The 142,307-nt window shown below is 44.6% G+C and overlaps 7 protein-coding genes and 1 long non-coding RNA gene across 15 annotated transcripts; 4 read left to right on the forward strand and 4 right to left on the reverse strand.

The window, feature by feature from the left end:
* Nucleotides 1–10,399: 10,399 nt before the first annotated feature.
* Nucleotides 10,400–27,877, forward strand: LOC118358505 (adhesion G-protein coupled receptor G5-like). Its single transcript, XM_035736412.2, has 14 exons — nt 10,400–11,002; nt 16,746–16,840; nt 16,970–17,416; nt 17,567–17,618; nt 21,567–21,681; nt 21,767–21,889; nt 22,111–22,239; nt 22,901–22,943; nt 23,382–23,488; nt 23,613–23,728; nt 23,981–24,240; nt 24,363–24,462; nt 24,573–24,853; nt 26,851–27,877. Exons 2-14 carry the CDS (start codon nt 16,774–16,776, stop codon nt 26,967–26,969), a joined length of 1,959 nt encoding a protein of 652 aa, XP_035592305.1. The 5' UTR covers nt 10,400–11,002; nt 16,746–16,773; the 3' UTR covers nt 26,970–27,877.
* Nucleotides 27,878–31,926: 4,049 nt separating this feature from the next.
* Nucleotides 31,927–40,170, forward strand: LOC118358508 (receptor-interacting serine/threonine-protein kinase 2-like). 2 transcript variants are annotated; one of them, XM_035736424.2, is made up of 12 exons: nt 31,927–32,418; nt 33,579–33,629; nt 34,139–34,292; nt 35,442–35,591; nt 35,902–36,044; nt 36,194–36,243; nt 36,393–36,542; nt 36,975–37,060; nt 37,258–37,326; nt 37,422–37,563; nt 37,717–37,908; nt 38,529–40,170. In XM_035736424.2, exons 1-12 carry the CDS (start codon nt 32,273–32,275, stop codon nt 38,837–38,839), a joined length of 1,644 nt encoding a protein of 547 aa, XP_035592317.1. In that variant the 5' UTR covers nt 31,927–32,272; the 3' UTR covers nt 38,840–40,170. The 2 variants fall into 2 exon arrangements, with proteins under 2 accessions (XP_035592317.1, XP_035592326.1); XM_035736433.2 differs by lacking the exon at nt 33,579–33,629 and having other exon boundaries at nt 31,929–32,418.
* Nucleotides 40,171–40,361: 191 nt separating this feature from the next.
* LOC118358517 (Y+L amino acid transporter 2-like) lies at nt 40,362–51,980 on the forward strand. 4 transcript variants are annotated; one of them, XM_052480478.1, is made up of 12 exons: nt 40,362–40,495; nt 40,742–40,806; nt 44,223–44,811; nt 45,439–45,564; nt 45,685–45,829; nt 46,327–46,450; nt 46,871–46,974; nt 49,125–49,221; nt 49,485–49,634; nt 49,786–49,969; nt 50,138–50,197; nt 51,072–51,980. In XM_052480478.1, the coding sequence occupies exons 3-12, from the start codon at nt 44,310–44,312 to the stop codon at nt 51,191–51,193; spliced, it is 1,614 nt and encodes a 537-aa protein (XP_052336438.1). In that variant the 5' UTR covers nt 40,362–40,495; nt 40,742–40,806; nt 44,223–44,309; the 3' UTR covers nt 51,194–51,980. The 4 variants fall into 4 exon arrangements, 3 of the variants coding, with proteins under 3 accessions (XP_052336438.1, XP_035592339.1, XP_052336432.1); XR_004820475.2 differs by lacking the exon at nt 40,362–40,495 and adding an exon at nt 50,619–50,754 and having other exon boundaries at nt 40,543–40,806; nt 51,072–51,198; XM_035736446.2 differs by lacking the exon at nt 40,362–40,495 and having other exon boundaries at nt 40,543–40,806; nt 50,619–51,980.
* A 39-nt stretch (nt 51,981–52,019) lies between these two features.
* Nucleotides 52,020–55,230, reverse strand: slc7a6os (solute carrier family 7 member 6 opposite strand). Its single transcript, XM_035736483.2, has 5 exons — nt 54,967–55,230; nt 53,957–54,265; nt 53,537–53,743; nt 52,598–52,730; nt 52,020–52,458 (listed from the first exon to the last, which is right to left on the reverse strand). Exons 1-5 carry the CDS (start codon nt 55,156–55,158, stop codon nt 52,349–52,351), a joined length of 951 nt encoding a protein of 316 aa, XP_035592376.1. The 5' UTR covers nt 55,159–55,230; the 3' UTR covers nt 52,020–52,348.
* A 1,307-nt stretch (nt 55,231–56,537) lies between these two features.
* Nucleotides 56,538–61,785, reverse strand: LOC118358526 (adhesion G protein-coupled receptor G3-like). The gene is made up of 12 exons (XM_035736463.2): nt 61,628–61,785; nt 61,068–61,131; nt 60,592–60,682; nt 60,273–60,407; nt 59,873–60,001; nt 59,649–59,703; nt 59,365–59,456; nt 58,685–58,803; nt 58,153–58,433; nt 57,948–58,047; nt 57,563–57,843; nt 56,538–57,454 (listed from the first exon to the last, which is right to left on the reverse strand). Exons 1-12 carry the CDS (start codon nt 61,686–61,688, stop codon nt 57,345–57,347), a joined length of 1,518 nt encoding a protein of 505 aa, XP_035592356.1. The 5' UTR covers nt 61,689–61,785; the 3' UTR covers nt 56,538–57,344.
* A 5,874-nt stretch (nt 61,786–67,659) lies between these two features.
* Nucleotides 67,660–74,832, reverse strand: LOC118358565 (adhesion G-protein coupled receptor G5-like). Of its 3 annotated transcripts, none has more exons than XM_035736526.2 (14): nt 74,712–74,832; nt 74,166–74,234; nt 72,570–72,806; nt 72,231–72,405; nt 71,994–72,144; nt 70,630–70,752; nt 70,350–70,466; nt 69,722–69,761; nt 69,453–69,586; nt 69,233–69,351; nt 68,748–69,016; nt 68,522–68,627; nt 68,040–68,329; nt 67,660–67,810 (listed from the first exon to the last, which is right to left on the reverse strand). In XM_035736526.2, exons 2-14 carry the CDS (start codon nt 74,227–74,229, stop codon nt 67,665–67,667), a joined length of 1,971 nt encoding a protein of 656 aa, XP_035592419.1. In that variant the 5' UTR covers nt 74,230–74,234; nt 74,712–74,832; the 3' UTR covers nt 67,660–67,664. The 3 variants fall into 3 exon arrangements, 2 of the variants coding, with proteins under 2 accessions (XP_035592419.1, XP_035592428.1); XR_004820487.1 differs by having other exon boundaries at nt 67,671–67,810; nt 68,040–68,217; XM_035736535.1 differs by lacking the exon at nt 67,660–67,810 and having other exon boundaries at nt 68,020–68,217.
* A 3,050-nt stretch (nt 74,833–77,882) lies between these two features.
* On the reverse strand, nt 77,883–80,968 carry LOC118358604 (uncharacterized). Its single transcript, XR_004820493.2, has 4 exons — nt 80,862–80,968; nt 80,265–80,358; nt 79,981–80,083; nt 77,883–79,841 (listed from the first exon to the last, which is right to left on the reverse strand). It is a non-coding gene; the product is annotated as an uncharacterized LOC118358604 (long non-coding RNA).
* Nucleotides 80,969–85,225: 4,257 nt separating this feature from the next.
* Nucleotides 85,226–113,828, forward strand: LOC118362284 (matrix metalloproteinase-15-like). Of its 2 annotated transcripts, none has more exons than XM_052480493.1 (10): nt 85,226–86,292; nt 92,344–92,492; nt 92,925–93,047; nt 93,141–93,448; nt 100,514–100,675; nt 101,071–101,432; nt 105,458–105,596; nt 107,327–107,477; nt 107,779–107,897; nt 108,198–113,828. In XM_052480493.1, exons 1-10 carry the CDS (start codon nt 86,167–86,169, stop codon nt 108,680–108,682), a joined length of 2,124 nt encoding a protein of 707 aa, XP_052336453.1. In that variant the 5' UTR covers nt 85,226–86,166; the 3' UTR covers nt 108,683–113,828. The 2 variants fall into 2 exon arrangements, with proteins under 2 accessions (XP_052336453.1, XP_052336463.1); XM_052480503.1 differs by lacking the exon at nt 85,226–86,292 and adding an exon at nt 88,881–89,255.
* The last annotated feature ends 28,479 nt before the right edge of the window (nt 113,829–142,307 follow it).

The following is a 142,307-nucleotide window of genomic DNA, read 5'->3' on the forward strand; positions in this document are numbered from 1 at the left end:
CCCACAAGCTTACTATCATAGGCGTCGTTCAGCTTACTTTGGCCTACTCACTGAAACAGGCATGGAAGACCTGTTACCATTTTAACAAATGTTCTTGTCGAACATGTATCCTACCTTCATTACCTAATTGGGCCCTGCAGCCCACGTTGGCTTTCCTATCTTACAACTCAGAGAGCTTGCAAGCACAGCTTTTGAGGCATCAAAAGCTCGCAACGCTAAGAGCCCTGACCACTCGGTTTAGAAGTTTGACCAGGAGCACTCACTCCAGTCAGAGTGTGCATTATCAGGTATAGTTTCTACCACGAAAACATGATTCCAGTAACCTCCACGGTCGAAATAACTGTAAAGTACGTCGCCATCAAAACGATTACCGCTACAATCGACCTGCTCACTACGTTCCTGCACCCAACCCACACAAAGTGTCAGAGCACAAGGGTAACAAAGGGTTGAAGGATGATCAAAACATAGACCAATGTTCTCCAGAAGTTCCACTACGTGAAGAACGAAAGCGAGAAACATTTGAGAAAAGGGTAAAAGATAAGTCATAAGGACTAGACAGGGAATTACCAGACACCAGGTCCGCAGGAATTAACACACATAGCAAGGATGTTAACTCAAATCGCTCACGCTCTTACGAAGAAAAAGGTCAAACGCTTCGTTAAAGCCAAGCCCACTCAAAATCGGAAAAGTCGATCTGCTTCCACCTTGAACAGAATTGACATTTACATTTACATTTAAGTCATTTAGCAGACGCTCTTATCCAGAGCGACTTACAAATTGGTGCATACACCTTATGACAACCAGTGGAACAGCCACTTGCATCTAAATCTTGTTGGGGGAGAAGGGGGGTGAGAAGGATTACTTACCCTTACTTACCCTATCCTAGGTATTCCTTGAAGAGGTGGGGTTTCAGGTGTCTCCGGAAGGTGGTGATTGACTCCGCTGTCCTGGCGTCGTGAGGGAGTTTGTTCCACCATTGGGGGCCAGAGCAGCGAACAGTTTTGACTGGGCTGAGCGGGAACTGTACTTCCTCAGTGGTAGGGAGGCGAGCAGGCCAGAGGTGGATGAACGCAGTGCCCTTGTTTGGGTGTAGGGCCTGATCAGAGCCTGGAGGTACTGAGGTGCCGTTCCCCTCACAGCTCCGTGGCGAGCACCATGGTCTTGTAGCGGATGCGAGCTTCAACTGGAAGCCAGTGGAGAGAGCGGAGGAGCGGGGTGACGTGAGAGAACTTGGGAAGGTTGAACACCAGACGGGCTGCGGCGTTCTGGATGAGTTGTAGGGGTTTAATGGCACAGGCAGGGAGCCCAGCCAACAGCGAGTTGCAGTAATCAAGACGGGAGATGACAAGTGCCTGGATTAGGACCTGCGCCGCTTCCTGTGTGAGGCAGGGTCGTACTCTGCGGATGTTGTAGAGCATGAACCTACAGGAACGGGACACCGCCTTGATGTTAGTTGAGAACGTCAGGGTGTTGTCCAGGATCACGCCAAGGTTCTTAGCGCTCTGGGAGGAGGACACAATGGAGTTGTCAACCGTGATGGCGAGATCATGGAACGGGCAGTCCTTCCCGGGAGGAAGAGGAGCTCCGTCTTGCTGAGGTTCAGCTTGAGGTGGTGATCCGTCATCCACACTGATATGTCTGCCAGACATGCAGAGATGCGATTCGCCACCTGGTCATCAGAAGGGGGAAAGGAGAAGATTAATTGTGTGTCGTCTGCATAGCAATGATAGGAGAGACCATGTGAGGTTATGACAGAGCCAAGTGACTTGGTGTATAGCGAGAATAAGAGAGGGCCTAGAACAGAGCCCTGGGGACACCAGTGGTGAGAGCGCGTGGTGAGGAGACAGATTCTCGCCACGCCACCTGGTAGGAGCGACCTGTCAGGTAGGACGCAATCCAAGCGTGGGCCGCGCCGGAGATGCCCAACTCGGAGAGGGTGGAGAGGAGGATCTGATGGTTCACAGTATCGAAGGCAGCCGATAGGTCTAGAAGGATGAGAGCAGAGGAGAGAGAGTTAGCTTTAGCAGTGCGGAGCGCCTCCGTGATACAGAGAAGAGCAGTCTCAGTTGAATGACTAGTCTTGAAACCTGACTGATTTGGATCAAGAAGGTCATTCTGAGAGAGATAGCGGTAGAGCTGGCCAAGGACGGCACGCTCAAGAGTTTTGGAGAGAAAAGAGAGAAGGGATACTGGTCTGTAGTTGTTGACTTCGGAGGGATCGAGTGTAGGTTTTTTCAGAAGGGGTGCAACTCTCGCTCTCTTGAAGACGGGAGGGACGTGGCCAGCGGTCAGGGATGAGTTGATGAGCGAGGTGAGGTAAGGGAGAAGGTCTCCGGAAATGGTCTGGAGAAGAGAGGAGGGGATAGGGTCAAGCGGGCAGGTTGTTGGGCGGCCGGCCGTCACAAGACGCGAGATTTCATCTGGAGAGAGAGGGGAGAAGGAGGTCAGAGCATAGGGTAGGGGAGTGTGAGCAGAACCAGCGGTGTCGTTTGACTTAGCAAACGAGGATCGGATGTCATCGACCTTCTTTTCAAAATGGTTGACGAAGTCATCTGCAGAGAGGGAGGAGGGGGGAGGATTCAGGAGGGAGGAGAAGGTGGCAAAGAGCTTCCTAGGGTTAGAGGCGGATGCTTGGAATTTAGAATGGTAGAAAGTGGCTTTAGCAGCAGAGACAGAGGAGGAAAATGTAGAGAGGAGGGAGTGAAAGGATGCCAGGTCCGCAGGGAGGCGAGTTTTCCTCCATTTCCGCTCGGCTGCAACGTCGTTGCGAATGACCACTCCACTTTGTGGGGAATATCTCCACTAAACACAAATTGAAACGCCCATACCTGGAAACAGTCCTGGAGGACTGCTTAACTTGTCATGCGCTAATTGATTCGGGTGCGCCAATATTACTCATCTCTCAAACATTGTTTGATGATCTAAAAAGGGCTTTGAAGCCAAGTAAATGTTGGTTAAAAGTGGAACGATGCGACACTACACTTTGAGGGGTCACTCAGACTACCTCGCTTCTCACATTGAGAGTCATGCTGAAACTACACTTCAAGGAAGTATCGCTCGCCCACCCTGTGTATGTTACCAGCCTCGAAACTGTACCCTTGCTACTTGGAGCAGACTTGATGGATCGGCTACTCCCATTGATGGATTGGAAAACCAACCAGGTATGGTCACAGGCTACACTGCCTTCTCCACTGACCACACTGTCTTCCCCTAACACTAGCTGCAACTCAGTCACTCACCAGGGGTATCTGTCGAAAGCACCCCTTGGGAAAAAGACGTTTAGAAACCTCTTGGTTTAGAATCCGATCCAAAGAGATATTACGATATCTCGACACGTTCCATTAGCCAATCTTGTCATGATTTCGAGCCAGCTGTCTCTGTGAATGGGCAACTTCCCTCCTCCTTGCAGTCGTGCAATACGGTAGTTGAGATGAACGTCTCTTGCCCTTCGGACACTTCCACAAACACTGCGGCTCTCTCAGCAAGAAAAACATCGATGCGCAGAGTATACTCTGCTTTCGATGACACATATTCCGCTTTGTGGGGGACTGTCAACCCTTACAATGACACTAATGGCGTCAGTCCAGCAACTGACCCGATGACTTCCACTGGTGAAACACTTTGCGATATCACAGACCGATATCCTCGTCTCAGTTTGCAGGTACTGAAGAGGTTTCCACACGCAGACGCGGTGGTGACAGACAGACCTCGACAGCCACTGAGGGTGTTGAAGCACAAACACCAGGAAATTTGGTTGAAAGGTTACAGCCACTCTCATAATAACGGGGCCACTGACATCTCGTACATAGGGTCCAAACTTTTTGTTTGCGCCTCAGATACCAACACCACCCGCTGGTGGGTCCCGAGACACAAAGGGGGAGAATAGTAGCCCAGACCCATGATGAGCCTTAGCGAGGCCGGTGGGCAGTGGGGGGACAACACCGTACGAGGCCGCCAGTGCATAAATCAAATCTAGTTGTAAACTCCCCTTTGAGAACAGTGTGGAGCAGACAGGCCCCTAGACGGGAATTATCTTAGAACACATCTAAGATAGTACTGAGGTGTACCACACTGGTCGTAAAGGAAGTCCAGTGGACTTGTCCACCTCCAAAACAAATGGCAACAATAATCATTCCTTGCCATGTGTAGTAGTCACTCCAAGACAACTAGCAAAATGCTCTAATCATGTATTCCTGTAGGATAACATTTCAGAATAAATCGGTAGGACAACTGGACCCCTTGAGTACCAGTACCAATACCACAGTCAGTCCAGCAACACTCAGTAAGAGGATTAGTAACCTCACAAGTTAAATTGCTATTGATAATAGCAACATAGGAGTCACTCAGAGTGCAACACGGGGAAGGGAATCTCCATTGCACTCTTCCAACGGTTAACACACGCCACTAGGAGAAAAGTTTGTCGAAGTCATGAACCACGATCACACCACGTACGACTGGTCTAATACTTAGAGTACTTCCGTCATGAGGTTAGCTCCTCCGTGGATAACATAGCTATGAAGTAGACTTCTTCATACCTACCGCCACTACCATAGTGGAAGACAGTGACTGGTAGTAAAACCACTACAGACTCCCTCGACACCAATTCTGACTGACCTCCAGGCATTGACTTGAAAATTACCTGACTACGTCAGACTCATTCTGAACAAGTTGTAATCTGCCAGGATACTTGGTTTCCTTCCCTTGACATGTGCGCTTGAGTAAGTATAAACGCACATGCACAACGGAACATCCAATTAGGATTTATGCTAGGATGACTTAATCTTGGAACTCCCTCTCCCGGATCCGGGAGAATTGTCATCAACTGACACAAATTAGCATAACGCAACGGACAAAAAATATTACTAGAAAATATTAATATTCATGAAATCACAAGTGAAATGTATTGAAACACAGCTTAGCCTTTTGTTAACCTGTTGTGACGAGCAATCCCGTATTATAGCCGAAATACCTCTGTTTGTACTTCACATTTGGTTGAGAAATCCACCGGAAACAATGGTCACGACAACTCCGAAAAATATTCCAAATTAGATCCATAATATCGACAGAAAAATGGCAAACGTTTTTTTATAATCAATCCTCAAGGTGTTTTTCAAATATCTATTCGATAATATATCAACCGGGACAGGTGGCTTCTTAGTAGGAAAGAGAGAAACAATGGTCACATTTGTCTATTTCGCACAAATCACTCTGAGAGCCTCCAGCTGACCACTGACGCAATGTTGTCGTTCAGGCTCATTTTTCAAAATAAAACCTGAAACTATGTATTATGCTATCTGAGCAGCTAACCGATCGCTGCAGCTGTACATAGTCTATCGGTAAATAGCCCACCCAATTTTACCTACCTCATCCCCATACTGTTTTTATTTATGTACTTTTCTGCTCTTTTGCAAACCAATATCTCTACCTGTACATTACCATCTGATCATGTATCACTACAGTGTTAATCTGCAAAATTGTAATTATTCGCCTACCTCCTCATGCCTTTTGCACACAATGTATATAGACTCTCTTTTTTCTACTGTGTTATAGACTTGTTAATTGTTTACTCCATGTGTAACTCTGTGTTGTCTGTTCACACTGCTATGCTTTATCTTGGCCAGGTCGCAGTTGCAAATGAGAACTTGTCCTCAACTAGCCTACCTGGTTCAATAAGGGTGAAAAAAAATAAAAAAATAAATGACACTAGACACATTAGGGAAGCCATAGAAAAAGGAATCTGGGTGATATCCCATTCACTGCTCAATAGGGACGCATAGGAACGCAGAGCTTTCTAAATAAGAGTCCCTTCCTGATTGGATTTTTCGCAGGCTTTCACCTGCAATGTCAGTTCTGTTATACTCACAGACAATATTTTTACAGTTTTGGAAACTTTCAAGTGTTTTCTATCCTAAGCTGTCAATTATATGCATATTCTAGCATCTTGTCCTGACAAAATAGCCCGTTTACTTTGGGAACGTTATTTTTCCAAAAATGAAAATAGTGCCCCCTAGTTTCAAGAGGTTTTAAGGGTCTGAGCAAAATACCAGCCTTAGTAAAGTTGAACATTTATTTTGAGGCCTTTAACTCTACAGCTACAGCACTCACCAGTTTTCTTCTCAGAGGTCCATAGGTCATCCCTGTAGACTGTCCAAAACTAGTGCCTTACAGCTGTAGACTTGTCATATAGTTATAAACCTAGGATAAGCAACACCCCACAAATTAGGAAAGCCCTAGATACAGTATGACATTAGACAATGCCATGATAGGGTCATTTTGCCAATTAGATGATTAAGGGGGCATAACTATGTTTTGTTTTGTTTATGGGTAGCCTAGTGGTTAGACCGTTGGACTAGTAACCGAAAGGTTGCAAGTTCAAATCCCCGAGCTGACAAGGTACAAATCTGTCGTTCTGCCCCTGAACAGGCAGTTAACCCACTGTTCCTAGGCTGTCATTGAAAATAAAAATTTGTTCTTAACTGTCTTGCCTAGTTAAATAAAGGTAAAATAAAGAATGCTTCCATTCATTTTGTTTCATTTTCGTCGGCACATAGAAAGTGATAGAGCCATAAACAACTTCCACATACAACCATCAGTTAGTGCCACAACGGCGCTCATTTGGGAGGAAATATAATGATATATTTCATGAGTGTGTGTGCGTTGTTAACATCTGCCTAAGTTACTGCCCAGATGTTCCAGTCTGGACGACCAGACGACGGGTCCGGAACGGAGATCCCAATCCAGACATCCGCTGTCCAGCCATGGAGCGGACTTCTTCATTTGCAGACACCCTACCCGGGTCGACCACCAGAGGGGGGACTGCAACGGCGATCCCAATCTGGACATCCGCTGCCGAGCCATGGAGGGGACTTCTTCATTTGCAGACACCTTACCCGGGTCGACCACACCAGAGGGGGGACTGCAACAGCGATCACCAACTGGACATCTGCTGTCCAACCATGGAGCGGACTTCATTCGCAGAAACCCTACCCTGGGTTGACCACCAGATGGGGACCACAACGATGGTCCACAACCAGGACAACCCACGGTCATTTTTATGTTGGTTTGCAACATGCAGGTCAATCGCAAGATTGAACCCATGACGTCATGACGTTGGCCTGGGGGGTAGGTTTATGACAGTCATAAATACCACTTCCCCCCTTTTTCCTCTCTCTACCCTACTGAGGTTACATTTGCAAAACCCTTGGTTAACATAGAGATTCTGGGAACATCAGTAGGTGAGGAGAAAAAAAAATCCAACCAGGAAGTGCCTATTTACTATAGTACAGCAGCTTCACCTTTGTTCCTCAGTCTTCCCGCTCCTTCACTAAAACCCAGCCCTTTTCCTTTGTGTAACAAACAAGCTGTCATATCTGTTCCGCCCGCTAGGGACGTTTTCCTTTATGACGTCATTTGTAATCAAGTTATGATTTAATTATGTGTATGTGTATTCTGTGTGATTAGTTAGGTATTTAGTAAATAAATAATTAAACCCGATTTGTATTGCTGATTCAAATTGTTAGCCAGGGTTCGTGCAGATAACCAAGAATTTACAACTTTCAGATGAGACTGAATTAAGATGACGATTGATATTGACTGCTATTGATGTAAAATATTACGAGGTCTTTAAGAGTTTATTCGGAAAATAACAGCTCTATAAATATTATTTTGTGGTGCCCGACTATCTAGTTAATTACATTTACATGATTAGCTCAATCAGGTGATATTAATTACGGAGAAATAATTTTATAGAATAGCATGTCATATCACTTAATCCGGCACAGCCAAAGACACGACAGTAGTGAAGTAAAAGTAGTCCAAAATAGAAATAGTAAAGTAGAGTACAGATACCCTCCCAAAAATACTTAAGTGGTACTTTAAAGTATTTTTTGCATAAATACTTTACACCACTGATCATCAGTACACCAACTACATTTTGAAAAACATAGACTATAGTCTGGGAAACACTACAATGTGAGCTTTAAGTGTAAGAGTCTCTCACCTAAACAGATATTATCTCTCCTGTGAGGCAACCACCTGGATTTCCCCCACATTCTATCACCGTTGGTAGTAGGAGTTAGACAAAACAGGTGTGGGAGTAGGGATATGGGCGGTGGTTTTAAGAAGTCTGCTGGCACCTCATTGGCAGGCAGCCAGTCTCAATGTTCAGCACCCTGGAATAACAACTACAACACATGCATGTGTAGTCATGATTGGGCCTGTGGTGACAATGAGGGCACATGAACTCAGAGATGCCAAAAAGCTGTGATAGCAAAGTGTAGTAAACTCAGCATTACAGGTCCAAAATACTATTACATCTTTGTGTTTGCTGTTAATGTGGTATTATACTCTTTAGTGTGGCTTAAGGTGCTATAACCTTTGACTGGAGTTAGTGGTGAGGCCCCAACTCACCTAAATTGCTATGAAACCATTGACTTGGACAATAACAAGAGGATGCCTCAGAGAATGTGAGTCCAAGTGTCTTGGTTTGCATCCATCAAATATTTAATAGGGTACATGTGTGTGTGTGTGTGTGTGTGTGTGTGTGTGTGTGTGTGTGTGTGTGTGTGTGTGTGTGTGTGTGTGTGTGTGTGTGTGTGTAGACACCTGAAACCCCACCTCTTTAAGGAATACCTAGGATAGGATAAAGTAATCCTTCTCCCCCCTTAAAAGATTTAGATGCACTATTGTAAAGTGGCTGTTCCACTGGATGTCATAAGGTGAATGCACCAATTTGTAAGTCGCTCTGGATAAGAGTGTCTGCTAAATGACTTAAATGTAATGTAATGTAATGTGTGTGTGTGTGAGACCCTAGGCACAATACATCAGTGTTATTACCTTGGGGCGCCACGGAATTCCAGGGGTGAGGGAGGGAGAAAGGGTGTGAGGAGGTTAACAAAAGTATCTCGGAGCACAAGGCACCTGCTGTATTTGAGCCATAGCTGTGACTGTGCAAGTGTATGAGGGGAATCTACCTGATACTGTCTGAGATATTACGGAATGTTTTAAACTTTGAGCTTCAGAGCATTAACAAGTGAATGAAACCTCCTACAAATGACATGATGTTCAAAGAAAGGTTTGAGGAAGTGCAGCTTCCTTTAACACCAAGTTCACATCTTATTTCTACATTTTTATGATGACTTCTCTGCAAAAAATGACAGACAATTTTTTCACAAGTGGTTAAAAGCAAAGCACATTTGTGTTTGATATTTGTTTATGAAAGGTTGAAGGTGAAAACCATAATTGCAGGATGTTGGAGTCCAGACAGAGGCCACCAAACCTATAAAGGCATGCAGCTGAGCTGACTCATCACTACCTATTGGTCTCCCAGTGAAAACTACACCAACATGCAATTTTAACAAAGACCATCACTGTTTTACAAATCTTTAACAAATGACAGACCTTCTAGAACAGATGATAGGCGTGTGTGTGTGTGTGTGTGTGTGTGTGTGTGTGTGTGTGTGTGTGTGTGTGTGTGTGTGTGTGTGTGTGTGTGTGTGTGTGTGTGTGTGTGTGTGTGTGTGTGTGTGTGTGTGTGTGTGCGCGTGCGTGCGTGCGTGCGTCCATGCGTGCACATGCTGAGGAACCATTGTGAAGATGTTACTGAGCTGACTGCCACAGTTAATAGCCTACTACCTTCACCACAAAAACACTATGTCCTAATCCTAATAGTTAAAAAGCCTAATCATCAACCATGATAACCACTGTCTGGAGATTGGCAAAGAAATAGTGACGTTTGTTAAATCTTCCTCTTTGTCTCTTATATGGAGGCTTGACAAATCTCTGCTTCCCTTTTTAAATCCTGGGGTTTAAAAAACAGTTACTGGGGTGTCAGGGTGCATGCATTGCTGGACGGACGGCCATTTGTGACTCTCAGCTGTAGCCCCCTATGAATTCTGTATTGTCCTATTCCCAATACCAACCAAAAAAACAAGCCACAGAGAATCAGCAGACACCTTTCATCACCAGTGAAGTGGAACATGTCCTTATCTCATTGAGGGCAACAGCCATATAATAAAATACAACTGGAAAATACTTCCACTCCACAGACAAGTATCCCTTTGTTAGCTTTCTTTCTTTCACATGCAGGCATGTGCACACCCTCCTGTACAGACACACAAACACAGACAGCTGAAGACAGAAGAGGAGCCTCTACCTCATTCTCTCTCTCCTTCCTGTGAGAAGGTTTTTCATGGAAAATGTGACTTGACAAAATGTCAATTGTCAAAGTCTACAGGTAATTGTTACCCATGGTTAAACATTAACGTGGCACAATATTACAGTTGGCGAGCCTACTGCTGATAACCTTGGGGAAATAACAGAGCATAACAATAAGACATACAGTAGTATGTAGACTTCACTTATAGATAATGACGTTCTCTAAGAAAACATACAGAAAGTGAGAGCTAGGAACCCGGTATAGCCTAAAAAAGATTGTATAGTGAATAGCCTATTACTTTCGATTCTTCTTGTAGAGAGAAGGCTCACCAAACGGTGGCCCTCCTCTTACCAACCACCCGCAGGCAGTCTGGCGCTCACACGTTGTCCGTGCTGACAGCTATTCCCTAAGGAGTGGCTTTCTATACAGGGTTAGCCAGCTCAAACAATACTGGACCTTTTCTTTGTGGGTGTACTGTGTAGCACGGGTGCCAGTGCAGTGACGGATGGTCTGAAGTGTCTGGAAGTTGCCTAATGACATTTAAAAAATACCCGAGTCTTTGAAAGAGTAACTTTCAGTCATGTATGACTGAGCTCATTTTCACACGCTGCTGTGAGTGTCTGAGTGTGTGGGAGCTTTGGGGAGGAATCCGGATTTTTACGCATTTCATTTAACACCGTCAGTTTATGTTTCTGTCACTGGTGTATAGTCCGCGTGTGGAGTTGTGAAGAGCATCGCTTATAGGAGGACCTCTGACACATTTTTAGACATCGAAGGAAAACAATCGACGGAAAACCATAACCACCACGTTCAGCAGAGGCGCAGACGGGACCCGACTGTGTAAAGGTAACAAAAACAAAACAAATGTAAACCCGTTTTTTACTGCATTAATCTGTGATATTTAATTGTTTTCCTAATTTCACCAGAACACATGTGTAGCCTACCGGTTAATACATGCAGTGTGGAGACAATTCATTTATTGACAAAGCAGAGGCAGGTGTTTCTGTATTTTAGGGTCTAATAGTGAACCTCAGGTTTGGCCTGCTTCACATTGCGTTAAATTAGTCTACAACCCGTTAGAAACCAGTTCTTACATTTGTGTTTTCTTTCATTTCTTCTTTTTTTTCTGTTGTTGATAGAAATATGTTCCGTTAACTTGATAACTTTGATAACTTTGTCAGGTTGACCAAAACATAAATTACTTGCGTGACAGTGACAGTTGATTTTGGCTGAATTTCTTCAAAATTCTATCTGTTCTTACTTTTAGTAGGCATAATTGTAATGGTATTACTATTATGAAATGCAGAATCGAAGAATGAGATGCTGCTAGTATTTATATCAATGCTTGGGTGATGGGTGATGGTTTTGGTGCAGTTTAATGTTTGTCCGCTTGCTTGCCAGGTTGGCAAAATAATACAGTTCCTGTATCAGTATAAGCCTTTTAACCAGCAGATTACAATGGTTGCTATAAACATTGGGACTAAATGCATGCAAAGACTGCAAAGTTCAATAACTACTGGCATTAACTAAATGCACCTTAGGAAATGGGGATATCTAGTCAGCTGCACAACTGAATGTATTCAACTGAAATAAGTCTCCCATATTCAACCCAAACCCAACCCAAACCCTCTGAATCAGAAAGGTGTGGGGGTCTGCCTTAATCAGCATCAGAGGCGCCCTGGTAGCAGTTGTTGTTGGGGGTTAACAGTTGACAGTGCATGTCAGAGCAAAAACCAAGCCATGAGGTTGAAGGAATTGTCCATAAAGCTCCAAGACAGGATTGTGTTGAGGCACAGATCTGGGGAAGGGTACCAAAATATGTCTGCAGCATTGAAGGTCCCCAAGAACACGGTGGCCTCCATCATTCTTAAATGTAAGAAGTTTGGAACCACCAGCACTCTTCCAAGAGCTGGTCGCCCGGCCAAACGGAGCAATGGGGGGAGAAGGACAACCATCCCTACATTGAAGGATGGGATGTTTTTCAGCAGAAGGGTCTGGGAGACTAGTCAGGATTGAGGGAAAGATGAACGGAGCAAAATACTGTACAGAGAGGTCCTTGCTGAAACCTACTCCAGAGCGGTCAGGGCCTCAAATTGGGGCGAAGGTTCACCTTCCAACAGGACAAGGACCCTAAGCACACAGCCAAGAGAATGCATGAGTGGCTTCGGGACAAGTCTCTTAATATCCTTGAGTGGCCCAGCCAGAGCCTGCACATGAATCCGATCGAACATCTCTAGAGACCTGAAAATAGCTGTGCAGCGACGCTCTCCATCCAACCTGACAGCGCTTGAGAGGATCTGCAAAGCAGAATGAGAAAACTGCCCAAATACAGGTGTGCCAAGATTGTAGTCTCATACCCAAGAAGACTCGAGGCTGTAATCACAGCCAAAGGTGCTTCAACAAAGTACTAAGTAAAGGGTCTGAATACTTATGTTACATGTGATATTTCAGTTTTTGTTTTCGTCATTATGGGATATTGTGTATAAATTGATGAGGGGAAAAAACAATTTAATCAATTTTAGAATAAGGCTGTAACGTAACAAAATGTGGAAAAAGTCAAGGGGTCTGAATACTTTCCGTATGCACAGTATCTCTAGGTCTAACTGATAGATTTTTATGGGGATTTTCTTCTTATGCTAATTAGATTCCCGCAGGGGAATGGACATTGATTAGAGCGTTGGACTAGTGACCGGAAGGTTGCGAGGTCGAATCCCCGAGCTAACAAGGTAAAAATCTGCCGTTCTGCCCCTGAACAAGGCAGTTAACCCACTGTTCCTAGGCCATCATTGAAAATAAGAATTTGTTCTTAACTGACTTGCCAAGTTAAATAAAGGTAAAATAAAATCGACTCTAATTTATTTATTTTTACCGCTAAGCTACCTCCCACCCCATTGGCAATGTTGTTACTTACTGGGCCATGGCTTCCTCACAGAAGGAAGCAATATTAAAGTCATGTTAAATTACTGGATGAACTGTATACCCCTATATTAAAATGTAGTAAATGTGAATATTTTTTGCACTTTCATCTTTGTTTTGGCCCTCTTGAAACAGCTGAGTTTCCTAGCCTTGCTTTTATCTCTGATCTGAACCAGCTACTCTGCCCACCTGTTCATCTAAATGGCTGAAATCAGGTCTTTGAGGGGACACTGGTCAACATAGCTAAAGCAGATGCTGGACCATCGTTTGAACCTTGAACTTTATTCACGCTCTTTGTCTGTTTAGATTAGGGCCCCAACAACAGAGCTTTTTTGTTCAGCTCTGATGTCACGGACCAGGTCACATTTCTCTGCCATAGCGAGGCGTTTATGCTCTGTTTGCTCTTCTCAGACAAAAGGTGGTGGAGTAAAGCTTGTTGCATGTCTGTCTGACTCACAATTGCTTTGACTGCTTTGCCACTCAGAGCTATACTACTCTGAAGTGATATACAGATGCTGTCCGTGACAGAGAGGATGAATCACTGTTGTTGAATACATCAAAAATACTGCAGCTTAAAGAAAAAAAGTTTGCAGCTTAAAATACTGCAGCTTATTAAAGAAAAACGTTTGAACAAGAGTTCAAGGGATAGCGGAAGTTTCGATTGAGGCCACAATTTCACACATGCAGCATCTTTGAAAAGAACGGGTGAAACGGGTCAGGGAAGTGTGAAAAGATATTACAGTAAGCAGTTAAAATCTTTTTTTATGACTGTGTGTGTGTGAATTTACCTCTGTCACATCAGAAGTATCAAAATGTAAACTTAAGTTGCTTACCGAATGTTAAGACTCATATTTGACACCAAGCTCTTGCGTTATTTGGCTAGCTACTATACAATATGCTTCGTGGCCTTGAACACACACACACACACACACACACACACACACACACACACACACACACACACACACACACACACACACACACACACACACACACACACACACACACACACACACACACACACACACACACACACACACACAAAGCTGAGAAGTGAAAGGGACATTCTTTCACTGCATTTAGGCCCTTGAACAATGGAGAGGGGGTGGGGGCAGAGACTGGGTGGAGGTCGGGTTCGCCCTTCTCAAACAAAAGAGAACTGAGCACCACCGTGTGTGCGCTTGTTGATTATGTGAAGTCTGATTATGTGGTGGGGGAGACGTTAAGGTGTAGTCCACTGTATAATCCATAAAGACCATGCTGTTGACGATTGTCTGATATTTGACGTTGTCTTCATACTTTCAAAAATGTGCTGCATTGCATTTACTCATAGACACATAATCAAGACCTCTCTTATTGTGCTCACTTTTTGCATGATAATAACACTACTGTTACACTGTTTTTGTACTTCAACTTGTTGGCAAATGATCTGATGCCCACTTTAGCAGTAATGTGACAGATAGGGAAGGTGTGCAACACTGCTTGTTGAGGTGGCTACAAGGGAGTAGGTCATGCAAGGGAGATACAGTAGGCCTATTGTGGGATTGATCGATATCTCACTTGTGTTGGTGCTCACACTCATTACATAATAAATATATTTTTGCATAGATGAGAATAGGCCTTCACCTGTAGGAAACCTTTCTGTCTCAACATTTAGCTCAGTGCTTGTACGTGGATATCATTTGCAGGTGACAGGTTTCTTAGGTATGTTGTACGTAAACTGTCTCCTCCACAAACCCCACTAGATTGTGGTTCAATGGCTGTGTGCTGTTTTTTGTCTGTCTTCTGTTAATGGGGAAGTGCAGTTTTCCCACGGAAACCAAACCATGTAGCCAATAGCTTGCACTGCCGTCCTTCGTTTGGGGAATGCCATTGTAATAAACGTTCTAAAGCCGCTGCCCACTATATTGCTGCCGAAAAGTGGACTGATATCCAGTCATTCTGAAAGGGGACTAATGACTATTTAGTCTAAATTATGGCATTGCTAAAGTAGGCAGATAATTAGTAGGAAATAACTTTGCCATCATTATCATGTCGTCAAATTTACTTTAGAGAGATGGCAATGTTGCCATTAGCTAGCAAAGTTTGTCAAAAATAGCTAGCATTGTTCACGTTAGCTAGCTAAAATCCCGTCCTGTCCCCTCAATCTTAGGGCCTCTTTATACTACACTACTTTGACGACACAAACTAGTCCCAGGAAATTTACTTTTGTGGTGTAAAGAGACAGATCTAGATTCAAATCTTTCTTCAAGAGATGTCTCCAACACTTCCTCCTGAGGTAATGTGGGAGACATCTACACCATATACCCCTCTGAGTCGTACAACGTGAAGATAATTTCCCTGCAAGAATTACCTTAATTATCTTAATACCAGTAGTTGGGATTTTTGCTCTGTTAGCCAAATTATAAATTAAAGGCTCTAAAAATATCCACAAAAATATTTGTGAATAAATCACTGCATTAACCAAGTGTGCAACACTGTGCTCAATATGGTTTAGATGAGAAGCTCCTGTATAGTTTGAATTTGTGTCCTTATTTTGTTTGTCTATAAACTATGGTATTTACAGTATGCTAATAGCTGCACTCACACATGAAGCAGTAATGTGGCTTTGGCCATACCACATCAGAGGCTAGTGTAAACAGAAAAGTTGTAAATCTGATGTTGAAGAGAGATAGATAGAAACATATTTGACTAATGAAGCGAAATTCACCCTTAGCTAGCTTCCATGCAGTGGTGTAGCTAACTACTGGAACAAAACATTACTTTTTTAACAAAAATAAAATATGGATGAAGTAGGCAAGATTTTCCTTTATTTTTTAGCATCAGACCTGCATAATTCTTACTTGAAACACAATTTTTGTGTTTAACCCTTTGAAGAACCCTTTGTGGTTGCAGGTAGAACCGTCCTGGGTTCCATGTAGAACCCTTTATACAAAGGGTTCTACCTGGAACCAAAAAGGGTTCTCATATGGGTACAGCTGAAGAACCTGTTTGGAACCCTTTTTTTTGTAAGAGTGCAGCTTGGTAAACTATATTTTCAGAGTAGCTTCCCCAACATTTTAAATTGTGCACATGTAGGTCACTTGTCTGCTACTACAACTCAGTTGGATATGAAATAAAAGACTGTCGTGTGTCTGTGGGAAGATATGTCGATCACCATGGCAGCAGCCACGATATAGATATTTTAGTTCTCAAAAAGGGAATTTGTGTGAATACAGTGAATTAGCATTGCATTCACTGGTAAGTCTGCATCTGTGAGACCTCAGAACACATACATGTCATTGAAGACTCACTGAATACAAGACACAGTGACTGGTGTCGTCTGTGTGATCGTTGGAAGGAAAGAGTGTTCTCATTGATAAGAACTCAATAAAGGACACTGAATGTATTTTTAGAACAAATGTTTTTATTGATAAGGAAATAGTTAATTATACTTTTTTTTTTAAAGAATAAGTGTATCTAAGAAGAGGAATGGTGTCTAGGAAATGTGTTGTTTAGAGAAGACAGGGTAAATAATTAGAGAATCGCCTCTGGAAGGAATGGTACAGATATGTGTTTTCAGACTGACTGCAATCACCCTGGGACAGATCTATCCTGCTTTTCACAGAACACTAATTCAAGTTGAGCAGTATTCACGTTTTACAACTGTGTTGTTCTTCTTGCCGTTCTATAGAGGTCAAAGGTGAAACCATACAGTAACAATGGAGCCTAACCAGGGGTTTGGAGGGACCCTGTGGATGATCGTTCTCTTTGCCCTCTTTGCATCAGGTAAGTGAACATTTTATTTGTAATGTCCTACAAATAAAGAAAAATACTGTATGAACTGAGAGGGATTCTGTTTCTTAAAAAGTTTAAAAGTAAAACATAAATAATTCTCAAAAACTATTGTCCAAACAGGATCAGGGGAAAACGACAGGGACTTCAAAATGTGTGGAACCTGGCGCCATGGCAACGGCCTCTTAACTCTGACTCACGATTTGAAAAGGGGCTGTGGCACCATCACCATCTCAGCCAATGAGAGCTCCCTGTCCATCCGAGGTGAGATAACGGCCCAATGTGAGAACTCCTCTGTCATCAAGCTGGATCCGAGCCCAGAGGCAAGAGAGAGACCCTTCTGTGTGTATTGGGAGCCCCTTCTGGACCAGCTCTGGGTAGAGGTGAATGGACAGAACCACACTCTGTGCTGGCCGTCTGGTCTACAGGGGAACTGCTGCACTGACCTGTCCCAAGGCGAAAACAAAGGGATTTCAACGTACGGGATACTCAACGCGACACAACGGGATGATATCATAAGTTACAAAACACACCCAGCCTATGAGTTTTTTGGGGAAATTATCAACTGCAGTAAGCAAGCCTTTAGATTGTCAGTTAAGTTCTCTGATGAGGAAATCAACTTTAATAATTTATTGTTCATCTAAGTACATTTTTGGTGTGTTATACAGTCTTGAAAATATAAATACTACACTGTTTCTGAATGGATTCTTTGCCTTTCAGAAAACGAGTTTTGTGATGAGGCGAGTCAGGGATCTGGTGATAAGGTGAACATGTAAGTTTTACCTCTTTATTTTGAATTACACCCCTCCATGTCATCTCTCAAACTCCTTTATCCTCTATGGCTATGCCTATCCTCCTGAGTTGACTAACCACCATGACAAGATGTGGTTGTAAACATGTTCGGGCAGCAGTGAAGTATGATATCATCTATTATGAGTGAGCTGCAGAGCAGAAAATTGAGCTCATTGTGAATAGTGGGTGGTGGCTGGTTTGTACACAAAACGTCCATCTATATATAGTACAGCAGTTTCTATATCACTATCACATGCCCAAAAGCAATCTACAGTTGTGGCCAAAAGTTTTGAGAATGACACAGATATTAATTTCCACAAAGTGTGCTGCTTCAGTGTCTTAGATATTTTTGTCAGATGTTACTATGGAATACTGAAGTATAATTACAAGCATTTCATAAGTGTCAAATGCTTTTATTGACAATTACATGAAGTTGATGCAAAGAGTCAATATTTGCAGTGTTGACCCTTCTTTTTCAAGACCTCTGCAATCCGCCCTGGCATGCTGTCAATTAACTTCTGGGCCACATCCTGACAGATGACAGCCCATTCTTGCTTAATCAATGGTTGGAGTTTGTCAGAATTTGTGGGTTTTTGTTTGTCCACCCGTCTCTTGAGGATTGACCAGAAGTTCTCAATGGGATTAAGGTCTGGGGAGTTTCCTGCACATGGACCCAAAATATCAATGTTTTGTTCCCTGAGCCACTTAGTTATCACTTTTGCCTTATGGCAAGATGCTCCATCATGCTGGAAAAGGCATTGTTCGTCACCAATCTGTTCCTGGATGGTTGGGAGAAGTTGCTCTCGGAGGATGTGTTGGTACCATTCTTTATTCATGACTGTGTTCTTAGGCAAAATTGTGAGTGAGCCCACTCCCTTGGCTGAGAAGCAACCCCACACATGAATGATCTCAGGATGCTTTGCTGTTGGCATGACACAGGACTGATAGTAGCGCTCCCCTTGTCTTCTCCAGACAAGCTTTTTTTCCGGATGTCCCAAAGAATCGGAAAGGGGATTCATCAGAGAAAATGACTTTACCCCAGTCCTCAGCAGTCCAACCCCTGTACCTTTTGCAGAATATCAGTCTGTCCATGATGTTTTTCCTGGAGAGAAGTGGCTTCTTTGCCGCCCTTCTTGACACCAGGCCATCCTCCAAAAGTCTTCGCCTCACTGTGCGTGCAGATGCACTCACACCTGCCTGCTGCCATTCCTGAGCAAGCTCTATACTGGTGGTGCCCCGATCCCGCAGCAGAATCAACTTTAGGAGATGGTCCTGGCGCTTCTTGGACTTTCTTGGGCGCCTTGAAGCTTTCTTCATAACAATTGAACCGCTCTCCTTAAAGTTCTTGATTATCCGATAAATGGTTGATTTAGGTGCAATCTTACTGGCAGCAATATCCTAGCCTGTGAAGCCCTTTTTGTGCAAAGCAATGAAGACGGCACGTGTTTTCTTGCAGGTAACCATGGTTGACAGTGGAAGAACATTGATTCCAAGCACCACCCTCCTTTTGAAGCTTCCAGTCTGTTATTCAAACTCAATCAGCATTACAGAGCCAGCCTTGTCCTTGTCAACACTCACACCTGTGTTAATGAGAGAATCACTGACATGATGTCAGCTGGACCTTTTTTGGCAGGGCTGAAATGCAGTGGAAATGTTTTTGGAGGGATTCAGTTCATTTGCATGGCAAAGAGGGACTTTGCAATTAATTGACTGTGAAAATTCATATTTGAGTCATTCTCAAAACCTTTGGCCACAACTGTACACACAATAGCTGTAATGAAGTGTGCTGAGAGTCAGGAAACAAGTTCAGGGAGTGAGTGTTTTTAATAAATAAATGAGTGTAGTGTTTTTAATAAATAAATGAAACTAACACGTAACACAAACAACGCACAAGACATGACCCAGGAACAGAAACAATAACACCTGAGGAGGGATGAGGCATGAGTGCCTGGCAATCCGGCTGAGGCATGAGAGCCTGTAGTGGCTCCCGGACCCGACTGCATTTACACTGAAACAACAAACAAAAAAAGACTCCCTGATGCTTCCCTTAGGTGAGGTGTTATTCTGTAACGATGTGTGCTGAGAGTCGGGAAGCAAGTTCAGGGAGTGAGTGTTTTAATAAGTAAATGAAACCAACACGTATCACAAACAACGCACAGATATGACCTAGGAACAGACAAAATAACGCCTGGGGAAGGAACCAAAGGGAGAGGAAAGGTAATCATAAAGAGAGAAGGTAATCAGGGAGGTGATGGAGTCCAGGTGAGTCTGATGACGTGCAGGTACATTTAACGATGGTGACAGGTGTGCGCCATAACGAGCAGCCTGGTGACCTAGAGGCCGGAGAGGGAGCACACGTGACAATACCCCATAATGACAAAGCAAAAAACGATTTTTAGAAGTTTTTGTAAATGTATTAAAAATGTAAAAAACAGAGACCCTATTTACATAAATATTCAGACCCTTTGCTATGAGACTACAAATTGAGCTCAGGTGCATCCTGTTTCCATTGATCATCCTTGAGATGTTTCTACAACTTGATTGGAGTCCACCTGTGATAAATTAAATTGATTTGACATGATTTGGAAAGGCACACAACTGTCTGTAAAAGGTCCCATAGTTGACCGTGCATGTCACGGAAAAACCTAAGCCATGAGGTCGAAGGAATTATCCGTAGAGCTCCAAGACAGGATTGTGTTGAGGCACAGATCTGGGGATGGGTAACAAAAAACGTCTGCAGCATTGAAGGTCCCCAAGAACACTGTGGCCTCCATCATTCTTAAATGGAAGGAGTTTGGAACCACCAAGACTCTTCCTAGAGCAAGCCAGCCTGCCAAACTGAAACATTCGGGGGAGAAGGGCCTGGTCATGGAGGTTACCAAGAACCCGATGGTCACTCTGACAGAGCTCGAGAGTTCCTCTGTGGAGATGGGAGAACCTTCCAGAAGGACAACCATCTCTGCAGCACTCCACCAATCAGGCCTTTATGGTAGAGTGGCCAGACAGAAGCCACTCCTCAGTAAAAGGCACATGACAACACACTTGGAGTTTGCCAAAAGGCACCTAAATTCTCTCAGAGAAACAATATTCTCTGGTTTGATGAAACCAAGATTGAACTCTTTGACCTGAATGCTAAGCGTAAAGTCTTGAGGAAACCTGGCAGGATCCCTACAGTGAAGCGTGGTGGTGGCATCATGCTGTGGGAATGTTTTTCAGAGGCAAGGACTGGGAGACTAGTCAGGATCTAGGCAAAGATGAACGGAGCAAAGTACAGAGAGATCCTTGATGAAAACCTGCTCCAGAGCGCTCAGGACCTCAGACTGGGGCTAAGCTTCACCTTCCAACAGGACAAGGACCCTAAGCACACAGCCAAGACAACGCAGGAGTGGCTTCGGGACAAGTCTCTGAATGTCCTTGAGTGGCCCAGCCAGATCCCGAACTTGAACCCGATCAAACATCTCTGTAGAGACCTGAAAAAGCTATGCAGCAACACTCCCCATTCAACCTGACAGAGTTTGAGAGGATCTGCAGAGAAGAATGGGCGAAACTCTGCAAACACACGTGTGCCAAGCTTGTAGCATCATACCCAAGAAGACTCAAGGCTGTAGTCGCTGCCAAAAGGTGCTTCAACAAAGTACTGAGTAAAGGGTCTGAATACTTGTGTAAATGTGATATTTCAGGGCTTTCTTTATTATAAATTAGCTAAAATTTCTAAACCTGTTTTTGCTTAGTCATTGTGGGGTTTTCTGGGTAGATTCATGAGGGTGGGGAAAAACCATTTAATCCATTTTAGAATAAGGCTGTAAAGTAACATAATGTGGAAAGAGTCAAGGGGTCTGAATACTTTCCGAATGCACTGTATGTAATGCATAGAAATGACCTGTATGAGATAGAGTGGGTTGTAAATACTGTCTGTATTGGTCTGTAGGATAGAGGAGACAGTGATGAGGTCCAAGGTGCTGGGGAACGTGGTGCTGCCCTGTGCCCTGAGCTCTGTGGTGGAGATGGAGGAAGGCTTTCAGGGCTACAACATCACTCTGCCTGTAAGACCATAAATGCACACACAGACACACAAACACGTAATGTTAAATGATTATTATAACTAACTTGTGTGTTGGTGTTGTGCAGGCGCCTCAAGGAGTTCCTCCTCAAATGATTCCATCAGTTCACCTGCCTTCTTGTCTGAAACCTCCAGAAAAGAAAAAAGTCAAGGTTGTCTGCACCTACTTCAAAAACAGTATCTTATTCCAGGTAAGAGCCAATGTACATTACAGTTTACACTAAAGCACCAAACCGTTGGTAATGCTTCCTTATAGCAGGACCGGTTTTCCAGACATAATTTAAGCTAAGAATTAGACAATGAAGATTCTCCATTGAACATGCTTCTTAGTCCAAGACTAAGTTTAATCTGGGTCCGGGGAAACCGTCCCGTATAGTATGAAGTGTAGTTGTGATTCTGGTTGTGTTCACAGGGGAGTTCTAAGGCAGACCAGAATGACATCAGGATTCTAGAAGATGTGGTGGGAATCACTGTGGAGAATGAGATCATCACCAACCTTCCAGAGCCAATCAGGATTGGTTTCCATCATTCTGCCATACCAGTAAGTGTGTGCGTGCTTGCCTGAATGCATCTGTGTGTCTTAGTTGACTGGAAGCACGCCATTTCCTTCCCTTGATGTATTTTACTGTCTCAAACCCTCCGAGCACAAACCACTTCAAAAGCCCCGTCAGAAGCAAAAGGAAACAAAGTGAAAGATTTGTAGAAAAAGATGTCTGCTTCATCACAGAATGAGTCACTCTAGCAATTGTACTGTAGCAATTAGCTTTTTATTCACCACTGTACATCACAGGGGTGTTGCCCCTGAGTACAGTAGATGTGTATCCTTAAACAGTTGTACAGTTAGAGTAAAGTTAACTGTCTGTGGTATGGTTGTAGTGTTTAGTGTTTCTGGACTTTATCTCAGCATGGTCTTATTGTTGTCACTTTTAGATGTTTTGATTGATTCTGGTGTATCAGTTAAATTGAAAATGTTGTGGGTCACATCATTGCACACTTGATCCCTCTTTCTGGTCTGACTCAGTGTGTGAGTTGGTCAACAGTAGCACTTGTAAAATATGATTGCAGCTCATCTTGCATGCCAGACAGATATACAGTATTTGGTATGTGTTGTTATTCAGTATCCAGGTCACCATCTAGTGGTGAATTAAATATGTTAGTCCCTACTTGCCTCTTATCTCCCGATTGTAACTTCTCTTTTTCAGACAAGTCACTCAAGAAAATGTGTTTCTTGGGACACAAAGAAAGGTTTGTAAAGAAGCATGTTTAAACTTGGTTGCAATAATAGCGTACTTATTTATATTATTATTTGTATTGAATATAGAGGATGTTTATTCATTGTTATAAACCGGGTCTTTCGAGCCCTGGATGCTGATTGGCTGAAAGCCGTGGTATATCAGATAATATACCACAGGTATGATGCAAAATTACTTGTTTCTTCTTCTAATTACGTTGGTAACCAGTTTATAATAGCAATAAGGTACCTCTGGAGTTTGTGGTATATGACCAATATACCAAGGCTAAGGACCGTATCCAGGCACTTCTCGTTGCGTCGTGTGTAAGAACAGCCCTTACCTGTGGTATATTGGCCATATACCACACCATCTTGGGCCTTAACGCTTAATTATGCAGTGTTGGCATTTCCAGGTCTTGCTACGGCTATTGGTATTGGTTTAATTGTTGCAGATCCAGCAGAGGTCACATGGAAAAAGGAAGGTTGTGAGACCATACAGAAAGGTGTGGAGGACACAGAGTGCCACTGTAATCATCTCACATACTTTGCCATCCTAGTGGTGAGCTATAACCTCTATCTAGAATATTTACATGGGCAATCATTTGAATAAATAAATAAGAACTCATCTCAAGAAGATTGGTAATAGTAGATCTAAAATTGGTTTTGTCTTCTATTCACCTCAGCAATTGGAACCACGACCAGTCCGCCATCTGATGGCTCTAACTGTCATTACATCAATGGGCTGTGCTGCCTCTACGTTGAGCTGTGTTGTCCTCATCTACTTCCTTAACACACAGAGGTACTTCTCCTCACATGCAATAATCTGTCTCCCTGCAGCCTGTCCTACGCATAATATCTCCTACCAGGCCTCAACATGTGACAATACTTCCTAATCATGTTGTGCAAATATCTGAGATCATGGGAAATCCTAAATGCTTAAAAAAATATGAGTGATATTTGTTTCATAGCAGTTACCCTCTCTCTCTCTCCATCCCCCCTCCCCCATCTCTCTCACTCACTAACTTTATATCCTCTTCTTGCACTGTGGCAGGAGAGCGAAGGACCAGTCCACTGCAGTCCATCGGGGTCTGGCCATGGCACTGTTCCTTCTTAGCCTCCTCTTCTTCCTGACAGGGACTGTGGCCAACGTGGGAGGTAACAAGGCATGCTGGGTTTTTGGGGCGGCTCTCCACTATGCTCTGCTCAGTTCCTTCTCCTGGATGTTTATTGAAGTGTTACACACCTTTTGGTTGGTCTACATGGTGTTCAGCCCCTCCCCCAATCCGTATGTTTGGCACCTGGTTGGCTTTGGTGAGTGGAAACGTACACAAAGAATCGGTTTATATTCCACTGCCCATTGGTAGATGAATACAATTTACATGAATACACCTTTAAACCATTGACTGTTACCATAATTTTGATCCTCTGTCCAGGTCTCCCAGCTGTTCCGGTCATTGTACTGCTTGCCATTGGAAAAGTCTATGGTGTGATAGAGGTTGTGTCCAGTGAGGATGTCAACAACCCCTACTTGATGTGAGTGCACTTTGGATCTACTGTACCTGTAAGATGAACAGTAGTTAAAGTTTTGACATTTGACTGAGGTGATGAGTAAGTTAGCCCACTTTTTCACCATGGTCTTCTAGGTGCTGGATGGATGTGTCTCCACACTCTGTAGGCCTACTAGCCCATTACTTCATCAACCTGACCTTCCTGGCTGTAGTGGTCCTCTCTGGTCTGATCATGCTCTTCCTGGTCCTGAGAAATATCCAGAACCGAGACGAGTGGCGGAAGAACAAGGTGGCGTTCCTCAGTATCTGGGGTCTCAGCTGCCTGTTCGGGACCACGTGGGGCCTGGGATTCTTGGACTTTGGACAGCTTTCGGAGTTCATCCCCTTCCTCTTCTGCATCCTCAACTCCCTACAGGGTAGGTCCACCTCTGTTGAGTCTATCAAACGGTTAATATGGTCACATGACCAGAGGAGGCTGTCAGAGCCAACCGTCTATTGTGTTGCTTTGAAACAATACCCTGTAAAAGTGTTCTGTTTCAACAGCGTATTAGGAAAAACCTCCCTGCAACCGATTTCCAGTTGTATTCACTAGCTATTAGCTACATGCTTAGATTAGAAGCTAGTGTATAGCTCTGTCTGCTAGAAGTTCACAAAAAAGCTGCTTTTAGAACACCTACTCATTCAAAAGGTTTTTCTTTAATTTTACTATTTTCTACATTGAAGAATAAGACATCAAAACTATGAAGTAACACATATGGAATATTGTAGTAACCAAAAAAAAAGTGTTAAACAAATCAAAACATATTTTATATTAGATTCTTCAAACAGCCACCCTTTGCCTTGACAGCTTTGCACACTCTTCGCATTCTCTCAACCAACTTCACCTAGAATGCTTTTCCAACCGTCTTGAAGGAGTTCCCACATATACTGAGCACTTGTCGGCTGCTTGTCCTTCACTTTGCGGTCTAACTCATCCCAAACCATCTCAATTTGTTTGAGGTCGGGATTGTGGAGGCCAGGTCATCTGATGCAGCACGCCATCACTCTCCTTGTGTGTTGGGTCATTGTCTTATTGAAAAACAAATCATAGTCCCACTAAGCCCAAACCAGTAGGGATGACATATCGCTGCAGAATGCTGTGATAGCCATGCTGGTTAAGTATGCTTTTACTTCTAAATAAATCACAGACAGACAGTGTCACCAACAAAGCACCCCCACACTATAACACATCCTCCTCCATGCTTTATGGTGGGAAATACACATGCGGAGATCATCCGTTCACCTACACCGCGTCTCACAAAGACACAGTGGTTGGAACCAAAAATCTCCAATTTGGACTCCAACCCAAAGGACAAATTCCCACCGGTCTAATGTCCATTGCTCGTGTTTCTTGGCCCAAGCAAGTCTCATCTTCTTATGGGTGTCCTTTAGTAGTGGTTCCTTTAGCAGCAATTCGACCACAAAGGCCTGATTTACACAGTCTCCACTGAACAGTTGATGTTGAGATGTTTCTGTTACTTAAACTTTGTGAAGCATTTATTTGGGCTGCAATTTTTGAGGCTGGTAACTCTAATGCACTTATCCTCTGCAGCAGAGTTACCTCTGGGTCTCCCATTCCTGTGGCGGTCCTCATGAGTACCAGTTTCATCATATCGCTTGATGGTTTATGCGACTGCACTTGAAGAAACATTCAAGTTCTTGAAATGTCCCTTATTGACTGACCTTCATGTCTTAAAGTAATGATGGACTGTCGTTTCCCTTTGCTTATTTGAGCTGTTCTTGCCATAATATGGACTTGGTCTTTTACCAAATAGGGCTATCATCTGTATACCCCCCTACTGGATCACAACACAATTGATTGGCTCAAACGCATTAACAAGGAAAGACATTCCACAAATTAACTTTTAAGAAGGCACACCTGTTAATTGAAATGCATTCCAGGTGACTACCGTATGAAGCTGGTTGAGAGAATGCCAAGAGTGTGCAAAGCTGTCATCAAGGCAAAGGGTGGCTACATTGAAGAATCTCAAATATATTTTGATTTGTTGAACACATATAGTTTATGGTTACTATAGGATTCCATATGTGTTATTTCATAGTTTTGATGTCTTCACTATAATGCAATGTAAAAACAAAAGTCAAATTTAAAAAAAACTTGAATGAGAAGATGTTATAAAACTTTTGACCGGAAGTGAATGTGGATTTGTTTCCATGTCATTTGTTTCACTACTGTTGAAATAAGTGACATTCATTAAGCATTTAGGTGTTACAGATAGTTTAGAATGATGTTGATTATAGGCTGTTTTGAATTCAGAATCTGTAATCTAATTCTGGAGCATAGATTCTAGCTTCTGTACTGTATTATTGGTCCATCACAGAACTAATCTGAAACATTGTGTGGTCTGTCCCATAGGTTTCTTCCTGATGCTCCGATTCTACATTCTTGAACGGATGCGGAAGAAATCGGGGTCTAGTTTTGATGGTAGCACAGCATCTTCCACCAGGCAACACATGCTGCAGGAGAAAAGCTGAGCTTGGGTACATGGGATAACATTTTTTTGGTAGGCTAAAGGAGGAGCAATGTACCAAATGTAACTCTGTCACTCAGAACATTCCAACTCTGGGGTTGAGATTCAGAATATTGCACTATACAAGCCATTTCCATACACATATCTGAGTGACTGTAAAAAAAAAATACCGTCAAAATGAAAGCTATAATTGACAGGTGAAACAGCGCCACTGGTCACTCCAGGCACATTTGTTATTCTTTTATTATGGGGCAGAGATGCATCCTGGTTAAAAAAAAATATCATAGTACTCTGCTGATCTATCGCATGTGCAATGAAAAAAAAAATGTGTTCGTTGTTTGAAGTAATGTCTTTGTTGTAATATTGCAAAAGGATGTGGCAGTTTCACCCCTACAGATTTCAGCTTTAAGCCCAGGGCGAACCTTGATAAGCTTGTTTTACTCTGTATAAACGTATCATTTCATAGATATCAGTCATCGCTCATTTCAAACTTTTGAGGTAGCACTTTAGCTTCTTAGTCTTGTCGTTTACCCATTCATCATGTTGTAAAATCAGGTATGTAAGAAACTTTCATACATAGTTTTCCAGAGACTGGTAGTTACTTTACTCAGAAAAGGATTCATAGAAGTGTCACTCAGGCCATCATCTGAAAGACAGCAGGCATTGTACAATGACATTTGGCTGAAGTTGGCAACTTGCTCTATTCTGTGACAAACACTGTATTTTCAGATCATAGTTACTGGACTATGTTTAGCACTTTATTGTACAGAGATGTATTTTTTAGAAAACATGACTGGTTGTGCCACTGACATTATTGCGTGTATATCTTTTGCAACTTTTGAAAACATATTGTATTTGTGTGGATGTAAATGTATATTGCTTCAATAAAAGTTGACTGTATAAAGAAAAGAACACCAGGACCCTAGTTTGAATGTACAACTACAAAAATAGGTAATAATTAATCTTAACAATTCATAAGCGAAATACCTGCACTGTATACAACTACAATGTGTGTGCAAAACATTAAACCCATGCTCTTTCCATGACATAGACTGACCAGTTGAAGCCAGGTGAAATCTATGATCCCTTATCCCTTATTAAATCCACTTCAAATCAATGTAGATGAAGGGGAGGAGACAGGTTAAAGATGAAGGGGAGGAGACAGGTTAAAGATGAAGGGGAGGAGACAGGTTAAAGATGAAGGGGAGGAGACAGGTTAAAGATGAAGGGGAGGAGACAGGTTAAAGATGAAGGGGAGGAGACAAGTTAAAGAAGGATTTTGAAGCTTTGAGACATGGCTTGTGAATAGGCAAGACAAAAGACTTAAGTGCCTTTGAACATGATATGGTAGTAGGTGGCAGGCACACCGGTTTGAGTGTGTTAAGTACTGTAGCGCTGCTGGGTTTTTCGCACTCAACAGCTTCCCGTGTGTATCAATGATGGTCCAACACCCAACATCCAGCCAACTTGACACAACTGTGGGAAGCATTGGAGTCAACATGGGCCAACATCCATGTGGAACACTTTCGACGCCTTGTAGCCCGTGCCTTGTAGCACCATGCCTTGTAGCCGCTGCCTTGTAGCCCGTGCCTTGTAGCCCGTGCCCCGACAAATTGAGGCTGTTCTGAGGTCAAAAGGGGGTGCAACTCAATATTAGGAAGGTTTTCTTATATTTGGTACACTCAGGGTATGACGCTGTAGCTCTGGTTTACAGTAAATTGCAGAGGTTCTAAGGAAAACAGAGTGTCATGATTGCTTAGTTGCAGGATGGTTACAGTGACTGTGTAGAAACTTGCACAACAGGGTTTTTACGTGGCCCACACACTGGGTTACTTCAGAGTGACAGGGAGCAGGGTCAATGCACTGTAAAAACACATGATGGAAAAGAGTGGGGGAGAATGAGGAAGTAAACCATCAAACTGATACTTATGTCTCTTTTAGCCTGTCAATGAGATGTCCATTCTTAAGAAGAGGATTGACTATATTTAGCCTACATTAGAATTGACTGTTACCAGACTTAGATACAGCAAACCGATTGTGTCCACACTATCTCCCTGTGCGTTTAATGCCCAAAGGCAGGTGTGAGTAAAACATAGTGTTAAATAAGACACAGTCACAGTTTTCATACCCACAAACATTTCAACCTACTCATTGAACACTCATACATTGTAGCCTATTGTTAAATAGCGTAACGCCCTTAAAGTAAATGGAAACAGGAATAAAGATAAGCCATGCTCTTCTCTATTTCTGTTTTATACCTCCATCACCTGTGTCTATCTCATCCGTCTCAACAAATATCACTTCCTCTGTGTCGGAGTCATCCAGGCCAGTCATAAAATCATCACATGGACAAAATGATGATCCAAGTCAGATACAGTACTAGTCAAAAGTTGACACTCCTACTCATTCAAGGGTTTTTCTGTATTTGTACTATTTTCTACATTGTAGAATAATAGTGAAGACATCAAAACTATGAAATAACATATACGGAATCATGTAGTAACCAAATAAAAGTGTTAAACAAATACAAATATATTTTATGTGTGACATCCTTCAAAGTAGCCACCCTTTGCCTTGATAAACTCTGAACCAGCTTCCCCTGGAATGCTTTTCAACAATCTTGAAGGAGTTCCCACATATGCTGAGCACTTGTTGGTTGCTTTTCCTTCACTCTGCGGTCCAACTCATCCCAAACCATCTCAATTGGGTTGAGGTCAGGTGATTGTGGAGGCCAGGTCATCTGATGCAGCACTCCATCACTCTTGTTGTTGGTCATATAGCCCTTACAAAGCCTGGAGTTGTGTTGGGTTATTAGATCATTTTTTGTGAGTGTTGTGTTAGATGGGATGCTATTTGCTTATTTTTTTAATGCAACATTTATTGGATGCAAACCACCGTTAAACCTCATGGAAGAAGGAGATTGACTAGGCGGCGGCTCGCATGCCACTGAGCACGGGTTTGAGAATGAGCTAATCCAGAGAGCAATAGCAATGGCGTCTTTTTGTAGGCACTAACTCCGCCATGGTTCGTTGGACAAAGTCTATGTAGAAATTAACGCCGTTTTTGTGATATACGCCGAAAGTAAGGTGAGGTTGACAGGTTTATGAGATCTTATACGCATTGTTCTATGAAAATCTTCAGCAGCTAAAGTCACATTTTGTGAATTTTGTAGCATTTGTCATTTCAAAAAGCACATAAAGGCTTCATAATTCATAAAGGTCATGTTAACTTATTAATATTATCTCGTAGAACAAAACGTAATACGATCTCCTAAGCATGTGTTAACCTCGTACCTTATTTTCGCCGTTTATCCCAAGCCCTTTTCATTCCCCATTTATTTTCGCCACACTGTAGGAATGGCTGAAAGAACAAGAGGTTAGGACTACAAGGTTAGGACTATCTCTATTAAGGTGCTGACAAACAGCGGTGGCCACTACATTTTCTATTAAGCCCAAGTGGGGGTGGTATTCTATCCAGGTGGAGAGGAGAACATGACCGTGTTCGAGAGCATCAAAGTGACTGCTTACTGACTGGTCAACAAATCACCTTGCATCATAAATTACAACTCATTATTATTTGTAGATCAGTCAGTCACAATTTATCCATGATAAACTGCTGTTTTGATCCTCTCCAACACAGCCCTTTGGCTTCTGCTCTATTTTTTCAAGAAGTGCCTTTCATTGTTGACCAATCACAGTAGAAAATGTGGCATGCGTGGTGAAACGTCAGCTATGTGCAGCTGAAGAAGCTCATTCATATTATCCCATCATTCGTTGGCTAATTATTAGGCCTAATAGGCTACTGCAGTACATTGATCATCACCAGTCAATGTTATCACACCATCACAGCTAACTTCCCCACTCTAGCTAGCTAGCTAAATTAGCTGGTTAGCACAATCTGCTTACTGTCATGTTTAACAATAAAGATCATTGTTTTGTAATAGATTTTAAAAAAATAATTTCTGTTGCCTGTAAGTACGTTTAAATGCATGCTTATGTTGTTATAGCGATTATTCTTTTCGCATGTTGACAATGTTTGTTTATTTCATTGCTATGGTCACCGGTGGCTGTCGCATAGACTGTGGTGGGCTGTCGCCCTGTGTGCGAAGGCACTAGTCGCTTTGACAGGTGGTGTATTCCGCAGACCACTCTGCGACATTCCGCTGGTTGGCTGAAAACCACTTTGTGGGCACAGCGACTGGGGAGTTAACTTCTTTGGTAAAGGGTGGCTCTTTTAAGAAACTCAAATATAACATAGATTTGGATTTGTTTAACACTTTAGGGTTATTACATGATTACATATGTGTAATTTCATAGTTTTGATTTCGTCACTATTATTCTACAATGTAGAAAATAGTAAAAATAAAGAAAAACCTTTGAATGAGTCGGTGTTCTAAAACTTTTTGACGGTAGTGTAAATTATTTTATTCTGTTATATTCCATAATTTTCTTACTGTAAAATATGTGTGTTTAGTGTTTAATGAACAATATAATGAACTATTGATTTCATTTGCATGGCGCAGCTGTTTGAAAAGTGCTCATATAAACATTGGGCAATTTTTTTAACGGGTAACATTGTCAATTCTGTCGGAACAGTGTAGAAAATAGAAAAGTGGGTAGGCTATTGGACTACATACCCTAAGCCCCCTGTTTATATAGGGATATATAGTATATTTCACTAGTGCAGGCTTCCTGACACAGATGGCATTTAGAGTCAGTTGGTTGCAGCCCTTCTGCTTGGAAGGAGGGGAAAGGTACATTATGTAAACTTAAAAAAAAAAAAATGTATTTCTCAACTCTGTCCCCTAACAGGCCTTTCACTTTTGGTTGAGTTGTCAACTAACAAAAATATTCACTATGTCATTGTCATTTAGGTTAAACGTTGGGTGGGAAAAAGACGAAATGCCCTCAGTTTTCCAATTAGTTTTCCACGTTGATTAAACATTGCCATGTAGATTTTGCGGGTTGAAATCACGTGGGAACTACGTTGGTTCAACCCGTTTTTGACCCGTGGGTAGTTGAATCAGGAGTTGTTCAAGCCAAGTTATGTCGCTGCCTTTATCTGTTGTTACGCCATTGCCAAAAAAATGACTTCATCCCTCATTTTATAGCCTACTGTGGCTAGCCAGGAGATTTCCGTGAACAAAGCAGCCAATCGTGTCGATGTACATACACTGTCTTCAGAGCACACGCGGCAACTCGATGCTTCCTGTTCAATTTGTCAGTGTAGTGAAAGACAAATACGTTAATCCATGGCAGAGCAACAAGCACTATTATAGAGTCGACTGGTTTCTGTTCCTACTATCAGATGGCGGTGGAAACTGTTCATCAAGAGGATGTGCTAAATGTGATATTGTGCCGAACCAGCGCAGGCGGGTGTCTTCAGGGTACTTACAAGAGAACAGAGCTACAGGTGTCTATCAAGGTCCTCTCGTCTCGCACTGCAGGTGGAAGGTAAATTTGGCAAATCTCAAATGCAATGACAAAATCTCTCTCTCAAGTCAAGTCAAGTGGCTTTATAGGCATGGAAAACATGTTTTCATTGCCAAAGCAAGTGGAATAGATCATAAACAAAAGTGAAATAAACAATCAGAAATTAACAGTAACTTTACACTCAAAAGTTTCTAAATAATAGAGACATTTTAAAAGTTGTGTTACGAGCCATGTACAGTGTTGCAACAATATGCAACTAGTTGAATTAGGCTACGAAAGGGAAAATAAGTAGACAGATAAATATAGTATGTATTTACAATGGTGTTTGTGATTTTCTGACTTTATACACTGTACTCTTTGAGAGAGGTAGTTAGCAAACCAGCCCAAAGACCCCTCAGAGACACCAATACTCCTTAGCCGGCCCACAAGAATGGAATGGTCTAATGTATCAAAATCTTTGGCCAAGTCAATAAACATAGCAGCACAATATTGCTTAGAATCAAGGGCAATGGTGACATCATTGAGGACCTTTAAGGTTGCAGTGAGACATCCATAACCTGAGCGGAAACCTGATTGCATACCAGAGAGAATGCTATAGACATCAAGAAAGCCAGTCAGTTGATTATTGACAAGTTTTTCCAACACTTTTGATAAACAGGGCAAAATAGAAATGGGCCTATAACAGTTGGGATCAATTTGATCTCCCCCTTTAAGTAAAGGACGAAACGTGGCTCGCTTCCAAGCAATAGAAACCTCACCATAAAGGAGAGACATGTTACAAAGGTTCGATATAGGCTTGGAGATGATAGGGTCAGCAAGGAGAAGGCCAAATATCATTAGGCCAAATATCATTCCAGTTTGCTTCGTTTTTATGTTAGTTCTTTCCAATGTGTCAAGTAATTATCTATTTTTCTTTTCTCATGATTTGGTTGGGTTTAATTGTGCTGCTTTCCTGGGGCTCTGTCGTGTATTTGTGAATCATAGCCCCATGACCAGCTTGCTGAGGGGACACTTCTCTAGGTTAATCTCTCTGTAGGTGATGGCTTTGTTATGGAACGTTTGGGAATCACTTCCCTTTAGGTGGTTGTAGAATATAAAGGCTCTTTTAGCCAGATCCTAATTGGGATGTTGAATTTTATGTTCATTTTGATGGCTTAGAATGCCCTTACTTTGTCTCTCAGATCATTCACCGCTTTGTGGAAGTTACCTGTGGTGCTGATGTTTAGGCCGAGGTAGGTGTGTTTTTCTGTGTACTCTAGGGCAACGGTGTCTAGATGGAATTTGTATTTGTGGTCCTGGCAATTGAACCTTTTTTGGATCCCCATTATTTGTAGTATAGGTGCTGCTGTAGGCCCTTGTTGGGAACAGAAGCACCAGATCATTAGCAAACAGTTAACATTGTACTTCAGATTCTAGGAGGGTGAGGTCGGGTCTCTCTCTCTCTCTCTCTCTCTCTCTCTCTCTCTCTCTCTCTCTCTCTCTCTCTCTGTCTCTGTCTCTGTCTCTGTCTCTGTCTCTGTCTCTCTCTGTCTCTCTCTCTCTGTCTCTCACACACAACTTTCCAAAATATTTTTTACAAATCTGACACATTATTGTGGTTACTTGATTAGTGTAAACAAAAGCCTTGTGAACCAAGACCACTGCAGCGGGTGCGTGTCTGTTTGAGGGTTTGTGTGTTTTTATGCGTTTACTGTATATGTTTGTATGTGGTGTGTTTACTGTGTGTTCCGTTCTTCCCCAGTAAGTGGACTGAGTGGATGAGAGATGTGGCTGTGGTCAGACAAGTCCATTCAGAGCGGGTTTTGGTTCCTCTGGGTGTGTACGAGGCCTGGTGTCTGATGGGCCTGCTCTATGACTGGATGCCTGAGGGCTCTCTACACTCTCTACTATACCAGGTCAGTGTTATATATGCGCGCTCAGTCTAACTCAAATATGAATATGCATGTATAGTGTGTGGCAGTAGGCTAATTGATTCATCTAAGTTGGTTCTACAGCTTCCCTGTGTTGCAGCATACAGTAGACACAGAGTACACCAAACATTTTTTTTAAAACTTCCTAATATTGAGTCGCTCTTTGCCCTCAGAACAGCCTCAATTTGTCAGGGCATGGACTCTACAATGTGTCGAAAACATTCCACAGGGATGCTGGCTCATGTTGACTTCACTGCTTCCCACAGTAGTGTCAAGTTGGCTGGATGTCCTTTGGGTGGTGGACCATTCTTGATGATCACGGGAAACTGTTGAGCGTGAAAAACCAGCAGCGTTACAGTTCTTGACACAAACCGGTGCGCCTGGCACCTGCTACCATACCCCGTTCAAAGGCACTGAAATATTTTCTCTTGCCAATTCACCCTCTGAATGGCACACACAATCCACGTATCAATTGCCTCAAAAAGAGAATCCTAAAAATCCTTCTTTAACCTGTTTCCTCATCTACACTGGTTGAAGTGGATTTAACAAGTGACATCAATAAGGGATCATACCTTTCACCTGGATTCACCTGGTCTGTCTGTCATGGAAAGAGCAGCTGTTCTTAAAGTTTTATACACTCAGTGTATCAACAAACTGGTGGACAAACTGGTGGACAAACTGGTGGTCGATAGATGCACATAAAGTTAGTCAAGTAATGTCCTTCTTTTGATTGCTTTATTTACAATTCCTGTGTCTTCATGGAGACCAGTGCTGTGCTTGTCGCCCACATGCTGTGCCTGGAAAGCCCCTGGCAGAAGCAATAAGAGATCTATCTTTCATCAGCACTGTCACTGCCTTATTTACACTAAGAGCTCTTCCTGTTTCAGGAGAAAGTTCGGACAGTAGACGTGACACTGCACATGATTTAGTCTATCTGTGGTTAAACTGTATTTACACACAGTAAGTTGTGTTGTGGTCATGTTGAATTCTATAGTATTTTCAGTTCACAATTTCAACTTCGTGTTGTCATGTGCTTTTTTTTCAGTTCCCTTTTATTTATTATCCATTATAATGAAGTGAATAGATTTGATACTGCATCTTTTGAATGATTGTAACCTTTGTTATCTCTGTCAGACCCAGCTGTATCCAGGTCTACCCATGAGTTTCAGGCTAGGCATCCTATTAGATGTGGCAGAGGGGTTGTGCCACCTCCACTGCATACCAGTCCCCCACCAGGCCCTGAAACCCACCAATGTTCTCCTGGACCAGCAGTACCGGGCCAAGGTAGAGAACAGTGACTGATAACTGATCCAGTCCTGTACTACAGAGACTCAAGTCTTCTCTCTGAGTGGTGAAACTAATGTGAGAAAGAACTCCCTTTGATTGATGGTATATTTTCCATGGGATATGGTGTATTGTGAACAGTTGCAGGTGTAAGCTTTACAGTGTACGTACGTGGGTTTGAGTCTGTGTTAGAGCAGGTGTTTTTTGTCGGTTTGTGTGTGGGTGTTTATGTTCATCTGTGGGGGTGTTTATGCTTGCGTGTGTTGTCGTTTATGTTCATCTGTGTGGGTGTTCATGTTCCTACCCCCAGGTGAGTGACTGGGGCCTGCCCAGGGAGTGGAGGGTTGGCTACTCTCTCTCTGCTGGAGGGGGGCCCTGCTTCAGGGACTTGGTGTACCTGTCTCCTGAGGCCCTGACTGGCACCACACCCACTGTGGAGGCAGACATGTACAGGTGAGGTCACCTTTCATGAACCTGCCACTTCAAACAGTCATATTCACCAATTACATTTACCAGGTGGGGGAAGGATATGTTTACCACTTTTCTACAGATTCCTTTACTAATGACCATGCAGTTACCCAATGAGCATCTTCTCTCTTTAGCTTTGGTGTGCTGCTGTGGGAGACTTTGAACAGAAGACAACCATGTGAAGGTGTTTCCATTTCTTTCCGTCTATTCAAAGCACAACTCTGTTTCTATCAGCAGAGACTAGGTTATACCTGGCCGTATATCATACAGTCTCAATATTTTATTACATTTGTCGTTTGTAACACATCATTGTCATTGTCTATGCCCAAGCAGATTTGCTCCAGCTGCTTTCAGGTGATGATGGGATTGGTTCAGGCCTGAAGGATGTGCTGCTACCCAAGCATGTACCCCACTGCCATACCCTCTCTCAGCTGATGACCAACTGCTGGAGCACTAACCCACACAGCCGTCCAACAGCAGAGGGTAAGTCTGTCTGTGAGGGTGAATCAGAGTGTAGATAGACAATGTTGAAGAGAGCAGCTGTGCCTGGTCTTTGTGATCTCTCCCTACAAGTCCCCCTTCCTTGACTGCTTACCTTACCTGCCTGTTGAGGACGAGTAACAAGCAGAATCACTTGCAGCACCCACTTCCTCTCTGTTCCACACGCCGAGACTGAGAGATACATTCCCATACCCTACTTCTGCCACTTAATCAATAAGACTCTTTGAGTCTTCTCATCTAAATTGTGTTCAATTGTTTATTTTCTGGTGTTAGTTCATATCCGTGTATTTCCTTGCCTATGACTGCCATGTGGGTATTTAAAAAAACGGAAACTTTTGGTGCGTTATTTTCAATGTGATGTTTAGCAGGACATCTTTCTCATGTCCTCTTCTTTCTCTGGCTCTCTGTCCACAGACTGTGCACTGGAACTGAGGAGCGTCATAGCAACCTTTGATCCCGATGCCATGACAAGGGCTACCCTCAGGGTGAGGGAAAGCAAGGTACAGTTCTATTACACTCCGAAGTCCGATATTCTCTATTTTCACAAGCCTGATCTGCTATCAGTTTGTTTTGACTGAGGAAATCAGGATCTGTTTCATGTGTTTTTAATCTCTCAACAGTTATTACTGAAAACAGTAAATAGACCAGTCACTAATCATGAGCAAACATGCGTATGTGTTTTCTGTCCCTTTACCAGGAGAGGGCGCTACATGACTCTAAAATACATCCTGTGGAGGACATTCCCATTGAGATAAACAACCTAGAAGTGAGCTTGGTTCACATTTGTTTGTGATATTCTGATTGTACTTAATGCTTGTGATGTCTTACATTGAAATCAATATTTACTTATCTCATTACTAGGCCTGCGCTGGTTCCGGAGACACTAAATGTGTGGGCAACAAGACACTGCCCTTTCCACAGACTTCCTGTCCTAGTGAAACGCTCCCTAATCCCACTACAGCCATATATACAGGGGAAGCACCCCAGAGGAAGCACTGTCAGGGTAAGAACTTCAAACTGATTGATAATGAGAGCAGTTTGTGAATATGCTCAGTTTGTTGTCAGTGAAACCACCCTGTTGTTTATCTTCTTTATTAAATAGTAATTAATTGATATCGTATCTTGAACAGTCTAACAGCAACGTGTCTCTCCCCAGACTGTGTGTCTGGCTCTGTGGTGTCTTCCACCAGTCCCAGATGTCCCAGCAGTGGACCGGGTCCTGAGCATTTCAGAGGGACAGGAGGCGTCTCCCAGGGACAGAGACTCAGCCCACCACCCCCACTCTCCTCCAGTCCCTCCAAAGCCCTCAGACAGAGCCCTCTCAACCAGCCCACTGCCAGCTCCCATGGTAGAAAATGTGTTTAAGCTTAGACCTCCCACCTATTACCCAGTTTTGTCTGCAAACGTATGTACAGTGCCAGACTGTAGCTATCTAGAATTGACTCATCTTTCTCTAGCGTGTCTAAAATGTTGCTGAAAAAGGTGAAGACAAAGTAAAGCAATATGAAAATGAGTAGACGTTACAAACAGTGCCTCCATGTGTGTGTTTGTATGTGCACAGTAAGCAGTTTGGGGGATTGCTGGTTTCCTGCATGGCCATCCTTTCACAGTCTTTTCAGTGTCCAATGCGTTTCCTCCCTTGAGGATCTTTGTTTCTCTCTACAAGTTGTCTGTTGTCCCAGTAAATGCTCTGAGTCAAAAACATTTTGGCTACTAGACATTTATGATTGTGACCAGTGTGTTGAATAAGAGGGTAACTTGTCTAGTAGGGCTATGAATCTACGGTACGTATTACTGTCTTTCATATGATATAGCTACAGCTTGTCTCTTGTCCTCTTTCTCTGTTGTCCAGGTATTTTTCTTAAAGTCCTCTCTACACGATTTGTGTCTTATGAGTGTTTGAGAGAGATGTGATATTATAGTTCTTGTGTCATCCCTGAAACTTCACCCTCCCTTCTTTGTCCGCAGCTGCACGGTGTGTGTCTGCGACTCCAGTGGCGGTGAGCTATTGTCGTATGCTGCGCGAGAGACGTGAAGGCATCATTCGAGGCATGACGGAGGGACGACTCAACAACCTGCTGGATGTGCTCATCTCACGGCGAGCCCTTCCCCCGGAGGCCTTTGAGGTCATCTCTGCCTCTCTGACACTGACCTCTCGCACACGCTCCCTACTGGACACCTGTGCCTGTCAGGGGGAACATGCAGCTTCCCTGGTAGCTACCACCCTCGGTCTGATGTCCATTGCCACCAATTGTGGCCCTCCACAGATGCCTCACTGAAGGTGGATGGATGGTTATTAGAATGGGGGGTTGTGTAGTGAAGGGCCCCTAACCAAATGTATCTGTTCACGGTTTATCATGTCATACTGTATCTCAGAGTGTGTCAATTGAGACTGGAGCCTTGGAATGAAGAGCTGAGGAACCCTAACCAAATCTATTCTATACTCACTCAGGTCTAATACAGACCACGGTCAGTCAGAGTGAATATCAATTGGAGAACCTGAGATTCGTAATTTCATCAGAACAGCTGCAATGACTCATCTATATCCATAGAGATCCATGTTGGGGACACACCTGTCCATGCCTTTGATAAGTCTGAGTATTCAATCAGAGTGGTGCTACCTCTGAAGTTGATGTCAATCAAACGTTTGATTAGAGGAAGCTTCTGTGACAGTCAAATGATAGAAACAATCATGTTGGAGAGAAACCAATGAAAGTGAATAGCTGTGTGGATGATTAATCTGCTTTGATCATGTTTATGACCCATCACTAGTGATAATGAGTGTTAACTATGTGTTGAGGGACTACTGAGCTAGCACACAAAACACAGTTTGTTCTATATTATATGCTACATTTTCTGTGTTGTGTTGTGACTTTTGACCCTCTCTCTGCTTTGTGGGTAATTGTGTGGTGCCACAATGTTGCTCGTCTTTTGACCGCCTGTTTGTAAAGTACATATTGTACGAAACTATATGTTCAAAATAGTTTGGATTGTCCTGTTCAGCACTTTCTGACTTGATATCTTGAAACAATTTGTTGGTTTATCAGATAAAATAACGGAATTTGAGTCTCATTTTATGCCACTTTTGTTGGTTATTTGTGTTTGTAAACCTGTTAAATCCTTGAACCTATAGGTCATTATCACATTCCCCTCAGGGTACCCTTTGATTTTGTTGCCCATCTCGCGCAACACGCCATTTAACAGTACATGTCTAATTGCATGTCTGGTGTTCACACTGCACCACCGGCTTCACACAGTACCAATTGTCACACAAGTAGAGTCTAAAGACGTTTATGTACTAAAAGGGTAAAAAAGGGGTCTTGTCAAATGAGAGGCCCAGTGAAGTATTGGCCATAGTGTACAGATTTATTTGTTGTTGGTCTGTTTAACATCATGCTGAGAACAGAAGACAGTACTTTCCCCAAGCACTGTCTGTGTGAATAGCCTAATGATTGGAATATTTGGAGTTGTATAATAAAGTAAATTAATATATAACGACATGATTAGATCAAGACTCCTCCTTGACACTCAGGCAGCTCTTTTCTTGTTGGTTTTTTAGTTCATGCAATCAGAAACAAAGGCAGATGTTTAATAAAGGCTGTAATTTTCATCCAGTGGCTTAAAGTAGGTCTACTTCTAGAATTGTTGCCTATTACTGTTGCGCTCAAATATATGGCCCACTGAGCACACACTTGTTGTATCAATGTTTCCTCGTCATTTCAATGAAATTACGTTGAACCAATGTGGAATAGACGACTAATTGTCATCTGTGCCCAGTGGGTTTTTTCTCGCTTCAAAAGTGGTTGAATGGCTTTTTTTTCACCCCGAAAGCACCTGCAAATTTCCACAGATGAGAAATTACACAGTAAACGAGAATCACTTCCCTTACCTCCAACCAAATTAATTTAATTTGAATTCTGAATAATCGATTCCAGGTAATTATTTTACGTTGAAGTGAAAAATCGGTTTCATTTTGTTTATTGGTCCAGTGCAGTTGTAAATCAAACGAATACACTGTGAACACAAAGTATATATATATATATATATATTTTTTTTTTTAAGTAAATAGTGAATCATACAAGTGTTCCAATATACTGTATTTGAGAGACCGTGTCCATTCGTGTGATCGTTTATTGCCGTTGTAACGTGACTATGATAATTGATCTCTGCTGTGTGCTCAGTGGGGATGCCGCAGCCACACATCTTGGCAGGTCGTCAAGAGCGATAAACGGAAAACAAGAACAAGGTAAGACAAATAGCCGATACAAAATGGAGCGGTTACTACTTATTTCACTAGTTGGTGTAAATGCCTGATTCACAGCCTACCTGCCATGTAGGATAAAGGACGTTGTTATTTCCTGGAAAAAAAGATGGGAAAAATGACTGGTCCCTTGCGTTTGCAAAGGGTTTTACTGTATGTTTTACTGAACATTACAGTAAACATAATGTCAATATTGTTTTGGAAACAGACCAAAATCAATCTAATTTAGGTTAAAAATTCAAATCCTCGATTTCCCTGTAGGGGAGAACGGGGTTGGTTGTCACAGTGCTTACTCAAAATCCATTGGGGGTTGTGTAATAATTTGCTGCTACTGTAGGCTGAATGATAGAACAGCTATTTCCATGTTAAAATGTTATGGGATGCATTTTTCTCTATTGTTTTTGGTGGTTTCATGGTTGGTAGGCCTACGTTATGAACAAATAGCCACAGCAGTCTACTGTTAAAACTCACTTAAAGTGGATCCATCCTCAGTGTTAACAGTAAATGCGTGGCAGAAGTTGCACTAAATTTTCACAATGTTCAAGTTTGTGGTCAGCAGACCAGAAATTTGCTCAGGGCCTAATTTCTTTTGAGGGAACATTGGTCAGATACATGATTTATGTCTACCTGGTTTGAGAGATTTTGATAAGCCATACCCCAGAATGATCCTTTTACTGAAAACGAAAGGCTGGTAATTGAAAAGACTCATAGTCATAAGTCATTACTTTCCTTTGTGTAGAGACCTTGTGAGTATGGTGGTAAGGCTGGGCAATATATAGTATTTTAATGTATACTGGTATGGATCCACGTACCGTTGTTTAAAAAAAATACAGTCTATGATACAGTGCTAAATAAATGAAAAGTTGGACAAATTGGACTAGTTTACTGTCAGTTTTGTCCTAGTTTGGGGTTGAGTATAAAACAATCAGAATGGAGAAAGCCCATTTAAACCACTTAGAATTCATTGGTTGTCATCTAGGGATGCACAATATATCGGTGAACATTTCGGAATCAGCCGATATTAGCTAAAAATGCCAACATCGGTATCGGTGTCGATGTCTAGTTTAACGCTGATGTTAAAAACCGATGTCAAAGGTACCGTGCATACCTATGTGTAAAGTTTTGCGCTACACATAACCTCCATCGATAAGAGACATTACTGTGCAGCCGTATTCATCGACCTGGCTAAGGCTTTCTACTCTGTCAATTACAACATTCTTATTGGCAGACTCAACAGCCTTGGTTTCTCAAATGATTGCCTCGCTTGGTTCACCAACTACTTCTCCGATAGAGTTCAGTATGTCAAATCGGAGGGCCTGTTGTCCGGACCTCTGGCAGTCTCTATAGGAGTGCCACAGGGTTCAATTCTCTGGCCGACTCTCTTCTCTGTATACATCAGTGATGTCGCTCTTGCTGCTGGTGATTCTTTGATCCACCTCTACTCAGACGACACCGTTCTGTATACCTCTGGCCCTTCTTTGGACACTGTGTTAACTAACCTCCAGATGAGCTTCAATGCCATACAACTCTCCTTCCGTGGCCTCCAACTGCTCTTAAATGCAAGTTAAACTAAATGCCTGCTCATCAAATGATCTGCCCGCCCGTCCGTCCAGCATCACTACTTTGAATGGTTCTGACTTAGAATATGTGAACAACTACAAATACCTAGGTGTCTGGTTAGACTGTAAACTCTCCTTCCAGACTCACATTAAACATCTCCAATCTAGAATTGGCTTCCTATTTCGCAACAAAGCATCCTTCCCTCATGCTGCCAAACATACCATCGTAAAACTGACCATCCTACCGATCCTTGACTTCGGCGACGTCATTTACAAAATAGCCTCCAACACTCTACTCAACAAATTGGATGCAGTCTATCACAGTGCCAATCCGTTTTCTCACCAAAGCCCCATATTCTACCCACCACTGTGACCTGTATGCTCTCGCTTCATACTCGTCGCCAACCCCCAGGCTCCAGGTCATCTACAAGTCTCTGCTCACTGGTCACCATAGCAGCACCCACCATAGCACCCACCATAGCATGCGCTCCAGCAGGTATATCTCACTGGTTACCCCCAAAGCCAATTCTTCCTTTGGTCGCCTCTCCTTCCAGTTCTCTGCTGCCAATGACTGGAACGAACTGCATACATCTCTGAAGCTGGAGACTCTTACCTCCCTCACTAGCTTTAAGCGCCAGCTGTCAGAGCAGCTCACACATCACTGCACCTGTACATAGCTCATCTGTAAATAGCCCATCCAATCTACCTCATCCCCATACTGTATTTATTTATTTATCTTGCTCCTTTGCACCCCAGTATCTCTACTTGCACATGCATCTTCTGCACATCCTACCTTACCTTACCTCTCTTATCCTACCTCATCCTACCTCTGCTATCTGAGCAGCTAACCGATCGCTGCAGCTGTACATAGTCTATCGGTAAATAGCCCACCCAATTTTACCTACCTCATCCCTATACTGTTTATATTTATTTACTTTTCTGCTCTTTTGCACACCAGTATCTCTACCTGTACATGACCATCTGATCATTTATCATTCCAGTGTTAATCTGCAAAATTGTAATTATTCGCCTACCTCCTCATGCCTTTTGCACACAATGTATATAGACTCTCTTTTTTTTCTACTGTGTTATTGACTTGTTAATTGTTTACTCCATGTGTAACTCTGTGTTGTGTGTTCACACTGCTATGCTTTATCTTGGCCAGGTCGCAGTTGTAAATGAGAACTTGTTCTCAACTAGCCTACCTGGTTAAATAAAGGTGAAATAAAAAAAGAAATAAAAAACACATTTGTTTAAAAGTTTAACTTGTGAAAGTAACATTTACTGCCATTTGTATTCACAGTAGCCTATGTGTAGGGCCCTTTTTCCCAAGCAACCAATGATATAGGCCTATCTGACATTTCGGGCTGTGTTGGTGCTCTCTGCTCTTTCTACAATCTACGTTGTTCTCTTGCATTATGTTATAGTCTAACTACCACATATGCATTGAAATGTACTAGGCATATGGCAATTAGGGAATAGGCCATTTGGCATGTCGCCCTGCAGTCAAATTCAAATATACTACACCATTGTTTCTGACATCACAATGTCGTCGCTGTCAAACATTGTCATAGACGATGCAACTGTAAAATTGCTTGCTACATGTGGAAATTAAAAAGGAGGGTTATTGTCAATTATTTCTTTAAAACGTTCATACAGTTTAGACATGGGTGTGAGATGATGGGCAATGATGGGGCCTCCCAGAGCTGCAGAGGTTTCCGCTGCACCGGTGAGTGGGCTTGAAGGAGAGTAGAGGGATTTGCTTCAGAGGCATTAGCCATGCTAGTTTTCTTTCTCTCTTACAAATCTCTAATTCTCTGTCTTCTCCTTTCTTGTCTCTAGTCTCTTAGGGCAGATAGCACCTAGTCAGAGGGGACCCTTTTCCCAGACGTAGCCAGCCAGCTAGGACCCCAGACAGACAATCCCAGCATGGGGAACCAGGACGAGACCAGGAAGCTGAACGGCAGCTCCTCGCACCCCGACGGCACCTCAGCCGTGGCCCCCGAGCAGGCTAAAGAGAGCATGCAGATGAAGAAGGACATCTCCCTGCTCAACGGAGTCAGCCTCATCGTGGGCAACATGATTGGCTCGGGCATCTTCGTGTCTCCCAAGGGCGTGCTCATCTACAGCGCCTCCTACGGCCTGTCGCTGGTCATCTGGGCCATCGGTGGAATATTCTCAGTGGTCGGCGCTCTGTGTTACGCAGAGCTGGGCACCACCATCACCAAGTCCGGGGCCAGCTATGCCTATATCCTGGAGTCCTTTGGTCCATTCATTGCCTTTATTCGCTTGTGGACATCACTGCTCATCATTGAGCCCACCAGTCAGGCGGTCATCGCCATAACGTTCGCTAACTACCTGGTGCAGCCGCTGTTCCCCACGTGTGAGCCACCCTACTCAGCCTCGCGCCTCATCGCAGCCGCCTGCATATGTGAGTAAACACTTATGACGCGCTTACGCCCTCTCTGCCTCACTTTTTCCTTTATCCTTCTCTCACATGTGGCAAACAAAGTGTCAAAGGACACTCTCTGAAATGCAGACACTGTAAAAATAGAATATTAGCAGACTGTTTAATTTAAGTTGAGTCACTAAAAATGCTCTCAAATTGCTCTCAGTCGGACTTGCTCTCTAGGTTTTCCAGTACCTTCCTACCTCATACCCATTTTCAGTAACCCTTCGCTACTTCAGCAGACCGGTATGCTAACATTTGGGCCAAGAAATAATACATACTGTTCCTGCATTACAGGGTGTACATTTTAACTGATTCCAAATCTGTTTTCATGCATGTGTGTGCGTGCACTCACTGGACTGTGCATCTGTACAGACAGAAGCCCAATAGAGCAGGCAGAACTACTCTCAAAGTTAAGAAGCTTCGTGTCCTCTCATCGTGTGACCTGTGAATTGTAACACATAACATGTAACTAATTGAAAGAGTACTGTGTGATTGAAAGTCTCACAGTACAGTAAAACAATTTGGCTCTGATCTTTGATCTTTACCAGTCTTCTGCTAAGTACTCGTCTGCTGATGTTGTGTGAACATTGTCTTCGGTTGGCCTAGGTTTGCTGACGTTCATCAACTCGGCCTACGTGAAGTGGGGCACCAGGGTGCAGGATGTCTTCACTTATGCCAAAGTTCTCGCCCTCGTCGTCATCATCATCACAGGCATAGTGAAACTATGCCACGGTCAGTGACACTAACACTGCTGCCAACACACGACTGTTGATTCATTTTCATATCAGATTTTTATCCCATTTGCATGAGAGGTTGTATAGTAATTATTGTAATTAGTGATTATCCTCTCAGGATACACCGTGAACTTTGAAGCGTCGTTCCAGGGCTCTTCTACAGACCCAGGAGACATTGCCTTGGCCCTGTACTCTGCCCTGTTCTCCTACTCGGGCTGGGACACACTCAACTTTGTTACCGAGGAGATCAAGGACCCAGAGAGGTACTCATGACACCCTGACAAACACATACCAAACATACCGTTATTGACCTGTTTGATTTCCGCCTCTATAGTCAGTCATTAACTAGCCTGGCCACAGATCTACTTGTGCTTCAGCCAACTCCTTTGTCGTACATGACAGTTTGGCATGACAACGAATCCAACAGAGCGGTCGGCTGAAGCACAAACTGCTCCGCTCCCGTGCTAGAACGGTAACTGGGTTCTGTTACTAATTGGAGGAAGCTTTGGTAACAAGGATGTGTGAGTGCAGTGGTAGATAATTGAGTTCCATAGTGATCGCTGGCAGCTGGCTGTTATTCCAAAGTAGAACCTACTGTATGTACATTCACACATTAGCGCCATTGACATGTAACCTTACCACCATGTTGCATTGTAGGTTAAAGCAAGTAAACTCCGGTAAGAGTATATGCCAAGCAGAGAGAGAGAGAGACGTATACTGTATGAATGATAATGTTTGACCTCTTACCCTGTTTCCATAGGAACCTGCCCCTGTCTATTGCCATCTCCATGCCCATTGTCACGATCATATATATCATGACTAACGTGGCTTACTACGCCGTGCTGGACATGAGTGCCATCCTCGCCAGTGATGCCGTGGCTGTGGTGAGTTCAGAATTAAGAGCTCTCACTTTTATATCATGGAATAGAGCTGTTGAAGAGCAGATTATTGCTCTGATTTCCGGGAATGTAGTTTGAGAGGTCAATTGCATGCAGCGCCGACCGACCCACATGCCACATGTTGAAGTTTTTACTAGCCGATTAATGCCTTTGCTTTTTATTTATGTATACATTGAGTTGATGTTCTGTTCCTAGGTCTGTTTGGCTTTTGATTCTATAAGCGTCTGCTCACCCTCAGGCAACACTGTCGGCTGGCCCGGCCCAGTGAGAGTCTGGATGTTTAATTGCAGTCCAACAGACTCCCATTTAGATATGGATCTTTCTTTATAAATGTGTAAAAGTGCCCCCTGGAAAAGTGTGTTTTTGAGATTCTGTGTTAAAATTTAAATTAAATCTTCTCTGTAGACGTTTGCCGACCACACTCTGGGAGTGATGAGCTGGACCATTCCCATCGCTGTGGCTCTGTCCTGTTACGGAGGGCTAAACGCATCTATTATCGCCGCATCCAGGTAAACCCTGTGACACACACATACACTCCATACAATGCCCTAAACTTCATAGTCTTTATAGTCTAAGGCCTCGATTTCCATGTTCCATCTGGTTATATCTCTGGTTATGTTGAGCTCCGCTGGTTTTTATAGTGAAGTTCCTTAATAAAAACCCATCTGGAGTTACTTTCTGGTAATGGCTACAGAGGTGCACTAAATTGCCAAAAGTATGTGGACACCTGCTCATCGAACGTCTCATTCCAAAATCATGGGCATTAATATGGAGTTGGTCCCCCCATTTGCTGCGATAACAGCTTCCACTCTTCTGGGAAGGCTTTCCACTAGATGTTGGAACATTGCTGCGGGGACTCATACCCATTCAGCCACGAGCATTAGTGAGGTTGGGCACTGATGTTGGTCGATTAGCCCTGGCTCGCAGTCAGTGTTTTAATTTGTCCCAAAGGTGTTGGGTGAGGTTGAGGTCAGGGCTGTGTGCAGGCCAGTCAAGTTCTTCAACACCGATCTCGACAAACCATTTCTGTATGGACCTCGCTTTGTGCACGGGGGCATTGTCATGCTGGAACGGGCCTTCCCCAAACTGTTGCAACAAAATTGGAAGCACAGAATCGTCTAGAATGTCATTGTATGCTGTAGCGTTAAGATTTTCCTTCACTGAACTAAGGGACCTAGCCCAAACCATGAAAGACCCAGACCATTAATTCCTCCTCCACCAAACTTTACAGTTGCCACTATGCATTCGGGTAGGTAGTGTTCTCCTGGCATCTGCCAAACCCAGATTTGTCCGTTGGACTGTCAGAGAACGCGTTTCCGCTGCTCCAGAGTCCAATGGCGGCGAGCTTTACACCACTACAGCCAACACTTGGCATTGTGCATGGTGATCTTAGGCTTGTGTGCGTCTGCTCGGCCATGGAAACCCATTTCATGAAGCTCCCGACGAATAGTTATTTTTGCTGATGTTGCTTCGAGGCAGTGTGGAACTCTTCAGCACTCGTGGTCCCGTTCTGTGAGCTTGTGTGGCTTACCACTTCACGGCTGAGACTTTTCCACTTCACAATAACACCACTTACAGTTGACCGGGGCAGCTCTAGCATGGCAGAGATTTTACTAATTTACTTGTTGGAAAGATGGCATCCTATGACTGTGCCAATTTGAAAGTTACTGAGCTCTCCAGTAAGGCCATTCTACTGCCAATGTTTGTCTATGGAGATTGCATGACTGTGTGCCTGATTTTAAACACCTATGAGCAAAGGATGTGGCTGAAATGGACAATTCCACTAATTTGAAGGCGTGTCCACATACTTTTGTATATATAGTATATGCTGTATGCCACATATTTACCAATAGGCCAATTTTCTACGTAGTTTAGTGCAGAAAACGTGATTATTAACTACATTGACCATAATCCATTGCACGGCTATTTGTCTGGTTTGTGTGGGTCAGCCACGGAGAGGGAGAGAAGAGACAGAAGAGATTGAGAGGGATAGAGAGCAGTTGCTTCGTGAGGTATCTCTATCTGAAAATACATGATCTACGTGATGGACAGTTGGTATTCAGCAGTCATAAAAGTATGCCTTATTTACTTTGAAGAACTATTGAAATAGTTTGGGCTCCCGAGTGGCGCAGTGGCCTAAGGCACTCCGTCTCAGTGCAAGAGGCATCACTACAGGCCATGGTTCGAATCCAGGCTGTATCGCATCTGGCTGTGATTGGGAGTCCCATAGGGCAGCCCAGCGTCGTCTAGGTTTGGCTGGGGTAGGTCGTCATTGTAAATAAGAATTTCTTCTTAACTGTCTTACCTAGTTAAATAAAGGTTAAATATAAGAAAATGTGATTTTGTCAGACAACATAGGCAGGAGCTCTATAGAGATGAGGTGATGAATTGGAATTAAATAATAAAGTCATCAAATGTAATTTATACAACAACTGAAATACTTCATTTAAGTAAAATCATGTGAATAACTGATGATTAATAAGTGATAAACAGTAATGGGCAGACACTACCATCATGGGACTTTTATGATTTTTAAAATTCTGTGTTGTTCAACCCACATAATGCATAGTGCATTAAATAATGTAACCGAAACTGAACTGACCAAACAAAGCACTAATCGCTCAGCACGATCTCTAAGTGATACCTCTGCCGTTGGCAGGCTGTTCTTCGTGGGTGCTCGTGAAGGTCACCTCCCGGACGCCTTATCAATGATTCATGCAGAGAGGTATACACCTGTCCCTGCTCTGCTCTTCAACGTAAGCACCCCCTTTCCTTACATCACTTTAATCACAAACCTTAGAACAATGTCATCAACTTCTATGCCAAACAAACTAAGTAGATTCATCTCCACTGTCCACATCAATGCAATCCTGCTGTCAGTGCTGACACCTGGTGGATGGACATGCCCAGTGCAGCTTCCTGACTCTGGTGTGGATGATGCTGATGAGCCATGTCTCCCCCTGTTGGCGAGTCATACATTCTGCCTCTGTTGACCAGTGGCTTTTTTTTGTGCCCACAGTGTGCCATGGCCTTGGTATACCTGACTGTAGAGGATGTCTTCCAGCTGATCAACTACTATAGCTTCAGCTACTGGTTCTTTATGGGTCTGTCTATCGCCGGGCAGATCTACCTGCGCTGGAAGGAACCAGACAGACCCAGACCACTCAAGGTGAGATGAGATAACTTGACTGTCTCACCCGTGAACCAGTATGTTCATACTTTACCAATGAATAGACTAAAGATAAGTAGTTACATGTAAGGCAACAATAAATGTTATTTTCTTCTTCCTTCCATGTCTGTCCTTGTGTTCCTGTGTGCAGTTGACCCTGTTGTACCCCATCATCTTCTGTTGTTGCACTGTGTTCCTCGTGACAGTGCCACTCTACAGTGACACCATCAACTCTCTCATTGGCATCGCCATTGCCATCTCAGGAGTGCCAATCTACTTCCTGGGCATCCACCTGCCCGAGTCCAAACGCCCACCCTACATTACGAAGTTACTATGTGAGTTTCCCTCTCTAAATAAGACCCTTTCCTCAGCCTGTTTTCAAATAAGAACTGCTTTATATTCCTGTCTTGTATAATAGTTTAAAATAATTCCATTGAGAGATGTTGGAATTAGTATTTTCTTTTAGTAATTTACGATTGCTCTTAACTCTTCTCTTGTGCCAGGTTCTTTCACACGCTTCACCCAGCTCACCTGTTTCTGTGTGCTCACTGAGATGGACATCAGTAAGTAAACCTCACTCCCAACCATGCCACAAAGTTCTCACCATTGTTACCCACCACCCTTTGCAATTCACAAACAGACATATGGGACCAACTCATGGAAATTCATCTCTTTTGCAAAAACAAGGAAATATTTATACATTTTACCTGAATGTCTCACTACTACATTAGTCTGTAGTTTACAAGTTGGGACACTATACACACGTTTACACACACAGACAGGTATAGAGAGGTGACAGTGTGGGACTCCAGTTGCTTTTCACTGTCGCCAACCTGGTGCCTGATGGTTCATGTGAAGTTAAGCATTGGGCCAGGACAGATCCCAAGGAAAGCCATGGTCATCTGACCAGTACTCTAGGACATCCCCTCCTCCTTATGTCATTATACTACTCATAGTTTCACTTCTCCCCATCTCCTGACATAGCATTGTCCCCTGCCTGGTGTATGAGCTGAGGGGGTGAGATCCACATCAGAGCCTGTGGAGGTCTCTCCCTTCTCAGGGGCTGGAGATCCATGTATGGCTATACATCTCGTATCTTGTGATGGAATTACCTAGAGAGGTTAGACACTTTCATTTTTAGAATTTGAATGTGCAGTGCCTGTCAAAAACATTAGGAACACCTGCTGTTTCCATGACAGACTGACTAGGTGAAATCCACTTCAATCAGTGTGTGTGTGTGTGTGTGTGTGGGGGGTGGGGGCTAAAGAAGGATTTTTAAGCCTTGAGACATGGATTGTGGATGTGTGCCATTTAGAGGGTGAATGGGCAAGACAAAATATTTAAATGCCCTTGAATGGGGTAGGGTAGTAGCTGTCCTGCGCACCGGTTTGAGTGTGTCAAGAACTGCAACTCTACTGGATTTTTCACGCTCAACAGTTTCCCGTGTATATCAAGAATGGTCCACCACCCAAACGACATCCATCCAACTTGACACAGCTGTGAGAAGCATTGGAGTCAACACGGGCCAGCATCCCTGTGGAATGCTTTCAACATCTTGAGGCTGTTCTGAGGGCCAAAGGGGGGTGCAACTCAATCAGGAAGTCATTCCTAATGTTTTGTACACTGCATATGCCAAAGGGACATGCAAACAGACTGATTTTTATAAATATTAAAATGTATTTCTTAAGTGATGCTAAGGTCTGTTTTCGTGGAGCTTTTGAGTTATGGATGATTTTTGGAAAAGGGGAACAAATGACTCCATCTGCTGCCATGTGGTTCACCACAGCTCTACTACTGTCCTTAAGTTCAGTGTTTTTTCCAGCCCTCTGGAAAACTTCAGTTATCACGTGCTGATTGACCTCAAGGTTAATGTAGTATTCAATGTAAACTATCCACAGTATTTGTCCATACGCACACATTTTCTGTAATGGGGCTGGGCCTCTGTGAAATTATACAATATTCATTAATCTGAAAAACCAATCCCACTCAGACATCCTTCTGTTATTGCTTTGGAAAATGTGCAACAGCCCCAACTAAATGCCATGCAATCTCAGCAATGGCAAATGTCAACATGGTCTTTGGAGGGTTACTCATGAGGTCATGTCAGCTTTACCAACAGTTTGGGATCACTTGATGGGCTTATTGGGGCAGCAACAGTGAATTAAACACATGAAAAGGATCTCCTGGGCCAATACTCAATGAAGCCACTGAACTTCAGTATATTTTTTTTCTGGTGATTGACTGCTGGTAAACATGACTGAGCCAACTAACTTCACAAAATGCCCCATGGGAGATTTGATGGTTATCTAATTTGTGTAGTTTTAGCAATAAAACTTCTTAACCAGTCTGCAGTATATTTTAATTCATCACAGCAATAAATGCACATTTATTTTGAAAGCTTTATTTTATACACATCTACATATTTACAAAAGGGATTCAGAGTTAATCTTTCAAACGTCACTCACACATCAACAGTACAATCTCCATGTGACAGGGAATGTAGACCCAAACATTAACACACAATGATTCACTACCATACGCTAACATGTACATACTAACATGCACAAAAGGCAAACACGCAGTCCAAACCATCTCAACATACAAGTTTAACAAGAAGCACACAAAGTATACCACGGTTGTGCGACACATCTCACACCAACACTTGCACAGTAAAAAAGGACACTCAAACATCCACCAATACTCAAAGTTGGAGATCAGTCGGAGTCATCCTTGTCTCCATCGTCATCATCCAATTCTTGAATCACCTCGCTCTGGTACTGGTCCCAGGATCTACGACTGTACGAGTGCTCCTCTTCCCAGTATCCTTCAGCATGAGAATGGCAAAATGAGGTTCCGGAGAGAAACTAGTAACACAACTATCCTGAATACGGGAGCTATGATAATCATTGCATTAAGCTTTTGTGAAGTTTGTACAATGAAAAAAATAAAAAGTACTAGCCTACCTCCATAGCGCTCCTCTCTGTCGCTGCCATCCTCACCGTCTTCCTCTGGGTAGTCATTCCTCCAGTTCCCCTCTTCATTCTCATCATCCTCGTCCTCATACACTTCTTCCTCATTCACAACCAAGTCAGGCACCTGGAAAACCAAGACATCGAGGTTATCCCTCCTGCACCATTTTATGTCATTCAGATACTAACCTCATCCCAGGCTCAATTGCTACCGCATATAGAGCCTGGAAACAGTGCAACAAAGTGGGCCTTGCATTTGAAAGTGGCATGGGTTAAAATCGAGGCGAGAGAGAGCCTGCTACAGCTCTATTAGAATTTGTAAAAAGTTATAACCACAACCATAGTTTTGGGAAAACCCAATTGAGTCTGAGTTTGGGCACAGTTTGAAAACTTTCCCATTTCCCTTCCTTGTTTAGGCTAAAAATCACTTTTACTGCTTGCGCTTTGAAATCCCTCAGAACCTCCCCTCTACATTGGGGTTCTGCTAGATGGTGACAGATCAGCTAAAAGCTCTGATGAAGGCCGCGAGGCCGATACGCTTATTAAATATCAGTGATACTACCAAGAGCGGTGTGCGGTTTCCTTCATCTTGTTCAACTGTTGCCATGCACCTGCAAAGACATTGCTCAGATGTGCGAGTGACTTTTGAATTTTGACAGATCAGCTAATGAAATCCAGCTGGACTTATTCCCAATCCTGCCATAGGCTCCATTCAAGTCCCTTTCTGAGGCACTGTGAAACCAGACAGTTTGAAAGAGAAAGAGTCGGCTGGAAGACGAGATTAGTCAGATACCACAGCGGTTCACCAAACCAATTAGGAGGGTACAATTGAGATTGGTCTATGTGTTAGGCTAAGTTATCTGCATGGCTGTGAATGGTCATACTTGTATCATGAATATGCATTGCATTTGAGTATTGTGTTCTGATCCTTACCAACTCTCCCTCGTCTGAGTAGGGCCTGACGGACAGGATGTCCTGGATCCAGCCTGCTGTGACTGTTTCCTGGTAGTAAAGGTCATACACGTAGTCATCCTCCCGTTCACGATGTTCAACACCCACACCCTCTCCAGACACACTCAGCTTCTCACGGATCATCTTCATCGAGTTACACAGGATAGTCTCTGGGTCAGGGGTCAGCAACTGGGAAACACAGAGTGCAGTCACACAATAAGCATCATATTCAAGCCATCCACATATTAGGCCTGTATGTCAGTGGCAGGTAGGCTACAATCTGGATCAACTGAATTCATCATATGGTAACTGTTGGCACTGATACGTTTACATAGGATATCCTGGTTTTAAGAACGTTTCCCCAGCTCTAGCTAAACATTAGGGAGCCCGGCTCACACTTACCTTGCTAGAAGCTTTGCCCTGGTCCCCATCTTCCTGGATAATGTCAAACACCTGAACTTCACCCAGGCTCCAGACATTTTTGCCTGGCTCCTCCTCTGTGGGCTCTGGCTGCATTGAGGGGGACTGTTCTGCAGGCAGCCCTGCTCGATGGCTGGAGAGGATCCTGTATCGCTCATCCCGCCTGGTGCTCCACTTAGCGCTCCTTAGATCTCCCGCAATCCTCTGGGAGCTGCCTGCAGAGGGGCGCAGGGCGTGGGCCATGCGGGGGCGGGTCAGTGCTTCACGAACATGTGTCTGGACCGGGGCATCCTGAGAATAGTGACAAAGTTGGGAAACAGTTATCCTAACAAAGAGGGTTGAGAGACTAATAAGACTGGCAGTGCATTACATTAAAGATTCACTAAATTAACTTAGCTAACAGAACTGTTTGAGTGCTAAGAACACATTAAGATTGAAAATAAAACAATGTAGAAGAAGTAGGTCATAGAAACTCGCTACCTAGCTATGACCGTCTGACTTTCAGGACCATGACCACACAAGTAATCTGCGAACAAAAGTTATTTTCCACCCAAACAACAGGTGTTGCGAAGGATTATTTCCTCATAGCTGGATAGCTATACAAATTAATATTGTCCCATGCTCTTGAAATGGCATGAATACAAAAAGGCAGGTACACCAGATAATGGTGCTGTGAAGTTAACGTTATCTAGAACGTAGGCTGGCTGGCTAGCTAGCTTGTTAACGATAGCTATCTGTGTTGTTAGCCAGCTAACGTTGGCTAGCTTGCTAATCAACACAAAGCGAGCTAGCCAGTTTGCTGAGTAAGGATGACTTGAGCTAGAGAGAAAATCTCATTTAGATAGCGAACTAGTAATAAACATAACGTTCGTTAACCAGCTGATAAGATAACCATAGTTAGTTAGCTAAACAGCAGACTCTAGTGTCTTGCGCAGCACCAGCCGACTGTGTCCAGCGCCCACGAGACACCGTGGTTTGACAGCGGCCCATACCTGTGATGCTACGGTCGCCACGAGTTTGAAGACCGAATTCTCAACCTCTGTATCATCGGGCTCAGGCACAGATTCCCCAGCGGTCTGGGATGTGGTCTCTGGTCGAATACGTTTACAGGCAAGCAGCAAAGCATCGGCAGGGTCAGTTCCTCGCTTTCTTTTCACCCGGAGAATAGTGGTGCTTGGATCCATGGCTACTGCTCCAACTGTCGCTACCGTAACTAGCTAGCTATAGTCGCACTTGTGAAAGAGGAGGCAGGGTTCTTCTTATTTTTCCACTATTGTATCTTCTTCTATGAGGTTGAACGGCGGTTGGCATCCAATACATGTTGCATTACCGCCACCTACTAGACTGGAGTATAATTTTTCTATCTTTACTTTTACTCAAGTATGACATTTGGGTGACTTACTTTTTTCACCACTGATTCAATCTGTTTGTCAGCTCCAGGTAGGCTACACAAGTGGCACAAATTAATTTGCAATGACTCCAGCAACATATTTATTATATAACATGGTATGCTACAGTAGGCTATAAGTCTTTGCTAGGTAAAGCCCCGCCCTATCTCAGCTCACTGGTCACCATAGCAGCACCCACCTGTAGCAAGCACTCCAGCAGGTATATTTCACTAGTCACCCCCAACGCCAATTCCTCCTTCGGCTGCCTTTCCTTCCAGTTCTCTGCTGTCAATGACTGGAACGAACTGCAAAAATCACTGAAGCTGGAGACTCATATTTCCCTCACTAGCATTAAGCACCAGCTGTCAGAGCAGCGCACAGATCACTGCACCTGTACATAGCCCATCTGTAAATAGCCCATCCACCTACCTCATCCCCATACTGTTATTTATTTGATTTATTTTGCTCCTTTGCACCCCAGTATCTCTACTTGCACACTCATCTTCTGCACATATATCACTCCAGTGTTTAATTTCTATATTGTAATTATTTTGCCACTAGGGCCTATTTATTGCCTTACCTCCCTCATCCTACCTCATTTGCACACACTGTATATATACTTTTTCTTGTATTATTCACTGTATGTTTGTTTATACCATGTGTAACTCTGTGTTGTTGTTTGTGTCGCACTGCTTTGCTTTATCTTGGCCAGGTCGCAGTTGTAAATGAGAACTTGTTCTCAACAAGCATGCCTAGTTAAATAAAGGTGAAATAAAAAATAATAATAAAAGAAGCACCCACTCTCTCTGGACAGAATAAATACAGAAATGTCACTCCCACTGGACTAGAATCATCCTTTGCATGACCATCGGGGCGAGGCCCGGGCTCAGAGGTCTTCAACACACCTGCCACTACAGGTAATTCATTCTCACTCGTGTCAGGTTCAATTTCTGAGCCATCAGAGACAGCAGAATATGGTTTATACTTGGCGCCATTCTTCCTCAACACACATCTTTCCACTATACTCACCTCTTCTCCTTCTTCCTTGCTGTCCATAACCACATCTCTCCGTTCACCATGCTCTTGCTACAATAAATTACATTACATTAAAATTCAAAGTGACATTCTATGTATCATTAAACCGTTGGGGAAAAGGCTGAATCATAGGTTAGATATTGTTGGTAAATTATTTTAATGAAACAATAAGAAAACATTCAATTATATATTCAATTATCTGATTAACACCACAACACCATTTTATCCAGTAGATAGGCTGTGTGCTATTGGCTATTTGCTCCATGTGTCACACTTTATGTGTCATATCATAAATGTCATGTTTACACCAGGGGTGAAAGTAAAGTGGTACGGTCTGGCGTCCACAAAATAAATGGTGGGGGTACGCTGTACCGGTAAAATATGAGCCTATCACAATCATTTAAATCAAAATGTCCAAAAAAACTGTGGCCTATTATAACTATGTTTTATCATTACCGCATGTCAGAGTCAGGAGCATTTTGCAAATGGACATGAAAACAGGTGGCAGGCATATGTTCCAAAATGTCATGTGTTTCGACGAAAAGAAACACTGAAATTATGCCAAGGCAGAGATGAGTGGCCGACACCGAGATACACGCAGACAGCAGTGGATGCATACATTCTGGCCTAATGCCAAATGCCAAATGTCATGACACTTTTTGGTGTTTTGTGTAACAGCTGTCTCTTTCCATTCCATTGCGAGTGAGTGAACGTGCGCGAGTAGCCTAGTAAAGGAGCCCTTGTTTAACAATCAGATGAAAACATCATGACTGGTTGTGTTTATGCCATAATAAAAGGTCATACATTTTATTTCTCGGTATAAGAGGTCTGTACCGGGAAGAAATTAATTAGATTTTCACATCTGGTTTAAACTCATTGTATGCATGGGTAAAATGGGACTTGGTCTGCAAACACTACTAAAGGTATGCTGGAATGTGTTGCAGATATCAGTTGAGGTTTGTCTCCATCATCTTTTGACTGGAAGAGTCTTTCACAGAGGAGCGCTCTGGGTGGCCCTTATGTAAAAGGGCAAGAAACCACAGGAACAAGAAGACACCTGTAGGAGGGATTGAAAAGTCACAAATCACTCAGCGATCACTCAGATTTAAAGCAGTCAATCATACGTATATCTTTCCTTAGAGAGGGTGTGTGATAGGATACTGACCCTGGAAGCAGTTGAATATACTGAAGAGGTACAGTCCAGGGAGAGAAAGGGGGCCGTAGGTGCAGAACGCCAGCCCCCATGGTACTCCTAGCACACAGCTGAGCCCCAGGAGCGTGGCCCAGTCCTTCCACATTCTACCCTTCCCTCTCTGCCCCCAAAGTTTCACCACCACCACACCTAGCATGGCTGTGTTGAAGAGGAAGACAAGGCCCAAGTATCCACTCACTGTGACGTAGCTGACTACCACTCCAGGGCTGTCTGTAGCACTGCTTATCCAACATCTGCAGTTAGACAAGAGTCCATTTGAACCTTTGTTTGTTTTCATGGCTATATATTTATTTAAATATTCACTTTCTGTCACAAAATACTGTGAATTGAACCTCACATGTCTGTTGATGAGCCATTATTGGCCCCCTTCATGTAGAAGCTATGTCTTCCGTAGACTCCTGAGAAACCACAGGCCACTACAGTCACAGTGGGTATGCCTGGAATCAAAGACTGCTTTTAGACTATACATTGTATGGTGCAGAATATCACTCAACTGTCAAAGAAAATAAAAAAAGACTCATGAGTGGAACTTGTGATCTCACCCCATCCAAACAGGCTCAGTTTGAGCAGGTATTTCCTGACATAGACGTTGAAGACGCGGACTAACAGCATGTAGAGATGGAATCCTTCAATGGCCAACCAGGTGAAGGTAGACAGGAGAGCCCAGTGCAGCATCAACCCAAAGGCCAGACAGACACGTCCCTCAGCCCCATCAGCCTCATGCCACACCCACCACTCGCTCAAGAGGTAGGAGAGGTGCAGAAACAGGAGCGCTCCTGTCAGATGCACATGAATACCTATTGACTGTTCAGAACTCCTCTTCCTATGGGGACAGAAAACAAGAGGCTCAGGCCCACAGAGATGTTTATATAATGTATACCATTTATGCTCTATTTCTTTGATCAGTCTGTGGACATATTAAAAGGGCTAAAGTGAGTTCTCTTGCTTACCTCTACTTTGAATTGTATTGCTTGATATTTTTGACACATACGTTTATGAATATCTACTATTGTGTAGCTGCATGGTGGATGGTTTAACTACTCTGTTTATTTTTAAGGAAGAGAGAATGCTTACCTAAGACATGTGTACATGACAAGGCTTACTGTTGTGAAAACCACAGAGAATGATGAACCAATGTAGGAGATGTAGCCTAGGTTGGCGGCATTCACAGGGTCTACCGACAACTTTGAGTTCTGTCAGTGGGAAAATAGCACAAGGAATCAAGAGTATGTTACCGGCTAGGACTGACCATACAAAAATGATGTCATTATTAAAGTGATAGTACACCCAAATTAACGTTTTGGCGTTGGTGGTCCAAATCCAATTCAAGTCAATGGTACCTATTATCATTTTTCGCACTTCATGTCCAAATTATCCGAAAGTATCTACTATTGATTGCACAGCACAATTAACTTACTTATAGATGATTTGGACATGAAGTGCAAAATATGATAATATCTGTATCATTGTCTTGCATTGGATTTATGCCAAAAATGCTAAAACATTAGCATTTGGGAAACATGGCCAGGTTAACCAATCAAAGCATGGACTGCAGTCATACCTTGTCGAAGGACTGCTTTTAGAGTAAGGAAATCATTCTGACATTTTGTCATTTGGGTGAAGTATCCCTTTAAAGTGAGTGTTTTGAAGACTTCTATATCAGTCTTTGCATGTCTTACACAGCTATGCTTTGTATAGAGTCATTCAAATAATTAAAGTAATCATCTATTTAAACAACTGTAGCACGTATTTACCACAAGCACAGCAAAGAAGCTGAGATGGTTGCAGCTGCACACAAACTCTCCGTGAATGAGGGTGGTGTTACAACCCTCTGAGCTCCAATCCCCTGCAGACAGAAAAGCCACAAATGTCACACACACACACACACACACACACACACACACACACACACACACACACACACACACACACACACACACACACACACACACACACACACACACACACACAGGAAAATAACATGGTAGTCCACAGCAGTGTTTCAACTACTAAAAGATGAGTCAAGCCATAACCCGACCTTCGCCATTATTATTTTCTGAGTCCTTCCAGAAAACACAAGTCCCTCTCTCAGTCTGAAACAAAGGCAATGTAAAACACACAGTGTGTAAAATGTATGGTTACTTCATTGAAGTATAGACTAGATTAATATTTGTTTTAGAGATGCACAGTTACAGTCTTATTCATCCAATTAGTGTCTAAAGTTCAAGTGGCCTCCATTCCACAGTTTGTCCAGTCACCCACCACATTTGTGTTTCTGAAGGCGATTCTGACAGGCTGGTCAAGGTCACTCACACTGTGGTCCCCCACCCTCACAGCCAGCACAGACTGCCTTAGGACCTCCCCTGATCTATAGCCTCGAACTAGACCGAGCTGTTGGCAACATTGGAGGAAAGTGCAACAGAAAGCAGTTACAGAGGAGCAAATGTCATTCAGAGAGGTCAAATGTGCCTTTTACTTTCATAAAATCCTTCCTCAAGGGAAACATCTGTATTTAACGAATTCACGATACTAAATCATATATTCATTGTTTTACTGTAGTGATAAATTGCATACCTGATATGGTAGCAGTGATACGATTTTGTCCGTTACCATTGGTTGGTTTCAGCTAAAACTAAGAATGGCCTATAAGTCAGTTACCAACCTTGAATAGAGAGCTGTTGAGTACAGCCATAGTAATGTGCACATAGTCAGTGGTATGAGAGTCGCTCCTCTTGCTTCTCTGGAGGGCATGTGCAGGGAAGTGCACTCTGTGTCCAGAATCCGTGCCCGCTTCTGCCTATGGTGGAATTATTAACGTACATTTACATTTTGAGCGCAACACATCCATCGGAAATAGCAAAAATTGCAATATGCAACAGTAAAGAGATAAGGCTGTATCTGAAGTGTTTGTTGCTGCACCCCTGTATATATGACTGAACCAGAAGGTTGTGAGATCAACAGCAATTGATTCATGATCTCACCTGATTGGATGCGTTGACAGACCATCTGTAGAAGTTTGGAATGTGCAGTCTGCCCTTTTGAATGCATCTTGTAATTCTATCCTCATAACACCTACCAAAAACACAAATCATCTTACACGATTTGACCCCTTTCTTATATTCAACTTAATCAATCTAATACATGGCTATCAAATCCTGTGTGGCTCAGTTGGTAGAGCATGGTGCTTGTAACGCCAGGGTTGTGGGTTTGTTTCCCACAGGGGACCACCAGTATGTAAAAGTACAAATCTGTATGCCCTCACTAGTGTAAGTTGCTCTGGATCAGAGCTCTAAATAACAAAAATGTTACCCTAATGGACATTCCCATATGGACTAGCTAGATGTTTAACTGTGTAGCTAAAATGATAAACAGGTACTGACTTTCCTTGTAATATCCATGGCACGTTAAAATCCCCTTACAATGGGGGATGATAGGTGCAGGGCTTTTATTGGAGTACCTGGTCCATGGCACTTCTTGGTGAAGGCAATCTTCAAGAGCATCTTTACAGTCTGGAAGATGGTCTGGAAACGTTATCGATAAGGTTAGCCATTATGGTGCATGTATCACTCTGAAAACGACTAAAATCCATACAAGGTACCAATGCTTCATTTCAAGACAACCACATCAAAACAACCAGATGAAAAACTACTGTAGGCACTCTAGCACTAAAGCCATTGCGGGTGACAAAAACTTAGTGGGGACCATTTCAATCAGGGGTGGCAAACCCTGGACCTCAAGAGCCGCAAGGAGTGCAAGCTTTTTTTCAGCTCAGTTGAGACACACCTGGTTGAATGAATCATGTATATTTAACAGACCTTGATTAGGTATCTTATTTGATTATGACAGCTCTCCAGGCCAGGGTTGTCCACCCCAGACTTGAATATTTAACTGGTCAACTCATTTTCACTGATGTCCATGAATGTCCAAACATGTTTACATAACCTTGACCTATACTCATCCACACATGCCATCCATTTCAACACTTGATCAACACATAGAAACAAAACAGGAGCTTACCATTGGTACTCAGGGTTGCAGGGATGCATATAAATATGAGAATTAAATCACGGATCTTCATCACGCTCTCCCTTTTTCAGTCTGTGACCGCCGATGGGTTAATGGTCTGTCTTCTTTGTCGATCTTTGCCTGTGTGTTGATGTTTCCTGATTTCATATCATCCCCACAAATAGAGAGGGGGTTGGACATATTTATACATGCAGGAAGTTGATTTCTTATTCAAATTTCGACATAGAGTATACTGTAGGCTGTGTCATTTCAAAACAGGATGAATACAAGTAGGCTATTGTAAACACAGCATGTAATGAATACAGCACTTTTATTAGTGGTTGATTCAATTTGTTAACATACAACATACAATTTAAGAAAAATCATCAAGAATAACACAATAAAGCTTAAAAGCATATTTCCTTTATAGTCATTTTTTTTTTGGGGGGGGGGGGGTGTTTGAGGGGTTAATGTTAGGTAAATTAATATATTAAAATAATTTAAGTTAGAATCAGAAACAAATCCTAGATGGTGACATTTCTCTGATACGGATTTCATTGTTACAACATCTCTAAGACTCATTCTGCCATTCCCCAGAAAGTTACTAGAAAAGAGGATGTCTGTTTCCCAATCATAAGGAAATGGTCAAATGTGAGTGTATTTGAGAACCTACTGCTCACAGTGAGACACTTTCTGCAGAAGTGATATTATTTCAAATGTAAAAAACATGACCAGATTGCAACACACTAATCATAGTTGGTTAGACTGTGGAAAAGCAAGGGATAGATTGTCAAACTAATAAAGACGAGGCTGTGTGAAAAGGTCTATCACATAAGAATGCTTTGTCTCAACATGTATTATGTGGGATTTATCCTAACATTCAGAAAAACCTAAGTCACAGTTTACGTTTTCTTGCACTATGTCAACAAGATCGCAAAAACTCACTTTGATGGTACATGGGCTTTCTTCTTGTTAAACAATACAGTAACTAATTTGAAACAGAATATTGACAGTATCATTTCTTTTAAATGTGTGTGCCTTATTATCAGTACAGTTGAGATTTCATTCTGCTTTACCAGAGCAATCATAGAGAAACCTCATGGTATGCAGGAAACTAAATCCTTTGGTTTGTCACTGGCTAATTATGCAACAGTCAGTTCAGCAACTTGAGATCACATATTAATGAAGGTTGATAATCATAAACAGCATACACTTCAATGAAATCATTCTCTCAAAGCACTTTCCCAATAAATACATTGGAATGATAGAGAAGAAAATACATCAACACAACTTTATTTATTTTTTAAAATGGATTTAACTTGTCAAGTCAGTTAAGAATACATTCTTATTTACAATGACGGCCTACCAAAAGGCAAAAGGCCTCCTGCGCAGACGAGGGCCTGGGATTTTAAAAAGTGAATAAATATAAATATAGGACAAAACACACATCACGACAAGAGAGACAACACAACACTACACGAAGAGAGACCTATAAGACAACAACATAGCAAGGCGGCAACACATGACAACACAGCATGGTAGCAACACAACATGGTAGCAGCACAAAACATGGTACAAATATTATTGGGCACAGACAACAGTACAAAGGGGAAGAAGGTAGAGACAACAATACATCACGCAAAGCAGCCACAACTGTCAGTAAGAGTGTCCATGATTGAGTCTTTGAATGAAGAGATTGAGATAAAACTGTCCAGTTTGAGTGTTTGTTGCAGCTAGATCCAGTCGCCAGCTGCAGTGAACTGAAAAGACCCAGGGATGTTTGTCCTTTGGGGACATTTAAGACCTTTAACAGAATGTGACTGGCAGAACGGCTGTTGTATGTGGAGGATGAGGGCTGCAGTAGATATCTCAAATAGGGGGGAGTGAGGCCTAAGAGGGTTTTATAAATAAGCATCAACCAGTGGGTCTTGAGACAAGTTTACAGAGATGACCAGTTTACAGAGGAGTATAGAGTACAGTGATGTGTCCTATAAGGAGCATTGGTGGCAAATCTGATGGCCGAATGGTAAATAACATCTAGCCGCTTGAGAGAGCACCCTCACCTGCTGATCTATAAATTATGTCTCTGTAATCTAGCATGGGTGTCACGAGTCCGACCGAGGGTGGTTTCCCTTCCCGGGCGGGTGGCGCTCGGCGGTCGTCGTCACCGGCCTATTTGCTGCCACTGATTGTCTTTCCTCCCCCTCCTTGTATGTTTATTGGTAGCACCTGTTTATGAATGATTAGTTTGTCTTTATTAGACAGCCGGCCCGCCTGGTTGTTGTGCGGGATTATTCAGTGTAACCTTCGGCTCTGTTGTAGAGGTACGTGTTAGTGCCTGGTCGTGCATTTTTCCGTTGTACATTTTCATTCCCTGTGTTTGGGGCCGTTACTATTGTGAGCACCCTGTGGTGCGTTGGTGCTATTAAAGAAGCACAGCATTGCACTCTCTGTCTCCTGCGTTTGACTCCACACCCACGACACCCGGGGCATTACAGAATCCCGCACCACAAATTGAATGGAGTCAGCAGGAGCAGCAGCCAACCCTCTCCCATCGATGGAGGAACGGGTTCTCCACCACACCACCGTCCTCCATCGGATCGGATCCGCGATGGATCAAGTGATGGAGAGAATGGACCGATGGGAGAGGAGTGGTCTCCTCTCTCCACCTTCGGCAGCCCCGGCTCCGGACTCCCCATCTTCCGACTCCAGCACCCTCCGTCTGACGCTACCGAGGTCTTATGATGGAGCGGTGGCGGGTTGCCAGGGGTTTTTGCTTCAGCTGGAGCTATACCTGGCCACCATCAGACCCACTCCTTCAGGAGCGGAGAGGGTGAGTGTCCTCATCTCCTGCCTCACGAGTCGTGCTCTGGAGTAGGCGAACGCAGTCTGGAATGGCCCAGACTCAGCGTGGGAGCACTACCCAGAGTTTTCCCGCCGCTTCCGTGCAGTGTTTGATCACCCTCTAGACGGCCGAGCGGTGGGAGACCGAATATTTCATCTCAGGCAGGAGAGGAGGAGTGCCCAGCATTACGCGCTGGAGTTCCGGACCTTGGCAGCAGGATCTGGGTGGAACGACAGGGCCCTTATGGACCACTACAGGTGTAGTCTCCGAGAGGACGTCCGCCGGGAGTTAGCGTGTCGGGACACCGCTCTGTCACTGGATCAGCTGATTGACATGTCCATTCGACTGGACAATCTGCTGGCTGCCCGCGGGCGTTCAGAGAGGGTCCTGTGCGTTTCACCACCCAGCCCCTCCGGTCCCATTCCGATGGAGTTGGGAGGGGCTGCGCCGAGGGGTACCGGAGGAGGAGGCCTTTCCTGCACCAAATGTGGTCGGAGAGGACACACGTCTGATCGGTGCTGGGGGGGTCCGTCTGGGAGTAGAGATGGCAGGCGGAACGCTTCTCGTTCACCCCAGGTGAGTCAGCATCAAACTCACCCAGAACCCCCTGTTGGTCACATGTTTGTCTTAACTTTTTTCCTTCACTTTTCTCCCTCTTCCCAGCATAGGGCGCTAGTCGATTCAGGCGCAGCTGGGAACTTTATGGATCGCGGACTCGCCCTTAAGTTAGGAGTTCCGCTGGTGCCGATAGATTCTCCTTTCCCTGTGCACGCCCTAGATAGCCGGCCATTAGGGTCAGGGATGGTCAGGGAGACCACGGTCCCACTGGACATGGTGACGCAGGGGAATCATAGGGAGCGCATCAGTCTTTTTATTATTGATTCGCCTGCGTTTCAAATGCCATCACAGTGGGGTATAGTTACCCTCTACCTCTCATCGCTATGGTGGTGGAATCATTCCACGGAGCGCAGTTCTTCACAACTGGATCTCAGGAGCTCGTATAGTCTGGTGCGTATTCGGAAGGGAGACAAGTGGAAAACCGCATTTAGTACCACATCAGGCCATGAGTACCTCGTCATGCCGTATGGGTTAAAGAATGCTCCAGCCGTTTTTCAATCCTTTGTAGACGAGATTCTCAGGGACCTGTGCGGGCAGGGAGTGGTTGTTTATATTGATGACATTCTGATCTACTCGGCCACTCACACCGCGCATGTGTCTCTGGTGCGCAAGGTGCTTGGTAGACTGCTGGAGCATGACCTATACGTCAAGACTGAGAAATGCGTGTTCTCTAAACGCATTTCCACCTCGGGGTAGTGATGGAGGGCGACCGCATTAGGGCCGTGCGTAATTGGCCGACTCCGACCACGGTAAAGGAGGTGCAGCGGTTTTTGGGTTTTGCCAACTACTACCGGAGGTTTATCCGTGATTTTGGCCAGATAGCGGCTCCCATTACCTCACTGCTGAAGGGGGGCCCTGTGCGGTTGCAGTGGTCAGCAGAGGCAGACGGAGCAGTCAACAAGTTGAAGGCGCTGTTCACTGATGCACCCGTGTTGGCGCATCCGGACATTGAGCGGGCGTTACGGGCGGAACCCGCGCCTCCTCAGTGTCCAGCGGGGCGAAGGTACGTGCCGCTTGGTGTTCGGGACAAACTGATTCGGTGGGCTCATGTCCTACCCTCCTCGGGTCACCCTGGGGTGACGAGGACAGTGGGGAGCCTTCAGGGGAGGTATTGGTGGCCTACTTTGGCTAAGGACGTTAAGGGTTATGTCTCCTCCTGTTCAGTGTGCGCCCAGAGTCAGGCTCCTAGGCACCTTCCTAGAGGGAAGTTACAACCCCTCCCCGTTCCACAGCGGCCATGGTCACATCTGTCCATAGATTTCCTGACCGAAATCTATGGGGAACACCACGGTTCTAGTGATTGTGGATCGGTTCTCTAAGTCCTGCCGTCTCCTCCCATTGCCCGGTATCCCTACAGCCCTACAGACTGCGGAGGCGTTATTCACCCATGTCTTTCGGCACTACGGGGTGCCGGAGGACATCGTTTCTGATCGGGGCCCCCAATTCACGTCTCGGGTATGGAGGGCGTTCATGGAACGTTTGGGGGTCTCTGTCAGCCTGACCTCCGGTTATCACCCCGAGAGTAATGGGCAGGTGGAGAGAGTGAACCAGGAGGTGTGTAGGTTCCTGCGGTCGTATTGCCAGGATCGGCAAGGGGAGTGGGCACGATACATTCCCTGGACTGAAATGGCCCAGAACTCACTACGCCACTCCTCTACTAACGTGTCCCCTTTTCAGTGTGTGTTGGGGTACCAGCTGGTCCTGGCACCATGGAATCCGAGCCAGACCGAGGCTCCTGCGGTGGAGGAATGGGTACAGCGCTCCAAGGAGACCTGGAGGGCCGTCCAGGAATCTCTACAACAAGCGAGTGGACGGCAGAAGAGGAGTGCTGACCGCCACCGCAGTGAGGCCCCCGTGTTTGTACCGGAGGAAAGGGTCTGGCTCTCGACCCGAAACCTACCCCTCCGCTTGCCCTGCCGGAAGCTGGGTCCGCAGTGTGGAGGGCCCTTTAAAGTCCTGAGGAGAATAAACGAGGTATGTTATCGATTACAACTCCCTTCCTATTATCGTATTAACCCCTCGTTTCATGTGTCTCTGCTCAGGCCGGTGGTAGCTGGTCCCCTGTAGGACAGTGAGGTGCCTGAAGTCCCTCCTCCCCCTCTGGACATCGAGGGGTCCCCGGCGTATACGATCCGGGCCATTCTGGACTCAAGACGCCGGGTGAGGGGCCTGCAGTACCTCGTGGACTGGGAGGGGTACGGCCCGGAGGAGAGGTGCTGGGTACCGGTGGGGGACATCTTGGATCCATCCACACCCACGACACCCGGGGCATTACAATGGGTAGGATGGTCATCTGAATCAGGGTTAGTTTGGCAGCTGGGGTGAAAGAGGAGCGATTACGATACAGGAAACCAAGTCTAGATTTAACTTTAGCCTGCAGCTTTGATATGTGCTGAGAGAAGGACAGTGTACCGTCTAGCCATACTCCCAAGTACTTGTATGAGGTGACTACCTCTTAGATGGCAAGGGGAATGATATTTGTGAAAGAGAAAGAAAGAGACAATGCACATGCCATTAGACACAAAGCAAAAACTCCCCTTGCCATCTAAGTAGATATGAGTGATCTCCATTGTGGACAGACATTGTTTACTGGTCGGGGTTGTTGCCAGGATACATCTCCTCCTTGGGTTTGGCTGTAGAGGTGTGTAGAGCTGCTGATGTGATCTTGTTTTTCGCCACCTGCTCCCTGTCTTTCCTGGCAGTGCCACAGATCCATAGGAATATAAAGAATCCTTAGAGAGAGAAACACAGACAGATCATCACCCAGACTCCACCCACATAGGTGCTAAATAATAGGTGCTTTCAAACTATTCAAGATCATGGGGCCAAGTTTCTCTACCTGTCACTCCTCTCCCTTTGTACATAACCTTATTTGATCTCCACTCTCTTCCCTTCCACACCCTAAACATCAGCTTTCCTATCTCTTTCTGTCCCTGTCTTTCGTGATGTTCCCTGGGTCACCTTGAAGGGAGTTGAAAATGCTGAACAGGTAGAGGATGGGAAGGTTGACATAGCCGTAGCTGAGGAAGGCCAGGCCCCAGGTGATGCCCAGCAGGCAGGTCAGACCCAGGACGGTGCAGATGTCCTTCCAGGCCAGGCTTGCCTTCCCAGGCTTGCCCTTACTGCTATAGCACTGCAGCTGGCAGATCCGGGTGGTCACCGTTAACAGAATTCCAGAGTTAAAGACAAAGATGAGGGTGAAGTAGGCAACGTTCATACAGTAGAAGAAGGGGGTGTCCATGATCCAGCAGCTGCAGTGACACAGTGATTACAGAGATTCTATTGGACAAACTGCACCTGGTCTTTACCAAACACATAATCACCTTAACGTTCACCTATTGATCTCCACATTAGGAGCGTAACTACACGGTACATTGGGCCACCCCTGAAACTGTATTGATATAAAGTGAACAATCATAAAGAGAAAGATAACATTTACTCACATTGTATTCGTCTGGTTAGTTTCTGCCATAGTCATTTTTGTAGGTCCATATAACGGTTTGATATCCTTGACTGCCAATGAAACTCCCACAATGATACCAGGGACCCCTGAACAGTGCACACACAGGATAAGTGTATTCACATATCTGACCCCGGTTCCATGTACGCAATGTCTTGTTCCACTGTATCTCTCACCGGAATGAGCCTGTTTATAACTGATTCACTTACCCCAGCCAATGACAGACAGCTTGGCCATATAGTGTCGGTAGTAAGTGTTGAACACCTTGACCAGGAGGAGATACAGGTGGACAGCTTCAATGGCCATCCAGGTGAAACAGCTGAGGAGGCTGTAGTGAATGGCCACCGCAATGAAGATACACACGCCCCTGATGTCCAGGCTGGCCCCCCACTCGTTGAGCAGGAAAGAGGTGTTGAGCAGAAAGAAAGCCCCGCTCAGTGACACGTGGATGCTGTTGGCATTGTCCCCCCTGGAGTTTCTAAAGTAAGGGCACAACTGTATCAGACAGCTGATAAAACAGGGTGGATAGATGACTAGTACAGGTGCAGACATCTATACAGACGCGGGGATAACTACACGGGCCATGCTGAAATAGGCACGGGATACAATATACAGCGGAAGTGATCCAATTCCAAAATGGAGAACGAAGGGAAAAGTGGGCACGCGACATTTTGGTGAGGTGGGGGTCACATACGTGGTGGTGACGTAGGTGAGGAAGGATACGGCGGTGAAGAAGGCAGACAAGCCACAGCCAATGTAGCTGATGTAAGACAAGACCTGCCAGTGCACACCGCCAACAGATAGGTCAGAGATCTGGAGGGGATAAGAACGGATAAGGCATGACGACGAACACCAGATGACATTTATGATAGAATGATGTAGATTGGTCAATGGATTGAATATAAATGGATCACCAGCAGCACGGCAAACGGCGTAGCGTGGTTACAGATGCACTCCACCACGCTGTCGTTGATCTTAGTAACGCATCCATCCGTCTTCCAAAAGACAGTGTCTGGGAGGCTTATGTTCCCAGTGTGGAAGAGAGTACCTGTTTTTAGTCATTCACAAATGCGGTCAGTAGGTGTACAGCTTCTATTGCCATATGAGACAATAACAAAATGTTATGCAAAGGACTGTAGTTGTATGCAAACACTGTTACGTACTGGAACAGAAATATACCCACCATATTCATTGAAATATTGACATGACAGGCTGTAATTCACCTGTAGAGAAAAACCACTGATACGGTAATGCAATAATAGAATCAGCTGTGAACTACAGTGAGAAACAAAAGTATTGGGATCAGTGACACATTTTTGTTGATGCTTTGGCTCTGTACTCCATATTTGATGACAATGAGGTTAAAGTGCAGACTGTCCGCTTTCCTTTGAGGGTATTTTCATCCATATCGGTTGATAAATAATAATAATGACGAGTGAGAAAGTTACAGACGTACAAATATCAAAACAAACAAGAAATGCATCCAACAAGGTTGTCGATTCACAAGTTTGATGTAATCATTGCGTGCTAGGAATATGGGACCAAATACTAAACTTTTGACTACTTTAATACACGTATAAATGACTTAGTCCCAATACCTTTGGTCCCCTAAAATGGAGAGACTATGTACAAAAAGGGCTGTAATTTCTAAACAGTTCACCCGATATGGATACCCTAAAATTAAAGCTGGCAGTCTGCACTTTAACCTCATAGTAATTGGCTCTGTACTCATAGTCCTGCAGTACAGAGCCAAAACAACCAAAAATGTTGATTTGTACAGAAACATCCTAAATTGTATGATGACAATTTACTGGTATTATAGGGTCAAGCAATTTGAACTTCATCTTCAGTGGAGTGGTCAAGTTCTTAAGTCGTCTGCCCTCCATCTCTATCCGCATGACCCTGGTTCTCACGAGTTCCTCTTTAAACTGGATAGAAGAGGGTGATAATGACATGGAGGATTATGAGGGTTCTGATTTCATGAAAGCCTCGTCCATCAAATCACAAAATGTTTAATTTATTTAAATTGATTGAATTGGAAGAATGATTGAATTGAATTATAAAATAGATGCACAATATGAGAAGTCCTACCAAGAACTCATTGGGTGATTTATAGGTGACCATGCCCACTTTCCTTTTTCCCTCTGGGATGTTCTGGAGTGCATCAATAGGGATCCATATTTCCGAAATGTAAGAGTTGTTCTCAGGGAAGAGCTAAATGATTTCAGCGAGAAAATAAGTACCAAGCTGAATACTATACTCATTCTCATTAGAAGGACCCTTCTGCAGTCAAAGTATTACAATATGTACATAAAATATACAAAGACAACATATTTACTCAGGACATAAACTACCGTTCAAAAGTTTGGGATCACTTAGAAATGTCCTTGTTTTTGGGAAAAAAAGCACAGTTTTTGTCCATTAAATTAACATCAAATTGATCATAAATACAGTACAGACATTGCTAATGTTGTAAATCACTACCAGCGACTATTGTAGCTGGAAATTGATTATTTTTAATGGAATATCTACATAGGCGTACAGAGGCCCATTATCAGCAACCATCACTCCTGTGTTCCAATGGCACGTTGTGCTAGCTAATCCAAGTTTATAATTTTAAAAGGATAATTGATCATTAGAAAACCCTTTTCGCAATTATGTTAGCACAGCAGAAAACTGTTGTTCTGATTAAAGAATCAATAAAACCGGCCTTCTTTAGACTAGTTAAGTATCTGGAGCATCAGCATTTGTGGGTTTGATTACAGGCTCAAAATGGACAGAAACAAATAACTTTCTTCTGAAACACGTCAGTCTATTCTTGTTCTGAGAAATGAAGGCTATTTCATGCGAGAAACTGCCAAGAAACTGAAGATCTCGTATAACGCTGTGTACTACTCCCTTCACAGAACAGCGCAAACTGGCTCTAACCAGAATAGAAAGAGGAGTGGAAGGCCCCGGTGCACAACTGAGCAAGAGGACAAGTACATTAGAGTGTCTAGTTTGAGAAACAGACTCCTCACAAGTCCTCAACTGGCAGCTTCATTTGAGCTGTTCTAACATAATTGCAAAAGGGTTTTCTAATGGTCAATTTGCCTTTTAAAATGATAAACTTAGCTAACACAATGTGCCATTGGAACACAGGAGGGATGGTTGCTGATAATGGGCCTCTGTACGCCTATGTAGATATTCCATTAAAAATCATCCGTTTCCAGCTACAATAGTCATTTACAACATTAACAATGTCTACATTGTATTTCTGATCAACTTAATGTTATTTTAATGGACACCATATTTGCTTTTCTTTAAAAAATAAGGACATTTCTAAGTGACCCCAAACTTTTGAACAGTAGTGTATACATTTGGCGTTTACACATGCTCTACAGGTTGGGTACCTCTCTGACCTCAATCTGAAACAAGATGCCCAAACACAAAATCCCAGATAAAAGCAGCCCTACCTCTGGAGCTGTTATGTGCACCATCTTGTCATCGGCACTGGTTAGGTTGGCCAGGTTGAACACAGTCAGAGCCAGATCCCTGAGGTTGTAGTGCACAGACTCTCCAGTGAATGAGATGTTCATGATGCTGTGTATGAGGCCCCGTTCAATGCTGCAAGTACAGCACAGATACAGGGCAGGTTCTCAAAGTTACGTCTCTGTCTGAAGTAAATGGAAATAGGTGGGCTGGTTACTTACTCAATAAACATCATGCCCATGGTCCGATTGTTATTAAACAGGTCTGCACACATACTTCGTATGTTCAAGATCTTTCTAAGTTTCTTTGGACCTCCACCGGGATGGTCTTGTATCTCTCTCAAAAGGGCATTGATTGCTGTCTCTGTACAATTGGTGACTTCACACGTGGACGAAGCTGAGGGACAACAAAAAAAGAGCCTTTTGTACTAACATTACAGTTTAGGAGGGGTTATATCAAACCTATGACATTACAGAGGAATCACCGCCACAGTTTCACATTTCATCCAGAATTTCTATATTGTGAATATATATACAAAGAAAATAAGTTGATTTGCTCACATATGTTGAAGATTAACTTGCTGATTGAGTGACTGACAAAAGAAATCTGCACCGTCCGACAGTCAGTTAGGTTCATTGAGGTCACATTCATCGAGGTGCAATCAACATAGCTTTCCCTGGACGCCCAATAGCATTTCAGAGAATCCTCAGCTTTATCGTCGATGGTGATATTCTCTTGTAGAATCTTCATTGTCATTGAAATCACCCCAGTTGTGGTGTTGAAATAAAAGGTATTGTCTATGGAAATGAAATAGCATGCATTAGGTTCTTATTATTTGGTTGATATCCCATAATTCAAATGAGGAGTTACAACAACCATGAGTTGCCTAATTATTACAACAGTTGCCAATTGTTCCAATATCAAATCAAATCAAACTTTATTTGACACATGCGCCGAATACAACAAGTGTGGACTTTCCTTGAAATTCTTACTCAACCAACAGTGCAGTTCAAAAAGAGTTAAGAAAATATTTACCAAATAAACTAAAGTAAAAAAGAATAAAATAACAATAACGAGGCTATATACAGGGGGTACCGGTACCGAGTCAGTGTACGGGGGTACAGGTTATAGGTCATTTGTACATGTAGGTAGGGGTGAAGTGACTATGCATAGATAATTAACAGGGAGTAGCAGCAGTGTACAAAACAAATGGAGAGGGGGGTCCATTAGATTAATTGTTCAGCAGTCTTATGACTTGGGGGTAGAAGCTGTTAAGGAGCCTCTTGGTCCTAGACTTGGCGCTCCGGTACTGCTTGCCGTGCGGTAGCAGAGAAAACACTCTGTGACCTGGGTGACTGGAGTCTCTGACAATTTTATGGGCTTTCCTCTGACACATATTATATAGGTCCTGGATGACTGGAAGCTTGGCCCCAGTGATGTACTGGGCCGTACGCAGTGCTCTCTGTAGTGACTTACGGTCAGATGCCGAGCAGTTGCCATATCAGGCGGTGATGCAACGGGTCAGGATGCTCTCAATGGTGCAGCTGTATAACATTTTGAGGATCTGGGGACCCATGCCAAATCTTTTCAGTCTCCTGAGGGGGAATAGGTTTTGTCGTGCCCTCTTCACGACTGTCTTGGTGTGTTTGGACCATGATAGTTCGTTGGTGATGTGGACACCAAGGAGCTTGAAACTCTAGACCCGCTCCACTACAACCCTTTGATGTTAAATGGGAGCCTGTTCGGCCCACCTTTTCCTGTAGTCCACGACCTTTATCTTCCTCACATTGAGGGAGAGGTTGTTGTCCTGGCACCACACTGCCAGTTCTCTGACCTCCTTCCTATAGGCTGTCTCATCGTTGTCAGTGATCAATATTAACACAAATCAAGTGTACTTAAGTCCTCCCTATCAATACTTTATACAATATTTGGTCCACATGAGGTTGGTGGCACCTTAATTGGGGATGACGGGATCGTGGTAATGGCTGGAGCGGAATAGGTGGAATGGTAGCAAATACATCAAACACATGGGTTCCATTCCATTAGCTCTGTTCCACCCATTATTATGAGCCGTCCTCCCCTCAGCAGCCTCCACTGATTTGGTCCCACAGTGCATTAAAATGAAACACAGTTTGAGATCATTAGTGTGTTAGTACCTGAATTTGAGCAATTCATAGCCAGTGTTCCAGATATCAGCAGGAGTAGATGCAGAGGAAACATTGTGGCTGTTTTAAGGGTAGAACAGTACAAAATATGAATGACAAAAACATACATTACAAAGTAATCCTTGTTTTCAACATACTGCCATAGCCCTTGCCACTCATTCAACATCACACTCAGTAAAGTACACAATACAGCCCGAGAATTACATTTCAGCTGGACACCTAGGCAAACAACACTTAATACCACAACATATCCCTAACACATTCTGTTTGTTTTAAAAAATATGTCAGCATTATCAAAACCTGGCCATGCTTTCTGATTATCAACACAGTGATGTCTGCTTATTACCAGGCATATCATTTTGCCGTCACTCAGGTAAGATAATGACACAACATTATCAAGTTAAATGAAAGTACTTTTCTGGAACAAAAAAAATCAACTCAACAGCTGAACTTTATAATGACAAAATAGGATTGAATCATATTCCTCACACACGAACACATACACCTACTTACATGCTAGGAGTTGATTTTACTCACATTTGATGTTCTTTTGGGGTGAGAAAATGGTCCGTCAAACCACTGTGTGCTTTGTAGAGAGAACACAGTAAAATCCCTTCTCTTCTAATGTTAGCTTATGTCATGATTGTTCATAGTCATATATAATTTTGTGACTACAAAATGTGTTTATGTTACCTTTAGAGGAACCTGGTGGCATTGCATTTGTTTTATGCAAATCTAGTCCGAACTTCAACTTGCTCGAGCCGAGCATCAATGAATGGGCTATAGTTCAGCTTTCGTCAACATATTTATTTTCTGTTGTAGGTTTATCAACTAGTGAGGGATAGGATCTCACAGCATTACATCAGATCCTGTTTATAATTGAACAAACCACACACGAAAACAGTTCTGATAACACCTTCCTTTATTCCATAACTAAACAATGACATGCTATTGTATTGGTACAAAACAAGTGGGTGGTTTGTAGACACTTTCAAAGGTCCACAGTTTAGAGATTTTGTTACTTGTTTTCCACCATAATTTGCAAATAAATTAATTAAAAATCCTACAATGTGATTTCTCATTTTTTTCTCAGTTTGTCTGTCATAGTTGAAGTGTACCTATGATAAAAATTACAGGCCTCTCTCATCTTTTTAAGTGGGAGAACTTGCACAGTTGGTGGCTGACTAAATCCTTTTTTGGCCCCACTGTACGTGATCGTAGTTCGTCTATTTTATTATGGATTGATTGTACATTGGCTACTAGAACCGAAAGGAATAGGTAGATTACCCTTTCGGCGACAGATCCTAACAAGGCACCCGGATCTTCATCCACGATACCTCCGTCTCGTTCTCCTGTGAATTACGAGTATAAGGGCATTGTCGGGCATCTGTAGTAAATCCTTCCCGCCTGACTCGTTGAAGAAAAACTATTCCTCCAGTACGGGGTGAGTAATCGTTTTCCTGATATCTAGAAGTTATTTTTGGTCATAAGACATGGTGGCAGAAACATTATGTACAAAATAACATTCACAATAGCACAATTGGTTACGGGATCGTAAAACGACAGCCATCTTGTTCGCCACCGTTATTATTGCTTACTGTTTACAGTCATACAGCCAGTTTCAGGTTGTAAAGTGCAATCTTACACCATTCTACCAGGCTCAGTTTGAGCAGGTATCTCCTGACATTGATGTTGAAGACACGGACCAGCAACAGGTAAAGGTGGAAGCCTTCGCTTGCTGTCCATGTGAAGGTGGCCAGTAGAGAGTAATGCAAGAAGGACAGCAACATAGATACATGGCCCAGAGGAGGATAATGCTGCTACCTGCTGGCTGGGCAGGAAGTGTAGGTTGAGGAGGATCAGGGCCACAGACAGGTTGATATGCACCTTCAGGGAGATGTCTGTGCATATACCTCTGAACAAAGGAATAGAGAGAAAGTATGGTGAAAATTTTAATTTAATCTGCTCCCTCCAGTTCCCTCCAGTTCATGTACATCTTGGTGTCACTTTCTGATGACGTCAAACTTATGACAAACCAGGGGTTCCTGTGAGGAGCTGACCATGACGCCCAGAGTGTGACATACCTTTGAGTGGCGCACAGAAAGATTGTGACCACCAGGAAGAACAGAGACAGACTGTAGCCAATCAGAGTGATGTAGCTTAGGATCTGCTGATCGCTTTCAGAGATGGAGACACCTAAACGCAGGAAAATACAACTAATGCTACAGTGTATCTTAGCAGATGGGTATACTTCACTGACTTTTGTTTTTATTCTCTTCCATTTAAGAAGTGCTTATGCTGCGATAAGGAAACGAAGGAAGGACTGTGGTAGTTGTAAAGTTGTCTGCCATCAGCACAGCAAAATATGAGGTGGTCACATGAGCACACCACACGGCCCTCTTCTCTCTTCCACTCTGTGGTGCAGTCATCCTGGTAGAACTCTAAACATTCATTTGTACAGAGGAAACACAGCCATGTGACATCACATGAATTGATACCTTAAAGGTATAAAACGTTTCATAACAGTATTATAATGAGTATTATAACATTTCATATTGGCACTTACCGTTGGTTGAAAAATGAAAGCATTGACAAGATGGTTGTTTGTCAGCCTATGAACAACAACAGAAATGAGTCATCTAAGTTTATATTCTTGCCACTATCACAGTCATAGAACTGGTGTCGGTAGCTGAGAGTTGATATTGCACTCACCTGACTTTCCAATGTGGGGCGCTGTAGAGGCATGGAGAAGTTGATCTTGTCCTGCAGACCTAATACTGTCTTCATGCTCACAGCCAGACCTCCTACTTGGCCATCAAGAAGTCCCGATGGCTAGAGGAACATTTCAAAATACGGCTAAACTGAAATAATTAAGCATGGTACTAAAAACCCACACAGGCACACACATGCATGCACGCACCATGCACACACATACACACACACACCTACCCCATATTTTTCAGGTGAGGTAATCATGCAGAAGATGATGGTATCGTTCTCTTTGGTTATCAGGAGCTCTTTGGGTAGGTGGACCTTGACGGTAGTGTTGGCCACATGGTCACTGTCTGATGTTACCTAGGTAAAAGGGATGATAAAAAATATATGATTTAACCTTTATTTAACTAGGCAGTTAAGAACAAATTATTATTTACAATGACAGCCTACTGGGGAACAGTGGGTTAACTGCCTTGTTCAGGGGCAGAATGACAGATTTTTACCCTGTCAGCTCGGGAATTTGATCTAACCACTCTCTAACCACTAGGCTACCTGCCGCCCCGATCAGGCACAGAGTTCACTATTTCTGTAAAACTGAACTCTATCATGATGTCATCCCCATCTCAAATCATCCCCCAGCCCCAAATGTCATACCTCAAATATTATATTAATATTTTCATTCAAATTATAAACAGTTGAAGTCAAAGTTTACATACACCTTAGACAAATACATTTAAACTATTCCTGACATTTAATCATAGTAAAAATTCCCTGTCTTAGGTCAGTCAGGATCACCACTTTATTTTAAGAATGTGACATGTCTGAATAATAGTAGAGAGAATGATTTATTTCAGATATTATTTCACATTGCCAGTGGATCAGAAGTTTACATACACTCAATTAGTATTTGGTAGCATTGCCTTTAAATTGTTTAACTTGGGTCAAACGTTTCGGGTAGCCTTCCACGGGCTTCCCACAATAAGTTGGGTGAATTTTGGGCCAAGCTGTAACGGTTGTCGGTGGAAGAAGGTGAGGACCAAAGCGCAGCGTGGTACTTGTTCATGTTATTTATTTAAAACTGAACAACATCTAACAAAGAAACAAAAAGCACAACCGAAACAGCTCCGTCAGGTGCAACACACACTAAACAGAAAGTATAATCACCCACCACTCAAGGGTGAAAACAGGATGCCTAAGTATGGTTCTCAATCAGGGACAACGATTGACAGCTGCCTCTGATTGAGAACCATACCAAGCCAAACACAGAAATACCAAATCATAGAAAAAAGAACATAGACTGCCCACCCAACTCATGCCCTGACCATACTAAAACAAAGACATCACAAAGAACTAAGGTCAGAGCGTGACATAAGCTTTAACTTCCTGTTTTGAGATGGTGCCTCAATATAGCCACATCATTTTCCCCCTCATGATGCCATCTATTTTGTGAAGTGCACCAGTCCCTCCTGCAACAAAGCACCCCCACAACATGATGCTGCCACCTCCGTGCTTCACGGTTGGGATGGTGTTCTTCGGCTTGCAAACCTCCCCGTTTTTCCTCCAAACATAACGATGGTCGTTATGCCCAAACAGTTATATTTTGGTTTCATCAGACCAGAGGACATTTCTCCAAAAAGTACGATCTTTGTCCCCATGTGCAGTTACAACCCGTAGTCTGGCTTTTTTATGGCGGTTTTGGAGCAGTGGCTTCTTCCTTGCTGAGCGGCCTTTCAGGTTATATCGATATAGGACTTTTAGTGTGGATATACTTTTGTATCTGTTTCCTTCAGCATCTTCACAAGGTCTTTTGCTGTTGTTCTGGGATTGATTTGCACTTTTCGCACCAAAGTACATTCATCTCTAGGAGACAGAACGCGTCTCCTTCCTGAGTGGTATGACGCCTGTGTGGTCCCAAAGTGTTAATACTTGCGCACTATTTCTTGTACAGATGAACGTTGTGCCTTCAGGCGCTTGGAAATTGCTCCCAAGGATGAACCAGACTTGTGAAGGTCTACAATTATTTTTCCTGAGGTCTTGGCAGATTTCTTTTAATTTTCCCATGATGTCAAGCAAAGAGACACTGAGTTTGAAAGGTAGGCCTTGAAATACATCCACAGGTACACCTCCATTTGACTTAAATGATGTCAATTAGCCTAACAGAAGCTTCTAAAGCCATGACATAATTTTCTGGAATTTTCCAAGCTGTTTTTAAAGGCACAGTCAACTCTGACCCACTGGAATTGTGATACAGTGAATTATAAGTGAAATAATCTGTCTGTAAACAATTGTTGGAAAAATGACTTGTGTCATGCACAAAGTAGATATCCTAACCAACTTGCCAAAACTATAGTTTGATAACAAGACATTTGTGGAGTGGTTGAAAAACTAGTTTTAATGACTCCAACCTAAGTGTATGTAAACCTCCGACTTCAACTGTATTTGCATGTGACGCAGTTTGCAGGTTTGAAGTTTATTTGAGATGAATCTTGTCACGGAGGCCGAGCTGGGCGCTTTCCGCTAGATGGGCCAGCCGCAAAGTCAAATTGGCTATATCGTAAAATGTTTTATAAAAACAAATTTAAGGTTAGGGCATACGGTTAGCAGTGTGGTTAAGGTTTGGGTTAATATTAGGGAGGCTTAAAGTCAGATTTTATAACTTTGTGTGGCTAAGGCAGCTAGTGACCACTCTGCGGAACTGCCTCCAGGACAACATTCATCCCATTCCCAATAAATGCCAAACTGCACATGGTTTTCAAAAAACTGTGTCTAAACTTCCTCAATTATTGCATTGTGGATCACTGTCATCTTGCCCCTTCTCGAGTGGCAGATATATTTAGCCCAGTAAACCTGCCCTCGGCCCTGAATATCTGGGCCACAAGCCTCTCAACAATGATTGAAGTCGTCTCATTCAATGCTGTGTTTCCAAGAACCCTTTCTCGTTTCTCCACAGATCTGTAAGCAAAGCACAGACAAACATAATACATATTCCTTGAGGTTCAGCAAACATACAGACGTCAATACCACATTTGGAGTGTATAAAATGCATGAGCTATATAATCTATATTATTGTGCAAAATCATTTGATGCATACTTGAAAATAGTGCTGAGGTTCTCCGTCTTAAACTGCTCATTGATAACTTCCATCCAGCATCTTGCACCATCCACATCGACGACAGACGGAACATAAGACAGAACTGTACAGACAATACGATTCATGAAAAATCTGAGTTCATTACATTTGTTTAAAATAAAATGTACATTTGATGCAAAATCAGGAAATCAAAGTGATAAAACTAGGCAACAGAATATCCGTAACATGATAATCAAGTTCATACAATTGAACTTAAGCCGGTTAACTCATATTTGTAAGCTAACCTGAGTGTAGTTGGAGCACAAATCGTTTTTTCCTTCGTTCATAGCGAGACCTCCTGTGAGCAGAACCATGATGTAGAAAAACCTGGACTTCATCCTGTGTGGGTAAAAGTCAAACATGAGGTGCAAAGACATCCCCTACACCATTATTCTGACTATTTATCTGATGTCACATATTGGTTGATTCAATCTTCCAGGTGTTGCAATGCCCAAATATTCTAACTCAACTTCACACTGTCTCTGTATTGCACCAATAGAGTAGCTAATGTGTTAAGGACCTATACTTGAATCCAGTGAAAATGGTCAGTCACAAAATATTTGTTTGCCTTTAATTCAGAAACAATCCATTTTAATAAAACCAAATTCAATCTCATCACCTATGCATCTTTCATGTGACCTTACAGTAAAGGGCCCTAAAGCACAGTAAGAGGAAATGCTGCTCCAATTTTGTAAATAACCAATCTTCTCACTTACCAGTCACCACTGAATACTGGTTGTAAATACGAAAATTGAATCAAGTTTATGCAATTATGATTATTGTAGCAATACATCTTTGGGTGTAGTAATAACCACGTGTCTCAAAGTCAAAGTATAACTTACCTATCAACCTGGGAAGTCAAGGTTCAGGGTAAAAGTCTTGACGACAGCTCTCAAAGAAGTGCAGAGGAAGAAGAGAGATTTACAGTGCCTTGCGAAAGTATTCTGCCCCCTTGAACTTTGCGACCTTTTGCCACATTTAGGCTTCAAACATAAAGATATAAAACTGTATTTTTTTGTGAAGAATCAACTACAAATGGGACACAATCATGAAGTGGAACAACATTTATTGGATATTTCAAATTTTTTAACAAATCAAAAACTGAAAAATTGGGCGAGCAAAATTATTCAGCCCCTTTACTTTCAGTGCAGCAAACTCTCTCCAGAGGTTCAGTGAGGATCTCTGAATGATCCAATGTTGACCTAAATGACTAATGATGATAAATACAATCCACCTGTGTGTAATCAAGTCTCCGTATAAATGCACCTGCACTGTGATAGTCTCAGAGGTCCGTTAAAAGCGCAGAGAGCATCATGAAGAACAAGGAACACACCAGGCAGGTCCGAGATACTGTTGTGAAGAAGTTTAAAGCCGGATTTGGATACAAAAAGATTTCCCAAGCTTTAAACATCCCAAGGAGCACTGTGCAAGCGATAATATTGAAATGGAAGGAGTAACAGACCACTGCAAATCTATCAAGACCTGGCCGTCCCTCTAAACTTTCAGCTCATACAAGGAGAAGACTGATCAGAGATGCAGCCAAGAGGCCCATGATCACTCTGGATGAACTGCAGAGATCTACAGATGAGGTGGGAGACTCTGTCCATAGGACAACAATCAGTCGTATATTGCACAAATCTGGCCTTTATGGAAGAGTGGCAAGAAGAAAGCAATTTCTTAAAGATATCCATAAAAAGTGTTGTTTAAAGTTTGCCACAAGCCACCTGGGAGACACACCAAACATGTGGAAGAAGGTGCTCTGGTCAGATGAAACCAAAATTGAACTTTTTGGCAACAATGCAAAACGTTATGTTTGGCGTAAAAGCAAGACAGCTCATCACCCTGAACACCCCATCCCCACTGTCAAACATGGTGGTGGCAGCATCATGGTCTGGGCCTGCTTTTCTTCAGCAGAGACAGGAAAGATGGTTAAAATTGATGGGAAGATGGATGGAGCCAAATACAGGACCATTCTGGAGGAAAACCTGATGGAGTCTGCAAAAGACCTGAGACTGGGACGGAGATTTGTCTTCCAACAAGACAATGATCCAAAACATAAAGCAAAATCTACAATGGAATGGTTCAAAAATAAACATATCCAGGTGTTAGAATGGCCAAGTCAAAGTCCAGACCTGAATCCAATCGAGAATCTGTGGAAAGAACTGAAAACTGCTGTTCACAAATGCTCTCCATCCAACCTCACTGAGCTCGAGCTGTTTTGCAAGGAGGAATGGGAAAAAAATTCAGTCTCTCGATGTGCAAAACTGATAGAGACATACATTTACATTACATTTAAGTCATTTAGCAGACGCTCTTATCCAGAGCGACTTACAAATTGGTGCATTCACCTTATGACATCCAGTGGAACAGCCACTTTACAATAGTGCATCTAAATCTTTTAAGGGGGGGGTGAGAAGGATTACTTTATCCTATCCTAGGTATTCCTTAAAGAGGTGGGGTTTCAGGTGTCTCCGGAAGGTGGTGATTGACTCTGCTGTCCTGGCGTCGTGAGGGAGTGTGTTCCACCATTGGGGAGCCAGAGCAGCGAACAGGTTTGACTGGGCTGAGCGGGAACTGTACTTCCTCAGTGGTAGGGAGGCGAGCAGGCCAGAGGTGGATGAACGCAGTGCCCTTGTTTGGGTGTAGGGCCTGATCAGAGCCTGGAGGTACTGAGGTGCCGTTCCCCTCACAGCTCCGTAGGCAAGCACCATGGACATACCCCAAGCGACTTACAGCTGTAATCGCAGCAAAAGGTGGCGCTACAAAGTATTAACTTAAGGGGGCTGAATAATTTTGCACGCCCAATTTTTCTGTTTTTGATTTGTTAAAAAAGTTCCACTTCATGATTGTGTCCCACTTGTTGTTGATTCTTCACAAAAAAATACAGTTTTATATCTTTATGTTTGAAGCCTGAAATATGGCAAAAGGTCGCAAAGTTCAAGGGGGCCGAATACTTTCGCAAGGCACTGTATATGCATTCTAAGGAAGTGATGTTTGAGCAAATAGAATCACAAAGGAAGTAGATATAGTATATGACAGATACTGTGTTACACAGTTTGACTGTGTTGTTTCAACGTATACCCCTGCTGTACACTTACCTGAGCATTGACATTCTTTCATCACTGTCATGTGGTCTATGACAAACAAACTTAAATGCCAAACAAACTTAAACAGAGGTTGTTTGTTCTAGCTGCTGGGTTATAGCACTATTATAGGAGGTCTGTCATAATAGTAGACACTGCCCTAGAGAAGGTGTTTTCTTTGGACTGAGATTCCACAGCCAGTAATGATTAGAGGACTCTGGCTGGCTAAACCACTGGGGAGATATTATATTTTTCCTAGAAAAATCCTCTTTCCCCTTCCCCTTTCACTTTATTGAGGCTCAATACAAAATCCTGTAATGCGTTTTGGTTCACATTGGTCATTGCATAAGGCTTTGGCTGACTTGCAAGTGTGAATGCTCACTTAGGAGCGTCAGGAAGAAAAACAAACATTTTCTGATGATTCATTTGATCATCGCTATCATCACCATCACAACCACAGAGTCTTCATTGTGCACTGGTAACCGACCTCTCCAATGAATCACAGTCTACCTGTGACACAAGACAGCCATGTCGATGATGCCGTGCCATCGTTCATGGCTACTACAGGTCACTTCTGACTGAGAGTCAATGCCAGTAGAGGGCGCCCAGAGATAACCAAATATCTCTCAACTCTACTGAATCCGTTTCAAGGTAAAGTTACATGGCCCGTATTTACCAAGTGTCTCAGAGTAGGAGTGCTGATCTAGCATCAGGTGGTCTCTGTCTATAATAATCTAATTCATTATGATATAAAAGGCTAAACTGAACCTCTATCAGCACTTCTACTCTGAGAGGCTTAATAAATATGGGCCCTATTAGTGACAGAAACACAGGTCCTAATCCTACCCAGTAGTCATACATACCCAGTGTACAGCTGTGGCCATTCATTCTACATACATTCCAGCCACATCTTTGTTTTGTCACTTAGTCCACTCTGGACACTGCTTTATCAATCAGCATGTTTAGCGGCTGGCTGGACACATGGGACAGGAGGCCACATTCTCAGGTGGTGGTGCACATGCACACCGCAGACACAGAGGTGCTTGCTCTGCTCGTGTTTAAAATGACTAACCTACTATGTTATTGCAAGCAATAACATATGTAGCTACATCAGTAGGGTACAGGGGCCCCTGCAAGGTATACGTTTTTTTTTTTTTTGGGGGTCGGCTGTCTTCCTACAATTCTACACATTTTGCCATGGGGTAAAGAGAAAAATGTACAGTTTTATAGCTAATCTCATGCTATTTTACACATTTTGCAATGAGGTTGAGAGAATGTATCTTTTTTAAAGCTCATTTCCTGTAATTATACACATATTTCCATGGGGCAGAGAGAATGCAGGATGTGTGGTATGCAATGGGGGGACATCCCGTGCATCAAATGTGATGACACTGCCTGTGTACTCTGTGGTGAGACTGAGGCAATATCCAATAAAGGTGAACTTCCTGTTATTAGGTGAGGATATAACCAGAATGTGCCTCCTTTGTTGGAAAGCACCCTTACTCATGGAGATGAGGTATTGGGCTGCTAACTGAGGTATGAATCCACTTTCTTTGGAGAGGACTGCTCCATTGACCCTACAGACATGTCTGTCCCCAGCTGCCATTAGGCAGGAGTCAGGACAGGACATAGGTTAGTCAAAGGAGTTGGCTGAATGTTCCAGAACTAATAAGAGGCCTGCTATACATATACCTGTCTCTGTCCAGAGACTGCTAGTCCCTTCCTGAGAAATTCAATTTTGGTATAGACTACGAATAATATATTTAATAATAGAGGGACTCCAAAAAATCATAATGTAGGCCTACTAAGGCGTCCGTCATCTCGTTCACCATGACACTTCTGTCAATGGTCAATTAGCCTAGAGAGGTGAATTGAAGTTGTAGAACTACCAGGCAGTAGGCCTACAGTATAATCATGTTTAGGGCTAGGCTATTTGTTATTTCCAACCATGAAGATGAATGAATTCTGCCAGTGACAATATATATTTAAAAAAAACGTTTTGTGAAACCTCTAAAAACGTAAATGCCATCAAAATACTAATCCGTAACATATACGAGCTCGATAGTGTCCAAGGGGGTGGGGGGCTACATCCGCTAACGGGGTGGGGGGCTACATCCGATAGCTGGAGAAACGACTTTGACCGCGACGCACAAGGTACAAAGTCACTGGTGAAGCAGCCAGTCCAGCTTTGAGCTGCCCCGCTCTATAAATCGCACTTAAACCCACCCTGGCGGTGGACTGAGTCCAGGAAAACTGGAAGAAAATTTGGGATTTTAACGGGCAGAGAACCATCATATTAAATCGTCACACAGCGCTAGATTTGCACGAGTGTTGGACAGCTGCAGCCGACTTCAACTTCTTTGTCAGGTTCCGTAAATAATGGTCAATAAACTTGGACCCGATATTTAACCTTCAACCGTCTTCCGTTGCTCTGGGCTCATCTGCACATTTGCAAGATGAATTCGTTTATTCTGTCAACATTAAGCGTGTTATACACATAAGTTCAGTAAATTACTTTCTGAGCTGGCTTCTGTGCAGTGACACCAACATGTCACTTACCATAAAGCTAGTTGTTAGGAAATTAGTTTCTATCTGCACGTCCTGATATGGAATTGTGAGTAAAATTGGGACACGCCCGCAAGCAATAATAGGCTACCCAAGCTTTTTAGAAATCCTGGCAACAGTGCAATACTTCTCTGATCCCCCTCCTGGGATTGTGGTCTGTTCAAACAGAACTGTTGAGAAGACTTGTAGTGTGGCAATCAAAAAGGACAACCTTTCGAACAGCTGCAACAACTCTGGCAACTAGAGTGAACCTTGTTTTCTGGAAGCGATACTGTCTGGAGTTGATGAATGTCACTGTCCGTATTGGTGTCCTCGCCATAGCGGATGTAATATTTGTTCCTCTTAAAATTGACAGTATTTCAGAGGGACTCCTTGAAAGGTGACCAACATAAACTATTCTTAACAACTTGAAGCGCGTTTTTGTACCCAGTGGCACAGTGGACACTTGGACTAGGTATCATTTTCCTTGTCCGGGGTTTATGCAAGCCAAGAGTAGGCTATGGCATCTTCATGGGAAAACTGGATTTGGCTACTATGGAGACGGACTTTAGTTCCCTCTCTCCTCGTGCTTTGGGTCACCTGTCTCGGGACACACGGAGGAGAGGATGGAGCTTTTAATGCAGAGGTAATTGGATCATCTTCCCTGAAACTGTTAATGTTCAGAAAGTTCCCTGTGTTACAACAATGCTGTAGTGTTTATACAAAAACTAGTTTTAATGTATCATAATGTGCTGCAAAACACATACATTTATTTTTTATTTTTAAAGCTCTCACCAAATCCCAGTTAACTTTTGCTGACATTGCTATTTGACTGCCCATCTTTCAATAGAGGTGGCCGCGAATAACCTTGACAACCTTGCGCTCAAAATAACAATTGGTCCAAAATAACAATGATGTGTTATTTTCTGCAAGAAAACCTAAATATATGTTTGGTCAAGTTTATTCCAGTCTTGAAACAAAAAAGTCAGATCACTATTATAAATGTTGCTTATTCATGAGACATTCATGATTGCAAATTGGGCACTTTTGCACACACATTTTGAACTTAATGACCCAGCTCATTCTGTCTGAGGAACTCAATCCAGCACACCAAGCTACATATCCAGCTGTTCCAATATTAACAGGACGATCCCTTGTGCGCCGCCAACAGGGTCCTCCCTGGGTTGGAACCTCTCCCCAAAAAGGCCATGCTGCTAGCCAAACTACACAAATCTTACTCATTCACTGACACACTGACACACTCTTGCAGTCAGCACCATATGTGGAAAGCTGCTGTTCCTAGAGGATCTCTGGGTCAGGTTAAGTCATCCCACTGTTATAACCACATTCTGTAAGCACATATCCATAGTATTGGTCCAGCACTTTACCTTCCTACAGGTAGGGTTGTTTTGCTTTCTTGAAATACTACAACAGTACCTGTAAAGATATCTGCATCACTGACTGAGCCATGCTCATCTCACTAGTTGCCCCCTGCTTTGGACATAAAGTATGAATCAACTGAATGATTAAATGTTGGGGGGGAATAGGCAAATGCTTTCACGGTTCATTTCCAGACCGTCACTCTTTCTGTCTTCAGCAACAGGTAGTGCTGATTCCCAACCTGCTCCAGATAGGTGAGAGTGAGCTGAGATGTAGGCTATTGTTTGGGGTGGAGAGCTTAGCAATTAACATGTGTGCCAGGGGGAATCAAATGCACCAACAAATGTGTAGAGAAGAATAAACCCCTGTAGTTTTCCTTTACAACACACCAACTGAATGTGGAGGGCCAGTTTCAATCCAGTGGAACAGTGTTGAAAGTTTGTAATACCCTTTCTCCTTTGTTATTGTATAGGTCTGTGTTTTTGTGGACTTTGTCCCAGCTGCACCCACTTAACCATGCTGTGTTGACTTTAGTGCTTAGCCTCTCCCGTCAGGTCAAGGCTTAATGAAGGGGTCAGTTATGCACACTTTGTTTCTTCCTCTCTCACGGGCCACTGCAGTTGAGGTCGGTTGTTGACTAACAAAAAATGTTTCGCCACTTTGAAGTCATAGTAGTAAAACGTAGCCACGTGAGGCAGTCTGAACTACCACAATCTGCCTGGATCCTTTGCCAACACATGTGCATACACGTTTCTCACACCTGTGGGGCCTGTGGCAGATTTGACAGTTATACCGTAGCACCTTTGTGCTAGCTGGAAGGTTCCGGTGCGGTGAGGGATCCGGAGTTGTTCTCCTGCATCATCATGGATGGGAAATGCAGTTTTTCTTTTTTTCAGACAGGCCAGATGAGGTCTACTTTTTATTGCCCCAACTTTCACAATGGACGTATCACTGCCAAATATTTTTTTTTTTTAAATGAATGTGATTTTATGTGTCACTAGACTCTCAGAGCCCTAGTAACCGTGCCGATGGTGTTCTCACATGAAATGATGTGGCTGCCACCAGACCAGTGTGGCCGTGTTGTGGTGGTGCAGTGTGGGACTGGGTAAGTCTCTGGGGTGTTAGGGTGTGTGTGGTGAGGCCACAGTGGTCCACAGCCTCTCATTGTTGGCCTGGTTCTCAGTAGAACATACAGCTGGTGTGAGAAACGGCGATGCGCTGTTATAACAAGGTATATTACCAATATTATAATGTAATAATAGCATTATAATACTATAATAGGGAATATTTAGGAGAGACAATGTAAATGTAAGACAAACCCATAAAGGTTTATAGAACATTCTTGTCACATAATAAATCATTCACTAATGAATGAGTACAGACTCTTAGATTGAAACACTGTGCTGAAGAAAATCCAATATTGTCATTAGTCAATATGGGTCGGGCCAATGCGTGCCACTGCATTCTTACCTGAGTTTCGGTTGAGTGCACTCTGAGTGAGGCAGATTGGTGACTAACTCGACTGAAGGATTACAATGAGGAATGAGGCTCATACACAAGTTGTTACTGCTGACCTGGCAGCCATTGTTTACCAGACATAAAGACCTGGGGGCCTTTCTTGTCCCAACGAGCCACCTCCTGGCTGAGTGTTAGCATTGTAGTGTTTAGGTGGTAATGGGCTCTTTAATCGTAGTCAGGGAGACCTGTTGTCTGAGGGATTGTTTGAAGAAGAAAAAAATCTGGGGCGGGGTGGAGACTGACGAGAACAGACAGCCTGTTAGTTAGTCAACGCCTATCTGCCAACCTCTGTCCTCAAGGTGTGGGTTGGTGTTCACCTGAGAATTTCAAGCTTTGTGTGTGTCTTCGCTAAACTGTTACACTTAGCCTATAGCTGATATTCTCTCTCCATTTTATTCTACCTTTATTTAACCATTCAATTCAATATAAAGGGATTCATCGGCATGCAGGAATAATATGCATATGAGCTCAGCTGAGATCTGTCTTGAATGGATTCCCTCCTTTTGCATTTTTACTGAACTTTCTCACTGACGCTATGGTCATCAGCTCCCTGACCGAGCCTACAGCTTGACCTATCAGAAGAGGCTGGACTCCTACACTGTCTGATGAACAGACATGGAGTGGGAGTGTTTGAGAGCAATAAATGATAGAGAGAGGGAGAGAAAGAAAGCGTGAACTAGGCGGCTTGCTCAGCTGTACTGCATGTGATGGGTAAGTGTGACAGCTGTTTTCCAAATGGGACACAAACAGGAGAGACATTTAGGCCTGCAGGACTCCCAGGCAGCTGAGGAGCAACAATGAGAGCTCTTGTCTGGAGAGGACTGTTTCAGAGTGAAAAGAGGGAGCGAGAGGGAGAAAGAGAGACTGGCATAGAGAAGGGGGGGGGCTAGGGTTTATTAAATCTGCAGAACACAGGAGGCCGACTATATTGCTTCCTGAAACCCTATCTTTATCCCCAGTTTAACCCTTAACGTTGGCAGAGCCAGCCTCACTCTATTTCTGCTTATCCATGGAATCTGAAGCATGCCTACTCTCTGTATTCCAACCAGTTCCTTTGTGTTCCCTTGAGGTTGCCCGTCGCCATGGGTAAAAGCAAGCTTTCATCGCCATGGCGAGTGGTAATGAGTAGCCATGAGAACGGGAAATGCCATTAACCTCTAATGGTGACTGTCTTCCCTCCGGATCTCTCTCTCTCAGTTTTTTCTCTCTCTGGATCTCTGTCTCTCTTTCTCTTTCTTTCTCTCTCTCTGTTTCCATCTCTCTCTCTACTTTCTCTGTCTCGCTCTCTGTCTGTTTCCATCTCTGTTTCGCTCTCTCTCACAAGACACTCCCCTACAGAGGAGGACAGTGCCGGTGTGTGTTTTTTATTTCCTCCCCTTGTCTCTCTCTCCTTCGTTTTTACTCTCTCTCTCTCTCTGCTGGAGGTTAGAACCAGAAGATGGCAGGCTACCAAGTCCAGGGAATAAAAGCATTCTCCATTTGTTAGTGTCTTGGCTGACATTGTGTGGGACACAGACACACACACACACACACACACACACAACCACACACACTGAGTGAGGCTCATTTTACAATTCCTTGTGAATTGCTGGATTCAGGGCTCCTTTTGGAGCTGAAGGAGCTGCTGACAGGGTGGCTGATTGGACTGAAGGAAGTCCAGCACTTCACTCCCCCCTGGAACCATAGCCGTGCTTTGTATTCATTACAGATGATTCTTAAAGGGTAGGGTACAAAGCATTTTACTTTTTAAAAGGGTTCTTTCATATATCTATAATGTGGTGTAGCCTATTTCTCTGGTTCCAACGCCCTTCAATAAATACTCTCCCGAACTATGCCAGAGAGAATAGAAACCTGGTTGTTGTGTATTTTACAAGCTGGGATAATATATTTTCCGTCTTGTATGAACACACCCCTTCACCTCCTACAACCTCCAGAACCCCGGACTCCCAGATTGTGGGAATGTCTGTGTCCCACAGATAAGGGCTTATCTGGTAGATAAGGTGGATCCCACCTTAACCAACTATAAACCAGCCATTCTCCGCTTCCACCCATATCCAATGAAAATATAGGGAAAGTATCTGCCTGAATTTGTATGAAAGAGAGAGAGAAAAATATAGAATGAGGGAAGCAAAAAAGAGCCAGCCAGTAGGGGGTTGAGAATGTGACAGGAAAGAGAGAGGAAGTTGATATGAGAGAATGAAGGGGAAGAAAGTAGGAGAGGCGGGAGAGAGTGTCTCTCTTCAAGGCTCTTCGTCAGCCGTGTTTCCAGAAGCAGCAACAGCAGCATGGGATCTGCGGGCTACAGTTGGTGCCCTGTAGAAAGAGGGGTTTACATTCAGCCTGTGCCCAGAAACAGGGCCGGCTATTCAGTCCTGGTCCACAGCAGAGGGAGGGGACCACAAAGGCCAGTGTCTTCTATAAGCAGGGGGGTTGGAAGGGGGAGGTCATGCCAGCCAGAAACCAGAGGGAGCCCCAGCTACTCAGGCCTGGTTCTTAGCTAGAAGTGAAGTGGGCATTATAGCACTCCTCCCCCTCCTCTCTGCTCAGTCCAGTGCCTGCATGGTTGGGATAGGTCCACTTCTAATCTTCTAATCACCCCCCTCCCGGTAATTCACAAATGTACTGCTCTGGGAGGAGGTGTGTCTTTCAGAGTTTCTCAAGATGTCCATGGTTGCTTGTGTGACAGGGTCAGAGATTGTTACTATTCTTGTGTAAATCACGTGGCCACTTCGCGCACGCAGTCTCACAAGGCAGGCGTACAAATATCAGAGGAGTGACATCAACAAAAGTGTGGCCATTCACACATCTCCCTCCATGTGGCTTCTGATTTTTTACCAACAGATGGAAGTGGTGCAGAATGAGTCACGGCAGAGAGATAAAACATCTCACTGGATGTTCAATGGCTCTTTTGAAGATCAGGAAATGTATGCCATGTGCTGCCCGTGTCTCTTTTTCCTCACTGGTTCATGCACTGGGATTTATCATCTCTCGGACACAAACTGCTGTCAACGAAATGGTGTCCTAGCACAGCTGTTTTTAATCAAACTCAGAGATGCATAAAGTTAACCCGCTGTGTTAACCCTGCTCTCAATCACGAGCCCTGTTATTGCCTCCACATTGGTTACAGCAGGCAGGGCAGGGCGATGATTCAGCAACCACAGTATAGGGTTAATTGTGCTTATTACAGTATATGTGTGGGGGGCCTTCTTATGTAATTAGCACTAATTACATAATTAAAGATCAGTAGCCTCCTATACAGTAGCGTGGGCTTCAGAGAAAAGCCAACCCTGCCTCTCCTTATCCTTTAGCCTCTCAGGCATATCCCATCCGCTGAGGGTTGTGAGGGGGGGTCGTTTTGGTGCGCCTGGTTAGTTCCTGATCGCTCTCTTTCACGATGGTTTAGCTGATAGAGTTCCTCGCCCACCCTGTTGAGTGTCTCCATCTGTGGATATATCTGCCGTGACGCTCTGGCACAGCATGTGGTGGTATTATATACCCCTTTAACAGGTGGAACGGTCAATCTGAAGTCTGTGATTGTATCAGGTTTCTCCCTTCATGTCTTCCTCCCCCACACGGCAGTTACGCTGTTCTGTATGCCTATTAAGCTGCGTTTAGACAGGCAGCCCAATTCAGATCTTTTCTCCCCACTAATTGTCCTTTTGACGAATCAGATCAGCTCTGAAAAACATCTGATGTGATTGGTCATAAGACCAATTAGAATTGGGCTGCATGTGTAAACGAGTCCTTAGCAGTGTAAACTCTGTATAGTGTTAAGTTTCTCTCTCCCCCTCTCTCTCAGTCATGGCTGCGGATGTATGGCTACCTACCTCAGGCCAGCAGACAGATGTCCACCATGCGGTCAGCTCACACCCTTTCCAATGCCGTCAGCGACATGCAGCGTTTCTACGGCCTGCAGGTCACCGGCGCGATGGACCACGGCACGGTGACGTATGTCACACTTCCTTCCCTGTTGTGCTCTGTCGTTACTCCCATTGCTGCCATCCTAATGCTCCCGAACCAGACCCCTCTCTCTCTGATGCCTATGGGGTCCAATTATGTCAATGGATTCATTTCCTAGTTTGTAATGGATCTGTGCAGTATGAGGGAGACGGAAGGATTTGAGCTTTGGAGTGATAAGTTAATAGGAGTGTGAGGTGGTCTGGTCTGGGGTGTAGATAGCAAAACCCCAACAGGGAGCAATGTCTTCCTATCTTTAGGGGCGGCCTATCTTGAACCCACAGATCAGTTACTGCACATAAAACGCATGAACTTTTCAATGGTACAGCACCTGGGCTGGTATCACGGGCAGTGTATCTCATAAAACCTCAGTGTGACACTGTATAGAGGAGTGGGGAGTGTAACCCTGACGTCCTCCCCTAGAGCCATGCAGAGGCCGCGCTGTGGAGTCCCAGACAAGTTTGGGGGTCAGATCAAGACCAACGTTCGGCGGAAACGTTATGCACTCACTGGCCACAAATGGAACAAGAGCCACCTCACCTACAGGTAAATAACAGGATTTACTTCATCTTGGTCAATCTTAATCTATAACCAAATTCCAAATGAGTTTTAATTTGGATTCCTCGTCTTCCCTTGCAGTATACAGAACTACACACCAAAGATCGGGGAGTACAACTCGTATGAGGCCATCCGTAGGGCCTTCAAGGTGTGGCAGAAGGTGACCCCGCTGACCTTCGATGAGATCCCCTACCAGGAGATCAAATATGGCCGCAGGAAGGAGCCTGACATCATGATCTTCTTTGCCTCGGGTTTCCACGGAGACAGCTCACCCTTCGATGGCGAGGGCGGGTTCCTGGCCCACGCCTACTTCCCTGGTCCTGGTATGGGCGGTGATACTCACTTTGACTCTGATGAGCCGTGGACCATCGGCAATGGGAACTTGCAAGGTAGGTGATGCATGTGGATGGACACCAGTCTCTTGAGCTCTACACCAGAACCATTACATCTTGAACATTCTTCTGAATTAAACGCAGCGTCCCTGCTTTCCTCACTCCTCACCTACTTCAGCTGGTCTTTTCCTACCTTCCACTTGTTCAACCATAGTTGCCATGACAAACCACATTTGTTGACATTTTTTGCAGTTTTACTCCGCCGTTACCTCCATTAAACTTCAAAGTTAGATGGATGACGTCATACTGCTCTTACAGCTCCCACCGGCTTCCAAAGCCGTGTTTTAAGGAATGGTAGTATTCTTTTTTTCTAAATCCGACCTTTTTTATACTTTCAATCATTAACCAAACGGGTGTTTTGCACAGAGGGATCTTGGTGAGTGACGGAGGGTTTTTCCTGCCTTGTGGAGGTGAACGTTGTCATTTCCTGAGCCAGTCAGAGCAGATGGCAGATGATTGGTAATGCTTGGTGAGGTCAGGAGAGTAGGAGGTGATACTCAACAGATCACAGAGAAGTCTAAATGCCACACCGAGGTTGTTGAGGTAATTCCACAGTGGGAGACCGGTTTTTAAGTTGACCCTGTCTTTAACACCGTTGCATCCTCATGTAGCCTGTTTCTTTTAAACTCTCTGGCACATTACTTTTAACGGCCTTTTAAACCACGACAATTCTAAAAGTAAAGGTCAACTGTTCGTGGCACATTAAGGACATTGTTGGCAAAGATTAAACACACTTGACGAGTGTTGTGGTTATTACACACTGATAGCTCACAAAGCTGCAAGTCTATTCATTAGGCTCATAGACAGGGTTATGTGCTGCTGTGTTCATTTTAGTGAGGAGGGAGAGAGATAAGTTTGCTCTTCTGTGAGCCACGTGGTTGTCAGGGTTACCTTACAGAGCCTTCTTTCTTCCTATCTCTCTCTCTCTCTCTCTCTCTCTCTCTCCCTTTCTTTCTCTGTATCCTGTTGTATATTTTTAGAGTCACATGAATGTGCTGATTCCCCACTAAGTCACAGATTGTGGTTGGAGGAAAAGTTGGAAGGTGAGAGCATGAAGCTGACAAAAGGAGGAATGCTGAACATCTCAACTTCCTCAGATGACAGAAGCTATGACATAATGTAGTACCACACGATGCTGTCTGTCAGTATAATAGAGTGATCCCTACAGTCACCTCACCAACCACCCTCAGCCTTAATTTCAGGCAAGATGGTCCACAGATCAGGTCAAAGGTCAATAAAAACTGGAAAGGAATAATGTGTCATTCGCTGGGAAAGTACCATGCTAAAACTTAGAACCAACTTCAAAGGGGAACCTATAGGTTACAGTAGGTCAATTCAATTCAAGGCAATTTTTGTGTGAGTGTCCACAGGATGTTCTTTGTGGAGGGCGGTTGAAGTGGCGGTCACTATGTCTCTGTTGCAGTGACAATGCGTCACTGTCAGTCTGTCTGGTACAACGGCAGGCTTTGATTGGGGTAGGAGGAGTGCGTGTCTTGATGCTTATCAGAAGACATTAGACGTTAGATCAGCCACTTTATCTACAGAGAGCACCATTAAAAACCCTCAACAAGCACATTTTTGTCCATTGACTTCATAACCCCAATGGGAGGATCTTACTGTCTGAACATGTGGACTACTGCCCCACCACCATGTAGTCTCAGTTAGAATGAGGTAACTGCGTTCCTCACTTGGCCAGCACTTGGGACCAATAACCAGGATCAAAATGGGAAAACCCCTTGACTTCCCCCCCAAAACCCCAGCCCCATCTACAACCCAAGGCCCAGCTTCAGTCCAAGTCCCAGCTCCAACCCCAGCCCCACCTCCAATCCCAGCCCTACCTCCAACCCCAGCCCCACCTCCAACCCAATCCCCAGCTCTAACCCCAGCTCCAGCCCCACCTCCAACCCAATCCCCAGGTCCAACCCCAGGTCTAGCTCCAACCCACCCCCAGCTCCAACTCCAGGTCCAGCTCCAACCCACCCCCAGCTCCAACCCCAGGTCCAGCTCCAACACAATCCCCAGCTCCAACCCCAGGTCCAGCTCCAACCCCAGGTCCAGCTCCAACCCACCCCAAGCTCCAACCCCAGGTCCAGCTCCAACCCTCCGCCAGCTCCAACCCCAGGTCCAGCTCCAACCCTTCCCCAGCTCCAACCTAAGCTCAAGTCCCAACCCCAGGCCCAGCTCCAACCCACCCCCAGCTCCAACCCACCAGGTCCAGCTCCAACCCTCCCCAGCTCCAACCCTAGCACCAGCTCCAACCTAAGCTCTGGCCTCAACCCCAGGCCCAGCTCCAACCCACCCCCAGCTCCAACCCACCCCAGCTCCACCCCTCCCCAGCTCCAACACTAGCGCCAGCTCCAACCTAAGCTCAAGCCCCAACCCCAGGTCCAGCTCCAACTTAAGCTCAAGCCCCAACCCCAGGTCCAGCTCCAACCTAAGCTCAAGCCCCAACCCCAGGTCCAGCTCCAACCTAAGCTCAAGCCCCAACCCCAGGTCCAGCTCCAACCTAAGCTCAAGCCCCAACCCCAGGTCCAGCTCCAACCTAAGCTCAAGCCCCAACCCCAGGTCCAGCTCCAACCTAAGCTCAAGCCCCAACCCCAAGTCCAGCTCCAACCTAAGCTCAAGCCCCAACCCCAGGTCCAGCTCCAACCTAAACTCAAGCCCCAACCCCAGGTTCAGCTCCAACCTAAGCTCAAGCCCCAACCCCAGGTCCAGATCCAACCTAAGCTCAAGCCCCAACCCCAGGTCCAGCTCTAACCTAAGCTCAAGCCCCAACCCCAGGTCCAGCTCCAACCTAAGCTCAAGCCCCAACCCCAGGTCCAGCTCCAACCTAAGCTCAAGCCCCAACCCCAGGTCCAGCTCCAACCTAAGCTCAAGCCCCAACCCAACCCCAGGTCCAGCTCCAACCCACCCCCAGCTCCAACCCTAGCGCCAGCTCCAACCTAAGCTCAAGCACCAACCCACCCCCAGCTCCAACCCTAGCGCCAGCTCCAACCTAAGCTCAAGCCCCAACCCAACCCCAGGTCCAACCCCAGGTCCAGCTCCAACCCAACCCCAGGTCCAACTCCAGGTCCAGCTCCAACCCATCCCCAGCTCCAACCCCAGGTCCAGCTCCAACACAATCCCCAGCTCCAACCCCAGGTCCAGCTCCAACACAAGCCCCAGCTCCAACCCCAGGTCCAGCTCCAACCCCAGGTCCAGCTCCAACCCACCCCCAGCTCCAACCCCAGGTCCAGCTCCAACCCTCCACCAGCTCCAACCCCAGGTCCAGCTCCAACCCTTCCCCAGCTCCAACCCTAGCACCAGCTCCAACCTAAGCTCAAGCCCCAACCCCAGGCCCAGCTCCAACCCATCCCCAGCTCCAACCCACCCCAGCTCCAACCCTCCCCCAGCTCCAACCCTAGCACCAGCTCCAACCTAAGCTCTGGCCTCAACCCCAGGCCCAGCTCCAACCCACCCCCAGCTCCAACCCACCCCAGCTCCACCCCTCCCCAGCTCCAACCCTAGCACCAGCTCCAACCTAAGCTCAAGCCCCAACCCCAGGCCCAGCTCCAACCCATCCCCAGCTCCAACCCACCCCAGCTCCAACCCTCCCCCAGCTCCAACCCTAGCGCCAGCTCCAACCTAAGCTCTGGCCTCAACCCCAGGCCCAGCTCAAACCCACCCCAAGCCCCAACCCACCCCCAGCTCCAACCCACCCCAGCTCCACCCCTCCCCAGCTCCAACCCTAGCGCCAGCTCCAACCTAAGCTCAAGCCCCAACCCCAGGTCCAGCTCCAACCTAAGCTCAAGCCCCAACCCCAGGTCCAGCTCCAACCTAAGCTCAAGCCCCAACCCCAGGTCCAGCTCCAACCTAAGCTCAAGCCCCAACCCCAGGTCCAGCTCCAACCTAAGCTCAAGCCCCAACCCCAGGTCCAGCTCCAACCTAAGCTCAAGCCCCAACCCCAGGTCCAGCTCCAACCTAAACTCAAGCCCCAACCCCAGGTCCAGCTCTAACCTAAGCTCAAGCCCCAACCCCAGGTCCAGCTCCAACCTAAGCTCAAGCCCCAACCCCAGGTCCAGCTCCAACCTAAGCTCAAGCCCCAACCCCAGGTCCAGCTCCAACCTAAGCTCAAGCCCCAACCCCAGGTCCAGCTCCAACCCACCCCCAGCTCCAACCCACCCCCAGCTCCAACCCTAGCGCCAGCTCCAACCTAAGCTCAAGCACCAACCCACTCCCAGCTCCAACCCTAGCGCCAGCTCCAACCTAAGCTCAAGCCCCAACCCAACCCCAGGTCCAACCCCAGGTCCAGCTCCAACCCAACCCCAGGTCCAACTCCAGGTCCAGCTCCAACCCACCCCAGCTCCAACCCTAGGTCCAGCTCCAACACAAGCCCCAGCTCCAACCCCAGGTCCAGCTCCAATCCCAGGTCCAGCTCCAACCCACCCCCAGCTCCAACCCTAGCACCAGCTCCAACCTAAGCTCAAGCCCCAACCCCAGGCCCAGCTCCAACCCTTCCCCAGCTCCAACCCACCCCAGCTCCAACCCTAGCACCAGCTCCAACCTAAGCTCTGGCCTCAACCCCAGGCCCAGCTCCAACCCACCCCCAGCTCCAACACTAGCGCCAGCTCCAACCTAAGCTCAAGCCCCAACCCCAGGTCCAGCTCCAACCTAAGCTCAAGCCCCAACCCCAGGTCCAGCTCCAACCTAAGCTCAAGCCCCAACCCCAGGTCCAGCTCCAACCTAAGCTCAAGCCCCAACCCCAGGTCCAGCTCCAACCTAAGCTCAAGCCCCAACCCCAGGTCCAGCTCCAACCTAAGCTCAAGCCCCAACCCCAGGTCCAGCTCTAACCTAAGCTCAAGCCCCAACCCCAGGTCCAGCTCCAACCTAAGCTCAAGCCCCAACCCCAGGTCCAGCTCCAACCTAAGCTCAAGCCCCAACCCCAGGTCCAGCACCAACCCAACCCCAGCTCCAACCCTAGCGCCAGCTCCAACCTAAGCTCAAGCCCCAACCCAACCCCAGGTCCAACCCCAGGTCCAGCTCCAACCTAACCCCAGGTCCAACCCCAGGTCCAGCTCCAACCCAACCCCAGGTCCAACCCCAGGTCCAGCTCCAACCCAACCCCAGGTCCAACCCCAGGTCCAGCTCCAACCCAACCCGAGGTTCAACCCCAGGTCCAGCTCCAACCCAACCCCAGGTCCAGCTCCAACCCCAGGTCCAGGTCCAGCTCCAACTTAACCACAGGTCCAACCCCAGGTCCAGCTCCAACCTAAGCTCAAGCCCCAACCCCAGGTCCAGCTCCAACCCAACCCCAGGTCCAGCTCCAACCCAACCCCGGGTCCAACCCCAGGTCCAGCTCCAACCCAACCCCAGGTCCAACCCCAGGTCCAGCCCCAACCTAAGCTCAAGCCCCAAACCCAGGTCCAGCTCCAACCCAACCCCAGGTCCAACCCCAGGTCCAGCTCCAACCCAACCCCAGGTCCAACCCCAGGTCCAGCTCCAACCCAACCCCAGGTCCAACCCCAGGTCCAGCTCCAACCCAACCCGAGGTTCAACCCCAGGTCCAGCTCCAACCCAACCCCAGGTCCAGCTCCAACCCAACCCCAGGTCCAGCTCCAACTTAACCACAGGTCCAACCCCAGGTCCAGCTCCAACCTAAGCTCAAGCCCCAACCCCAGGTCCAGCCCCAACCCAACCCCAGGTCCAGCTGCAACCCAACCCCGGGTCCAACCCCAGGTCCAGCTCCAACCCAACCCCAGGTCCAACCCCAGGTCCAGCTCCAACCTAAGCTCAAGCCCCAAACCCAGGTCCAGCTCCAACCCAACCCCAGGTCCAACCCCAGGTCCAGCTCCAACCCAACCCCAGGTCCAACCCCAGGTCCAGCTCCAACCCAACCCCAGGTCCAACCCAGGTCCAGCTCCAACCTAAGCTCAAGCTCCAACCCCAGGTCCAGCTCCAACCCAACCCCAGGTCCAACCCCAGGTCCAGCTCCAACCCAGGTCCAGCTCCAACCTAAGCTCAAGCCCCAACCCTAGGTCCAGCTCCAACCCAACCCCAGGTCCAACCCCAGGTCCAGCTCCAACCCAACCCCAACCCAACCCAATCCCAGGTCCAGCTCCAACCTAAGCTCAAGCCCCAACCCACCCCCAGCTCCAACCCCAGGTCCAGCTCCAACCCAACCCCAGGTCCAACCCCAGGTCCAGCTCCAACCCAACCCCAACCCAACCCCAGGTCCAGCTCCAACCTAAGCTCAAGCCCCAACCCACCCCCAGCTCCAACCCCAGGTCCAGCTCCAACCTAAGCTCAAGCCCCAACCCAACCCCAGCACTGAGCTTTCTATTTTAGACACATTATTTTGGAAGCCATGTACAGTACATGTCTGTCTTTCATTCAGTTACATAAGTATACACTACTAGCTTGTAATGTTTCCAGCGCCGTTTGTAGCATTAATTAATGAAGTGTTCTGGCTCCTGAACCAACACACGGTTAGTTAGAGGATGAATAAAGACACATTGTGTGAGATGCCGCCTGAATGGCTTGTTCCACTCGTTGTCTGCCATTCCCCCCTTGAGGAAACCGTCTAACTCCGTTAACACTTCCTGCTTGTGGTCACAGCTCAAGTGTCAGTGGTGTTACACAAGGGGACTTCTCACCTTATTCACTCACTGTCTATTTTAGGTTTAGTCGTGACGAGGTGTATACTTCTTAAGTGCCTTGAGTATGATAATGACTATCCTTCTCTCTCTCTCTCTCTCTCTCTCTCTCTCTCTCTCTCTCTCTCTCTCTCTCTCTCTCTCTCTCTCTCTCTCTCGCTCTGTCTCTTTCTATATTCTATATCACTCTCTCTCTCTCTCTCTCTCTCTCTCTCTCTCTCTCTCTCTCTCTCTCTCTCTCTCTCTCTCTCTCTCGCTCACTCTCTCTCGCTCTGTCTCTTTCTATATTCTATATCACTCTCTCTCTCTCTCTCTCTCTCTCTCTCTCTCTCTCTCTCTCTCTCTCTCTCTCTCTCTCTCTCTCTCTCGCTCACTCTCTCTCTCGCTCTGTCTCTTTCTATATTCTATATCACTCTCTCTTCTCTCTCAGGTAATGATCTGTTCCTTGTTGCTGTACATGAGCTGGGCCATGCCCTGGGCCTGGAACACTCCAACAACCCAATGGCCATCATGGCTCCTTTCTACCAGTGGATGGAAACGGACGACTTTCAGCTGCCCGAGGATGACCTCAGAGGAATACAACAGATATATGGTGAGTTGGCCCTCCATAACAAAACTACTGGTGTATGGACCTGAAAATGTTGACTGTAAGAGCTTTGGTTTTCAGTGTTTTAGTCTGTTTGGGCACTGCAGTATAACTGTATAAGAGTGGGGGGGGGTTCCAGCCCAGGGCACCCCTGTGATTAGAACCCTGATTTGAGTTGGAGTAGTCGGAGGTCTGTGTTTCGACTACATTCCTCCTGGAAAATCAGCCTACTGACTCACATATCCACTTATCAAGCTTGGGCAAAACCAGGACACAGCTACCAATTATGAGATCAGTTGGAGGACAAATCTCTGAGCCCTTGATTTCCTTGTAGTATTTTTGAGTGGAGAGTAACCTCTAACTGCTTTTCTTTAATGCGTTTATCACTTTATTTTCTGCAGGTCAGCCAGACGGTACACCCACCCAGGCTCTTCCCACTGTCACTCCTCGCCGGCCAGCCCAGCCAGACCCCAAACCCCCCAACTCTCCACCCAACTCTCCCCCCAAGTCACCCCCCAACTCTCCACCCAACTCTCCCCCCAAGTCACCCCCCAACTCTCCCCCCAACTCTCCACCCAAGTCACCACCCAACTCTCCTCCCAACACTCCGCCCAGATCTCCCCCTAACTCTCCCCCCAACGCCCCACCCCGGAAGCCAGACAATCCCCACACGACTGACCGCCCGGACCACTACGGCCCAAACATCTGTGAAGGAAACTTCGACGCGGTCACCATGCTCAGGGGAGAGATGTTTGTGTTCAAGGTGAGGACCTCAGACTGCCCCCACACACACATGAGATGAGTTGATTCAGTCTCAGTGCTGCTGCTAGGGACTGATGCTCTTGGATGGCTGCATGACCTACCTACTGTCACTAGCTGGCTACCACCCGGTTACTCTGCCATGCACCTTAGAGGCTGCTGCCCTATGTACATACTGAAGTCTTGGAATACGGGTCACTTTAATAATGATTGCATACTGTTTAATCCACTTTATATGTATATACTGTATTCTAGTCAAGGCCTATCCTATTTAACTATAGCTGTACATATACTATTCTTCAGATAAACTACATATTCTATCCATATATTGTCTATATGATCTATACACCCCGTCACATATATATACAGTATATATATATTTATACTCCAGACTCCGACATCGCTCGTCCTAATATTTCTATTTCTATATTTCTTAATTCCATTCTTTAACTTTTTAGATTTGTGTGTATTATTGTGTATTGTTGGATATTACTGCACTGTTGGAGCTAGGCACACAAGAATTTCGCTACAGCCGCAATAGCATCTGCTAAATATGTGACCAATAAAATGTGATTGGATTTGATCTAGTAGGTAATTTGATCAAAGGCTGCTCGTATTGCAGCCAGTGAGCGTGATAACCATGATGCTGTCTGTCTGTGTCTCTCACTAGTGCAGTAAAAGCTGCTATCCCCAGGTTAGGAGCATCTGGAGAGCCTTATGGGAAGGTGGATCAGGGCCTGGGTTCAATTCGGCCCTAAGCATGTTGTAAAACCCCAGAGCCGTTCTATTTTATGACATGGAGCCCCGTAAAGAGGAGAGGAGCAGCCCTCTCTAGGTCTCAGATGTGCCTGAACAACTGCAGGACCAACCAGTCCAGCTGTGGAGATGGCTCTCGTTTGAACCATTTGTTAGGCCATTTGCCAACAGCTGGAGAGAATTTCACTGTTTATGCTTCAGTTGAGGTGGTCAACACTTCTCTTTCAATGAAAAGAGCCGGTGCTTGACTTGGGCAGGAGCTCGCCGGAGCTGAGTACCGGCACCTAAAATGTTCTACTGCTTGAGCTCCTGCACTACTTATAGAATATTAGCTCAAAAGTACTGTGGAGCTCCTGCACTACTTATAGAATATTAGCTCAAAAGTACTGTGGAGCTGCTGCACTACTTATAGAATATTCGCTCAAAAGTACTGTGGAGCTCATGCACTACTTATAGAATATTAGCTCAAAAGTACTGTGGAGCTGCTGCACTACTTATAGAATATTCGCTCAAAAGTACTGTGGAGCTCCTGCACTACTTATAGAATATTAGCTCAAAAGTACTGTGGAGCTCCTGCACTACTTATAGAATATTAGCTCAAAAGTACTGTGGAGCTCCTGCACTACTTATAGAATATTAGCTCAAAAGTACTGTGGAGCTGCTGCACTACTTATAGAATATTAGCTCAGAAGTATGGTGGAGCTCCTGCACTACTTATAGAATATTAGCTCAAAAGTACTGTGGAGCTCCTGCACTACTTATAGAATATTAGCTCAAAAGTACTGTGGAGCTGCTGCACTACTTATAGAATATTCGCTCAAAAGTACTGTGGAGCTCCTGCACTACTTATAGAATATTAGCTCAAAAGTACTGTGGAGCTCCTGCACTACTTATAGAATATTAGCTCAAAAGTACTGTGGAGCTGCTGCACTACTTATAGAATATTCGCTCAAAAGTACTGTGGAGCTCATGTTCCTCTTATAGAATATTAGCTCAAAAGTACTGTGGAGCTGCTGCACTACTTATAGAATATTCGCTCAAAAGTACTGTGGAGCTCATGTTCCTCTTATAGAATATTAGCTCAAAAGTACTGTGGAGCTGCTGCACTACTTATAGAATATTCGCTCAAAAGTACTGTGGAGCTGCTGCACTACTTATAGAATATTAGCTCAAAAGTACTGTGGAGCTCCTGCACTACTTATAGAATATTAGCTCAAAAGTACTGTGGAGCTCCTGCACTACTTATAGAATATTAGCTCAAAAGTACTGTGGAGCTCCTGTCACTCTTATAGAATATTATCTCAAAAGTACTGTGGAGCTCCTGCACCTACATGTAAATATAAACAATACTCAAAATGAGTGCCGGCACCTATTTCAGTCCAAGTCAAGCACTCTCACTCTACTGAACTTGGAGTTGGATGTCACTTTTTCCCACAAACTGCCATTTGCCCTGACTTCAGTTATCGGTCTCTCACCAACTGTCTCTGTGGGAGAGGGCGGAGGGGGTGTAACGTACAGGCAGCATAGAGTTGAAGGGGTGTGACGAAAAGAGTCATCTTTGACTGTGCTGTGCTCTTTTGTCATCGGGCTTTATTTGAAGTACACATGCATTAGATTACGATCGACTGTAACGTCACAAAGCCATCTCCTGCTAATGCCCTCAGCCTATTTTAGGAAAGGTACCATCAAGCCCAGACTGTCTCTGACATTGAGCAGTGTTCATAGTAAATAATATCTGGTCAGTTCTCTTTTCTCTTGTCCGCCAGTGAGGCTCCACAGTCAGTACATTTGACTAGTGGGGGTGGGTTTTTTTCAGAATCGTAATTACACTTCTGTTATCCTCTTCTCTTCCTGCCTCTCCATGTTCACAGAAGATTGGAGTAGATTGGATGCAGGGCAGGTCTGCTTTAAATTATGTTCTGTTCACTAACAGGCTGCGCTCCCCGCTTCAAGGACAAAGACAAGAGCTGCTGCCAGGAGGATGCAACTCTTAGCTTTTACCATTAATGCTGACAGCCAATGCTATTAACTTACCACTAATGAATGAGCGTGCAGATCTGTGAGGTCATTTTTGGAAAGCACTCCTAGGCCTACACTGAGAGGGCGATTTCCCTCTTGTACCGTTTCAGACATGTTTTGTGCTGACTTAAAACAAACAGAGCAGTTCGACCAGTTTAACTACTTTATATAAGTCCTACTCGTAAAACGCTCCTCATGCAACATGCAGCAAGCCCAAACCAGTTCCCACAGTAATTGGACATGCGATCTGCTCAGTGCTGTGGTCGTGGGTATTAATAGCCTTCAAGCATTAGTTATTTCATTGTCCGTTCTGGCAGGCTTGTCATGTAGTGCAGGCATTCGGATGCGCTTGGGATCCCGACCACCCAGCAGCAGGCTTCTCCTGAACCCCAAACGCTGCTGGAACAGAGCCTGTGTTGAAGTCAGGTGACAGAGAGAGTACGGGCTAGAAGCTGTTTCCCTCACCTTTTAAATGGAACTTGAATGTGCCCTCTCTTTCTATAGACGGGACCCTACCCTCTCTTTTAGACACCGCAGAGTGTGCCGTGGTGGTGAAATGAAAAGGGGGGAGTGTGTGGTGTGGAGAAGGGTAGGGGGGTTAGTGGATGTAGAGGAGGGGGGCTGGGTGTTAGAACAGACGGTTTCATTTTAGAGGCCCTTGGCTGCGTTCCTCGGTCTGGTTTAGATATTAGACAGATATCTGAAGTCATCTCAAGGTCTGGGCCTGAGCCAAAGAGATGGAGGGAATGTGATGGTCAAGCTCGGACGCCCACCGCACCATGTGACTAGGGACTTACTGAGGACACACTGAGTGAGAGAGAGAGAGAGAGAGAGAGTGAGTGCGTGTGTGCGGGGATGTTTAAGTAGTGTATGCGTACGTTATTGAAGTATTTCTCCTATTGATTGATCCAAACTGTTGAACGTAACTGTGAAGACTTCCTCCTCCAGGCAATGTGCTGAACAGGCTCTGATAGAGAGGGGATGTTCAGGAACTACCAGGCACGTGGCCCATCATGTTTGGCACTCTCTGTTCCTCTCTCCCATACGGCTCTACAATTTATGGATAACATGATGGTACTAAACTGCTGATACTCAGTGCTGTGTCCATATCTGGCATGCAGGCAGCAGCTCCCAGCTAGGTCTGGAGCTCCAGAGAGCATGTCACAGGCAGGGTCACAGGTTAGAGGTCATGCTGAGCATTAGAGCTCCAGTGGATGTGCCATCTAACGGCTCTCCCCGCTCTTTTTCTGACAGGGTCGCTGGTTCTGGAGGGTGCGGAGGAACAGGGTGCTGGACAACTACCCAATGCCCATTGGTCACTTCTGGAGGGGACTGCCTGGGGACATCGATGCAGCCTACGAGAGACACGATGGGAAATTTGTCTTCTTTAAAGGTTTTTGTTCTCTCCTAATCGTTGTACCTCACGTGCACGCACACGTAAGACTATAGGCTAGCGCACGCACACATGCACACGCAGTTAGTCATTGTTGTTTTTGAAATGAGGGTTAAACAGAAGAGAAATAGTTCAACTCAGAGGACCGAAACTGTGTTTGTTTATGTGTTGAAGTAGCAGAAAAACAACTGAACGCTTTGGTTACACTGTAATGAAGCAATGTTGCTGATACTAAAATAGATTCACAAACATTGTTTCAGTCCTCTGTGTGTATTTGCATGTATTTTCTTTTCACGCCAGTGTGCCTTGGAGCCGAAACCTAAAGCTGTTAGTATTTTCCACATTACTATTTAATTACAGTTTAGTAGTGAGTAAACATTGCTAGTTCCACATTAACACTTATTTTTGCAGACAATAAGTGTTCCTTGATCTCCACGTTCACTTCAGCTTGGAGCCCCAAATGTATTGTAACCCCGGATAATATATTATGGACAAACGGTCTTTGATAGAAGAGATGATGTTTCTGTCGAAATGGAAAAGATAATGACATCGTTAAGTTAAAATGGGAGGACTGCAGATCCCTAGAGTTTTGTGCTAAAATGCAATCGGATTGGGCTAGACAGGAGATCTCCATGGTGGCAGTGAATGCTCATTGGCTCGAGCTGTAATCCTCCCCAGACCTCCTCATTCGGTCACAACTACCTCTTACCTCCCTGCACCGTTGCCATAGAAACCGTCCCATGTCCACTAACATGTAGGTTTTTCACTTAAATTCTGGATCATTTTCCCTCATTATATTGACATAAAAAGAGCTTTCGCTGCTATAAGGCTTCCTCCCAGAACTCATTGCAGCTTTCTATTGATCCCCCCACCTCCTCCCCAATTGATAAACCACACACAATAATATCCTTAGGAGAACCAACACAATATGATTTGTCAGTAGAGGTTATTATAGATCCCGCTGGCATCTCTTTGTTCCATGGGTTTTGTAACCAGAAACAGTGAAAGACAGATGGAGGTAGTGAAACCGCTTTTTGGGGATACGTTTGAGGCTGTAGTTCTTTAAGACAGCTGGCTCGCCCTAAAGAAAGTCTCCAGGGCAAGTGATGTCATTGGCAAGGCCTTCTGAAATTTGGAAGACAGCCATAGGAAAGAAACTAAGGGACAAAAAAGTTGGCCTGCCACATCTGGCAGATGTGAGTGAGAGAGTTGCATCAGCCGTTTGTTTCCAGATGCTGACTGCAAAGGTTTTTGTTTTCAATGAAAAGCTGGGCCAGGAGAACAGAAAGCAGGGCATACGGATGGTGCCTCTGTGTCTAACATACTGTAAAACAATAAAAAACGACTCGCCATGTCCTCAACATTTCCACTCGAACCACTTCAAATGCATTATATCTAACCAAAGCTGCGCATAAACGCAATTTCACTCTCTATAATGCCTGTAATTGGCGCATGCTAGCCAGCGAATAAACAAGACTGTAATGTAACGGCAGGTTAACAGTTTCCATAGCAATCTCCAGGATGATGAGTGGTAGTTGTTGGAAAGGGAAAGTCCCTATGCATTGCTCCACAAAGGACCGTTAACCACGAATGCCTTTCTCCTTCCCTGCTGAATTATTATGTCCCGCCCAATATCTGTCCTCCCTTTTCTGTCATCTCCTTGACGTCTGTTCCCCCACATCACTGTACTTCTCCTCTCCTCTCCTCCCCCTCCTCTCCTCCACCTGTAGGGAATAAGTACTGGCTGTTCAGGGAGGCAAACCTGGAGCCTGGTTACCCCCAGGAGCTGACAGACTACGGCAGGGACATCCCCTATGACAGGATAGAGACAGCCATCTGGTGGGAACCATCAGGTTTCACATACTTCTTCAAAGGAGACTGGTAAGGAAGGGACTCTCCCAGTTATCTGTGAATTGTTGCCCTTTTCCACGTTGACAGATGGGAGTTTCCATCATGTGTTTACTACTGTAAATGGTCTTCTATTGTTTTGGCTTTGGAATCTGTTTTTGCACGATTACGATGGTATGATCTCTTGGCATGTAACGATGTGGCGTCATCTCTTTTGTGCTGACTGCTTTGGCTTAGAAGACACATACACTCTGAGTTCTATATGAATGCCTGATTTAACATAAGCGCTGAATAGGGGTTTGACATACTGTCATTCTCTCCCTCTCGTCTCTAGGTACTGGCGCTTTAATGAACAGTCCCGTGCAGTCGACAAGGACTACCCCAAGCCAATCAGTGTGTGGGGCTCTGCGGTCCCGTCCTCTCCCAAGGGGGCTTTCCTCAGCGATGATGGAGGTGAGAGAGGCGAGAGGGTGGCCAGGAAAATGCCAGTAATGAACTCTTTGAACAAAGGAGAAGGGTGGGTCTGGTCAATAAGAGAGAGAGAGAGGGGGCTTAGTGTAGGCAATATGAGCTGAGTAGTGACAAAAGTGACATCTTGAAAGGATGAAGAAAAAGACAACGTTTTTTTGGCTGTCTTTCTTTCCCCCAGAACTGTACTCTATTTACTGTCTCACTCAATGCCGTGGATAAGTATTTGATTATCATAACAGCGTATTTAGTACTTAACATCTTGCCCCTGTCTTTCCCTCACAGCTTATACATATTTCTACAAGGGATCCAAATACTGGAAGTTTGACAACCACAGGATGAAGAGTGAGCCGGGCTACCCTAAATCCATCCTGAGGGACTTCATGGGCTGCAGTGTGGACCTGGACCCAGACAGAGACGGGGACACCGACGCAGGCCGCAAGGTCCCCGACGTGGATCGCCCGCCCTTCAACCCTGATGCAGGCCGGGACAAAGACAAGGAGAAGGACAAGGAGCGGGACAAGGATCGAGACCGCACCAACGATGTAGACTATAAGGACGAGAGAGAAGAGGAGACCAACGAGGTGGACGTGGTGCTGAAGATCGATGAGAGCGAGACGCGCACTATGAACATCATCATGGTGACAGTACCCCTGGTCCTGGTGCTGTGCATCCTGGGACTGATCTACGCCATCATCAACACACTGAAGAGGAAAGGAGCTCCCAAACTGCTGGTCCACTGCAAACGCTCCATGCAGGACTGGGTGTGACCTCTGACCCACTTAATAACCCCCCACCTGAATCCTATCCTCGTTCCTCCATCTTCTCATCCAAAACATGGTAGTAGAGACATAAGTGCAAATACGTACACACATATGCATACACACACTCACACACACAGCACACATAAACACATACTCCTAACTCGTCCCCTCCCATGGTGCTCTCCCCAATGAGTTGACTGTAGTCTATTTATATCAGAACGTTTGCACATTGTTTTTTGTTTTTGTTGTTTTGTTCATATTGTGTGTGAGTCTCTTTTTTTTCTAAACCAGGAAGTGTCTGCATTATTCTCTCTCTCTCCGCCCCATTACAGGGGGTTTCTCTGAGAAAACTTCCATCTGGTTCTTGGATTAACCTTTGAAAGGGAAACAGAGACAAAACAGAGCGATAGAGAGAGACGGCAGCGCAGAATGAAGGGAGTGAAGGAGGTTTGATTCTGTGAAAAGCAGAGAGCCCCCCCCTTCCACTCCTCCTCCCTCCCTCCCATCTCCTCCCTCACTCAGGACTCCTTCAGCTGAAGCAGGCCTACTGCAGGTCAGGTATCAACAGGAGAGAGAACAGTGTAAACAGTGTCACTTTTTGAACTGCAACTCACCCAATGCTTTTTATCACTACACCTTCCATGTTGAACAGCCACTAACTGAACTTTTGGTTTTCTCATCTGTTTTTAATTCAAGGGCACCATGGATGATATTGGAAATGTTGTCCATACTTTATAGACAACTTTCACAAACGTTTGAGTTATTCAACCAAACATGGTCCCGTGGTGCCTCTTTCATTTCAAACCTTGTTTCGGTCCTATTAAACCGTGGCAATGAGAGTTTGAGTTGTTATGATAGGGAAGGGTTGGAAAAGAAAGGCGCTTCTTTCCCAAAAAATGTAAGACAAAGGCAATTCACTGTGAAATGACTGTGTGGGACTTGAGGGAGCAGTTGCGGTACTGAGGAAGGAGAGAGACAGGGTATTGAATGAATATCCACTGGGCAAAATCTGGTTGAATCAATGTTGTTTCCACGTCATTTCAATGTGATGATGTTGAATCAATGTGGGAAACTGATTGGATTTGCAAAAAGTTATCAACGTAAGGGAATCTAATTTTCTAATTTTCCCACCAAACGTTTAACCTAAATCCAATCCAGCTAGCACATTGGGAACGAAGCCAAACATTTTTTAAACGTTCTGAGAATGTAAGTGAACATTTAGCCTGTTCTGGAAACGTTCATTTTTAGGTTGCTGGGAGGTTGCGAGAACATTTTACTATGGTTCCCTGAAAGTTTTCCTGTGAGGTTTTTTGTTCATGTTCTGAGAATGGAAATTATAGGTTATTTGAAGGTAATTAAATAAACTTCTGGGAATAATACTTTTAATACCACTGCTAGCTTAGGTTAACTGTTTTGAACTCCAAGCACAGATAGGACACATGTTAATTCATCTTCTTATGATTAGGAACTTATGATCTTCTGCTCTCTATCCATGGAATTAGTCCATTGATGCTGAGAACGGAGTGTATATGTTTTTAAATAACATTCTTAGAACGTTCTTTGAACGTTACTAATATTTTCTTGTGGTTTTTATGGAACATTTTCTTAATGTTTCTGAGAACATGACTTTAAATAGAACCACGAGAAAACCTGTAGAAAAAGTCCTTCAGAAGTACCGAAATTCTCACAGAAGAACTTTGTTTCGTTTCGTTCTCTGATCGTTCTGAGAACATGGCTTTAAATAGAACCATGAGGAAACCTATAGCTAATGTTATGATGCAGTACTGAAATTCCAACCTAAGAAACATGGTTATCAGAACGTTGTGTGCTAGCTGGGTACCCCGCACCATTCCCAGAACATTGTGAGAAGGTTTTATGCAAAAATAACCATAGGACAACCACGCTCTCACCAAGCTCTAAGAAACATATGGTTCTCAGAACATTATGTGCTAGCTGGGAATGACATGCTGAAATGTTTTGTTGATTTCATGTTGAATTGAAGTTAGTTGACAACTCAACCAAAATTACATCAAAACTAGAGTTTGAAATCATGTCTGTGCATAAGAGATTGACTAATGCTTTTAATCTGAGAAATATTTGGAACAAATGATACTTCAGCCTCCCCTGAAATGTATTAATAAATATAATTCAAGTAATGTACCACACAATGAGCCCTCTCTCTGTAATACCCTCTCCCCTAGATTTAAATAGATTGGAGGGCCTCTCTCGCTCTCTCTCTCGCTGAGCTTGTTCTAGAGAGTTAGTCCTCTGAACATACAGCTAATCCTCTCATTTAAAAACAGCAGGTGTTTTTAAATATTGTTCAACCCCAGCCTCGAGTCTTAAGCCTTCTCTGTACCAAAGCAGGCTTCTTTTCATTTTCTGAGAGGTCCAAACAGAGAGACAGACTTTACCAGAGAGGGAGAAGGGGGACAAGAGAGGTTGTGAGAGGCTAGAGATCTACTAAAAGAGTTCAAACACAGAAACCTTATCTGTTAAGTATTAGGGAAGGCTTACGGTCTGTTCCTGGATTGTGTTACCCAGATGTTGGTGATTGTCGGAAGGGGTTGGGAAGGCTGCAGGGCAGGTTGAGTGAGAGACCAGAGGTCCCTTCCTACAGCTGAGTAGGGCAGTGGGAGGAGTGAGGGAGAGGAGCTCACTGGGGACCCTTATTGGCACTGTGTCATACTGTATGACTCACATTCACTAGCTCCAGAGAAGGAACTGTGGAGTCTATTCTGATACCAAAAGGAAATAGTAGCATGCAGTGTATGTGACCTCTTTATTTCTCACATTGTTATGTATTCCCTATGCTCTTCTCTTCGACCATTAAGGCCCATGTACAGTACACATACGTCAAGTAGATTTGCTAGCAGCCCTCTAAAGATACTGAGAAAGGTGTTGCTGTAAAGTAGAGATAGGTCATTTTATACTCATATACCTGACAGGTTTCGCTGTTTACCATCTGTCAAACAGTAGTTGTAATGAGCATGTCTGTCTGAGGCATTGACGGGGGTAGGGGGGGGGTGTAGAGAGGATGCCGTGAGATGCTCCCATAATACCACTGAGATGGCGGATGGCCAGTTAAAAGGGCTATTATAAATATTCTTGACAGCGGAGAGGAATCACAGTCATGAGACGTCCTGCGTGTGTCAGTGATGGATCCCGCTCGATGGGGTTGCTAGGAGACCAACTCCGTCCCATTGCCCTCTCATTGTGCTGCGAGGTTGAGAGAGGAGTTAATCAGAGGTAAAAGCCTTCCCTCTCTCTTCAACCCCCTGCCTCCCCCACCCGTCCCCATCCACCCACCCATCCTGTCCAAATCAATGGGAACTCACCATCAGCAGGCCTAGAAGGTATCTGGACACACTCAAAAAATGCTCACTCATTGTCTGAGACACAGTCCATGCCTTACTCGCTCTCTCTTTATCTGGGATAGCTCGTATCTTTGTGCCTGTATGGCGTAGACTATCTCTGCGAGTTCCAGGCCGTAGTGGCCTATGTGGCTGTTTGTGTTCCCAGTATGTCTATCTCTTAGTGTGGATTTATTTTACAACTGTTTCTCGGTGTGTCTGAGACGTCTCCCCAATAAGACACTGTAGTCCCCAACCGATGCCTGCCTAAGAACTAGCTCGAGCAGATGCAACAGAAATGTGGGAAATTTCACAAAGGATATGCCTGCTTGAAGTAAACTAGAGCCTTTAAAAGAGCACTCTGGGATTGAGTCCAAGACTGCTTAGTTTTGTTGAACTTTTTTTTTTCTCATGCAATGCAAAATACAGCAATGAAAAATACAGTTATGAAATATTATGTCAGGGAATGATTGAGGTATCAACACTCTGTGTGTATGTGTTTTGTGTGGGTATGTATATTTTTGAGTGCTATTACTCTGTAGTCTCCTTATAGCCTTATAGTAATAACTTCTTCCTCTCGCTCTCTGTTGAACACCACTCTACTCTTCTGTGCTGGTCTGGTCTGAAGCCTCTCTGAAGCCCGTCTAGGCCCAGTCTTGGCCCCAGGGGGACTGTAACAATGGGCTCTCTCACAAAGTGCAGCATTGTCCTCCATGCTGTCATTGCTCCAGCTCAGAAGGAAGGCAGGCTGAGCCCTAGGCCAGGATCGGGAAGCTTCCTTTCTTTCTTCCTTCCTTCCTCCCACAATCCCACTCTGTCCCAACCCCACAGCTCTGTCCTGGTCAGGGAGGGAGCAGAGCAGCCAAGGCAGTCTGATGTTTTATATCCAAGATAGAGAGGAACACAGCAGACTATGTTCATTCTATATATTCCATTAGTTGTTGTTTGTGGCCAGTGCATTTCACAGGCATCCTGTACAGTTGCTTCATATCATGTCTCACAGTTAACCACTAGCTTGACAAAATTGTTTTGTTATTCATTGCAAACAACAACCACACAGGATGCCAAACTGATCTTTATAGGGAGAAAGAGAGATATGTTAGAAAGAGGACATGGAAGACATGTCAACAGAAAGGGGTTCAGTTTGATCCTTGCTTTCAATTTCTCAGTCCTCTGTTAGATGTTTGTCAGATCCAGAGGTTGGTGGGAAGATGATCGATGCGCTTTGACTTGAGTCTCGATGCCTCAGCTCCAGACACACTCAGTGGGTGTGCATCCCTATCCCAGAGCGCATCTCACCTTACTCACTCAGCTGAGCCTGAACAACTGAAACCACATGCTATTAACTCTCAACTGACATACGGTAGACTGCTCCTCCCAGATCCTTGGAAAACCAGGCAACTAAACACCTACCAGGTTATGGCAGCGCAGCGTTACATCGCGCAAATGTTTTAAAAACGTTACAGAAATGTTGTGTGAAAGTTACTACCCGGGCAATGCTTCAGTGAGTTCGTTTTTTTTTCAAACCTCACCACGCCTATTAACATTGATGGGATGAAAATAAAAAGTTAATTTGTCTGTATGATTATCATGATTATTTGTAATATTAATTTAGAATTTTTCTTTGAACTCCGTATGATTCTTTTTGTACTTTGAATAACATTCCGTATGTGTTTTTATTTTATTTTGCTGTAGAAAGTGAAGATTTTATACATTTGTGTTGTGTGTTCACCTCTTGTTGAGTGTGTTGACTATCCATGCTGGACATGTACACAATAAAATGCTCTAAAAACAAAGAAGTCTACTAGTCGAAAGCGATCCTGCATTTTCTGCACTATCCCAATGACCTACTCATGATGCGACTTTGTGTTTGATGCTTGGCACTGCACCAATACAGAAGCTGTGGGACCATGATTTATTGTCTCTGCCATAATGTAAGATTCCCAATTGAGGACTTCAGTAAACAAACAAACTGTTTCCTGACAATGGTCCCACCCCTTCTTCAAACTCTCCCTGATCTAAGATCACAGTCCGTGGCCAGGGCCACACTTCCGCTTTCTCAAGAACCATGGACCATGGGAAACTAGGAGGGAGATTTGGCAGCAACAGACCAAATACTACAGAGATGAGAGGAAGCAAGTACAGTAGTTTGGTCAGAGCAGGTGCCCTTCTATACAGTCGTAACCTATAGTTGAAGTCGGAAGTTTACATACACTTAGGTCATTTAAACTTGTTTTTTAACCACTCAACAAATTTCTTGTTAACAAACTATAGTTTTGGCAAGGTGGTTAGGACATCTACTTTGTGCATGACACAAGTAATTCTTCCAACTATCTGTTTACAGACAGATTATTTCACTTATAATTCACTGTATCACAATTCCAGTGGGTCAGATGTTGACATACACTAAGTTGACCTTTCCTTTAAACAGCTTGGAAAATTCCAGAAAATGATGTCATAGCTTTAGAAGCTTCTGATAGGCTAATTTACATAATTTGAGTCAGTTGGAGGTGTACCTGTGGATATATTTCAAGGCCTACCTTCAAACTCAGTGCCTCTTTGCTTGACATCATGGGAAAATCAAAAGAAATCAGCCAAGACCTCAGAAAAGCAATTGTAGACCTCCACAAGTCTGGTTCATCCTTGGGAGCAATTTCCAAACTCTTGAAGGTACCACGTTCATCTCTACAAACAATAGTACGCAAGTATAAACACCATGGAACCAAGCAGCCGTCATACCGCTCAGGAAGGAGACGCGTTCTGCCTCCGAGAGATGAACGTACTTTGGTGCGAAAAGTGCAAATCAGTCCCAGAACAACAGCAAAGGTCCTTGTGAAGATGCTGGAGGAAACCGGTACAAAAAAATTCTATATACACATCAAAATGAGTCCTATATCGACATAACCTGAAAGGCCCGCTCAGCAAGGAAGAAGCCACTGCTCCAAAACCACAATAAAAAAGCCAGACTATGGTTTGCAACTGCACATGGGGACAAAGATGGTACTTTTTGCAGAAATCTCCTCTGGTCTGATGAAACAAAAATGGAACTGTTTGGCCATAATGGCCATCATTATGTTTGGAGGAAAAAGGAGGCTTGCAAGCCGAAGAATACTATCCCAACCGTGAAGCATGGGGGTGGCAGCATCATGTTGTGGGGGTGGCAGCGTTATGTTGTGGGGGTGCTTTGCTGCAGGAGGGACTGGTGCACTTCAAAATAGATGGCATCATGAGGTAGGGAAATTATGTGGATATATTGAGCCAAAAACTCAAGACAGTCAGGAAGTTAAAACTTGGTCGCAAATGGGTCTTCCAAATGGACAATGACCCCAAGCAAACTTCCAAAGTTGTGGCAAAATGGCTTAAGGGCAACAAAGTCAAGGCATTGGAGTGGCCATCACAAAGTCCTGACCTCAACCCTATAGAAAATGTGTGAGCAGAACTGTAAAAGCATGTGCGAGGAAGGAGGCCTACAAACCTGACTCAGTTACACCAGCCCTGTCAGGAGGAATGGGCCAAAATTCACCCAACTTATTGTGGGAAGATTGTGGAAGGCTACTCGAAACATTTGACCCAAGTTAAAGTTTAAAGGCAATGCTACCAAATACAAATTGAGATTATGTAAACGTCTGACCCACTGGTAATGTGATAAAATAAATAAAAGCTGAAATAAATAATTCTCTCTTCTATTATTCTGACATTTCACATTCTTAAAATAAAGTGGTGATCCTAACTGACCTAAAACAGGGAATTTTTACTAGGATTAAATGTCAGGGATTGTGAAAAACTGAGTTTAAATGTATTTGGCTGAGGTGTATGTAAACTTCCGACTTCAACTGTATATCCAAATCATGACAGAGAATATATGGTAGATTGAATGAGATTTATTTATAAAGCCCTTTTTACATCAGCCGATGTCAAAGTGCTATACAGAAACCCAGCCTAAAACCCCAAACAGCAAGTAATGCAGATGTGGAAGCAGATGCACATTCACAATCATATTCAAATATTTACAATGCCTCCCGAAAGTATTTGCACCCCTTGTGTTTTTCCACATTTTCTTGTGTTATATCCTGAATTTAGAAGGGATAACATTTAGTTTGTCACTGGCCTACACACAATACCCCATAACGTCAAAGTGGAATGAAGTTTAGAAATGTTTAGAAATTAATAAAACCTGAAAAGTCAGTAAGTATTCAACCCCTTTGTTATGGCAATCCTAAATAGGCTCAGGAGTAGAAATGTGCTTAGCAAGTCACAAGTTGCATGGACACATTGTGTGTATTAATAGTGTTTAAAATATTTATTTAATAGCTACCTTATCTCTGTACCCCACACATACTATTATCTTAAGGTCCCTCATTCGAGTAGTGAATTTAAAACAGATTCAACCACAAAGACCAGAGAGGTTTTCCTATGCTTTGCAAAGGGCACATACAGTATTGGTACTGTAGATTGTTAAACAAAGCAGACATTGAATATCAGGTGTCCTTCCTAACTCAGTTGCCAGAATCTGCTCAGAGATATCACCATGTGGCCAATGGTGACTTTTAATCAGTGACAAAGTTGAATGGCTGTGATAGGAGAAAACTGAGGATGAGGATGAATCAACATTGTAGTTACTCCACAATACTAACCTAATTTACAGAGTGAAATGAAGGAAACCTGTACATAATAAAATAAATATTCCATGCATCCTGTTTGCAACAAGACACTAAAGAAATTTTCACTTTTTGTCCTGAATACAAAGTGTTGTGTTTGGGGCAAATCCAATACAACACATTACTGAGTATCCCTCTCCATATTTTCAAGCAAAGTGGTGGCTGCATCATGTTATGGGTATGCTAGTAATTGTTAAGGGCTTGGGAGTTTTTTAGGATAACAAATAAACATAATGGAGCTAAGCACAGGCAAAATCCTTGAGGAAAACCTGATTCAGTCTGCTTTCCACGAAACACTGGGAGCTGAATTCACCTTTCGGCAGGACAATGGCCTAAAACACAATGTAATGAATACTCAGGTAGAAAAAGGTGTAGATTCACAAGCAGAGCACGGCAGGTGTTTATTTCACCTTAGCAGAAGGCAGGAATCGTGGTCACAGGCAGGCAATGGTCATACACAGATAGGCAAAACAGGCAAAACAGGCAGGTGAATCAAAACTAGGACTGAAGGATATAACTGGTTGTCACAAACAAGCTAGTAAAAGGCTTAGTAGAGTCAAAAGGAACAATACCTCACAAAGGCACAAACAGAATGAACTGAACTAAATAAGGAGCTGATGAGACCAGGTGGGTAACTAACACGTGAAATCAATGAACAAAAATGAAAGACAGGGCTTCTTTTTTCACCTTTATTTAACCAGGTCGGAAAGTTGAGAACAAATTCTCATCTACAATTTCGACCTGGCCAAGAAAGCAAAGCAGTTCGACACATACACAGAGTTACACATGGAGTAAAAAACATATTCAATAATACAGTAGAAAAATAGGTATATATACAATGTGAGCAAATGAGATGAAATAAGGGACATTCAAAAACACTAAGAAACAGAATACAAGGTTGACTAAGAAAATAAATACTGAACCTTACACACAAGGCTAAATCTACAGTACACTGAAATTGCTTACCAAGAAGACAGTAAATGTTCCTGAATGGCCCAGTTGCAGTTTTACTTTTATCAGCATGAACGTCGATGGTGTAATGAATTTCCTCCTCTTCTTCCGAAGAGGAGAAACGGATCAGAGGACCAATACGCGGCGTGGTAAGTGTCCATGGTTCTTTTTAATACGTTAAGGTACACATGAACAACTGACTACAAAAAACCAAGACATGTGAAAACTCAAAACAGTCCTATCTGGTACAGAGACAGGAACACTCACCCACAAACACACAGTGAAACCCAGGCTACCTAAGTATGATTCTCAATCAGAGACAACTAATGACACCTGCCTCTGATTGAGAACCATACTAGGCCGAAACATAGAAATACCCAAATCATAGAAAAACAAACATAGACTGCCCACCCAACTCACGCCCTGACCATACTAACTAAATACAAAACACAGGAAATAAAGGTCAGAACGTGACAGATGGCAAGACTTGAAAATGGTTGTCTAGCAATGATCAACAACTAATTTGACAGAGCTCGAAGAATTTGAAAAGAATAATGGTACAAATATTGAACAATCCAGGTGTGCAAAGCTCTTAGAGACTTACCCGGAACAACGCACAGCTGTAGTCGCTGCAAAAGGTGTTTCTAACATGTATTGACACGGGGTGTGAATACTTACACAACCATTCAAAAGTTTGAGGTCACTTAGCAATGTCCTTATTTTTTAAAGAAAGGCAATTTTTCTGTCCATTAAAGTAACATAATTGCCTAAGGGTTTTTTAATGATCAATTAGCCTTTTAAAATGGTAAACTTGGATGAGCTAATACAACGTGCCATTGGAACACAGGAGTGATGGTTGCTGATAACGGGCCTCTGTACGCCTATGTAGATATTCCACAAAAAATAACAGCCGTTTCCAACTACAATAGTCATTTACAACATTAATAATGTCTACCGTCGCAAAATGGCTACATATTTTGCCCTGATGCGATTAGACCTCTTTGTAGCCATTTTGCAACGGCTCCGCTAATGCATTTCTCGTAGGCCTTGTCAGGGCTTTGAACCTGCTGAGCTCTAATCATTTCCCGAACCTCTACCTAGAATTGAGCACCTGGCCTAGGCCTTGTTGTGGCAGCTCAGTTGGTAGAGCATGGCGCTTGTAACGCCAGGGTAGTGGGTTCGATCCCCGGGCCTAGAATGTATAATGACTGTTGGATAAAAGCTCTAAATGGCATATGTTTTTTTTTTTTTTTTTTTTTTTTGTTAAATTAGCTCACTTATACTGGCTGCTCCCCTGAGCAGTGGACTAATTATTACCAGAAATACCTAACCACAGCTAAACAAACCTTGTTATTAACCTCACATACACACCTGTTAGGCCTACATATTGCACAAACCCACCTGTTACTGTACTACTGTACCTACCATATATAAAAATAGTAAGTTAATACGTAATATTCTGAAAAAAGTAGCTAATGGTATGTCCTTATCCTGTCCCCTTAACCACCCTTTCTATTTCTTCATGTCTGTCTTTGTCCAACCGTATGGAAGCCCTTTCCTGCACAAAGAACATCAAATTTGACTACTAATTTGACTTATGAGACAGTAAGTCATAATTATGAGATAGAAAGTCATTACTATGAGACAGAAAGTCATATCTTTTAGAAATCTAGTCATAATAATGAGATCCCAAGCCATAATTATTAGATGGCAAGTCAGATACATTTAGGCAATCTGTATCACATAAATCATACATTGTGTGTGTGTGTGTGTGTGTGTGTGTGTGTGTGTGTGTGTGTGTGTGTGTGTGTGTGTGTGTGTGTGTGTGTGTGTGTGTGTGTGTGTGTGTGTGTGTGTGTGTGTGTGTGTGTGAGTGAGAGAGAGAGTTTGTGGTGATATTGTTCCATATGAATGGATTGGAGAGTTTTGTTGATGTGAGTTGGTGCCTGTTTTATAACATCTGGTTGACATCCGATTTAATATCTGGTTGACATCCGATTTAATATCTGGTTGACATCCGATTTAGTGAATTGATCCATTCAATTCAATTCGTTAAAGGGGCAATCTGGGATTGGTACACCCTGTCACGACTCCGACCGAAGGTGGCTCCCCTTCCCGTTCAAGTGGAGCTCGGCGGTCAGTCGTTGTCACCGGCCTACTAGCTGCCACTGATTCTTTTCTCCCCCTTCTTATGTATTTATTGAGTACACCTGTTTTGAGTTGGTTATAATTAGTTGGGCTTTATTAGTCAGCCGGCCTGCCCGTTTCTTTGTGCGGGATTGATTATTGTTACCCTGGTGTTTGCTACAGACGTTCGTGTATCTAGTGCTAGACTGTTTTCATTCCCTGTGTCTGGGGCATTTTGTTTGAGCACCCAAAAGTGGGGTGGCCGTGGTTCACCGTGTGTGCATTAAAGGAGCACTTTAATGAACTCTCTGCTTTCCTGCGCCTGATTTCACCCTCACGACACCCAGGACCTTACACATCCATTTATTTTTTTTTACATTGAAATGATTCATATATAGACATTGATTATTTAAGAATACAACTTAGAAATTCCCCATGAGCATCGGTCTAACCCCATCAGAACCCAAAATATATGCTTTTTATTCCATTGTTTGGAAACAATGTAATTCTGGACAAACACTGTACAGCTTCAAAAAAACATGGTAAAACTATCATTTTGATGCCATGGATGGTCCGCCATTGCATCCATATGTGAGAGTCCTTGCGTCTATGAATTTGAGAGGGGTTACCCTATCCCTCAGCTGTTTACCAAACAAAGTGGCGATGAGAACGATTTTTGACTGTTTGAATACCAGATTACCCCTTTAAAAAGCGTCGACCTGCAGGGCTATTCAATGTCCATGATCCAGACTTACTATCCCATAATAATGACTTACTAATTAATTATGATTATTACATAAATATGACTTACTGTCTCATAACTCCTAGTCAGAATTTGGGGTGTGGCGGGAATGGGCCGACCCTCTTAGTGTTAAAAAGTGAGGTAATGGTGTAATGTGCAGAACATCTGCTGTAGCATGATATGTTTGGGCACTTGGCAAAAACAAAGTAAAGGGAGAAATGCCTCAATTTGTAGCAGGACCAACCCATTACTCATAAACTACACATGCATATGGAGTGTGTGTTAGACTTTGAGCAAACAGAGTGCACATATGGAATGGGAACATTAGATGTGTTTCGATCAGTTTGTGGCCTAAATGACAGCTAAATACACTTTCTCTGGAGTCCTATTTGCTTATGTCTAGATTGCTTAATGAAATGGGTACATCGAGGGAAATTCACTTTGTTTAATGTACTGAAATTTGTGTCCCTCTTGGATTTTAGGCATCGTGGCATTGCAAGCTGTGACATCTGGCCCATGCTTGCTCATGATTAGACTCCACCTGCTTTAGGGCAGAGAGGTAACCTTGTAAACAGTCTGAGTCTCAGTGGAGCACCAGCTCTGTTTCTGGCCCACAGCAAAAACAGCCACCTCACCGCCACGCTTACTCAAGTCCCGCTGGCTCAAACCACGCATGCAGGCCGGCACGCACAGGAGAGAAGGACACTAGAAGGGTTCAAGGGAGGATGATGGATGTTGATTATAGTCATGATGGTCAACAGTGATCCTCAGTACATCTGTAGTGTATTCCTCATCAGACAATTATTGTTCCCCACGCTTGCGTGTTCGTATACAGTCCAGGGTCAGAGGAAGTGGCTCCGTTAGGGTCACATGATCTATCCGGGTCACTCTTTTTCCCGAGAGAAAGTTCTGTCCTTGTTGCCATGGCAACAGGGTCCTGTGGACCCTGAGTTCTAACTCTAGTTCCCGCAACCCCCCCCCCCCAGCTGTTGTGACATTTGAGTGTGGAGGACTCAAGAGAGACACGGACCTCACAACTGTATTGGAAGTACACAGATAGCGACTGTAGGATGTTTCCTATTACCCAAATTGTCTGTCCCTAACATTACCAGAATATACCACATTTTTATGAAGTCCCAGATTAACTGGAAGGCCGCACGAACGTTGTCATCTGTCAGAGTAATTTACTGTTTACGCCGTTTAAAGTACAAAGGGCTCCAGATGAGGAAATAAATGGTAGACCTGATATGCGTGTTTTATGATGCAGGCCCCCTCTCCTCTGTATAGTAAAACCCTGTGGAACCCTGTTTAACCAGAGGTTTATGTTTAGGAGAGAGGTGGTAAGTCTTCCCTCTCGGAACTCCATGTCACATTAAACACAAGCTTCACAACCCCAGGGATCAGCCTGGAACACAGAGGGCATCGACCAAGCGTCTATTAAACACACCCTCTGATAGTGGAACCTGTAACACTGTGTGTGTGTGTATGCGCGCGCGCGTGCGTGCGTGTGTGGTTATGTGCATGCTTGTGTAGTTATGTGCATGGGGGTGTATGTTTAGTTATTGTGCACCTATGTGTGTGATGCACCCACACAGCCTGTATATAGAACAGGTGTATGTTGGACCCCTGAGTGAATGAGTGAGCAGAACCAGACCGTGGTCTGACTGATGCTAAACCCATTACGGTAATGAGGAGGAAAGGCTATGAAATGACATGGTGTAATTGGGTTAAAGAGGAGAGCATCATGAGGGAATCTTACTGCTGACGTCATATGGTGGCAAGCACACGGCCTCTCCATAAAGAAGCTATCACAATATGCGTGTGACTGGGTCAGGGAAGTAATGTAGCATTTAGTGTTGTGAAGATTGCTTGGTGACCCGTCAAAACAACGGCCGAGCCACAAAATACCATTGGGTTTAGTAAAATGGGCATTTGTGGTGAAAATAATCAATTTGTTTTGTAGTTCATCTCGGCAACTGATGTTTTTCAATGCCTCAGTATAGGGGGCCATGGCAACAGATTCCACACCTGCTCACATGCCATTCACCATGTCCATGACAAAAGCCTTTATCAAATCAAATCAAATCATTTTTGGGGGGTCAGATGTTATTGTGAGTGTAGCGAAATGCTTGTGCTTCTAGATCTGACAGTGCAGCAATATCTAACAAGTAATATCTAACAATTTCACCACAAATACCTAATAGACACAAATCTAAGTAAAGGAATGGAATTAAGAATATATAAATATATGGATGAGCAATGTCAGAGCGGCATAGACTATGATAGAGTAGATAGTATAGAATACAGTATATACATATGAGATGAGTAATGCAGGGTATGTAAACATTATTAAAGTGACATTATTAAAGTGACTAGTGTCCCATTTATTAAAGTGGCCAATGATTTCAAGTCTGTGTATGTAGGCAGCAACCTCTCTGTGCTAGCGATGGCTATGGCCATGATATGAAAGCTGTTTTTCAGCCTCGGTCCCAGCTTTGATGCACCTGTACTGACCTCACTTTCTGGATGATAGCGGGGTGAACAGGCAGTGGCTGTTGGTTGTTGTCCTTGGTGATCTTTATGGCCTTCCTGTGACATCAGGTGCTGTATGTGTCCTGGAGGGTAGATAGTTTGCCCCCAGTGATGTGTTGTGCAGACCGCACCACCCTCTGGAGAGCCCTGTGGTTGTGGGCGGGGCAGTTGCCGTACCAGGCGGTGATATAGCTCGACAGGATGCTCTTAATTGTGCATTTGTAAAGGTCTGTGAGGGTTTTAGGTGACAAGCCAAATTTCTTCAGCCTCCTGAGGTTGAAGAGGCGCTGTTGCGCCTTCTTCACCACACTGTCTGTGTGGGTGGACCATTTAAAAATCAAATCAAACTTTATTTGTCACATGCGCCGAATACAACATGTGTAGACCTTACCGTGAAATGCATATTTACAAACCCTTAACCAACCGTACAGTTCAAGAAGAGTTGTCGTGCCCTGACCTTAGTTATCTATGTTTTTTGTATGATTTTGGTCAGGTCAGGGTGTGACGAGGGTGGGTATGTGTGTTTTTGTCTTGTCTAGGGGTTTATCTATCTATGGGGTTTTATGTATGTCTAGGTATTTGTAGGTCTATGGTGGCCTGAATTGGTTCCCAATCAGATACAGCTGTTTATCGGTGTCTCTGATTGGGGATCCTATTTAGGTTGCCATTGTCCATTTTGGTTTTGTGGGTTATTGTCTATGTGTCGTTGCCTGTCAGCACTCGTGTGATACACTGTAGCGTCACGTTCATTTTGTTAGTTTGTTTTGTGTTATTTCTTCATTTAAAGAGGAATGTATTCATATCACGCTGTACCTTGGTTTCATCGTTATGACGAGGAACTTGAAACTCTCGACCCGCTCCACTCCAGCCCATTGATGTTAATAAGGGCCTGTTTGGCCCGCCTTTTCCTGTAGTCCACAATCAGCTCCTTTGTCTTTCTCACATTGAGGGAGAGGCTGTTGTCCTGGCACCACACTGCTAGGTCTCTGACCTCCTCCCTATAGGCTGTCCCATTGTTGTCGGTGATCAGGCCGACCGCTGTTGTGTCGTCAGCAAACTTAATGATGGTGTTGGAGTCGTGTTTGGCCACGCAGTCGTGGGTGAACAGGGAGAACATTTCAGTTTGCCAGTGATATGTACGCTGAGGAACTGGCAAACGTTACTGCTGTAACCTCTCCCTTTATCTGTCTTTGTTTCTCTCTGTCTCTTCGTCTATCTGTTTTGTCTCTCACTTTCTTTCTCTCTCTCTCTCTCTCTCTCCCTCTCTCTCTCTCTCCATCTCCCTCCCCCGCTCTCTCTCTCCAAGAGATGAAGCAGAAAACAACAGACAGCATCCAAAGCAAATAACTTCGATAGGTGTGTGCTTTCCCCTCCATGTGTGAGTGTAGGACTCAACCTGTTTGTTCATAGTGAGTCATTCAACAGACTCAGCAGCAGCACACTGTTTGTTCAGTGCCCTGAGAGGAGATTAGTCAGACATTCCCTGCCCATGATGTCTAGGGATCCTGCTGCAGCTGCTTGGGCACCAGCTCCGGAGACCCCCACCAGGGCAGCCAGGCAGCATCTGGAGGGCACACTGCCCAGAGAGAGGCTGTGTTTGTGGGCCGCCTAAGAGGGGTGAGCCCTGAGAAAGTGGTGCTCTGTAGATGGAGTCATGTTTTCCCCCCAGATGAGGTAGAGTGCAGAAGGCCTCTTATAAAGCAGAGAGATGCACATGCTAAACGGAGACTAAAGTCAAATCAAATTGTATTTGTCACATGCTCCGAATACAACGGGTGTAGTAGACCTTACAGTGAAATGTTTACTTTACAAGCCCTTAACCATCAATGCAGTCTTAAGAAAATACCCAAAAAAGTAAGAGATAAGAATAACAAATAATTAAAGAGCAGCAGTAAATAACAATAGCGGGGCTATATACAGGGGGTACAGGTACAGAGTCAATGTGCGGGGGCACCGGTGTCGAGGTAACTGAGGTAATAGGTACATGTAGGTAGAGGTTATTAAAGTGACTATGCATAGATAATAACAAGGAGTAGCAGCAGCGTAGAAGACGGGGGGACGGAGGGGGGCAATGCAAATAGTCTGGGTAGCCATTTGATTAGATGTTCAGGAGTCTTATGGCTCAGGGGTAGAAGCTGCTTAGAAGCCTCTTGGACCTAGACTTGGCGCTCCCGTACTGCTTGCCGTGCGGTAGCAGAGAGAACCGTCTATGGACTGGGGTGGCTTGCGGTCAGAGGCCGAGCAGTTGCCATACCAGGCAGTGACACAACCCATCAGGATGCTCCGATGATGCAGCTATAAAACCTTTTGAGGATCTGAGGACCCATGCCAAATCTTTTCAGTCTCCTAAGGGGGAATAGGTTTTGTTGTGCCCTCTTCACGACTGTCTTGGTGTGCTTGGACCATGTTAGTTTGTTGGTGATGTGGACACCAAGGAACTTGAAGCTCTCAACCTGCTCCACTACATCCCCGTCGATGAGAATGGAGGCGTGCTCGGTCCTCCTTTTCCTGTAGTCCACAATCATCTCCTTTGTCTTGATCACGCTGAGGGAGAAGTTGTTGTCCTTGCGCCACACGGTCAGGCCTCTGACCTCCTCCCTATAGGCTGTCTCATCGTTATAGGTGATCAGGCTTACCACTGTTGTGTCACGTCCCAGGCTTTGTTTACAATAGCTGCACGCTCACAGCAATGAAGGCAATTGAGGTTTCAGCCCTGTCAGGGGCTTTTCAATGCCTGCCACCCTCTCATTTCATGTCAGCATCTACTTCTCTCTTTATCTCAGTGTTCCTCCCTATCTCTCAGTGTTCCTCCCTATCTCTGTGTTCCTCCCTATCTCTCAGTGTTCCTCCCTATCTCTCAGTGTTCCTCCCTATCTCTCAGTGTTCCTCCCTATCTCCTCAATGTTCCTCCCTATCTCTCAGTGTTCCTCCCTATCTCTCAGTGTTCCTCCCTATCTCTCAGTGTTCCTCCCTATCTCCTCAATGTTCCTCCCTATCTCTCAGTGTTCCTCCCTATATCTGTGTTCCTCCCTATCTCTCAGTGTTCCTCCCTATCTCTCATTGTTCCTCCCTATCTCATCAGTGTTCCTCCATATCTCTCAGAGTTCCTCCATATCTCTCAGTGTTCCTCCCTATCTCCTCAGTGTTCCTCCCTATCTCCTCAGTGTTCCTCCCTATCTCTCAGTGTTCCTCCCTATCTCCTCAGTGTTCCTCCCTATCGCCTCAGTATTCCTCCCTATCTCTCAGTGTTCCTCCCTATGTCCTCAGTGTTCCTCCCTATCTCTCAGTGTTCCTCCCTATCTCTCAGTGTTCCTCCCTATCTCTCTGTGTTCCTCCCTATCTCTCAGTGTTCCTCCCTATCTCTCAGTGTTCCTCCCTATCTCCTCAGTGTTCCTCCATATCTCTCAGAGTTCCTCCATATCTCTCAGTGTTCCTCCCTATCTCCTCAGTGTTCCTCCCTATTTCCTCAGGGTTCCTCCATATCTCTCAGTGTTCCTCCCTATCTCCTCAGTGTTCCTCCCTATCTCCTCAGTGTTCCTCCCTATCTCTCAGTGTTCCTCCCTATCTCCTCAGTGTTCCTCCCTATCTCCTCAGTGTTCCTCCCTATCTCCTCAGTGTTCCTCCCTATCTCTCAGTGTTCCTCCCTATCTCCTCAGTGTTCCTCCCTATCTCCTCAGTGTTCCGCCCTATCTCCTCAGTGTTCCTCCCTATCTCCTCAGTGTTCCTCCCTATCTCTCAGTGTTCCTCCCTATCTCTCAGTGTTCCTCCCTATCTCCTCAGTGTTCCTCCCTATCTCCTCAGTGTTCCGCCCTATCTCCTCAGTGTTCCTCCCTATCTCCTCAGTGTTCCTCCCTATCTCCTCAGTGTTCCTCCCTATCTCCTCAGTGTTCCGCCCCTATCTCCTCAGTGTTCCTCCCTATCTCCTCAGTGTTCCTCCCTATCTCCTCAGTGTTCCTCCCTATCTCTCAGTGTTCCTCCCTATCTCTCAGTGTTCCTCCCTATCTCCTCAGTGTTCCTCCCTATCGCCTCAGTATTCCTCCCTATCTCTCAGTGTTCCTCCCTATGTCCTCAGTGTTCCGCCCTATCTCCTCAGTGTTCCTCCCTATCTCCTCAGTGTTCCTCCCTATCTCTCAGTGTTCCTCCCTATCTCTCAGTGTTCCTCCCTATCTCCTCAGTGTTCCTCCCTATCTCCTCAGTGTTCCTCCCTATCTCCTCAGTGTTCCTCCCTATCTCCTCAGTGTTCCTCCCTATCTCCTCAGTGTTCCTCCCTATCTCCTCAGTGTTCCGCCCCTATCTCCTCAGTGTTCCTCCCTATCTCCTCAGTGTTCCTCCCTATCTCCTCAGTGTTCCTCCCTATCTCTCAGTGTTCCTCCCTATCTCTCAGTGTTCCTCCCTATCTCCTCAGTGTTCCTCCCTATCGCCTCAGTATTCCTCCCTATCTCTCAGTGTTCCTCCCTATGTCCTCAGTGTTCCTCCCTATCTCTCAGTGTTCCTCCCTATCTCTCAGTGTTCCTCCCTATCTCTCTGTGTTCCTCCCTATCTCTCAGTGTTCCTCCCTATCTCTCAGTGTTCCTCCCTATCTCCTCAGTGTTCCTCCATATCTCTCAGAGTTCCTCCATATCTCTCAGTGTTCCTCCCTATCTCCTCAGTGTTCCTCCCTATTTCCTCAGGGTTCCTCCATATCTCTCAGTGTTCCTCCCTATCTCCTCAGTGTTCCTCCCTATCTCCTCAGTGTTCCTCCCTATCTCTCAGTGTTCCTTCTATCTCCTCAGTGTTCCTCCCTATCTCCTCAGTGTTCCTCCCTATCTCCTCAGTGTTCCTCCCTATCTCCTCAGTGTTCCTCCTATCTCCTCAGTGTTCCTCCCTATCTCCTCAGTGTTCCTCCCTATCTCCTCAGTGTTCAGCCCTATCTCCTCAGTGTTCCTCCCTATCTCCTCAGTGTTCCTCCCTATCTCTCTCAGTGTTCCTCCCTATCTCCTCAGTGTTCCTCCCTATCTCCTCAGTGTTCCTCCCTATCTCCTCAGTGTTCCTCCCTATCTCCTCAGTGTTCCTCCCTATCTCCTCAGTGTTCCGCCCTATCTCCTCAGTGTTCCTCCCTATCTCCTCAGTGTTCCTCCCTATCTCCTCAGTGTTCCTCCCTATCTCCTCAGTGTTCCTCCCTATCTCTCAGTGTTCCTCCCTATCTCCTCAGTGTTCCTCCCTATCTCCTCAGTGTTCCTCCCTATCTCTCAGTGTTCCTCCCCTGTGTTCCTCCCTATCTCTCAGTGTTCCTCCTATCTCTCATTGTTCCTCCCTATCTCATCAGTGTTCCTCCATATCTCTCAGAGTTTCCATATCTCCAGTGTTCCTCCCTATCTCCTCAGTGTTCCTCCCTATCTCCTCAGTGTTCAGTGTTCCTCCCTATCTCCTCAGTGTCAGTTCCTCCCTATCTCTCAGTGTTCCTCCCTATGTCCTCAGTGTTCCTCCCTATCTCTCAGTGTTCCTCCCTATCTCCTCAGTGTTCCTCCCTATCTCTCAGTGTTCCTCCCTATCTCCTCAGTGTTCCTCCCTATCTCTCAGTGTTCCTCCCTATCTCTCAGTGTTCCTCCCTATCTCCTCAGTGTTCCTCCCTATCGCCTGTATTCCTCCCTATCTCTCAGTGTTCCTCTATGTCCTCAGTGTTCCTCCCTATCTCTCAGTGTTCCTCCCTATCTCTCAGTGTTCCTCCCTATCTCTCTGTGTTCCTCCCTATCTCTCAGTGTTCCTCCCTATCTCTCAGTGTTCCTCCCTATCTCCTCAGTGTTCCTCCCTATCTCCTCAGTGTTCCTCCCTATTTCTCAGGGTTCCTCCCTATCTCTCAGTGTTCCTCCCTATCTCCTCAGTGTTCCTCCCTATCTCTCAGTGTTCCTCCCTATCTCCTCAGTGTTCCTCCCTATCTCTCAGTGTTCCTCCCTATCTCTCAGTGTTCCTCCCTATCTCCTCAGTGTTCCTCCCTATCTCCTCAGTGTTCCTCCCTATCTCCTCAGTGTTCCTCCCTATCTCCTCAGTGTTCCTCCCTATCTCCTCAGTGTTCCTCCCTATCTCCTCAGTGTTCCGCCCTATCTCCTCAGTGTTCCTCCCTATCTCCTCAGTGTTCCTCCCTATCTCCTCAGTGTTCCTCCCTATCTCTCAGTGTTCCTCCTATCTCTCAGTGTTCCTCCCTATCTCCTCAGTGTTCCTCCCTATCGCCTCAGTATTCCTCCCTATCTCTCAGTGTTCCTCCCTATGTCCTCAGTGTTCCTCCCTATCTCTCAGTGTTCCTCCCTATCTCTCAGTGTTCCTCCCTATCTCTCTGTGTTCCTCCTTATCTCTCAGTGTTCCTCCCTATCTCTCAGTGTTCCTCCCTATCTCCTCAGTGTTCCTCCATATCTCTCAGAGTTCCTCCATATCTCTCAGTGTTCCTCCCTATCTCCTCAGTGTTCCTCCCTATTTCCTCAGGGTTCCTCCATATCTCTCAGTGTTCCTCCCTATCTCCTCAGTGTTCCTCCCTATCTCCTCAGTGTTCCTCCCTATCTCTCAGTGTTCCTCCCTATCTCCTCAGTGTTCCTCCCTATCTCCTCAGTGTTCCTCCCTATCTCCTCAGTGTTCCTCCCTATCTCCTCAGTGTTCCTCCCTATCTCTCAGTGTTCCTCCCTATCTCTCAGTGTTCCTCCCTATCTCCTCAGTGTTCCTCCCTATCTCCTCAGTGTTCCTCCCTATCTCCTCAGTGTTCCTCCCTATCTCCTCAGTGTTCCTCCCTATCTCCTCAGTGTTCCTCCCTATCTCCTCAGTGTTCCTCCCTATCTCCTCAGTGTTCCTCCCTATCTCCTCAGTGTTCCTCCCTATCTCCTCAGTGTTCCTCCCTATCTCCTCAGTGTTCCTCCCTATCTCTCAGTGTTCCTCCCTATCTCCTCAGTGTTCCTCCCTATCTCCTCAGTGTTCCTCCCTATCTCCTCAGTGTTCCTCCCTATCTCCTCAGTGTTCCTCCCTATCTCCTCAGTGTTCCTCCCTATCTCCTCAGTGTTGCTCCCTATCTCTCCCCGCCGTATGTTTTTCTGTCATGCTCTTTCACTCCCTCCCTCTACATTGCATCTCATCTGTTCCTTTAGAGCCCCTGATCTGATACCTGATCATTCTATGACCCAGGACAGTATTGGACACGCATGTCCCTGCCTTCACCCAGCTGGTCCTTTTTAAATGGTGACATTACTGCAGTAAGGCAGTAAAGGTCTGCAGCTGAGGGCCACCATTTAAAAAAAAAAGTTTTTACCTTTCTTTTACTAGGCAAGTCAGTTAAGAACAAATTCTTATTTTCAATGATGGCCGAGGAACAGTGGGTTAACTGCCTGTTCAGGGGCAGAATGACAAATTTGTACCTTGTCAGCTCGGGGATTTGAACTTGCAACCTTTCGCTTACTGGTCCAATGCTCTAACCACTAGGCTACCCTGCCACCCCGCACCATACACCCTCAGAAGAATCCAGTCCCCTCAGATCTGATCCAGGTGGGACACTGTAAAATGTATTGTGAAGGAGACGTACCACAGATGGAGAGAAGGAGGAAGTGTAATATAGAGACTATCCCCCTTTTCCTCAAATGCCTGTCATTTCATTTATGTCATGCAGATGCTTGCATTGTCACTCCTCCCCTCCCTTCCTCTCCTTGGTTTTAATAAGTACTTTTTTTTCACACGGCTGTTCCAGAATAAAGGAGTCTTTGCAGGGTGAGAGAGTCTGGTCCAGTTCTCGCCTCAACATGCATTCCTGCCCACATTCCATACCAGGGCACTTGTTAATTGAATAGATTCATTGTGCTCTGACTGTGCCATGGGATCTGTATCTGGAAGGTAGGACAGTTACTTTGTCTGAGTGAGCGGGGTTTCCATCTGCGGAACGTTGAATACGGACAGAACGTAGATAAACTAAGGCAATGTGTAATTATTATTGACTGGACAATATCTCTATTGACTGGCATCATAGAGAATTAGCAGGATGGATTAGCTGTGTATAAACAAGTATCCAAGTCTGTTCCCCACAAGAAAAGACGAGTCAGAGTATCTCGAGCAGCAGCACTCCTCAAAAAAGCACTATATCAGCAGAGACACAGAGGGGATTAGAGGGAGGGAGAGAGAGAGAGGTTGGATGAAAGGACTTCTGAAGGCCAGATAAGCCAGACAAATGACAGAGTTGCACCATGTCTCCCCTATAGGCCTGCATTGGAAGGGAGGAAGACTGATTGAGTTCATAGAACTACTATATCTACTTCAGCAGGGTGGTACTGAGAACCTCAGGGGAACGGTGGTTGAAGTGAGAGCAACACTGTGTGAATCAGTGAGTGAGTGAGGGAATCTGCACAATAATGTTTCACACACAGTGCTGTTGCTAGAATGGAACTGATGGACAAACAGGGCACAAGACGGAGAGAGAGAAAATGAGAGAATGCATGCTTGAGGACAGTTAAAAGACATTCCTCTGGGAGAGCATGGTGTCGTCTTTGGCACCCCTCTGCCAGTCACTCTCCTGTCTGATTCCCCTGCCTTGTGGGCTGGCATGGTATGTGTTGATTGTGTTGTTGTGTGCCACTCTGGAATGCAAACAGATAGCTATCTCTCCCCATCCCTCCCCCTACCCGCCACAGGAGGCAGCCTGGGTATTTATTCTATCTACTCTTGTTATGCACACTTTGAGCTAGGTGGAGATAAAAACCCAGTCATGCATACAACCCACCGTGCACTGCATTCTCCGCTAATGACAGGCTAGTTTGGGCTAGGCGTGTTTCCTTGAAATATCAGGGACACACAACCATGTTCTGTCTGTGTGTACTGGACATGCCCTGTTGGGGGGCTCTCTGGGGGCATTCTGAGTCTCTTTCTGCCCTAATAGGACTATCTAACCTATGTGTCACCATGACAGTGAGAGCAGACCTACAGATACAGGAGCTCTACTTTGGCAGGATGACTGGTGCCCTGTTCAGTGTTAGATAGGACAGAAGCCCTGGTACTGACCTCTGACAACCTAAAGGTGTTAGGCACTCTGGCCCCATGGACTGGACCACACAGAGACCCCCCACATCCCTTATATCTGTGTGTTGGTGGATTTTCTCTCTCACTGGAACAGGGATATGGATCATACCTTTGGAATGGGAACTCCCAGGCACCCCTCTGTCTCTCTGCTCTATGTCATAGTCCAGAAGACAAGCCATGGATTGCTCACTAAGGCTTTCTAAGACAAGTTCTGGGAAACACTCTGGAGATCCCGTCAGGATACTGTCTCGGAGTTAAAAGTGCAATCTGCAGTTCAAACAACAACAAAGCAGACACCCCGCCACTGTTTTTGTTAAACATTCTACCACAGCGACCGTGTTATTTTTGTGAAGCCAATTTGATTCGGAGTTCAGATAGAAATAGTTTGTATGTAAAAACTACTTCGAAGATGAATACTTAAGGTTTTTTAAAATGGCTTGTACATCCTTTATGACCGTACGCCGGTTAAGATAAACAGATTAAGGTGTTTAAATGAATAATTCTCTACTCTGCCGTTTAATATTAAATTACTAGTATGCATGTAAATGTACTCACTGAGGGTGAAACTTGTTACTATGACCTCATGAAGTCACACCTCCAGCTGGAAGTTGACTCTGCATCTGTGTCTTTAAATCATCTAGTGCATTAAAAACTTGGAACTGTCACCCACAGTCCCAGACTGTCACCTGACCACCCAACTGACCTGGAGCACCACACGCAAGCACACGTACACACACACACACGCACGCACGCACAGACCTGGTCTTCTTCAATGTGCCTCTCCCAGGATGACCACACACCCAGTTTAAGACCAGGGTCAGGTTGCAAGACAGACAGAGATACCCCTTCACCCCCTTTTTCCCTGAATGTCTGGTCAGTCATTCATCCCAGAGATATGTCAACAGGTGCTCACATCAAAAAGCTCTTCATAATAGCCTCCGTCCATCATGTTTGATGTAAAAATGTAACCCGTATCTACTGGCTTTGGCAATTGCTCCCCTCTCGTATATGCTCTGCTATCTGTGTCGTTCGGCCAGAGTAAAGATATGGTGGGAGTGAGGCTGATACTCTGTCTGAGCCCCTGGTCTGTCTATGTGTCTTCTAAACCCGCCTAACCTCCAGGTCACCCTGTGTCTGTCTGTCTGCTGCTTCATGTTCACAAAGAAGTAGACGCAGCACTCTCACAGCTGCCATGCCTCTACAATCAGCCCCCCCACCTCCGGCAGATCTGCCTCCCTGACCCAAAGGAATTGGCCACATCTGCCATGACCTCAACCTGTGGCAGTAGACATAGAGCTTTTAATAAAGACACACTACCCCCCGCCAGCCAGCATCTCTCTAATGCTCCACAGATACACAGAGCAGTGATCAGACACACACACGTTCCTCATATCCGCCTGTTAAAGCCAGACACCCCCTCTCCGCCTCACCCTGCCGCCAGCACCCGTCTACACTGTGTTCTCCTATAAAACTGTCAAGCGTGCGCTGAACCAGCAGAGCCAGACAATGCGATACTCCCAGCGTAGGAGACTATCAAAAACCTTGGGGAGACAGTGAGGACAGGTATGCACAAACAAGTACACACGCATAGGTATACGGATAAACACACACACACACGGCAGGGACACATGGAGGAGGAATAGACTACAGTAACCCCTCCATTAGGTGCCTTGTTAACCCCCGGGTAATTTGGTATAATTTAGCACTAGCTGCTGGCTCCTCTCTGGGTGGGGGAGTGTTTCAGTCCCGCTGACCGCTGGCTCCATCAAGTTCAAACTCCCACTTAATGTGAGTCCACCAGAAGTTCAGCCAACATGATTGGCACAGTGCATCGTGGGAGCTGGGCCAGAACGTCTTCTCTCAGTCCTAATATCAGTTAATATGAACCCATGCGCGGTTACTGCATATAAATGCATACACTAATGCAGTATCAAATATAAACATTTGCTGCATGGGAAAACGTCTTCTTTACAGAACCATTCTCCCTATCCCATAACATCCGAGAGTAGAGTACATTGTATGACTGTGAGAACTTGGGGATAGAGATGTGGTTGAAAGGGTACATGGCTGTGGGCCTACAGTATGTGGATAAAATAGTCTTCCTGTCTCTAAGCCTCTGTCTCCTACATCCACCAGGCCAGGTCTCTAATGATTGGCTGGCCAGTGATCCCGATAGTGGTCTATAACGCATGAGGTCATTTACATCTGCCAAAGAGAGCAAGGTATTGACCTGTACTGCTCTTTTATATACTGTGAAAAGGGAAAACCAGAGAGAGTTAGGTCACCCCCAATTGTAGCAGGACTTTCCCCCCCAGCCTGTCTGGGATCTCGGCGCCATTGTTTGGTGTCCCCGGTGCAGGTTAGTGTTAGTGTTTTTGGCAGGTTATTACTTTAACCTATGATGTCATCCACCTCATTGAGGGGCAAGGGCTTGTGGGGGAAGTTGAAGTAAATACATGTCCAAAACAGGACCGTGCTAGAAGACGAGGCACCAGAAAATGACCTCAATGGACCAGCACAGCAAATAATGACGCCATTCCATGGCACCAACAGGTCCAATGGCAGTGGTGCTACATCATGCAACTGGAACTACATCATATCCCAGCCAAATGTACCCTACCTGAGAGCTGTGCCCATGCACATGTAACAGTACTCTTCCTGCGCTGTAGTACATCGACACAGACTCCTACTTGTAGCACCAGTCATAGATTTTGTACTGCATATACAGTATGTGGTCGGGGTGGAGTAGGGGCCTGAGGGCACCCAGTCTGTGAATGTACTGTAATGTTTTTAAAATGGTATAAACTGCTTTCATTTTGCTGGACACCAGGAAGACTAATAGGGATCCATACTAAATACAAAATAGATGTTTCTGAACAGTACAGCACGTCATGCAATGCACGGTTCACCATCCAACTCGGCACTCATGCACGCTGGTTTGGTGCTTGTTCACTGGGGCAACGTAGTTACCAAAATTATACAAGAAGTACAATACATAATATAATATTTTTTACAAAATTGCAAGTCATGCATTGCACGGCTTACCATCAAACTCCGCACTCACACTCACGCACTGTACAAAATATACGAAACTCCCCCACCAGACACAGTAAGTTACTAGCTAGCATTAGCTGGAATTCTCTACAACAAAATGCACAACAAATTTGCAAAAAAAAACGCGGCGTCTTATGTGTGATGTTCTAATAACATTTACAAATGCATTTATATAAATTGTACATTCAAATCATCACTTGGGAGTATAAAAATCATGTTTGATGTACAGTACAGTGCTTTGCACCAACAATTTACCACTAGTTTTGTGCTTCTTCACTGGGACGATTCTAATTTAAAAATCCTCCCTCGTAAGCAAGCCACGCAAATCCAGCCAATAAGATGCCATGTTGAGTAGATGAAGGCAAGACAAAACTAAAACCAAAAACCCATTGGCTTAACAATAAAGTGGCAAGGAGAATCATCAATATTACCTTTTTACACATAGTCAGAGTTCCCCTGCTGGGATTGCCATAATGAAATTATTTCACTTCATTTCTCTAATCGTTGTAAGCAGGAAATGAGTCCGTGTCACCACAGAGAGGGGGGCAGTAACGTCAGAAGTGAGGGATCACTGGAACACATGCACACACACTACACACCAGCACACATCTGGTTATAGTGGAAACGGAGCAGAGGATGCTGACTAAACTGAACTCCATCATATTAATCAAACTCAACCTCATCATCAATGGTGCTATGATAGTTGTCATTATTTTAATTTGACCACAATAAACTGAGGATTGGGCATTACGTCACTGATGATTGGGCATTACGAGAAGAGCTCTGGGTCTATGACTGAAATACTGGCAGTTCTGATGCTTCTCTCTGTCATCTGTGAGCTGCCCCCCCAGCGTGGCTTATGCTTCCTGCAGGTGTTCTCAATCCCCCACTTAGATCCAGCAATCTGGAGGAGATCACGAGAAGCAAAAGACATTCATATTCTTTTTCAAATCCCCAATTTTGTAAATTACAGCATACAAAAAATCTGCACAAAGCTGGCTCTCTAAACATGTGTTTGATTGCAGTGGCTAAAGTCTGTTGTTGTCTCCAGTAAACAAATGAGGTCAGCAATTACGCCTGTTAGGGGGCCTACGCTGGGGAAAATTAATTTATACAGCAGCTGCCATCTGTACTGCCAGTACAGAATCAGTAGAGTTCAGATAAAGGTCAAGTCGAGGCCAGCATTCTCCCTTCATCCTGGGTAAATTAATCATTTTGTATGTAATAGTAATAGCTCCTCTTGAGTCACTTTGATGGGAATTGATCAATGCAGTGGTGGCAGTTATTGCCCAGTGAACCCCCATTATTGTTTGTGACTTTGTGTTTCAAGATAATGGGCATTTCCCGATACTGATCAATAAGTAGACGGGGTCCTGTGACAATATACCTGTCACTAGACTAGCGGGGCTCTGATTGTATCTGGATTTCACTGGCGTCACACTGACCCACTCCAATGACATAAGGAGAAGGACTGTAGTGGAATTGATGTAATGCTCTTATATGTGGTCTGACTGTTGCACACTAGGATGAACACATATTGCACAGTATGTAGCATAGTAATTCAACACGGACAGTTTAACCACTGAAAACAACAGGGTAGCCTCAGACTGGCGCGGTGTGTTTGCTTGCGTAGGGGGTCAATTGCAGGGGAACAGAATTACGTAGATCTTAATGGGAACGGGAGACGGCATGGTAAAAAATAACATGATTATGGAACAGCAAACAAATGTAAGGACGGTTCCGCCACCTACGAAATCCACATCTAAGGCAGGTATGCGTGTTGTTGATTGGAGCTTTGATGCACCTCAGTGGAAAGGGGAGTGAATGTGGTGAGTCTTGTCTGTCTACTATGAGGGCGTCGCTGACTTAGCTCGCTAGTAATTGATTGGGTGGGAGGATTGGTTTGAAGGGATTAAAGTGTGGTTCAAATCAGTGGAGTTTGTCTCTATGTGGAGGCGGGGGGGTTTCTATCCCCACACCACAATGACCACTCTTGTCCCTCTCAGACAGCACCAGGCCAAAGAGCACCAGACGTGATTGACAAAAGTAAAAATGGATAGTGGGGGGCAGGAGGTTGACACAGGCTCACCCGTCTCCAGTCCCTGGGGCTGTTTGTAAATACAGTCATCTGAGTGCCAAGGCACGAGCATGACATTACTCAATGTCAACGATCCAATGAGAGAGAGATGATTGGGATGAATTTCCTATGGGATTTTATTTCACGCTGTTTGACTGGTAGGGCCATGTGCTGGATTCTGCCTTGTCATGAGTGTATGGTCTCTCAATGACCTTTCAGATTGTGCATTGTGAATTTGGTCTGCTGGAATCCATGTTGGTCTTGATGACAGTTATGATTTTAGTCAATTCTATATAAAATCATATCTTTGATACACACAAAATCCCTTTCCCTAATGACGTCCAACTCATATCTCACCCAATGCCAAGCAACTCATCATTGCAGTTCAGGGATCAACAGTTCATACCACTCAGTCCTTATGAGTTCAGATAATGCGTCAATGAAACAATATGCTCAGCTCAAATCCACAAATTCTACATTTTATAACCTTATAAAACCTGACACTTTTTCCCCTATGATACATTTTCTCTGCAAAGTCCTTTTAGCTAAATACTTTTCTTGGTACTGATGCACAAAGACACAAACCACCATGCATAATTCCAATGTGTATAATTCATTTGGTCAAAGGTCATGCCTATTCATCATAATTCAGGGTCCATCCCTCACTGATGCTGGTTGGACAGCCTTGGCCTTTGGAAATCTGTAATCTCCCTGTACATTTACTGAACACAAATATAAATGCAATATGCAAAGTGTTGGTCCCATGTTTCATGAGCTGAAATAAAAGATCAGATATTTTTTTTATACTCACAACAACAACAACAATTATCTCAAATTCTTTGCAGAAAATGTTTACATCCCTGTTAGTGAGCATTTCTTCTTTGACAAGATAATCCATCCACCTGACAGGTGTGGCATATCAAGGATCTGATTAAACATCATGATCATTACACAGGTGCACCTTGTGCTGGGGACAATAAACGTTTTGTCACTACACAATGCCACAGATGTCTCAGGTTTTGTGTGCAATTGGCATGCTGATTGCAGGAATGTCCACCAGAGCTTTTGCCAGAGAATTTCATGTTAATTTCTCTACCATATCTTCAACGTACATCCAACCGACCTCACGCTCGCAGACCAGCCACCTGGAATTTTCACCTGCGGGATCGTCTGAGACCAGCCACCCGGACAGCTGATGAAACAATCAGTTTTCACAAGAGTAGAATTTCAGGACGGACAGACAGACAGACAGACAGACAGACAGACAGACAGACAGACAGACAGACAGACAGACAGACAGACAGACAGACAGACAGACAGAGAGAGAGAGAGAGATTTGGTTGTATTAACTTTCACTTAGCTGGAGAATGGAGCTAGCTAGTTTAGCCTTTTCAAACACCCGTCTCGAACAGAGAGGGATTCTATGTTAGCTAAATGGCTATGGCTACCCAAAACTGGAACTCTTCCAAGTCAAAGTAAGCTTTTGTTGAATTAATTTATTGCCTCCGTGTCCTGCTGGTGTAACTGCTGAACTGCTTTCTGAGTGTACACTGTACTGCATGATTGTAGCGGGTTTACTAAGGCATTCGCTTTAGTAACTAGTTATGTTGTCATTGATGTGACAACAATGTAGGCTGTGTGTAGGTTTAAAAAAAAAAAAATTGCCTGGTCACAGACAGCTGATGGGTTGTGACCTGAAGTCCACAAGAAAAACAGAAAGATGAGAAGAGGAGAGCACGTGATCAGGATTATATTCATTCTACCAATTCTGTTGAAAACATTTCTTAAACGGAAGCAAACAGAACGAAACTGGGAAAACATACCTGAATTTGTCTAATAGAAACTCTCATTTGCGACTGTTGGACTAATGATTACACCTTAGTTCAGGTAGATGCAGGCAAGAGTGTGCAAGGCGATATTGAATGTATCACTGTCTGTCACCTTGATTGCTCTAATCTAATTCCCACATTTTTAATGGGTTAGGGTTAGGGTGGTTGGTCTAGACCCGGGGCTGGCAGGGAGACAGAGCTACTGCACACCAAGGGCACCTGGAACAATGAACTTCCTGTCTGTTAAAGAATGGACACTTGTTTCATGCTCTGAATAAGGATATCAAAAAGGAAGGGAGAGAGAGAGAGAGAGAGAGAGAGGAAGGGGTACGTCCCAATTGAGAAATCCACATTTCCTGAAGGAAGAGATTCAGGTGATATCACTTCCTGTTTCCGTTTCCGCTGTGTACGTGCAGCGGGTTCAGCACCATGGAAAGGGTGGGTTATATTCTAGAGGTGGGCCGTGAAATGCTTTTTTGGAATATACTTAGTCACATCCCTCTTTCGCCCCTTTCTCACACCTTAAAGATCAAGTGGTGCATGCTTAATGTTCTTACAGAGCTAATATCCAGTAAAGACCCACACCCACGTACACCCAGAGAGCCACCTTTGCCGAGAATGTCTGTCATCAAAGGGCCAGGATGGCCCAAAATGACCAGTAATAAATGTTGCATTAACCCTTGAACTGAGACACAACATGCACTTTTGTCATTTTTAGATCAATCAGTCTGTTACCCTCCCCCCAAAATCAGCCTCAAAGAAATCTGTGGGGGAAACATTGCTTTTGATAGGATCACATTTGACCCAAGACCTTTAGGCAGTAAAGGTTTGCACGTGAGGCCTAACACTCAGACTCCACTCCACAGTTAGAGCTATGAGGTCATGGCCAATGTAACAGAGTTTGATACTTAATGTCAAAGCTGTTTCTGATATGGCCTTCAAAGAGAAGCCAGTACTCAGAGATCTCTATCACTAATGCTGCCATAAAAAGACAGCAGGACCTGGAGAGAGGAGAGGGAGGAGAGGGGATGTGAGGGAGGAGAGGGGAGGTGAGGGAGGTGAGGGAGGAGAGGGGAGGAGAGGGAGGAGAGGGGAGGTGAGGGAGGAGAGGGGAGGGGGAGGGGGGGAGGTGAGGGAGGAGAGGGGAGGAGGGGGAGGAGGGGGAGGTGAGGGAGGAGAGGGGAGGTGAGGGAGGAGAGGGGAGGAGAGGGAGGAGAGGGGAGGTGAGGGAGGAGAGGGGAGGAGAGGGGATGAGAGGGGAGGTGAGGGAGGAGAGGGGAGGTGAGGGAGGAGAGGGGAGGTGAGTCCCACCTGGAGTTTGATTATTACCCCTGAGCCCTGTGACCGTCTGTCTGTCCTGCTCCCCTGCTATTTACACAGTGTGGTTACTGGTTCCCTGTGTGTCCCCAGCTGTGTTTACTCTCCAGTACACTCAGCACCAGGGGACAGTGTGACCCTGAGGGGGACAGGTTCCTGGCTCCACCATTGTGTACAGAATGGATACCGTTAAAACAGAAAGATTAAAAATGTGGGAATTAGATTAGGGAAGGAAAGCTCTTAAAAGTATTTTCCACATAAATTATACTGATGGGTAAAAAAAAGAGTTCACATTAACAAACCTGTGAATGAGGCAAGCGATGACCACTTTAGGCCCAGGTTTAATCTCGCTGGTGCCGTGAGAGGATAGGGTCTATTCTGTGCTGGAGTGTGTGAGTCTGTGGGCAACATGTGACAGACGATACTGTATGAGGGAACAATATGGTATCTGGTGACACTACTAGAAGTAGCAGTGAGGCATACTAGTTAGAATTCCAGGTTTGTTACAGTCTGCAGGTTAAATCAAATCAAATCAAAGTTTATTTGTAACGTGCACCAAATACAACAAACGTACAGTAAAATGCTTACTGACAGGCCCTAAACAACAGTGAAATGCTTACTGACAGACCCTAACCAACAGTGAAATGCTTACTGACAGACCCTAACCAACAGTAAAATGTTTACTGACAGGCCCTAACCAACAGTGAAATGCTTACTGACAGGCCCTAACCAACAGTGAAATGCTTACTGACAGACCCTAACCAACAGTGAAATGCTTTCTGACAGACCCTAAACAACAGTGAAATGCTTACTGACAGGCCCTAAACAACAGTGAAATGCTTACTGACAGGCCCTAACCAACAGTGAAATGCTTACTGACAGACCCTAACCAACAGTGAAATGCTTTCTGAAATGCAGACCCTAACCAACAGTGAAATGCTTACTGACAGACCCTAACCAACAGTGAAATGCTTACTGACAGGCCCTAACCAACAGTGAAATGCTTACTGACAGGCCCTAAACAACAGTGAAATGCTTACTGACAGCCCTAACCAACAGTGAAATGCTTACTGACAGACCCTAACCAACAGTGAAATGCTTACTGACAGACCCTAACCAACAGTGAAATGCTTACTGACAGACCCTAACCAACAGTGAAATGCTTACTGACAGACCCTAACCAACAGTGAAATGCTTACTGACAGACCCTAACCAACAGTGAAATGCTTACTGACAGACCCTAACCAACAGTGAAATGCTTACTGACAGACCCTAACCAACAGTGAAATGCTTACTGACAGACCCTAACCAACAGTGAAATGCTTTCTGACAGGCCCTAAACAACAGTGAAATGCTTACTGACAGGCCCTAACCAACAGTGAAATGCTTTCTGACAGGCCCTAACCAACAGTGAAATGCTTACTGACAGACCCTAACCAACAGTGAAATGCTTACTGACAGGCCCTAACCAACAGTGAAATGCTTACTGACAGGCCCTAAACAACAGTGAAATGCTTACTGACAGACCCTAACCAACAGTGAAATGCTTACTGACAGGCCCTAACCAACAGTGAAATGCTTACTGACAGGCCCTAACCAACAGTGAAATGCTTACTGACAGGCCCTAACCAACAGTGAAATGCTTACTGACAGACCCTAACCAACAGTGAAATGCTTACTGACAGACCCTAAACAACAGTGAAATGCTTACTGACAGGCCCTAACCAACAGTGAAATGCTTACTGACAGGCCCTAACCAACAGTGAAATGCTTACTGACAGACCCTAACCAACAGTGAAATGCTTACTGACAGACCCTAAACAACAGTGAAATGCTTACTGACAGGCCCTAACCAACAGTGAAATGCTTACTGACAGGCCCTAACCAACAGTGAAATGCTTACTGACAGACCCTAACCAACAGTGAAATGCTTACTGACAGACCCTAACCAACAGTGAAATGCTTACTGACAG

Source organism: Oncorhynchus keta, chromosome 2, assembly GCF_023373465.1.
Source record: "Oncorhynchus keta strain PuntledgeMale-10-30-2019 chromosome 2, Oket_V2, whole genome shotgun sequence".
Lineage (NCBI taxonomy): Eukaryota > Metazoa > Chordata > Actinopteri > Salmoniformes > Salmonidae > Oncorhynchus > Oncorhynchus keta.

Bases quoted from the DNA above. Each gene is read 5' to 3' on its own strand.
- LOC118358505 (XM_035736412.2), top strand. From the start codon at position 16,774: ATGGAGCCTAACCAGGGGTTTGGAGGGACCCTGTGGATGATCGTTCTC. The intron at 17,619-21,566 runs GTAAGTTTTACC...ATTGGTCTGTAG, and splicing joins TCTGGTGATAAGGTGAACAT to GATAGAGGAGACAGTGATGA. The intron at 24,463-24,572 runs GTGAGTGCACTT...ATGGTCTTCTAG, and splicing joins GTCAACAACCCCTACTTGAT to GTGCTGGATGGATGTGTCTC.
- LOC118358508 (XM_035736424.2), top strand. From the start codon at position 32,273: ATGGCGGTGGAAACTGTTCATCAAGAGGATGTGCTAAATGTGATATTG. The intron at 36,244-36,392 runs GTGTTTCCATTT...ATGCCCAAGCAG, and splicing joins CAGAAGACAACCATGTGAAG to ATTTGCTCCAGCTGCTTTCA. The intron at 36,543-36,974 runs GTAAGTCTGTCT...CTCTGTCCACAG, and splicing joins CAGCCGTCCAACAGCAGAGG to ACTGTGCACTGGAACTGAGG.
- LOC118358517 (XM_052480478.1), top strand. From the start codon at position 44,310: ATGGGGAACCAGGACGAGACCAGGAAGCTGAACGGCAGCTCCTCGCAC. The intron at 46,451-46,870 runs GTGAGTTCAGAA...TCTTCTCTGTAG, and splicing joins CCAGTGATGCCGTGGCTGTG to ACGTTTGCCGACCACACTCT. The intron at 49,222-49,484 runs GTAAGCACCCCC...TTGTGCCCACAG, and splicing joins TCCCTGCTCTGCTCTTCAAC to TGTGCCATGGCCTTGGTATA.
- slc7a6os (XM_035736483.2), bottom strand. From the start codon at position 55,158: ATGGATCCAAGCACCACTATTCTCCGGGTGAAAAGAAAGCGAGGAACT. The intron at 53,744-53,956 runs GTAAGTGTGAGC...TGTGTTTCCCAG, and splicing joins AGGGCAAAGCTTCTAGCAAG to TTGCTGACCCCTGACCCAGA. The intron at 52,731-53,536 runs GTAAGGATCAGA...TTGGTTTTCCAG, and splicing joins ACTCAGACGAGGGAGAGTTG to GTGCCTGACTTGGTTGTGAA.
- LOC118358526 (XM_035736463.2), bottom strand. From the start codon at position 61,688: ATGAAGATCCGTGATTTAATTCTCATATTTATATGCATCCCTGCAACC. The intron at 60,683-61,067 runs GTACTCCAATAA...TGTTTTTGGTAG, and splicing joins CAAGAAGTGCCATGGACCAG to GTGTTATGAGGATAGAATTA. The intron at 58,804-59,364 runs GTAAATACGTGC...TCCCACTGACAG, and splicing joins GCTTCTTTGCTGTGCTTGTG to AACTCAAAGTTGTCGGTAGA.
- LOC118358565 (XM_035736526.2), bottom strand. From the start codon at position 74,229: ATGTTTCCTCTGCATCTACTCCTGCTGATATCTGGAACACTGGCTATG. The intron at 72,145-72,230 runs GTAAGTAACCAG...CTGTACTTGCAG, and splicing joins ATGGGCATGATGTTTATTGA to CATTGAACGGGGCCTCATAC. The intron at 70,753-71,993 runs GTAGGGCTGCTT...GAAATCATTTAG, and splicing joins TGCACATAACAGCTCCAGAG to CTCTTCCCTGAGAACAACTC.
- LOC118362284 (XM_052480493.1), top strand. From the start codon at position 86,167: ATGGCATCTTCATGGGAAAACTGGATTTGGCTACTATGGAGACGGACT. The intron at 93,048-93,140 runs GTAAATAACAGG...CTTCCCTTGCAG, and splicing joins AAGAGCCACCTCACCTACAG to TATACAGAACTACACACCAA. The intron at 93,449-100,513 runs GTAGGTGATGCA...CTTCTCTCTCAG, and splicing joins CGGCAATGGGAACTTGCAAG to GTAATGATCTGTTCCTTGTT.